General features: G+C 38.9%; 7 protein-coding genes across 7 annotated transcripts; 2 read left to right on the top strand and 5 right to left on the bottom strand.

The window, feature by feature from the left end:
- Positions 1-4,385: 4,385 nt before the first annotated feature.
- Positions 4,386-9,700, bottom strand: LOC122981326 (bladder cancer associated protein). Its single transcript, XM_044349998.1, has 2 exons — positions 9,578-9,700; positions 4,386-5,524 (listed from the first exon to the last, which is right to left on the bottom strand). Exon 2 carries the CDS (start codon positions 5,268-5,270, stop codon positions 5,007-5,009), a length of 264 nt encoding a protein of 87 aa, XP_044205933.1. The 5' UTR covers positions 5,271-5,524; positions 9,578-9,700; the 3' UTR covers positions 4,386-5,006.
- A 1,500-nt stretch (positions 9,701-11,200) lies between these two features.
- Positions 11,201-37,123, bottom strand: podxl2 (podocalyxin-like 2). The gene is made up of 13 exons (XM_044350135.1): positions 36,797-37,123; positions 27,005-27,351; positions 25,147-25,513; positions 23,831-23,940; positions 21,952-22,171; positions 20,649-20,831; positions 20,328-20,569; positions 20,179-20,259; positions 18,151-18,307; positions 17,591-17,652; positions 16,272-16,451; positions 15,983-16,144; positions 11,201-15,774 (listed from the first exon to the last, which is right to left on the bottom strand). The coding sequence occupies exons 1-13, from the start codon at positions 36,825-36,827 to the stop codon at positions 15,715-15,717; spliced, it is 2,202 nt and encodes a 733-aa protein (XP_044206070.1). The 5' UTR covers positions 36,828-37,123; the 3' UTR covers positions 11,201-15,714.
- Positions 37,124-38,738: 1,615 nt separating this feature from the next.
- mcm2 (minichromosome maintenance complex component 2) lies at positions 38,739-47,779 on the bottom strand. Its single transcript, XM_044349945.1, has 19 exons — positions 47,674-47,779; positions 45,773-45,966; positions 45,497-45,669; positions 45,267-45,397; positions 45,025-45,163; positions 44,822-44,919; positions 44,132-44,461; positions 43,813-43,947; positions 43,448-43,639; positions 43,217-43,310; positions 42,983-43,061; positions 42,675-42,846; positions 42,414-42,540; positions 41,556-41,668; positions 41,288-41,452; positions 40,829-40,903; positions 40,176-40,358; positions 39,917-40,072; positions 38,739-39,565 (listed from the first exon to the last, which is right to left on the bottom strand). The coding sequence occupies exons 1-19, from the start codon at positions 47,677-47,679 to the stop codon at positions 39,455-39,457; spliced, it is 2,673 nt and encodes an 890-aa protein (XP_044205880.1). The 5' UTR covers positions 47,680-47,779; the 3' UTR covers positions 38,739-39,454.
- A 1,011-nt stretch (positions 47,780-48,790) lies between these two features.
- Positions 48,791-56,643, top strand: LOC122981321 (tumor necrosis factor ligand superfamily member 14-like). Its single transcript, XM_044349991.1, has 6 exons — positions 48,791-49,375; positions 51,645-51,897; positions 53,196-53,229; positions 53,316-53,372; positions 53,535-54,016; positions 56,254-56,643. The coding sequence occupies exons 2-5, from the start codon at positions 51,709-51,711 to the stop codon at positions 53,882-53,884; spliced, it is 630 nt and encodes a 209-aa protein (XP_044205926.1). The 5' UTR covers positions 48,791-49,375; positions 51,645-51,708; the 3' UTR covers positions 53,885-54,016; positions 56,254-56,643.
- pigu (phosphatidylinositol glycan anchor biosynthesis, class U) lies at positions 55,517-68,644 on the bottom strand. Its single transcript, XM_044349990.1, has 12 exons — positions 68,467-68,644; positions 64,734-64,798; positions 64,469-64,528; positions 64,038-64,100; positions 63,307-63,416; positions 63,118-63,218; positions 62,606-62,703; positions 61,284-61,438; positions 60,652-60,795; positions 59,624-59,748; positions 59,277-59,419; positions 55,517-58,070 (listed from the first exon to the last, which is right to left on the bottom strand). Exons 1-12 carry the CDS (start codon positions 68,594-68,596, stop codon positions 57,957-57,959), a joined length of 1,308 nt encoding a protein of 435 aa, XP_044205925.1. The 5' UTR covers positions 68,597-68,644; the 3' UTR covers positions 55,517-57,956.
- Positions 68,645-70,786: 2,142 nt separating this feature from the next.
- On the top strand, positions 70,787-83,386 carry psmf1 (proteasome inhibitor subunit 1). Its single transcript, XM_044349918.1, has 7 exons — positions 70,787-71,027; positions 72,357-72,509; positions 74,905-74,987; positions 75,178-75,378; positions 79,161-79,217; positions 80,677-80,838; positions 82,491-83,386. The coding sequence occupies exons 1-7, from the start codon at positions 70,899-70,901 to the stop codon at positions 82,540-82,542; spliced, it is 837 nt and encodes a 278-aa protein (XP_044205853.1). The 5' UTR covers positions 70,787-70,898; the 3' UTR covers positions 82,543-83,386.
- Positions 83,387-100,975: 17,589 nt separating this feature from the next.
- tmem74b (transmembrane protein 74B) lies at positions 100,976-106,913 on the bottom strand. The gene is made up of 2 exons (XM_044349244.1): positions 106,647-106,913; positions 100,976-104,889 (listed from the first exon to the last, which is right to left on the bottom strand). Exons 1-2 carry the CDS (start codon positions 106,860-106,862, stop codon positions 104,248-104,250), a joined length of 858 nt encoding a protein of 285 aa, XP_044205179.1. The 5' UTR covers positions 106,863-106,913; the 3' UTR covers positions 100,976-104,247.
- Between the last annotated feature and the right edge of the window lie 2,056 nt (positions 106,914-108,969).

Genomic DNA, 108,969 nt, shown 5'->3' with positions numbered 1-108,969 from the left:
AGCCGACAGACGACTTTAAAGTACAGATTAAGACTTTTTAATGATTTATGAACAGACTTCAAATTGATGCCTACACAGTAACCTTTATAATTTGGTCAAATTAGCATCTCTCAATCATTTTCTCTGACAATGGTGAACAATAAAGCTTAATTTAAATATTGTTTAATATGTTTAGGGTGCAAATAGTGGCCTAACAAGGAATTTATTCAAACCAAGCAGCAATGTTGGTGCCTGCTGATGCAGATCATTTAGTTTAATCCACAGTTTAACTTCTATCAATGATGAATTTAAGGTCTATCACAGAATAGAACGACACCCAGGAAACAAACAGCCAGACAGGGAGCTGATACATAATATCAAGTAACATTAGAGATACATTTAAGGTTAAGAAAAACAAGAAATCAGTTTAAAATATTCTTTGAAATATGTCATCAGGGTTGAAAGCAGTAATGAAACTGTGTCCCAAATGACCAAACATGTCACTAAAAAGTAGTTTTGTGTCAAATACAACAAAATGATGAGCCATGATTTATATAAAGAAATATCATACACACTAAATTTCTTCACATAAAGACAGTAAACACCTGGAGGAACTCAATTTTTTTTTTAATTGATGACAAGAACACGATCTCAAGATAAAATTCAACTAAAAACTGTCTAAATATATCTGAATTCACCCAACATCATTCTGCTAAATCATCCAACTGAAGTAAGCAAAACACATTTCTGATCTGAGCAGGACTTTAAGCATGTGTACTTTTATTATTAGCTGTGAGAAAATGTAGAATTTATTCCACATTTTTCTCAGGACAGTCTATGTCTTCAGCTTCAGACACTGAGACTAATGCTGCCCCCTGCTGGCCGCTCCTGTAAACTGAAGGTTGGGAACGGGACCTGACCTGAAGATACTTTCACTGGCCACAGAATCCATTTGGCTTTAGTTAAACTGACCTTTGACCTTTGTCTGACTCAGATATTTAGAGACTGTTTGGGAGGTCAATAAAATGGCATGGGAAGAAGGTACTGACGTTTTTTTTTTTCTTCAGCCTCATTGTACCCATAGTTGCTCAACACAGGTCAGATCTGCTTCATTTTTAAGAAGCGGAATAGTTTCACATCCTCAGTCTCAGTATGGCAACGATAAATATGACGTCTATTAAAACTACAACTGCGATATCTTTGCATCATGGAGAGAAGATACACCTCAAAAACCAGGGATGTCAGAGACAATATGCAGACTTTCTTGTTTAAAGCTTCAACAAATACAATTAATTGTGTAGAAAGATCATTTCCACGCAGTTCGAGAGGTTAATCTCACATCCTAAGAGAATTAAAGCACCTCAGATGTATTTAAAACACAGTGTAGGAATAAATTAATCAATGAATGCATGTTTGCACTGTGCCTGTTGTGTTTCTAATCGATAATAAAAATAAATTTTCATTGTAAAACCATAATCTTATATAAAAATGTATCTGAGTGCCTTGTGTGCAGCATCTTCACTGCAGTTATAATTCATCATAATCTCTTTAATACTCATTCTGAGTGGCTTAAAGCTGTATTTTGTGCAACTAATTAAACCAGTTTCAGATGATTTTAAACTCGTTGAACCACGCCACGCAGACAATGCATAAAAAGTGAAGAACATTACAAAGAAATGAACTTTATCTTGGCTGTTTCTCATAAGGAATAAAAATGCAAGAACAGAAGAGTCGTGTTCGTAAAAAACAAAAAAAACCAAAAACCTGTAAATCAGCTGTTTGTTCTGCGCGGCGGACTGTTTCAGGATGATGAAAAATATATATATCATTTAGGAGGTGAAAGAGGACGTTAAAGTCTGCGGGGAGTATTTGGAGCAGGTTGTTTGCTGTGCTTGCACTTGAGTTGCATCATCTGAGACTCACCTCCAGCTCACGTACCGTCAGTACAGTTTTCCCTTGTTTGTTTCATCCTCCGTCATTTATCTCCTCTTCATCCCTTCACTGATGTCCTGACGCCCCGTTCTTTTTCCAATTATTTCTGTTTAAAGAGATATGTTAAATTAATTAGTGACTTACTATCCAGCTGTAAAACAAACCTTCTGTAATGATTCGAGACGCCTGTTGCATCTCTAATCCTGACTGACATGTTGATCTCTTGGATCGGACCTGATGAGGTGTTTCTTCCAGACTCTCAGCTCTCATCATCATCTACTGGGAAATATTTACTAGCCAAGAGAATTTCTAACTAACAAAGTACTACAAGATGTGAACAAAGCAGGCGAAGAGCTTCTGAAGGTGATACAGACGGCGTGCTTTGGAAAATAGTCTCATTTAATACTTTTGCATGATTTACTTGCGATGTGTTTGTCAGAAGAACTGTTTATTTTCTGCAGGATAATTTAACACAAAAAGGCAAAGATAAGGGTCTGATACTAACAAAAGCTGAAACATAGAAAGTAGAGAGTTCTACCTCCCAACTAAATTTCATTATCAATTAAACTGCCAATTATTTATTATTGATTTAAATGACAGTTTCCCAGAGTCAGAGGTGACATCTCTAGACGTTGTTTTGTCAGTTTTGACAGTTGTCACGTTTAACAAAGAAAATCATTCAATCATTATTCGACAAGCTGAAGAAACCAATTTTTTTTTTTGCAGTTTTGCTTTAAAAAAAAATGACTACAACAATTATATGATTATCAAAAAAGTTGCCAATCAATTTTCTGTCGATCAACTCATTGATTAATCGACTTATCGTTGCTATTCTACACCTGGAGCTACTGCACAGGAACTTAATTTGGATGAAACATAGATTTAGTTCCTGAAAATGATCTTGGTCCCCTGGGGGAAGATCTTATTGAGACTACAGTCGCAATGATTAATCAATTAATTGCTAACTATTAAATTAATCTCCAATTATTTTGATAGATCAATGAACCCTTTAGAGTCATTTTTTAAGAAGAAAATGTCTAAATTCTCTGATTCCAGCTTCTCAAATGTGAATATTTTTATTGTTTCTTTGGTCCTATTATATTTAGTTTGATAATAAACTAAATATATTTAAGTTGAGAACAAAATAAAGACATTTGAGGACATCACCTTGGGCTTTGGGAAACACTGATCGACATTTTTCACCATTTTATAGACTAAACAACTAATTGATTTATCAAGAAAATAACCGACAGATTAATAGATAATGAGAACAGTTCTTAGTTGCAGCCCTGGATGAAACACCTTGAATGAAGGCCTCATCTGACTACAAAAAATGTGTTTCTACAAAACCTTTTAACTAAATCATTTGTCTGATATGATAATGAATGAGACACAGTTAAACACGTTGAGAAGAAAAAACTTTATTTAAATTAAAACCAAAGCAATCATGTAGCAGTGGAGCATGTTCAGCACCGCGACAGGAGGCCACACACACACACACACACACACACACACACACACACACACCAATAGGTACACAGTATAAACACCTTAACCTGCGTCTGACAGCTAAACATAACACTTAAAACAGTGACACACAAGGAAACTTAATGACAGCATCGTCCTTCTGATTACCAATAAACTTCTAATCGTCAGTGAAAAAAGTTTGATTTCTTCAGCCGGCGTTCTGTATTGCTTATTGTTGCTGGAGAATACTGACCGTTTACAGTACGTTACCTTGTGTTTCACCACATTTTACGCTCTTCAGCATGTCATGATCACAAGAGAATACACACCTATCCCTCATAACACACATGGTCTTTCATTCACTCAACACACACACACACACACACTCACACACACATTCAGACTTTTCTACCCTTTGGAAACTTTCAGCATTTTGTTTTAATGAATTAAAATTTTTGTGTGTGACCTTAATGAAAAAAAAAATAAAATAAACTAAAGGCAACCCATGCACAAGAAAAAAAACAAAAAAAACAGCAAAAAACAAACAAAAAAAGTTCAGATCGTGAGTGTGGTGGTGGAGGAGGAGGAGGAGACGAGGAAGACGAGGAGAGGAGGAGGGGAGGGGCAGCGGCAGAGCACAGCGGCGGGTCACATGTTTCTCAGCATTATTACACCTTGTGAGGTGTGTGTGTGTTTATGTGTGTGTGTGTCGATGCGGCGAAGAGAGGGGAGAATTATTCACAGCATAGTTATTGATTGTCCAGTGTCGTGTGTGTGTGTGTGTGTGTGTGTGTGCTCTCCTTGTTGAAGGCAGCAGCGTTATGTGTACGTGTGTGTGTGTGACAGGAAGTTTGGTCACGTCGGACTGTGAGAGGTGGGCGTGTTGCTCCTCGTTTCTATGGAGATGTTCTTTAACACTACCTGGTACACGAAGCTCAGCCGCTGCAGGTCTGAGCGGCGAGCACGGCCACGTCCGAGCTCTGTCTGAGACTTTAAGAGGGGTTATGTGGGGATTTTTGGCAGTTTGAGGTGAGTTTTATTCTAAAAACAGGGTTTTTTTTAGGAGAAGCTGTTGAGAGAAATACTGAAACACAGCGGCCGTTTTCAGTTGACGTCCCAGGTGGTTTATTTATTTATTTATGTATATATATATCGTCTACTTTTCATCCCCTTTTTAAAATGCTGGAATTCAAGTTGCTGAAAATGAAATGTCACACGCCCCTCCTCCTCCTCCCCGGTCCGTAACATTAAAGTAACACGAAACGTCTCCTCCGACCGACGCCGCCTCCCCCTCCTCTCCTCCCACCACCTCAGATTCAAGTCTGTCTGTCTTTACAGCATGGCAGAACAGCCCCCGATAATCCTCGAAAACTGGCTCTCCTCCTCCTCCTCCTCCTCCTCGTCACCGCCTTCAGCCCAGCGCTCTCGGCAGTCTGTCAACACCGCCTCTTCACCGCTCTCCCGCCCCCCAAAAGTGTAGTCCATCCCCTCTTCCAGCATGGCAGTATCATTCTACAGTAATTCCCCAGCAATGCCTCGTCACCCTTCACCACATCTCCTTCCCCGCCCGCCCCAACCTCCTCTTCGATATCGCTCTCTCTCTCTCTCTCTCTCCCTCTTTCTCTCTCCTAGGTCCCGACAATCGCTGGGTCGTGGGCAGCGTCCGGCAGTGAGGCGTCCTGGCAGTGGTAGAGGAAGCAGTTGCCCCAGCAACTGTAGCAGATGAGGAAGAGGGCAGCCAGGAAGACCAAGGCACAGATGGTGCAGGGCTTCCTCTCCAGCAGGAAGCTGAGCAGGTAGAAGCCCATGAACATGGAGTGATTGAACCACAGCGCCGGGTTCAGCGGTTTGGGGATGAGCAGCACGGGGAGGAGCCACTGTAGGCAATACATTGTCTCTTTTTTTTTTTTTTTTTTTTTTTTTTTGTAAAGGACGCCGGCAGAGTCTCTCTGGCTTGTGTTGGATGCTGTGTGTGTGTGTGTGTGTGTGTGTGGGGTTGGTACAGTTCAACCCCGGGTTGTTGGAGGTCTCTGAAGGAGGCCCGTAGCAGGTGGTTGGAGATGTGGGAGAGGCGTCCTATCCCACAGAGCTGGGATGATGCAGGAACAGGTCGAAGAAGCCAGATGTTGCTGTCATCAGGTCATCCCTGGAGACAGCGGAGGACACAGAAGAGAGTCTGAGGATTTCAAATTCTGAACTGTAGTACGGCAACAAGTTAAAGGACAGGTTCACAATTTTTCAAGTGTCTTAAAACAACAGTCAGGTGTCCATATGAACAGTGAACAAGGTTTTCCTTGCTGTAATCATTCCTCCTGTTCATACTGGTTATTAAAAGATCCCCTTCAAATGTGATTTCAATGTCAGTGATGGAGGATAAAATCCACAGTGTGTCCACACAGTCATTTAGTGAGGCTTCAGCAGTCTGAGTTAGTCATATCAAGTGGATATCTGACACATTTACAATCTTTTTAGCATCAAATTCTCCTCTTTGTGTTTCCTCGGACAGTGTTTCCTTGTTGAGCTGCAGGTGGAAGTATAGTAACAAAAAGAGGAACTTTGGCACTAAAAAGACTGTAACATTGAAAGATATCTACTTGATTTGACTGAAGCTTCATATAAGCTTCAGATAAACTTTTAGATACATTTTTGCACAGAAGGAGGACTGTGGATTTTGTCCTCCATCATAAGTGCATTATGAAGGAATCTTCTAATGGTCAGTATGAACAGGAGGAATGATTACAGCAAGAAAAACATGTTTTACTGTTCATTTGGGCTCCTGACTGTTTTAAGACACACTTGAAAAACTGTGAACACGTCCTTCAAGAACTATTAGATATACATACAATAACTAAGTATGACCATCTTTGCATGGACTCTTTATACAGCAATACAGCATGTGGATGAAGATGTTTTTTAAAACAAGCTAAATAATGTTTAACTCTGGTTTCAGATTTGCAAATGTGACAGTAAACTAAATTTCTGGGCTGTTTTGGCCCCAACAATGAATCAAACTATGGAGAAAATAACCACCTGATTAGTTTATAATGACAATTATTTAGTTCATTTAATTTTTTTTTTAATACCTATTAGAGACTTTTGTTGTGTTTGTGCTGACCTTGAGAAGAGGAACAACATTTATTCACTAAATTTACATATATAAAAGAAAATACACTTTTGTATTGAATTTAAATTTAAATCTAAAGCTGCAACAATGAATCAATTAGTTGCCAACTATTTTCATAATTCTCCATTTCATATTTCCTAGTTTCTACAGTAAACTGAGTAACTTTGAGTTTGGGATTTTATGAACCAAACAACCAATCGATTAATCAACAGAATAATTGTCAAACTGATCTATGATGAAAATAATCATTACTTGCAGCCTTATAAAACTCTACACACACACACACACATCATCATCATCATCTTTTAGTACCATGAATAACCTGCAGTTCATGCAAATTCTGAATAAACACTATAATTAGAGCGACTCCTTTTATAGAAGTACAAGCCTGCAGATTTAACGTAGGCGTCACTCTGGTGCATGTAAATATAGTAATACATGTACATTAATAGACTGATAAGAGTCCACCTGACGTGCCAGTTAGCGGTGGTGGAAAATTACCACGTACATTTACACAGATACTGTACTTAAGTACAATTGTGAGGTAATTACTTTGAGTATTTCCATTTTAAGCTACTTTATACTTTCACTCCACTACATTTCAAAGGGAAATATTGTACTTTTAATTGTACTTTCACAGCTTTATTAGTTACTTTTCAGATCAATATTTTATATGTAAAATGTATATCAGTAAAACATGCATAGTTACAGATTCATTAAAACAGTACAAGGTGTTAAAATTACCTCTATCTGACATGTACACATCAATTAATCAGCATTAACACATGTATGATAAACACCCTAAATTGGGCCATTTTGCATTGTAACTTCTTTTAATACTTTAAGTACACTTTGCAGACAATATTTATGATAAACAAATCAAGATTCTTGCATCTTAGATCACTTAAAAACCTAAAATCATTTCTGTCTATTGAGGATTTGGAGACTATAGTACGTGCTTTTATCTCCTCCCGCATTGACTATTGTAGTTGTCTGTATATAGGAATCAGTCAGTCAGCTTTATCTGGCCTGCAGCTGGTTCAAAATGCTGCAGCGAGACTCCTCACTGGAACCAAAAAGAGAGAGACCACATCACTCCTGTACTGGCCTCTCTACACCGGTCACCAGTGAAACGCAGAATTGATTTTAAGAGAGTTTTATTCTTTAAAAAAAAAAAAAAAAAAAAAGCTCTGCATGGACTGGCACCTCCACGTCTTTCCCCTATTCTACCGCCAGACCCCTCAGATTTGCTGACCAATCACTGCTCTTCATTCAACGCTCCCAGTTAAAATCCACGGTACAGTGGAACAGTTTGCCTCTTTATTAGATCCTCCTCCTCAATTGACATTTTTAAAACCCATCTCTCTCTTTTCTTCATTCATTATGAAGACATGAATGGCCACACTCTGTATTTATTTTGTTTATTTTCTCTGTTGAATGCTGTCAGGTTTTTTTTAAATTAAAATCCAATATTTATTAATTTATTCTACACTTTAATTATTATTTTTGGATCCTTATAATGTGTTTTCATTGTAGTTCTAAAGCACTTTAGTCAGCTCTTGTTGTTTTTAAATGTGCTCTATAAATAAATTGACTTGACTCCTTTTACTTAAGACTTTCAATGCAAGACTTTTACATGTAATTGCGTATTTTTTTTCATTACAGTATTACTACTTTTGCTCAAGTAAAAGATCTGAATACTTCTTCCACCACTGCCAGTTAGTCAGGATAATGTGTGAGAGTTTGCATACGTGTAACATTACACAGCAGCTACAGAAAGGATACCATTACGCCACACAATATCACAGTCATGACTAATCAGTGCCACAGCCCAAATTCATTAATGACTTCCCAAAGTAAACATGTAGCCAACTATTCATAAGAGGGTAACTTCCTTATAAAAGGGCCTGAAACACACTGGTAGCCGCTCAGCTAGCCAGCTACGCACTAAGCAAACCTCTTGCTATTAAAACTGATGTTATGATGGTATGACATAATGCTAACGTTAAGTTATCTAACCGGATTTATAGGACTGACTTTGCCTGGATCGGATGAAACATGATGAAAAATGACGTTGTTTCGGTGTCGAAATCCGCATTAAAAGCAGCTCGTCTCAACATGAAAACTGGCTGCGGCTGGTTGAAGGACAAAAGCTGAGTTAGTGTCAGTGACAGCTGCCAGCATCCCCTGACTGCCGTGTGACTAACTGGCCAACACATTCATATTTCTGTATTTAATAACTGACTTCACTAGTGTTAACTAGTTAGTATAGTTTTTGGGTTAAATCGGCAAACATTCAGCTGGACAACCTATCCTCGCTTCGGTACATACCGGTAGTTAACGTGATGTAACGTTACGCTTGGTTGGTTAACTGCTAAATAACTTTACACGGTTTGGTCTTTGACTTAAACATTTAAAGTTACTTGACGTCAAATTAACCAATCTTCCTCCTAGATGACAAGGAACAAATAATATATCTAAAGCTAGCATAATATCCAATGTATGACAGAAAGACAAACCAAACTCCGTTCAAAAATCTACTACTTTAATATTTTGAAGCTTGCAGGTGAAAGGAGATCAACAATAAAACATCACACTGATTGATTTTAAAGTCCTAAGCAGCCGCCGATTACTTTGGTGAACTGTTAATACAACAAACAGGATTAACGATGAAGTAATTTTAGCATTTTTACTGTCTTCACCTCCAATATTCTACCACAAAGATCCATCGCAGTGGGCGGTAACGTTAGCACGCAGCGTGAGAGAGGTCTAAAAGAGGATCATTATGGTGCTGAAATATTTTTACTCAGAAGTAAGAAGGCAGCCTTAACAAAATGTGACAATATTTCAATTAGGGTATACACCGTTTTCTCTAAGTTTACCGTCAGTTTGACATCAATATTTTCCTCATAGACGGAAGAACAGTACTGAGAGCTAACTAGCTACGTTAGCTTGACACACAACAAAAGATTAGGCGGATGTCTTAAGCTACCTAGCTATTAAAGTGACACAGTTTGACACATTTGCAACAGTCGGGGTGTGTGTTTGAGTGAATTGTCAAAAATGTGGACAAACCTGACATCTTTCGGGCTCATTCTCAGCAGAGAGAAACCACCAACATCTGATCTGTCTCAACTACTGACTGCGTACGTAGCAAGCCAGCTAACAAGAATTAGCGTTAGCAAAAAGGACCCCAAGCAGAAAGTTTAGGAGACTGGTGGTCTGCCTGAATACATTTATCTTCTCTTTAGCAGGGTTAAAGGACGTGTTCACAGTTTTTCAACTCGTTTAAAAAACAACAGCCAGGAGCCCAAATGTACAGTGAAACAGGTTTTTCTTGCTGTAATCATTCCTCCTGTTCATACTGACCATTAGAAGATTCCTTCATAATGCACTTACAATGGAAGTGATGGGGGATAAAATCCACAGTCCTCCTTCCGTGCAAAAATGTATTTAAAAGTTTATCTGAAACTAATATGAAGCTTTCGTCTAAATGAGTCAAATCAAGTAGATATCTTTCAACGTTACAATCTTTTTAGTGTCAAAGTCTGTCTTTTTGTTACTATACTTCCACTGCAGCTCAACAGGGAAACACTGTCTGAGGAAACACAAAGAGGGAATTTGATGCTAAAAAGACTGTAAATGTAGCAGATATCCACTTGATATGACTAACTCAGACTGCTGAAGCCTCATATAAGCTTCACATCAACTTTTACATACAGTTTTTGCACAAAATAACTGTGTGGACGAAGTATTTATCACATATTACTTATGTGTAATATACTTATTTATCTTATTATCACCTATGTGCAATAACACACTTGCGCACCAGTGTGCAATATGATGTATATTTGCATATTTTTTTGTCTCTCTTATCTCTCTCTTTCTCCTATCTCTCTCCTTTTTTATAATTGTAAATACTTATTTCATAATCTAATTGGAACTAGAGCTCCAAGAAGCCAAATTTCACTGCCTTCAGTGTTGCCACCCGCTGTGTTGCTGTGCATGTGACAACAAAAGCTATTGAATCTCTTGAATCTTGGACACATTGTGGATTTTGGCCCCCCATCACTTACATTGAACGCACATTTAAAGGTGATCTTTTAATTGCCAGTATGAACAGGAGGATTACACCAGTCTCTGCACTGGCTACCTGTCTGCTTCAAAATTGATTTTAAGATCCTTTTATTGGTTTATAAAGCTCTTAATGGTCTCAGTCCTATCTGTTTATCAGATTTGCTTTTATCCCATAAACCCTCTAGAACCCTTAGGTCTTAATTATCCCTAAAGTCAGAACAAAACCCCACAGTGAGGCATCATTTTATTATTATAGTCCACATCTCTGGAACAACCTTCCTGAAGACCTGAGGGCAGCAGAGAATATTGTTTTTCAAACATTTGTTAATTAGCACTAAAATAACCAAACCAAAGTATTGGATAAAACTTATTTTTGACCAGTTGATGGTGCTAGATGAAAAGTCAGGAAATCAAAGTTATTAATTCATTCTCTGAGGAGCATGGTGTTGCTAGAGGAAAAGTCAGGAGTTTATGTAAGTGAGTCAGACTCATCCCCTCTGGACTATGAATATCTGTAAAAAATAAGTTTTTAATATATTTCAGTCTGAACCAAAGTGGAAGACCTACAAACCCTCAGACACAGACATTACCACCCTGAGGTTAGAATGAAAATGGCCAAGATTAATGAGCTATGGTGAGCCATTTATTCACAATTAATTTAACTTTGAAATACATACAAAAATGAAATCATCAATCTGTTCATTTATTTCCTAGATCCTATTAACCAGTTCATTGTTGCAGGGGCCAGAATTAACAAGAAATCACATTTTCTCCAAACGTTTATTTCTCACATTTAACTTATTACACAGACAACCAAAAGAATGAGACAGTATATGATCAAAATGCATATAAACAGACATACAAAAAAAACATCTGTAAAATAAATGAACACAAATAAATACCCGGTGGGAATGAAAACTCAACCTAACTTTCTATCTTTATACAAACAAAGGGTCATTTGTTTTTGTTTTTTCGCTACAACTGAGTGCCCATTGACTTGCACTAGCACCGCTAACAAATGCAAACATACGTGAGGCTGCCTTTAGATTCTGAAAAGAAAAAAAACACCTGTGAAAACAAACTTAGTTGATCAGAATCTTGTAAGCGTTCAGTTGATTTCTAGCGAACAAAAAGCAACAAACTTGTCTCCATCAAACTCTCTCATTTCGGCTTTCAGCAAATAAAAGCAACAGAAGCTGTAAGTTCTGTTATATCGGTGCTCACTGCAGTGCTGAAAGCTACATGCTCATCTATTTGGTCTTCCTGTGGATGATCAGGGGACTGTGTCCTCCCTGCATCTTGTGCTCTCAGAAACAGATAATTACATTGCAGACAGTCATTTAAGGTATTCAGGATGGACGGTTCTCAAGTCCCCGGGTGTCCTGAATGCTCCATAAATCCTGCTTAGCTGACAAAGTGCATATCAATCAGCGTAGTTTATAGTGAAGCCATATACAGTATTGTTACATCGAGAAAAAGTCAGAGTAAAAGAGCTGAAACACAGGCGACATCTTGATGAAATGCAGATGGGCAATACTACCTGTAACGGGAATGGAGACTGAAGAACAAAATCACTGTAGAAAACGATCTGAATAAAAGAAAACAAACATTCAATTTTCTATCTCCATTCCAGTTAACTGCGCAGTGACTCGAGTCAGACCAAAATACCTCAAGGTGGGTCAAATTATTTCTGTTTATCTGATGTGTGAGATTTCTGTTTGTGCTTTGACGGTTGGGTAATTAGCCAGAAATATATTATTGGAGCCCTGGATCAGTCAAGTCCAGCATAAGTCCTGCTTTTGATGACTTGCACCTTAATTTGGACTTTAACGTTAGACATGACCAGCTGAAGGGACTGTAGATGAAAATTAGCTATAAGCTAAATCTGGTACAGAACATCAAATGGTAACATTTATGTTTAACACTGTACGTGGTCCCAATAAATAAATAAGATCAGATCAGACGTGATTGTAGTGACTCAAACGTGATCTTAGTAACTCGAACATGACCGTAGTGACTCGGAAATATCTGTAGTGACTCTGACATGTACTTACTGACTCCGCATGACTGTAATGGCTCAGACATGATCATAGTGACTCGAACGTGACTGTAGTGACTCAGATATGATTGCAGTGACTTGAACATTACCATAGTTACTTGGACATGATCACAGTGACTCAAACATGTCTAATGACTCCGACATGACCATAGTGACAAATTTGCAGTGACTCGGACATAACCATAGTAAGTCCATGACATGACTGTAGTGACTCGGACATGATTGTAGTGACTTGAACATGACCGAGACATGACAGTAGTGACTCAGACATGACCACTGTGCCTCGAACATGACCATAGTGACTTGGACATGATCACAGTGACTCAAACATGTCTAATGACTACGACATGACCATAGTGACACATTTGCAGTGACCCGGACATAATCATAGTAAGTCCATGACATGACTGTAGTGACTCGGACATGATTGTAGTGACTTGGACATGATTGTAGTGACTTGAACATGACCGAGACATGACAGTAGTGACTCAGACATGACCATAGTGACTCAGATATGATGGTAATGACTTGGACACAACCTTAGTAACTCAAACAAGTCCTTAATGACTCTGGCATGGCCATAGCGACTTGGTCTTGATCTTAGTGACTCAGACCTATACTAACTGGGACATGACTCAGACATGATCATAGTGACTCGGACATGACCATAGTAACATGGACATGATCGTAGTGACTTGGATATGACCATAGTGACTCAGACATGACTATGACACGACTCTAGTGACTCGGACATGATCGCAGTGACTCGGACATGACCATAGTGATTCAAACATGACCATAGTGACATGGACATGATCGTAGTGACTCGGACATGACTATGACACGACTCTAGTGACTCGGACATGACCATAGTGACTCAGACATGACTATGACACGACTCTAGTGACTCGGACATGATTGTAGTGACTCGGACATGACTATGACACGACTCTAGTGACTTGGACATGATCGTAGTGACTCGGACATGATCACAGTGACTCGGACCTGACCATAGTGATTCAAACATGACCATGGTGACTCGAACATAAGCACTGTGCCTCGAACATGACCGTAGTGACTCAGATATGATGGTAATGACTTGGACACGACCTTAGTAACTCAAACATGTCCTTAATGACTCTGACATGACCATAGTGACATGGACATGATCTTAGTGACTCCAACCTATACTAACTAGGACATGACCGTAGTCACTCAGACATGATCGTAGTGACTCTGACATGACTATGACACGACTCTGGTGACTCGGACATGAACGTAGTGACTCTGACATGACTATGACACGACTCTGGTGACTCGGACATGAACGTAGTGACTTGGACATGACAGTGACATGACTGTAGTGAATCAGATATGATTGCTGTGACTTGAACATGACCATGGTGATTCATACATGATTGCGGTGACTCGGACATGATCAAAGTGACTTGAACTTAACACTCAAACGTTGAAGACTTGGGGCTCGACTTGGACTCAGAGTTTGCTGACTTGACTTCAACACTGTAACTTGCCATATTTTCATGCTTTTGTTGCCCATGTGTCATGGCCTCAAGATTTAGCCAGGAGCGTACAGCAGCCATTCCAACACTATTGAAAAAGCATATTAGGCTAACAGCACATACGTATAGCAAACACGTGACTTGTTGTAGAGTGTACAGTGAACATCCTCAGCAGTTACAACCATTCCTATAAGCAAAATAGAGATATTTCAGTCACTGTATGTAATACATTTAACATGATGCAGCATTTCAATGATGATAGTCACTATTTCCAAGAGGAATCGATAAAGTGCCAAAACCTTACTTTCAAAGTTAATACAGGCCATACTTCCTGTTCAGTGATTCAGAAGAGTAGCTAAGAGGAGTCACCTGAGTCAGACTTCGGGGTAAAACCATTGACCATCTCTGAGGTTGTGATACATTTTAGGATATTTCTGATTAGACTTTTTGCATTTCTTGCTGCTGTGAGCAATTCTTGGCTGTGGCTTTTACCTACAAGTTTTATCTACACTGGTGGAAGAAATATTCGCATCTTTTACTTAAGTTAAATGAAACAACACTGCATTGTAAAAATACTCCATTATAAGTAAAGGTACATTCAAGTATTGGTAGAAAAATGTACTTGTTATGCTAAAAACTATATTATATTATTGGATTACAATTAATGATTCATTAATGTGTAAATATGCCAATTTAACTACTTTCTATACTGTTGGTGACTTAAATCTATAATAATGCATCATATTTTGTAAGCACATTATATGTTTTATATGTAAAATATTAATTTGTACAGAAAACTAGTGACTGCAGCTGTCAGATAAATGTAAAGTACAAAGTAAATGTACTTATCTACAATGCACCACTGGTAATGAAAGTAAACAATGTCTTTTTGGGTATTATACTTAGTTTCAGCCTTTGTTGGAGCCATTTCGTCAAAGTATTTTGCTTAATGTGACACAAAAATGGCAACCAAGCTTTAAAAGCTCCTTTACATTCAAACATAAAAGGTGATTTATGTTTTTATTAGTCTCTAGTTTTATGTTTAAATTGTCTCGTGCAGCCACAGTGCAAAAAGCTAAAAGCGTAAGGCACACTAAACAGAAGAGTTTGATGTAAAGATGACATTATCTTACATCGCGTAGGGGTATGCAGCTCTATGAAATTCTCAACTTTCCCAATCAGAAGTCCAACTTTGTTAACTCTTTCAAACAGTGGACATCTTAGAGTTTGTCAAGTTTACTGTCTGTCTATGAATTCAGATTTGACCAAAGCGTCCAGTATGTGACATGTAACCCAGTATGTAATCCCCATGATGATGTCAGTGACTCCTCCTGCTTCGCTCCTCCTAGCATCAGTCCTACTTTGACTCTGATTGGACAACAAATCCACTTTTTTTTCCTTCTCTCCACCGAAGATATTTTGTATTCTTCCTCCTCTTATTCTCTTCTGTCATCACTGTCATCTTCTTCTTCTTCTTCACTCGAGGCTCCATTTATATAATCTGTCTATCAAAGGCGAACGTCCTTCATAACCTGTCTCCTTTTCCTCTTCGTCCATCAGAGATGTGTGTCCTGCTCCTCTTCTTCCTCCTCGGTTGCTGCTTGATTGACAAACACCTAAAAAAAACAAAAGATCAGAGGTTTCATGCTGTTTGTCGGGTAGAATAAAGTTAATTTTACCATAAGAAACAAGACAGCAGATTATTTATCATGTCAAAAGTCATTTTATGATCTTTCTTCATGTGTGAGTCCCTTATTTGTCACAGACAGTGAGCCAGTTTGTGAAAAAAAATCATCTTTTTTTAAAAATCAGTCGTCCAATCACCTGCCAGCGACTGCTCTCCTCCCCGCCTCCTTCTCTCACCCCTGCCAGCCCATTGGTGCTCGGCTTTTTCTCCTGCATCTCAGGCTGGCTGTCGTTGGTTACGTCCAGCGTGGGGTTGTCGTGGCAACCGTTCTCCACAAAGTGAAGCTCTTCAGCGCGGAACTGCGACGTGAGAAAACACAAGAGCTTCTGTTTATGCGCCTGTACGTGACACATTTACTCCTCTTACAGCACGGTTAGGACAGGCGTGTGTGTGTGTGTGTGTGTGTGTGTGTGTGTGTTTACCTACCGTAGTCTTTGTTGCAGGCAGTCGTCTTTGCCAGCAGATGTATATGAATCCAGATGTGATGATGACCATGCAGATGGAGCCGATGATCACCAGAACCACAAATAGCTTTCCGTAGTCGCTGCGTGTTTGACTGGGCCGAGACTGACAGTTACTGGCCGCGCTGAAGTTAGCGATGCCCACCTGAAGAAGCAAACACACACACACACACACACACACACACACACACACACACACACACACAACAAAAAACAAATTTAACTGGATATGAACAAAAACAAAATTTCATTACAGAAAAAACATATTCCTGCATAACAACACATATTTCTCCATATGAACAAAAAACTTGTTTATATGTATGTGTTGATTAGCAGCGTTGGCATAGTTTCTATAAATCTGTACAATATTATATTTGCAAAGTATTTATTTTTTTAATAATTATCATCAGTACCATAATTCATAATCTTATGTATCATCATTACGTACATTTACTTACAGATAATAGTTCATATTTTATATGTAAAAGTAGTCTACAGATAAGGAAAAGTGAGTAAAATTCCCTTTTTCTTTCCACTTTATTAATTTCTTTTCTCTCTTTTTCTGAAAACTAATAGCGGACTGATATCAAAAAGCACTGGATCTATTTTTTGTCTTATGATATTAATCTTGCAGTGTATGTTGTTACATGGCTGTGATTTTTGATTTAAGTGCTGTCATGGTTTTTTTATGTGTATCTGTGTTTAAAAAATTAATAAAATGTGTCAAAAAAAAAAGTTTAGGAACATTATTTAAGATTTTCATACAAACACACATTTCCTTCTGTTGCACATATTATGAAGACACGATGACACCTTACGCTGGTGTCTGATATCTTTCATAAAATGACAGTCAGCAGTTTTTTGCAATTTTTGCAATTTGCGTGTCCAATCCTGAGCGTACAGGTCCTCAATCCCCCCAACAAATCTCATGTTTCTGAATCCAGTCAGTAGAAATTTATATTTTAATAATTAGTTATTGATAACGACTGTGCAAACACAGATTTGGAATATTTTTGCAACTCTTCATAGAATTTTACCTGGAAACTCTTTGTGCAATGATATAGTTTTAACACTGACGTCACCATAACAACGACATTGTCAACTTTGACCTTTAACAGAAACAAAAGTCTTATATTATCAGCTGAGTGTTATGTTGATGGGAAGTTAACAATTAACACAGACTCGATTCGAATTACAAGTTCAATTAAAAACATTGAGATCACTGTTTACATCTGTAGAAACAGACAGTTTTAAACATTTAAACAAGTTATTCAGACAGTGTACCTCATGTAAACATTTCCTGATCTCTCCCAGCATGCCCAGCACATCCTTGGTAGCTATCACTCCTGGAAGACATGACACATATCCAACAATGTTAACATCCCAACGTCTGTGTGTGTTTGTACAGTATAAGTGTGTCTGGATGTGTTGGATAATCAGCTCTCAAAGCATCGTTCATCATGTCTGAGTTAGCCGGTCTGCATGTACTGAAGCGACTACTTATTTGGAAGATTCCCTTTATGTCTTGTTGTCTGACACTAAAATCTGAGTTTGCTACTGATGTCTCAGACTGTCGAAGGTTTTCACACCTCATGGTGGCTGCTGAAAATAACTGCATGTGAAATCACACCTTCTATTTTTGTCTATTTATCCAAATTAATGAAGAAACTGCAGACAAATTACAACACAAAGCTGCTTTTATGACAATAATCAAATGTTTCAGGGTACAGTTTAATCAAGATTAAGGTTAGTGTTGAGCATAAAGAAATGTCAGTAAAATGGTTAGGGTCCTTTATTTCTTTATTTTCCATCTAATTCTACAACAAAATATTGTGTGTGTGTACCGTGCTCAGACGCCACGTTCATCAGCAGCTGGTGTTGTTGGTGTGTCGGCTTGCTGAGGTAGAGTACCCACGATCCCTCGGGGCTGTTCATTCTTCGTGCGAACACTCGCTCCATGATCTTCAACAGTCGGACGCCCTGGTCTACACGGAACTCCTCCTGTTACACACACACACACACACATTTTTCTACATGTTACCACTTGATCTCCATGACGACATCAAAACCTTTTTCATCTTTCTCTCTCTTGTGTCCAAGGAGAGGAAACAAGAGAAGGGGGGGGATAAACTGTAGGAGCACAAGTTTAACTCTATTCATGTTGCCGTAACAATCATAAAGTCACTGCGGCGGCTGTGTGGGTTTGTGTTGCTGCCATGGCAACAGACACCATGGTGAAGGTCCTTCCTCCCTCACTACCACACACACACACACAAAAACAGATGGCCTCCAGCTGTTCAAGTCCTGCTCCTCCGCCTGACAGCATGAGAGAAAAGTCAAGCCGACATTCATGTCTGCATTCAAAACGAGGATGAGGGATGTTTATTTTTAGGGAATAAATTGATGGAAAAGAATCAGAGCACTTTAATGCTTAAGGGTGACTTTCACAACTAAATTGTGTGGTTCAGGTCAAAAGAACTCTGGTCTGTTTGCCTGTTTGGTTTGGTTTGTTCAGGCTGAGGAGAAAGCTGTCAATCAAAGTCGAAGTCAGCGTCCAAACAGACTCCGGTGCAGTTTGTTTGAGCCGAATAGATTAACTTCAGGAGTTTGTGAGAGTAAATATGTGATTTTATCCTTAATTCAAAGATAAACTACTATTAAATCCATTGAGAAAGTGATCTACCAATCTCTATAAGCCATAGACTTAAGCTAACCTTCCTCTACCTGCCTAACTGCTTCCTGGACGAGTGAAGCCCCAGAATCTATAAAGCCTGTGACAAACTCTCTGGGAACAAAGAAGCTGGCTGATCTGTATGTATATGATGTGTAAGTTTGCTTTATCTGATAGTTTCTGAAGGCATTTAAAGCTTTAGTAGCTTATGATTTGTTATTTTTCTGTATAAATTAAGTTCAAAGTCTTCCTCCACTCAAAAATGTGTTTTTCCTCTTGCTTCTGTTCTTGTTCTGTTTCTCTGAGCTCATTGAAAATCCTGTTTTAAGAGGCGGGAGTACGAGCGTGATTCGTGACATCACAACTAGTTTGGAAGCCAATCCTGCTCCAATATTCAATTTGCATAAGTGTGAAGTGGAAACCTGAATCCTCCAGTGCACAAACACTGAGAACGGACTTTACAGTGAAGGAGGAGACATCTTGTGTCCAGCAGTTAAAGTGGAGTATTTTACACACATCTTAAAACATGTCTGGAGCAAGCAGCAACCTCCGGGGCTGTAAAATGAAACCAATGTGGAAGTGCCAAAAACTGCAGTTCCTTGAACGGCCACTTGAGGCTCCAAAAGCGAGTCAATCCCCATAGACCCCCATGTTAAAATGCCCAACTTTCCAGCAGAAACAAACATGTTTACAGCCTGGTACAAAAAAAGGTTTTGGTCTCTGTAGCTAATTTCCCCTTTCATGACAACTGTACGTTTATAACTCACCCGTTTAAATTTTATTAAGCCGTAAAGTTATGCATAATGAAGAACATGGCTGCTTTGAGTGACAGGTCCGCTAGCCGGTAGGTGGCTTGTTTCGGCCCGCCTCTTTGCCCATTTTTGGTTAGCTGGGAGTTAGGCAGCGTCACGCACCGCCAAGATGGCGACGGCTGGAGCGGCTCGCTTTGAGCTTCAAAACCGCTCTTCAGAAACCAACGGGTGACGTCACGGTAACTACGTCCATATTTTTATACAGTCTATGGTCTGGAGGGGATCTTTAGTATGTTTAGACAATAATTGTGTTTGAAGTTGAATGTCTAGATTAATATCGTATGTTATCCTTTTAAAAGAATGGACTATCCTTAAGATATGAGTATCCAATCAAAATAGTTCTACAGCCTATATTGATAGAAGTTCATTTTGGTAACCGTGGTACTCACACAGTTGAAGTTTTGCGTCATGTTCAGGATGACGTAGCCGCGTCCGGTCAGCTCGCTCCAGTCGACACACACGACCTGAAACTGTCAATGTTAAGAGTTAGAACAGAAACGTAAAGACTATCTGCATATATGTCTGTATGTAAATGTACCTGCTGTGCTTCGTCCATCTCGTTGAAATCACCGCCCAGTAAGAAGAACTCTGTGACTCCGTTTCCCCTGACCTCTGACCCCCGGGTCTGCGGGGGCACGGTCTTTTCCCGCCAATCCCAGGATGGGTCGGTGAAGCCGACGGAGGGTGAAGGATCTGTGGTGAGCGGGACGATGTGTCTGATTCTTGATTCTTCTCCATCAGTCTTTCTCCATTCCTCCTCCTCCTCCTCTTCCTCTTCACCTAATAGAAAAACAATGAGTTTATGATGCATTTATTAAATAAATGTGTTAATAAATGTAGTAATTTAATGTCTCCTCACCTTTTAACTCATGTTCTTCTTGTTGCAGCTCCTCTTCTTCCTCCACGCTGGGCTGCAGAGGCTGTCTGCTGGGAGCCATGCCAACCTCTGGTACAGTGGGATTCTGGGTAAATACACCTATGTGTGGCAGACCTGTTTCTTCCTCTTCCTCCTTCTGCTCTGCCTCTTCGTCCTCTGTGTCATCTGCAGGAACAAACCAGACGTAAAACAAAAGCAAGAAGATGCTTTTTAACCTTTTCTTTACTTATCTCATTGCTGTGTTGTGTTTCTGGCAAATGTAGTTTGACAAATTCTCTCATGCAAGACAGACATGTTTGCATATTGCAAAAACCAAACTCTTTAGTCTGATCTTCTGTAGCAGTGCATTTTTGTTACCTTTGGATAGAGACATTCTAGCAGTTTCCTCTGTTTCCAAAGACTGACGGCAGCTTTACATTAAACATACAGACATGACATCTAACTCTCCACGTGAATAAGTATATTTCCCAAAATGTCAAACTATGCCTTTAATCTGCAAACATGAAGGCATATACCTTTACTTGTAGGGCATATTTTTCATCCCTCCTTTATTAATTAACAGCACACACACACTCACCGAGCACTTTATTAGGAACACCTGTGTAATCTAATGTAATCCAATACAACAGCTCTGCCATAAATTCTACTTTTATGAAGCTTATACACTTTCAGTTCCCCCCCCCTCATGTATGTTAATGGGGTGGAAAAAATATCAGGAATAAATTTCAATATAATGTGCTCCAGTACACCACCAGCACCCACTATGACCTCAATAATAAACATAAAGGAGAATTATCACCGTTCTAACTATGCCAATGGCAGAGCTGTTGTATTAAATTGCATTAGATTGCACAGGTGTTCCTAATAAAGTGCTCAGTGAGTGTATATATGTAGTATACAGGTGTATACACAGATACACACACTCTAGGTACACTTGATTGCTCATGTAATTATCTGTTACTGGATAACTTAAATATATAAAGCAACTGTTAAAAAAAAAAAACAAATTGAAGGGAACCTCATCGAACACTTTTATTTATGTTACGGGTTGTGTAAAGGTGGAAAAAGTCTCTGCACACCTGAATATGTGACAGATGTGTCGGAGGAAAAGCACAACTTGAATAAAAATGAGATAAACTCCCACACACTGTCTTGCTGTTACTGCTGGAATATTATTAGTTCACGTTAGTAACGTTTCCTTCATCGGGTATACACCTGATGGTTTGTGTAAAGAAAATTAATATCAGCCAGTATATCATGATCAGATTTATTTCATTCAGAGTACCTTTTGTATAACTTCCCAGCAGCCCAAAGTCTGTGCCGGTGTCAGTCTCAGGAGTGGCGGTGCCTTCAGCGTCTCCAGCAGCAGCAGCAGCAGCAGAAGTAGAAGCAGCAGTAGATGTAGTGCTAGTTATAGTGATGGAGGAGGGAAGGTCTCCGTAGCCGCTGGAACGACCGTCTTCATCCCCCTCCGCCTCCCACGGCTCTCTCTCTAAAGGAGCTCCCTGCATGGTAAACATCAAGTTATCAGGAGACGAGTCATGGTGGTGGAAGTGTAATAAAAAGGGTGAAATTTCCATTTGTTTCCCCAACATTATAAAGGTTTCAGTTTCATTCACTCACTAAAATCACTCTGTTGTCAACTAGCAGTCCAACCACCGTAAATCAGATGAAAGAAGCTCTGATTTGATTTTAAAAAGCTGATTTATTAATCTGGATCGCCTCTGAATCTTAAGTTTGCATGTTAATGAAATGTGTCATTTGAAAGGTTAATTATATGTAAATAAACTGCACTCACTAGGTTTTACTTTCCTGGTTTCCTGGTTTCCAGACTTCATTGTGTGTCCCCCAATTCTGAAGCTAATTATTGCTGATAATGGTAGAAATAATAGCAGTAGTCACATTATTTGTAGTACTGATGGTTGCAGTAATATTGGTATTGCAGGTAGAAATTGTAGTAGTAAAGTTTATACTATGGTAATATTTATAGTGGTAGTAGAAGTAGCAGCAGTAATAGAAACAGTGATGTTGGTGGTAGAAGTGGTTGTACTGTATGTTATAAGAGCATGAGTAGTAGAGGTGATATTACTGGTAGTATTATAAGATCAGAAGTAGTGTGTAGTCATTGTAGTGAAGACGATACTGACACATGTGGTAACAACATGACTCGAGGGCTCTTGCGTGTGCTGTTATTGATCTGTAGATTAATGGTTTAAGAAAAATTAGTAAGAAAAACAGCATCAACACAGTCCTTGCTGTGTGGCTTCTCCCCGCTCACTCAGTCGATACAGGTTGACGAGACACTGCTAATCACATAAAGAAGTTAAAGACTAAAGCATTAATTCAGCGCAAGGTTAGTAGGTGAGCCCTGGATTACATCTGATTTACTGAGATCCAATTAAAGCCAAACTACAGCTGATGATTTCTCTTTTTATTTATACTGTCTTCAAACCTCCTACAGTATATGTTTATTTAAAAGTAGTAAACTGGAACTTTTTCACATAAAGATGCTTCAATTTTGCTACTCTTTGTCACAGACTGATAAATCGCCAAAGCCAAACTTCTCTGTCTGCTAGTCTTGGTATGCTTGAAACAAACTAATTCATGGTAAATTAACTGCACTTATAGCGCTTTTCTAGTCTTATCGACCACCTTCTCACACACTGATGGCAGAAGCTGCCTCATGAGGTGCCAACTTGCTCCTCAAGAGTGATAAAGAAGCGCCCCACAACGTTTCTATGCTCATCCATTCACACACACACTCACACACACCAATTTGGGGTTCAGTATCTTGCCCGAGGACACTTCGACATGCGGACTGGAGGAGCCTGGAATCGAACCACCTTCGACCTTCTGATTGGCGGATGACCTGCTCTACCTCCTGAGCCACAGCCACGCCAAATGCACAATTCATATTCACAATAATTCATACAAAGTATCGTCACGTCTCAAAAAGTGTCAATACATGTTCCAAAAGCAACTACTGAGGCAGGCGACCCTGTTACAAACCACATACATGTGTATTTGTCCGAGAACTTTTATGAGGAAGTTTGTATTGTATATTTGTATTATAGTCTAAATTTTATACTTTGTATGGCCAAAAACACAAAAACAACAAACAATCGTTATCAAGGCATCTTTTCTCTGCCTTGTTCTGTCCTCACCTCCAGGACCGGGGTCGTACGATGCTCCTGTAGCCCAGAATCCTGCACCTCAGCTGGGGAGGAGATGCTGGGCTGCTTGGAGCCGGACGGGAGGAAAGACGGACTGTAGCCTGTGTGATACAAAGAGACGTCAGAGATGTCAGAAACATGTTTGCACACTTCTCATGAATAAACCTCTTGCGGCATTCTTCAGTCTACAGTTGCCAGGAGGTTTTGACAGTCTGCTTGTATCGAAGACTCACAGTAGACACGAGAGCATCTGCTGCTGTGCAAATTAGTTAAACATTAACATTGTGTAGTTTTAACAAAGACATGCTTATTTAGCTTTAAATATGTAAAAGAAATAAAGAACATTTACGCTAAAACGGTATTGGTTAGTCAATAAACAGCACAAACATTACACACTGAATTCTACTGAAATGACCGAGTTGCATGTTAGTAAATGTACACAACTTTTTCCAATAATAATATGGCTGCTAATGTCACACTGAAGATATTTATTATTGAATTATTATTGATGTTTTGTGCTTGTTATGATTTATATTTTGTTGTTTAATGTTTAACATGTTCACCATCTTAGTTTGGGTAACAAGCATGCTAACGTTAGCTAATTAGCGCTAAACACAAAGTAAAGCTGAGGCTGATTTGGAAAGTATTAAACCAAACCCGTTGGATAAATTAAAATTTTGACCTGATAATGGCGCTAAATTAAAATTCAGGGGCTTACCAAAGGCATTTAAATTTATCCTGAGGGGGACGTGGATGTTTGAACGAAATTTCATGCTAATCCATCCGACAGTTAGCGAGACATTTCACTCCAAACCACAAATGTCAAACTCATGGTTCACTCAGGGATCACTAAAGTCAGTAGGATTCAACCTTTTGCCACCATTGCAGACGTCTTCTGTCTGCCAGGAATTAATATTTGAATGTGGCAAAATCAACACTTAAACTGAGTATTTCCAAACTTCGCTGGACATTTCCATGATCTGCCACAGCTAGTGCAGAACACTTGATGCTTGTCAGACAGAGAAATGTACAAATGTTTAATTTAAACATTGGTTATGCCCTGGGTAAACATTTTATCATTCAGGCAGTCAGTAAACATCTGCAGGATCACAAAAATGCCTTTGAAGATGCGACTTGCTGCTGGACAACAGCATGTTTTCCCTCAGGTTTGAATAGGGAACAGTGTGTGACTGGATCATGGAGTAATGTATGAGCGCTGAGGTTACTAATGGATATAATATGGCTGCCTGAGGATGAGCTGTGTGATCTCAACAGCACTTTATTGATTGAAGATCATTTCTACCAACCGATTAGAGCGTCCAGATCTGGCGTTGTGTGGTTGACCTCCAAGGCATCCTGGACATGAACATCTTCAACGTCTGTTCCTCCTCCTCCTCTCTCTTCTTCTTCTTCCTTCTCTCTCCTCCCTCTGTCCTCCCCCATGTCTCTCTCCCAATCGTCCTCCCCCCTCTCCTCTCCCACTCTTCTCTCTCGGTCCTCCCCTCCCTCCTCTCCTCTGTCTCTCTCCTCCGTGTCCGTCCCGTAGAAGCCGGAGGCCTCCAGGGAGGCGTCGCCGGCTCCCGGCCCACCGAGGAGCTCCGTCTCTGGGTCAGTGGAGTCAGTCTGTCCCCGGTAGCTTTCTGGATCCTGGGGGACTGCGAGATGAACCATACGCTGAAAGAGGAAAGATATTTGGACAGAACAGTCAGACCGACAGATAGAATTCAGAGCTAAATATTTAAAAAACTGAAAATAAGGAAAGGTGCAAGTGTCTTTCACATCTTTTATAAATATTCATCCTATAAAACTCTCCTGCACTGCTGCAATATTCCTCATGGCTTGAATGCAGAGTGTTTTTAAGTTCATTGATTAATATCAGTGACTAACTGGCATTCAATAAATACTTTTGCTGATCACACAAATGACACAGCATTATTTCATGTTGATGTTTTGTATTGATCGCTGCTCCTGGCTTACTCCTCTTTACTGAAAGAACATGACTCTAGTCTTTGTGCAGGCTACTGTAATGCAAGAGGACATCATGGGTGACTTACTGAGACTGTTTCACTTAAACTGCACCTTCATTTTATTACTTCATTTACATTACTTACTGCCTGCATAAAGGAAAAGTAAAAGGAGGAAATATATTACAGATAAAACACGTCTCCACACATTCACATACGCAAAATGGAGACGATAGGAACTTGGAGAAAGATCTGCACATCTCTGCTCAGGACTGTGACCCTTAATGAATAAAATATGCCTTATATATCTCTCATTATAGTGAGGAAGATGTTATAACTTTCTCATTATACAGAGAAAAATGTACTCGCTTTTTTACGCAATATGTTTCGTGCTAAAATTAGAAACTTTTCTCATAATCGTAGGTGCAAACACATCCAACAGGCTTGGTTCTTTCTCCAATAGAGACACAATGTGGACAAAATCCTTCAGAGTGTCTGTATGCTGATAACAACTCCATCTAGGATGCTTAGTATTAGCAGAATTTCACTATGCCTTCGCCCTAAAAGAAAGTAAGACTTAGTATAAATATAAACAGTAGACAATAGGCCACTAATATTCATTCAAACATTCAAATGCATCTATTTCAGTAGCAGCTCATTGTAATGAGAAAATGTACTTGTTTTAATATGAATAAATGTTCCAACAAGCTGTTTTTCTCATTATAACGAGTAAAAAAAAAACATTTATAACGAGAAAGTATCACGTTATAACGAAAATATAACGTACAGTACCAGTCAAAAGATTGGACACACCTTTCCATTTGAGAAAGTGTGTCCAAACTGACTGTTACTGCATACATATTAAGAAACTGAGCAAATATTTGTTTGTCATGGTGGCACCATTACGCTGCCGTACACTGAAATGTCATTTTTGTGTTTCCAGTTTATTTCCTTATTTATTCCACATTCCTCATTTACAGGTTGCATCCATTTAGTCTTGCTGAAGTTGTTACGGCACGAACAGGAAACATGAAACGGTGACAGACTCTTTTTATAAAATCAAAACAAAACACGTGTTCGAGTTGAAGCAAGGATGCAGGTATTTACCTGTACTGCTGCTGTTTGCAGAAAAAAATCATTTCATCAAGCTATATTGTTACTCTGCACAGTTTAATACACATCACCTGATACTTGTCCTCACCTCCATCTCGTCTTCCACGTCTAAGTTTTCATCCACAGCTGCATGGGTACTGGCTACGTCCTGGCCGGCAGAGGACAGAGGTGGGTTTAACTGGGAGGAGTTAGCCGAGTCCGTCTTGGTCTGCGAACGAGATGTTTCGTGTATCTCCGGCCAGGCCATGTCATGAACCAAATGAGGTTGGACTCGCACTAAGTCGTGGACTGTGTGGCGTTTGGTTCTGACTAATTCCTGGATGAAATGTGGCTGGGCCGGGCCTTCATCCCGGAACAGACGAGACACCGGAGAACCGAGGGGGATGACACGCTGGGAAGAACCGAGTCTGAAGGCATCGCAGCCGGTTAGAAGAGCTGCAGGAAAGAGAGAGAAAAACACTTAAAAGATGATTTGTTATGTACCACAATGCCGTGTTAGATTAAAAAATGGAGGTGGAATCCTTACGTCTGAAATGAAATTTTATTGATCTCTCTGGGGAAATTAAGTTGTCACATCAGCAGAGGTTTTAGGATTCAACAGGGTAAAGAAAACAGAGTAAAAGCACTCAAACAGAATATAAAACAGGCAATAAGTGGTGAGAATTATATGGGTAGCAAGAAATAAAGCACAAACAAATAAGATGAAACACATTAATGTATGATACCAACAATTTTTAACACTTAAGTACATTGCAAAGTGGGAATTAATGGACTAATAAATATGAAAAAATTTGAATAAAATCCAATATATTTAGGAACAAGTTTAATCGTATACATCCTTCAGCTGTTTGGTTTAATATTGTGACAGAAGCATATATCTTTCAGGGCTGTGTCTTCAGTTTTATTCCGAGCCATTTTGCATCTTTGCAAGCAAATAAAAGTAAAGAAAACAACAGAAGGTTGATGTCTAATTTAGTTTCATGGCATTCAATTTTCCTAAAGTGAAAGTCTGAACAACTGAAGAAGCTCAATTTATGCAGCGTCACTGTGCGATGACACATAATAAACCTAGCGCGGCTCATAAAAATAAGTCAAATGAAAAGCAAAAAAAAAAACCAGAGAGGTCAAATAGATGTGAGTGAATTGACAGATCAAATCATTTTAACAATTTCTCTCTCCAGATTTAATGCAGTTTTGTTTTGCAAAAAACTCTGAAGACCTGCAGCGCAGAGAAAGAACAGAGATAAGAGCGCTCTGTTGTCTGTATTAATACATTCAACTCATTTAATTTACTGCTCTTATCTTTACTGCACTGCTGCCCTTGTAAAGTCACTGCAAACCTCTTTCAGTTCAATTTCTCTCATCACTCGATCTACTCTCCATTCATTCTCTCATTCCTTCATTTTCCTAATCAGTTCATTTACTCATTCATGCGTTCACGGGACGGTCAGTACTTTCATTAACTTGAAACCTGCCACCCATTCATTGGATAATTTAGTCCATCAACTCATTAATTTATCTATTTATAATCATGACATCGCTCATCTGTCCCGTCCGTTCGTCCATCATTAATCCCCGTCACTGAAGCCCTCCCTCCAGTCTCCCTCATGTATCCCATAGTGCTCCCTGTCTGGGACCACAGATGGCCGTCTGACCTCAAGGGGCTGACTGAGCAGATTATGATATCATCGCCAACATGTCTCAAACACGTCTGCAGCATGTTAAGCTCTCCGGCCCGACACCACAGAGCCTCACAAGGGTAAGAGGTGACGAAGATCCATCGGTTTGCTCATGATAACTAAATTATTTCAACAAAAAAAGTGTAAGTTGCTCATATCTTATATCAAATCAAACTTTCAAATCGAGTTATCTCAGTTTGTAGTTATCTCCGTATAGAGAGATGGATCACAGGCAGCCGGTGCAGAACCTCCTTCCTCATAAAAGATGTTTTATGATAAATAATTCATGAACAAGACTGAGACCGCATCTACACTAAGCCATCTGAATTTTAAAACGGCAGGGTTGCTGTTCCCACCTGTGGTTGCCGCTCATATTGCTGAGCATGAAGAAGAAACTGCCTGTGAAGCTGCTACTCTGGCAGATGAATACGTGTTGGCACATAAAGGGAAAAACGGGAAATAAAACTGTGTTTCAGATCATTTTACTGCTAAAGCTATCGGTCACTCCGTTAAACTTGCTTGGTTTGAGTCTGCAAAGATGAATCGTGGTCTATGTTCGGTTGGTTTTGGTCAAGTTTGTAATTATTGCCATTGACAGGGGTCATTGGAAAGCAGAGCGTCCTGTACTGAAAAGCAGCGTAAATCACACAGGTGGTAAAAACCAGCTGCTCTCGTTGCTCCAGTTAGGAAAGTTCCAGTTGTCTCTGAGGAGGTGCTTCGTGCACTTAAATCTGAAACTCAGAAATATCCTGGTTTTAAAGCTTTTGTGTCAGATTGGTTTATATCTCTCACTGGTATTAAAGTGCCTGTAAACATTCTACGAGATCCCATTTCTCAGGACTCGCATACTGGTGATAGACTTGGAATGGGTTTAACCACTCTGTTTGTTCCTTTTGCACAAAGCCAGTCCCAGATAGCGAAATTGCTTTGGCCCAGATCCGGCCCACATACCGTGTGGAATGATGGGCGGTCCGCTCCTGTTTCCCAGATCTGGGCCACAAGCAAACCGCATATCAACCAAGAACAAACCAGATAAACCAGAACTGGCCCACATCCAGAACACACATACCTGAGAGTGCTGCATCTTTACCAAAAAAAGGCTCACATTTCATCTGGGATATTTGGGCCATGTTTGCTATTTTACATGTGGGCCGTTTAAGGCCATTTTGTCCGGGTCAGATGAAGGCCAGCGGTGCCTGCGGTGGCCCACTTCCATATGCTATCTGGGGACTGTCTTGTGGCCTAGTGGATGGTCAGTTTCTCTTTTTATGTGAAAACTTGCATCCACACTTGCATTCCAGGTGGTTTTTATGGAGACATCTTCCCACAGTGAAACAACTGCACAAGAGGATCAACTGAATCTCTTCTTCTTTGTGCTGTTTTCAGTTGCCACACAAATAAACTGCACATCACGGCCAACATGTGGTAAGGAGCAGGAGAGACTTATTTTATCATCACAATGTAGTCTGATGAAATCTACTTAAGTACAGGTTAATGACGACAGCGGTGCCGTGAAACTGGCTCTATTGCCATTTAAAAAGATCGATCACAGAAAAAGTTAAAGGTGACAGAAAGATCTTCTTAACTTTACCGACAGCCCCGTTTGCAAAAGCTCCGTTTTCCCCCGGACACAGTGAAACACTGAGCTAATAATATTCCCTTCAACCTCAGCTGTGCTTTGTGTTGTGTCCTAATTAGAAAATGTCAGTATATGCAAATGATGATGATGGTGATTATGAAATTAGTGAAGCAAATTAAAACAGAATAGCAGAATCGCTCTGCTTTAAGAAAACAGAAGCTGCATCTCAGCCTTTCTTTGACTGTTTTCTATAATATTTTGCATGGTGTGCTGCAGATGAGTGTCGGTGTGGATCTGCTGTGGCAGGAAGCTTTGGACAGGAGTCAGACAGCCTCTCTTCATCTAAAATAAATACTGAAGTTCAGCTCCAGTTTTTGACAAACAGCAGTTCTGCTTCACCTGCAAAATGTCACTGACAGAGACGCCAAACGAATATAAATGACGAGGCGGCGGTCTGTCTGTCTTTGTGGGAGGAGCAGGGGGCCAACTGTCTCATAATGAGTGATGCGTGTGTACTGTTTTTGACTGGAAAGTGATTTGCAACTGATAAACTGAGTATTTTTAATGATAACAAACCTTGCAAAGTAGCCGTTTCTGTTTTAGTGTAAATGCTAATGACTCTTAATCTTGCTAATAATTTTGTGACAAGAATGGAGCTCGATATGTCACAGAGAAATAAGCCTTAAAAGGCTTTGGCTACACAGGTAATTTGTAGGATCAATTCACAGTTGGTTTTTCGTCTTTTCATGGATTTGATGACAAGAAAAATATAGCAGGCAAGGTGCAACAAAAACATTAGGTCACAGAATAAGCTGTTTGATTATATGCTAACACTAATATCTCCTGTAAAAATCAGGGAAGACTTTTAGTTCACCTCTAAAAAGTGCTTGTTTGAAAAACCAGCGGTCTATAAAATGTCCTTCTTGCCCCGCTGCTCGCTGTGGATGACCGGTCCAGTCCAAGCCGGTCCAAGAACAGGAGGAGAGAAAGATAAGGCGCCTATCAGACAGAGCACTTTTTAGCAGCCTGAGGCGGCTTTTTGTAACTGTTTTCAGTGAGGGTGCAGCTTTAAGCGCTCTGCTTTTGTGTTTTTTCACTCTATGCATCTCGCGTTTTTGCAGGAGCGCCCAATCGGATGAATTGAGAGGCGGGCCCTCTGTGGTGGTGATGACAACAAGTGGAGATAACAGTCATGGAGGACAAACTAGTGGTGGCTAAATGACTTTACCAACTTAGTTATCATGATCTGAACAGAAACAGTAGACCTGGACTGAGTTTAAAATTGTAGGCTTCAACAAAAAAGGCAGCGCAGTGTGCCTGGAGTTTGGCAACCTGCGAAAAGCGCTCTGTCTGCGGGATCCATCACCCAGTGGAGAGGTGCTGCAGTTGTTTTAATTCCTCTCTCCTTCCAAAACCCCAAAGTCAGCACTGTGTAGACATAACTGCATGTTGATAAAGTGTGTATATGTGTGTGTGTGTGTGTGTGTATGTGTGTGTTTGGATTTCTACCAATCTGAGGACCAAAAACATCCTCAGAGGCCAACTAACAACATAACTAATAACTTTGATTTGTGAATATTTGGTTGAAGAGGGAGGAGATGTTGGAACAATAAAAGCCCAAAGAGTGTTTTAAATGTGCAACGTGTGCACTGATGTCTCTCTTTAAAGCACATTTCCTGATGCAGTGTTATTGTGCCATATACCCAGGAGATATATTTCAGAAGATCATGCAGTACAACTAATGCACTGGTACTAAGATGCTCTGCCCACTAAATAAACATTGACTGGAGCCTCGAACCTTGCCAGTATTAGCTTCTGCTCTTTGTGCTGAGCTCTACTTTACTCTGTGATTGATTTGTTCGAACTAAAAAAATAATCGATGGAGATAAAGAGCACTAGCTCTCTTGTTTTTCCCCCCTAAAAAGCATGACAGGTTGACCTTGAGGTAAGCAGCTTTGGGGATAAGTCCATCACGAGAAAGAGGACGACTGAAAGTCCAACTTGAGTCAACTCTTATGTCGATGATTCACTCATATACCCGGTAGAACAAGAGGAAGAGAGGATGATACTTTAATTCTAAGATCAGACAACACATTGGGCCTCATGCAAGAATATTTTCATATTCTTATCCTAAACCTCTCTGACTTTTTTCTGTGAGGTTTGTTTGTACAATTGTTCCAAGTCAACAAACTCACAAACTTGTCATAAATCACTCGTTTCAGCCTGATGAACGTCACCTGTTCCTGAGGAGGTGAATGATCCTGAGATTTTATTATTAACATAATTGACAACCCTAAAATGTCCATGTTCAGCTTCGTTTGTTAGTGACTTTCATTCACAAAAATGTTCCCAAAGAGTAAAAACAAGACTTCAAGTCCTGCTTACAGAAATCAGCAGACAAAAACATAACACGTTTAGAAGTGTTTCTCCCCTTGTGAAGATCTGTTCATGACTATACGGCAGGTCTGAACTCGTAAATTTCATAACTCAGAGAAAATTCCAAGTACAAGAAAACTGATGAATGCCACAAATTTTCTTAAATTACTCATACATGCTTCTCATGAATTAATCTGTTTATATGATTGGTTCTCGCATGACGCCCATTGTTTTTGTCTTTGGAGATGGTCACTGTGTCAGATTATGTGATCATTTAGAGTATTTCAACTGCATGAACTTTCCAGGAGACCAAGAACATTTTTAGGAACTCAAGAACTAAACAGTGTCGACCAAAGGAGTCGAGGACTACATTTAGTTCCTGTACAATAGTTCCAGGTGACAAAAAAGTCCCTGCTCTGGGTATGGTACTTTCTACTTTCTAATAGTTAAGGAGCTTTAAGGGTGGGGTTTGCAGGGCTGATTGGTTAGACACAAGTCAGGTTTCCATCCAAATTTTAACTGAAATTTCAGAAAACTGATAAAAGAAATTGCAAAATAATGTGCGTTTCCTTCCACCACTGTTTTGCAAATATTAATAATTGAGCGCATCAAAGTAAACAGCTGATGTTGATGATGAAGTGGCGCTGATTCTCCAATCGAGTGCAGTAAACCACAAGAAGAAGATGATGCTGCAAAATAACGACGCAATTAATTGAGCGACAGTCAAAGCTGAAGGAAAATGTGATACACATCCTGGTGATGGAGAGCATGATGGTCAAACAGCTGACATGGAAGCGTTTTGATAATAGCCCTAAAGACATATTCTACCAGTTTAATTCCTCTGGTTCCACTGGTCCTGGAACTTTTTCGGTTGAAAAAGTTTGACCATTGGTAGCTCTGATAAACCAACCGACAGACGCATTTAGTGACTATCTGGTGAACATAGTGAAGCATATTTCCCTCAGGAGCTGGTGGAGACCAAAACCAGAGTTTAAAGAGAGTGAATATCGGACTAACATTCATGATGTGGTCAGAAACATTAGTGCTGCTCCAGGCCCAATGGATAAAACAACAACAGCTTTATAAGGTGATGATACGTAGATGTTTACAGCTTGTTGCTGCCAAGTAGCCATAAGCTCGACTAAAGCTGTTGTTTAGGGCTACAACTAACTATCATCATTGATTAATCTGCCGATTATTTTCTCGATTAATCGATTGGTTGTTTGGTCTATAAAATATCAGAAAATGGTGAGAAATGTTTATTACTGTTTCCCAAAGCCAAGATGACATCCTCAAATGTCTTGTTTTGTCCACAATGCAAATATGTTCAGTTAATTGTCACAGAAGACTTCAGAAACCACACAACATTCACATTTAAGAAGCTGGAATCAGAGAATTTGGACATGTTTTTCTTAAAAAATGACTCAAAACAATTAAGCGACTATCAAAATAGTAGGCAACTAATCGATAAATCAACTAGAGTTGCAACTATACCGTTGTTATTTTATCTTTTTATAATTATCAGCATTTCACATAAGCCGTAGAACTCCAGTGTTGTCCAAAAACTATTAAGAACACACAAAAGTCAATTTCTCTCATGCTGCACACCCTAGTTTCACCGCTACACCACGACCTTGAAAATTGTGTCTACAAAGGCAACTTTGCAGCGTAATTACTTCAGAAAAGTCTTCCAGCATCCATCCAGCTGGAAGAATTGAACAGTTGAGTTAGCCTTATCAGCTTAACACAGATAAGCTCCATGCTGGCGGCTGGGTGCCACAGGGGGGGAAACGAGCAGGTGCTGGAGGGGAGAGACCCTCCGAAGTTCATCAAACACAACGAACCTGAGATTCCAGGTGCAGAAAGAAAAAAAACCCCCTTGACGAAAAACTGATTTGTGGCTGCACACAGCAGACAGGTAGGAAATCAGATCGTCGATACCAGACGTCACACGGTGTGATTTAGTTAACTGCAGCTCGCTTCATGTTAATCTGGCTGCTCTGTGATGCTTCACATCAACGATTCCTTCGGGACAAGAGAAGAAAACCAGAACGCTCACTTGTTTGTGTCTTCAATGTCAATTAATCATTTTATCTGTTTAAAGTACGCCTGCAACTAGTGATTATTTTTCATTATCGCTTCATCTGCATATAATTTTCTTGATTAATTAACTATTTTGTCTGTAAAAATGTCAAGAAATAGTGAAAAATGACACAGTTTCCCTGACAACCTGAGGTGACATCTTCAAATTGCTTATTTTTCTGACCAACCGTCTAAAACTCAACAATATTCAGTTAACGATCACACACAGCAGTTGTAAATGTCCAGTTATTTGATAAAACTGATGATGAAGCCACATTTTGCTCATATAGTCTCTGGCTTTCATTTTGTGTCTGTTGGGGGGGAGTCGCCCCTTAAGCCTGCCTCTCTCCGTGCTTTAACACCCCTCAGATCAGATTATGCTGGACCAGGACCCTCCCCCAAATCCCCTTCACCCCGACCGACTGAGAGATGGACAGGTTGGTGACACAGCTCACCGTCCTCTTCCTCACCCTATCTCTTTTTACTCCATATTGGAAAAGCAGGAAAGATTTCTCCCAAATGTTTTATGATTAGCACAAAAAAAAAAGAGTATTTTCTCTCTTCAGAGTTTATAACCAAACTGTAGCATGAAAACGTTGCACAGTTTACGTCTGTGTAGCCTCACAGACACAAGAGCTGAATCTCCAGATTTCACCAGAAAGAGCTGGAAGCTGCAATATCAAAAACACATGAAAACAAAGAAACTCCTTTTGTGCTGCTGCTGCTGCTGCTGCTGCTGCTGATGAGCTCTGCAGGGAAGCAGTGAGACAGTTTTCATCCAATAAACAATCATCAAAATGTGCATTAAAATAAAAACATTACGTTATAATTACATCGAGGTTGTAATGATGATGATGATTATCTCTAATTATTATTAGCACTGAAATTAAGCCTGAAAATAATTTTGCGAACCACCTTATTGTTTAAGTAACTTGTCTTTTTAACTAGTTCCAGCTTTTACTGCTTTTCTCTAAGGCTGCAACTAACGATTATTTTCATTATTGATTAACTGATAAGTCGTTTTAGTCTTTAAAATGGTGAAAAATGTTGGTCACTGTTTCCCAAAACCCTAGATGACATCTTAAAATCTCTTATTTTGTCTCCACCAACAGTCAACAACTCAAAGATACTCAGTTTACTGTCATAGAAGACTAAAGAAACCAGAAAATATTCACATCTGAAAAGCTGCTTTTTCTGTCAGAGATGATCCGATTAATCGATTATCAAAATAGATGGTGATTAATCTAATCGTTAGCAGCTAATCGATTAATCGACTAATCATTGCAGCTCTACTTTTCTTTGTTTTATATTGTAAATTTAACATCTTTAGGTTTTGGACTGAGCAATTTAAAGACATTTAGGCCAATTTTCACTATTTTGTAACATTTTATAGACTAAAAAAATCAATCAATTGCAGAAATATTAATCAGACTAATTGATGATAAAAATAGCCATAATTATTATAAATATTATAATTATATGAGCCAGTATTTTTTACAAATAATCACAACCGAAGCATCACGTTGGTTCATCACATAATCAATAACATTTAAAAAAATATATATTATTGTTATTATCCATGACAGTGCAAAACTGCTGATAGTCAAATGAACGCTGACTCATGTGTTGATGATGATGATGATGATGATTATTCCTAATGCCATGTCTGGTGCCCAACAGCAGGTCCTTGTGTGTGTGTGTGTGTGTGTGTGTGTGTGTGTGTGTGTGTGTGTCAGACACTGCAGTGTGTGTGCTCTGATTTAAGTGCACTGCGCGCCTCCCACACAGTCAGCCTGAGCATCTACTTTGCAGAATTTAACCTGAACCAGGTCATTAATACAGATTACTGCTGGTTACATTATTATTATTATTATTATCATTATAATTATTATTATTATTATTGTTGCTGCTGCTGTTGTTGTTGATTTTTAGTGCTACTGCATGGCGTTAAAAAACACATTTACATTCTTACAGGAGTTAAAATGTGCTTTCTGCTCCGTCGGGAGTTTATCTTCCTCTGTGATGTTTTCCAAAGTCTCCAAATATTTATCTGCTCTCATTTTCTAGAAGGATTTTTCTGTTTTGTTGTAAAACATTTGTGCATCCTATTAAAACCCCTGAATCACTGTGTGACTGGCTGTAATAAATGAAAAGAGGGACTCACCTATCAGCGTGATGTGCAGCAGGCCAGCCATGTCTGCTGCAGTGCACAACATCCCCGCTGCCCTGCTCGGCTCTCAACGGACGGACGGAGGTTTTAAGGCTGCAGACGCGCTCTGGATGTGAATGGAGGCCCGTCAGGAAAGCGCCGCGCTCATGGCTGCCGGTGTGTGTGTGTGTGTAAGTGTGTGTGTGTGTGTGTGTGTGTGTGTGTGAGAGAGTCTGTATAGAGAGACAGACAGGATATGTGTGTGCGGATAGAGATGCGGTCAGAGCAGCATCTGAGCCGCTGCACCACCGACGCTGGAAATAACCGCCGACAGCTGCGTGTTGTTCTTCATATCGGCCGCCAGATGTCGCAGCTGCGCACTGATGCGGCTCAGACCTGCTGCTGCGTTCAAGTGCTCCTCGTAATTTTTATAAAGCAGTAAACAAATACAATGAAATACCAAAATACCACATGACTTGCACTAATTTATTATAGCATGTTAATATCAATGATCAGTGTATACTCAGCAAATGGTATATTATTGTTACAGATTATGCTGGAACACAGCTGGAAACAGTTGAAAAAACATTAAACAGTAAAAAACATAAAACAGTTGTAAACAGTAAATATTACCTGAACAACACTAATGTGGTGGTCTTTTTGTTTCCTTTTTAAAGACAAACAGAAAAGGACTTATGTGAATTATTTACCTCATAAAATCCCTTTTTTGTGTGTGGGCATCACATTATAGTTATAGATTTATAATAAAACAGAAGAAACTATTCCAGCAATGCAAGATAAAAGAAAAGAAAATTAAAAATAAAAATTCTCTGATATACGTGTTTTAAAGGAAGGTTCAAACTTTTTTTTTAAAGATTTTTTAAATACTCTACTTTTCTACTAATATTAATGTGTGTCTGATATAGTTTTTACACAAAAAAAGTTAATTTATCCCATTAAAATCCTTAAAATGGCATCTTTTCCCTCATTAAAAATTCCAGAATCTGTAAATATGCAAATATATTTCATTTCAGAAGTTTAACTGCTGGACACAAGATGTCTCCTAAACATCCGGCTCTTCTACAAACACCTCTGCACTCGATGGACCAAAGGAAGAGGAAAAAAAACTGCTTCTAAACAATCTGTGCACTACCTGTTGGCACCTACGTCCTATTAGACTCAGATTTAAGCATAATGTTACTTCCTTGTGTTGTTCTCTCCTGACTTGATCCCTGCTTGTGTTGTATCAGCTCTCAGACGTATGTTCCTTTGGATAAGAGCGTTTGCTAAATTAAATTGTAAATTGTAAAATTGCATATTGTCTCTGAATGTTGGAGCAGGACTGGCTTTCAAACTATTTGTGATGTCACAAATCATGTTCGTAGACCCGCCCCCCTTAAAATTGGATTTTCAATGAGCTCAGAGAAACCGGAGGGGGACTTTAAGTCTGTTGATTAAAAGATCTCCTTCAAATGTGCTTTCAGTGTAAGTGATGGAGACCATAAAGGTTTATCTGAAGCTTATATGAGGCTTCAGCAGTCATATCGAGTGGATATCTTAGTATTAATGTGCTTTGTACTTATTATGGCTTATAGTAAAGATTATATTGTGAATAATGTGTGTAAACAACGTTAACTGATACAAGTAACACTGTCATATACCAGTTATTGATTTCAGGGAGACAACAACCCTGTGAGAAATACAGTTCTGTCTGGATGGATTGATTTATTTTCCATGTTTGGAGACACTTGTGGTTTTCTTTGGTTACACTGGTCTGAATGAATCTGCCTCCCGACACTCTGGCTAAAAGTTTCCTCACAAACTTTTGTTTCCAGGTTGGCAATTTGGGAAAACTCATGTTTTCTATTGACAGTAAACACATATAGCTGCTGTAGCACAATCAGATCAGTGTTCATCAACGAGTCGCTGTGGAGATGAAGTAGACTGAAGACCAATGTTTAACAAATACAAGTTTAATATCAAAAACAGACCTACAATCCAACATCAAGTCAAATCCAACAGTAGAAACAGCAAAACTTGATTTATTTTTACCTTTACATGTTTTTTTTCTGCTCTTTTGTCATCAGTATGGACGATACAGTTCCAGCTAGTTTCTCTCCATCTGAACAAACAAACCTGAAACTGAACAGTCTGAAAAATATCTTAACAGCTACTAACAGAGGAAATCTTCAACAATACAGACACAAACATGTACATTTATTTACAATCAGCCCAACCTGAGGGCCGATACAGACGATCCCGGGAAGAGAAAACAGGAGGAGACGTTCCCAAAACATTTAGCATTTGTAAATTAGTCTAATTCTTTTTTTTTTTTAAATTCCATATCTTTGCTCTTATTTTGGAAACAAACTCTTCATCTGTGGTGACGTAGCGAAAACATAATTTGACCCTCTGAATGTACATTTCAAACATTTACTTCCCGTCACCACAGATGCTCAAATATTCCTCCGGAGACGCTGCAGGATGAGCCACAACTTCAACGTTTTTCATCTTGCATCTTCCCTCTTAGACCCAAACAAGAGAACGTCTCAGTCCAACATGATGAAAACCCAACGACCCATTCCTGGTCCTGAAATTTAGTTCATGTTTAGGGGGCAGCAGGAGGAGGAGGAAGAGGAGGAAGAGGATGATGAAGGGAGGCCGAAGAGGCTCTTAGAACTGCTGCAGGATCAGCTTCTTCTTGCCGTCGTGACTGAACTTGTTGGAGCGGAAAAGGTCGCTGTCGTAGAAGGACGTCAGGTTGTGGATGTTGATCTGTCTCGCCTGCAGGAGGAGGAGGAGGAAGGTGGAGGAAGAGCAGGAGGAGGATGCGTCATCATTAACTTCCTTTGTGTCTGAGCCTCTTTTATATAAAAACTGTAGAAAACATTCACACTCTAACCTGTAATAACACACGATGCTGTTTGCTTTTATAAACTTTACTGAATGTTAAAGTGTAGCGAGAGAAAATTAATATCCAATTATTTTGATAGATGATTAATCATTAAGTCATTTGAGCTGCTCTTCTTCGTCTTATGTGATCGTAAACAAACAAATCAAGAGAATAATGTGACTGTATGTGATGTAACATTTAGCATTTTAGCATGTTCACTATCTGTCTCCTTGTGTTGTTACCTTATCGTGCAGGTCTTTCTCTGGTATCTCGATGGTGTCGTTCTGAACTCCGTATCTGTTCCTCTGGTAGGTCACCTGCTCGGCCACCAGCTGTTTGAGGATGAAGAGCAGCAGTTCGTTGTTGTCCCTGCGGAAGGCCAGGTAGCGAGCGAACGTCTGGACGGGAAAACACAGACGGCAACGAGTTAAATAAAAAAAACATCAGGACTGACGTCGGGATTCATGTCTCCGTGAAACTCTGATCCTCTTTATAACGCACCTTCCTCATGCTCCTCATGACGCTGAACTTCTGCGTGTCGATGAAGCTCTCCAGCATGACCCTGATGGCCATGTTGACGTCGTCCTCCACCACGTAGTCCCTCAGGTGCATCTTGGCGTGAGCCTCCGCCATGCGGATCATCGACTCGATGTGACGCACCGTGATGGGGATGCTGCCTGTGGCCTGTTAGCGAGACCAAACCGGCGTGAACATGAGGCTGAAACTAACGACTTCTCCCTGATATATACTTCATTAATTGTTTGGTTTATAAAACTGCAGAAAACTTCACTTCACAATCATGTAAGATCAAGAAACCATCAAATGTTTGACACTTCTGCTTTAAAAAATGATGTAAATGATTAATTTATTATTAAAATAGTTGCTGAATAAAGTTCTTTAATCGATGCAGCTCCACATGAATGTTTTGTCGTCATAGAAACAGCAGCAACATACTTACAGAGAGCTTAGAAAAGGTCAAATATGACTACAAATGATGTCTGTTCTGTAAATGTTATTGTATCAATTTGATTTCTTTCTTGGTTTAAAATCTCTCAGTCGTTGCTCAGAATCAGTTTCAGTCTTTCTTTCGGTTTCCTGACTGATTTAACTGGAGGTGAGAACATCGTTAGATCATCAGAAGGACTCAGACTCACCATGGACTCTTTACGCAGGTCGCTGTAGATTCGAGCCACCTTGTCCTGATCCATCTGGTTCAGTTTGGGATGAACCTGCAGACACCAGAAAAAAAACATTCATGAAAAACCTGAGACGCACAAAACTTCATATTTCATGACTTTAAACTGAATTTTTGCTTCTAAACTTAAAAACAGATAAAATATATCTGCTTTAAAGACACAAAACAGCTAAAAATGACAATTTCAAAGTGGTAAAATGTTTATTTCCTTCTGCATCATCATCATTAAACACATCTAGTCTGGATTAAGTTAACCATTGTCACTCAAACTTAACAAAAACTTTACATTTTTGTCAGTTAAAATACTTTAAACTCATTTAATCACAAATATGAAAACTCTCAGACAAGGCTGTGGTGTATAAGTGTGTGTGTGTGTGTGTGTGTGTGTGTGTGTGTGTGTGTGTGTGTGTGTTCGTACCCGCTCCTTGGCGTACATGATGTACTTCCTCAGGAGTTCCTGGGGAATAGTCGGCACATCTGACGTGTTGGGCAGAACCATTTCCTCCAAGGCCACGCCCCCTTCCTTGTTGCTAGGGTGATGCTTGATGTGGGAGCCGACCACGAAGTGAGCCAACATCTCGTCCTGGTCGGTAAAAAAAGGAAAACGAGAGATTTAATTTATTTTTATTAAAGATTCGGTTTTAATTAAAGGCTTGTATCAGGGACAGGTAAGAAGGTGTTTGTACCTGTACGGGGTCGATAGTGTCTCTGACGACACACAGCACGTCGAAACGAGACACGATGGGCTCCGTCAGGTCCACATTCTCAGCGAAGGTCAGGGAGGGGTCGTACCTGCCGCCTGAAACAATGAGAGCACAGCGAGTGTTTTATTTACATGTTATCAGTACAGACTGAGAGCAAACATGAACACATTTATTATCAATGAATCTTCTAGTTGATGAAATGTGTTCGTTACAATTAACTCAAGAGGAAAGTGACGTCTTCAAACTGCCTGTTTAGTCCGACTAACAGTCCGAAAGCAAAGACGTTGAGTTTACTATCATATAAAACATCTGAGAAAACTAGGTCATGTTTACCAGAACATTAAATTAAAATCTAAATATTTGCTGATTAACTTTTTTGTCGACTGACTTATTTCAAGTCAAATGTGTTGAATGAATTTCCTTCCTCACAAAACATTTGCAAAGCAGATATTTTTAAATCCTGCATTGTTAGCATCCATGTTTACTAGCGTGCCGTCTTCTGTCCCGCCTTTATTGGTGCAATAACGTGTTTCCTGGCAAATTACAGCCACATGTAGATCACCAGAATAGTGAACATTAAAAAACCTTCTCTGTAGCAGCTCTAGAGATCAGGGGAACCTTTAAAAACAAGCTGCTGTTCAACAACCAACTCTCAGCACACACGTCAGTTTCCCAGCAGCACCTGAACGCACCACACTGACCAAAGTTTAACCTCTATTCAAGCTTTTTACAGCATAGTGTAGTGATCATTTTAAATGATGTCAACCAACAGTGATTTAAGGCATCTGTGGTTTGTTTTAAATGTGTAATAACGTTGGCGCTGCCCTGTTTGTTACGTACCGATGGGGTTGGAGGCGGCGATGACGGTGCATCTGGCCTGCAGCGAGGTGACGATGCCGGCTTTAGAGATGGAGATGCTCTGCTGCTCCATGGCCTCGTGGATACTCGTCCTGTCTGCATCGTTCATCTGGAGAGACGGAGATTATTTATTCATTTATTCCATCTTCAGACTGACCGAACACAGGAAGGATTATTATTATTATTATTATTATTATTATTATTATTATTATTATTGAGCCCCGGGTCGGCGTCTCCGCTCACCTTATCGAACTCGTCGATGAGACAGACGCCGCGGTCGGCCAGCACCAGCGCTCCGGCCTCCAGCGTCCACTCGCGGCTGACCGGGTGTCTCTGCACGTAGGCGGTCAGACCGACGGCGGAGGCCCCCTGACCCGTGGTGAACACGGCGCGGCTCGCCACCTTCTCGACATACCTGCGGAGAAAAATACGCCTGAAGTTCAGATCCATGACTCATTTTTCCCACACATGTTTATTTCCACATCTTCTCACAGTCGGTGTGTTTCTAGCTTTGCTTTATGTGTTTTCATGCTTTCAGTGTTGCTTCGTACTTGAGAAACTGGGACTTGGCGGTTCCCGGGTCTCCGCACAGCAGCACGTTGATGTCTCCACGCACCTTGTGTTTACCACCTGGAGGAGAGAAGAGAGAGTTTATAGATCACAAACTGACAGAACAACACTGTATCTGTGAGGACTGACGATAAATAAAGAGAAAAATCTGTTATATGATGCAAGAAAATAGATGAAAAGTTGCCACCAGACTTCTTCTTCTTCTGGGTTTTTACCTGGATTTTTGGGCTCTCCTCCAAACAGCGACAGAGCCAGAGCTCTCTTGATGTCCTCGTGAGCGTAGATGGACGGCGCCATGCTGGCAAAAATCTACACATGTGAGAGAAAAATGGAGGGAAAGTTTAGGAAACATCTATAATATTATAAACACAAGCCAGCAGAGCCTTTATCTCTCTCTCTCTCTCTCTATATATATATATGTGAGAGTTTGTGCGTCGACTCCTCACCCTCTCTCCGATGCGTTCGTCCTTGGAGAGGGCGACGATGGCTTTGACGTCTTCGTCGGTCAGCTCGGCCACGGCGACGCCTTCGTCTCGGCGGGTGATGTGGTTGGCGAGGATCACGGTGGCGAACACCGGGAAGCCGTTGGCCATGTTGAGAGAACCGTCGTAGTTGTTGTGGTAGATGCCCGTCAGCTCCTGAGACGGACATAAAACTTTAAGCATCAGGGAGCATTTTTGATCCGACTTGTGATTTTTTAAAACTTTTTTTAATGCAAGAGAGTCACATGATGTTCTTGTAACGTGTCTCCAGCATTTTATTCCTGTTTTTAAAAGGCGAGATGTGTATTTATGATCTTATATCTACTCACGATCTCGTCTCCCGGCTTGCAGCTGTCCACCAGGTCGGCCAGCAGGATGGCGTCTTTAGAGCGCGGGAGGCGGCCGGCGGCGACCTTACCGGGACTTTCCTGGATGGTGATTCTCTGGTAGTTCTGGTACACGGTCTGCAGGACGGAGACGATTGGTTAATTGATTAATTAACTGAGACAAAAGGATTTGAACGTATAACATCAGCGTATCTGTAAACGCTCTTTGTTGCACGCTAAAAAGAAAGTACATCCACTATAGGAAACATTTTATTATAATAAATATATAAATGTTCATATTCTTCGTGCCCGAGCTTCTCACCTCCTCCATGTTGATCTCGAAGGGTCCCTGGGACTGACACTCGGGACAGGAACCCGGCTTCACCTCCTGGTTCTGGGACTGGAAGAAGGGTCCCAGCACGAAGTTACACTTGTTACAGTTGTACTTGACCATGGCGAGCTGAGGGAGGACGCCGGTGCAGCTGCTCACGACGCCGCTGGTCCTGATCAGCTGGTTCAGATGGAGCTGCCTGAGTGAGCGGATCTCTTCGACCAGCGGCAGGTTGCAGATGCGGACGTGGATCTCGTGCGCGATGCGGTCGTATTTGGGGTACATGGCCAGCACCACTTCTTTAGCTGCTTCGTCAAAAACCTGCAGAAAAAATACAGGTTTGTTTTGAAGGAGCTCATATTTAATTCAGTGATTAGTAGCCAAAGATTAGAAACTAACAGGCCGGTCTTCTAAAAGACGCTAAAGTCAACGGAGGTGCAAGGCGATTGTCACATGACCCACAAAGCCGGCATCGATATGTTACTGATACGGTAGAGCTGCATGTTGTAGCAACACTAACCAGGAAGCAGGAAATGATGCGTCAATATAAAGGAGTTGTTCTGGAAGTTTGCTACATTTCAAAGTAGTTTTATCACTTTAACAAAATTGACCCAAATGTTTGCGACTCGCTTCACAACGACGCCGCGGTTTCCCACCAGCTGGGAACTAAAGTATTCTCACCTTCAACATTTCAGCTGGAGCTTCAGGTAAGAAGTAGGCCAACACGTGCTCTCTGGCTGCAAGATCTTCATAGTTGACGACCAGACTCTCTTTATTCTCTGTTTAAAAAACAAACAAACAAACAGGAATCAGTTAAACATCCGTGACAAAGATTCACCAGCGTGTTCGTTTCCTCATATTTCAAAGCTGAAAAGCGGAGCAACCTTTGCACATGTCGCTGATCTTCTCCTTGAAGACGTTGTGGCCGTTTTCGTCGACGTGCGTACGCAGGAAGTTCTTGAATCGGTTGTAGATCTCCAGCCGCGGAGCCGCCATGGACACCCACTCCCTCACGGTGTGACCCTGCAGATGGAAGAGATGATGATGATGATGTCAGAGCTTCTAACGCAGCTGGAGACCAATCAGAGCTGAAAAGCACCTTTTTTTTTGTTTTTATTACACAAACCTTCATGTCCTCCAAGTTCTCGATGCTCTCTATCATTTCCTCTTCCTCTCCGTCTACTACGCCCTCTGCCGCCCGCTCCAGGAACCGCCTTCGCCGGGCCGCGGGGCGCCCGTCGTCCTCGTCTTCGCTATCTACATAACAACGAAAAATGAACGATAAAGATCAATAACAACTTCACAAGAGGAGTCACGTCTCCTTCTCCGAATCCGTCCGCTCTCTCTCTTCCTCACCGTAGAGCAGTCCTCTCCTCAGCCGCCCGCTGACGCCCTGCTCCCTGTCCCTCCTCCTCATGGCCTCCTCGGCGGCGGCTCGGGCTCCAGGCGACAGCTCCGACAGATCCTCGTCATCCAGGTCCAAACCCTCAGCCTCGTACTGATCCAGAGCCGGGATGGCACGGTAATCCCTGAACGGAGAGGAGAGAGGAAGAGGAAGAGGAGTTGTTATCATCTCATCATTCGAAACAACATCCCTACTTTCCAACACAAGGTCATTTTTCCCATCCTCACCTCTCCATCCCGTCCCCGATCAGTTCCTCTCCGTCTCCGTCCTCCTCCTCCTCTCCGGGCAGAGGTCCCTCTCCCAGCAGCCCCTCCGACTCATCCTCGAAGGGCGGCAGGTCTCTGCCGGGGCTGGAGGTCAGGTCTCCTCTCCTGGGGCCTCGGCTGGGGCTGGTGGCCATGTGGAACGACTCGGAGGAATCCTGTCGACACAACAAGGATTGTCGACTACTTCAATACCGGAACATGACGTCATCTACTCGACTGGGAGCCATCGTTGTACGTTTTATATTGTTTCAAGTTAAAGAGTATCTAGTTTTTCAGTTCAGTACTTCACTTGTGTATTTCTATTTGATGCTACTTTATAATTCTACTAGTTTTAAAAGGGAAGAACAGAACTTTTGATTTAATTTGACAGTTACAAATAGTTTGCAGGTTATATTTTTATGTATAAAACATGATAAACTCAACAAACTATAACATTAAAATGTTAATGCACCAGTAATAATAAACCAACTGTGATACTTTTACTGTTTCTACTTTGTTATTGTTACATGTGTCAAACAGAAATTTATTTTACTATGTGACAAAGTTTCTTGAATCTTAATAGACATAATCTGACATTCTGCTTACTGAGTGCATTTACTTTTGATATTTATATACATTTTGCTGATTATAGTTCTGTATTTTGTAACTTGTAGGTTTTGAATGCTTCACATTTACTTGCAAGTGTGTTTTTATTTTAACGTTTTTATGTCGTTCGGTCTATAAAATGTCAGAAAATAGAGAAAAATGTTGATCGATGTTTATCAAACTGTCACAGACGACTAAATAAACCAGAAGATATTCACATTTGAGCAGCTGGAACCAGATAATTTGGACATTTTTGTCTTTAAAAAAGTATTTTAGAATGACTAACTGTCTGCTGATCTACTAATCGATTGATCAACTACTCAGTTTTTAAAGGATGAGAGTAAGTTTTCCACCGCTGATTGTCGTCAGCTTAATAAAAGTTTAATAAATGTACAAATAATGGCTTTCTTTATGGCAGCACTGTCTCTGTACTCCATTGTGACCACATCACAATACAATACAAGACTGTGGTCTCAGTAATAATCAGTAAGAAGCTGAATTAACACCAGACAAACTGTGTTGCACATCTGTATCTCTTTAAATGACAGTTTATCATGGTAACAGATCTCTGAGTTAAACTAAATATGATATATTAATGAGAAAATGAGTTATGACTGATGTGGATGCTGGAGGTGATGTGGAGAAAAATCCAGCTACAGGAGGTAAAATGATCAAATATTGAGGCTCAAACACTAAACTAACTAAACCACCAACTAAACTTCTTTGAAGGGTCAATAGATGTGAGCACTTATCAAATGTAGCTGGAAACTTAGAGTTACTGATGAAAGTTTTGAGTTTCAAGATGTTATGCGTGTGTTTTATCTCTTATTCTGTGACGTCTCTTGTTATTTTTCCACCTATATTTTGTTATTTTATCTGCTTAAAAGCCGCTTCTGTAATCCATCTAATCTGACACTTAATCTAACGTTAATTTAGCAGCCACATGGCGAGTCAGCAAGACGACAAACAAAGCAGATACATCACAGATTATTGTTCATGCTCGCAGTGCTGAACATAGTTAGAAAATGTATTTTTAATTCTGTGCAGATTTAACTTTAAAAGCATTTTGGTTTATGGTTCAGTCAGATAAAAAAAAAAAAACTCATCCCGTCTCTGTCTTCATTGTTGTGATGCTGACAACTTTATTTACTGTAAGAAACTCAAACTACAAACGTAAATCTGCCTAATTTAACTTCTCACTCCTTCAGCAGACACATGAACATGACAATAATATATTTTAGTCTGTATTAATCTGATTTTTAATCGTTTTAACTCACCGCCATTGCTGCACGTCTGTCTGTTTCTGCCTCTTGTAAAGAAACTTCTTCTTCTTCCGGCCGGGAGTCGCTTTTCGCGCGAAACGACCACGTGGTACCGAAAGCCCGCGAAATGTAATGAATATTCAAATAACCCGATGACGTTGCGCTTCATAATTGGTCGGTGCGATTTTAAGAGGCGGGAATATAAAACACAATGCGTTTGGTTTTAATTTCAGCACCAACGAGGCTTGTTCGGCAGGTTTGGCGGTGACGCCTGTGAGTGAAAGCGGTGCAGCCAGCAAAATAAAACAAACGCATCCTTCTCAGAGTGTCGTAGCAGGCGGACGTTGACGGGCGGGGTTTATGACGTAATATTTTTTCCCGGGAATATTTGGGGCGCGTTCAAATCCGTTTCACTGCCTCCTTTTTAAAGACTCGCCTTCCTGAAAGGATACTGTTGGCTTTTGCTGCGTGGTTTTCTTCCTTCACTTACTTTCACTTTCTTTCACTACAGTATAAACCACCTCCGAGTCCACATTTCCAAATTAAATGTGGCCTAGAAGATGTAAATGATTAATTGTGCTTTCTTTATATTTTAATCCCTCTTCTCTTTTTCTGTCAAATGTCAAAATATTTTAATGACTTAGCTTGAACTTGGGAGCAGTTACATACATTTATGCTATCAAGTGATTCAGGATGACTAGCTAACCCTGCATCATTTAAACCCACATTTAACCGTAGTTTATATCTATCTATATATTTTAGTAGGAGCAAGGCTGGATTACCAACCGGGCAAATTGCCCAGGGTCCCTGAGAGCACAGCTTTACTCCATATTATTTGGGTCTACATCATTTTACTAATCACAAATTTGTTAGAAATTTGAACCACTGAACAACAATATCAACTCTGACAGGTCCTCCATCTTCCATCTTGTGCTTGTGGTCTTGAGGAGGGACTCAATATCTAAGACCTGAATTGTTTTAGTTTATATCATGTTTGTTTGCTGTTAAGTTGTGTTATAATGTATAAAATATCAGAAAATAGTGAAAAATGACTAATTCAGGTGACTTGTTTTGTCTGTCAGTCAAAAACCCAAAGATGTAAAGATACAATCTGTTCACCCATTGATGATACACAAGTTTAAAGAAATAAAGTTTAAAGAAAGAAAAGGAAGATGTAGTGAAGATGTGTCTGTGGATTTCGGTCCACATTTGGTCCATTTTGGTCCACACACACTTCATGGCAGGTGTGTATATGAAGCTGAGAGATTTTGAGATTAGAGCGGAAATGTTGAAATGTTATCGCATGAAGCAGTATATGAACTGTGCATGATTATCTTCTAATCATCTTGCAGACTCTTAGACAGCTTATAAAAAGGAAGTCTTCTGGTCTCTTTGTTTTTTTGAGCAGCATTCAACCATTAAACCCAAAAACCCTCTTTGTCTCGCTCTCAGTTTGTCACTTTGACCCTTCACGACACTTTTTGGTCAACTTCTTGAGGATATTTCTGCAGCAGGAATGGAAGAGGCTGACGTCCAGTATCACTCTGTGTCTGTGGCAGACAGCCATGTCACCGTCTCTCCGGTGCCACAAAGATCAAACAAGGTGCGACGGTGTTTCAGAGCAGCACGAACCCCGCTCTTTATACTGGTGGGCTTGGCACTGTTTGGCCTCACCATAGAGGTCTATTTCATCAACCATCTCTACCATCTCCTGCCTGTGAGTATCAGTTTGGTCTTTGATTTTTGCACCTTCAGTTTTATCTTAAAACACTGAGGGCCAGTTAGATCTTACATTTAGGTAAAATGTTGCAATTAATACCAAAGTATTCAGCATGTATATTTTGGTTTTTGCATTATGTTTAAATCAACTTTGAATCAATGAGGTAAAATTTTAGAATATTATGTGTAGTTTTATAAGTCTCTTTTTATCTACATTTGTGATTATTATTGATTTTATAAAAAGTCTTTATATAGACTTTTCAAAACCCACATTGCAAGGCAGCATAAATTATAAAACCATCAGGTTTCATGATAAAAGAGATAAAACCAACTCCCATGAAGTAGGTTTTAAAAAAGAAAATTAAAAAAATAAATAAGTGTAGAGGAAGGAAGGAAGAGATTTAAAAGATAAAGAATCAGTTACTGTAACTGGTTTTGTTTTCATGATGCATCTGTATGTATTAAATGCTCTGCAGCAGTAAAAGTATATACAATAAATAAAATATTATAAAGTTGTCATATATATATATATATATATATATATATATATATATATATATATATATATATATATATATATATATATTCTCCTGTTTTACAAGCATTTCATTTTCTTTTATGTCTCCTATTATTGTCCAATTATATTTTAAAGCACCCGATTTATAATTGATGTATTTTTTAAGATTCTTTGTTTCACGTTGTAATGCACATCATAAAGTTATACCAGTGTTAATCCCAGTCACATAAAAACTTGATTAAGAAAAGTCTTTATTCAGAGTTGTAGCTAAAAAATGCGAAAGCAGACTCATCTCTGAAGTGAAGCATGTGGGAAAGTTATTTGTGGTTTGAAGTTAGAATCATTTGAGGAAGTTTGATAGCTGCTGTTCACTTTAACTCCTTCGTATGCTTCGCCAGATGTGAAAAGATAAAGCTGACAGGAAAGGTATGTTTCCCCACAAGAACTGCAGTCACACTTATGAAATGTCGCTGGTTTTATATCTGACTATAAAATTAAAACTTTCCCAGGAATGTGATATAAAGACAAAAGAACAAGTGACAATTAGGAAGTATGTACACCTCACACACATCAGTACTGACATGTAAAAACAGACAGGAGTAAACCAACACCTCTAGTTTAATAACTATAATCATCATTTATGACATGGACGTGGTTTTTATCCTTCACTTGCTTTCACTTTCCACCATTTCAGTATAAACCACATCCGAGTCCACATTTCCAAATGCTAAATGTTTTAAGGGTATAATGTACGGAAGTACAGAAGTGCATTGCATTCACTGATGGAAAAAAAAACAAACATTTGAGGCTTTATCTCATAATTATGAGAAAAGATCTAATTACAGAAAAAGATGTCATAATTATGAAACCCACATCTAGTAATAGTGAGATACTTATTTCATAATTATGAGATAAGGACTTTTTTTTTCTTTGGTGAATGTAATGTGTTTCCGTACATACTGTATGCATAGCCTTGAAGTTGTAAAAATGTCAAAATTCAGTTCCATTAAATCATTCATTGTAGTTTCTTCAAATGTTAAACACTAAATGTAAATGGATTCAATAATAAGGGATTTGAAGGGATTCAGATTTGCAGATTCAACACTGAAATCAGACTCAGTAAGCTGAAATGATGCTGGATAAATTCTTTTTTACTGTTTACTTTCAATTATGCATTACAGTTAATCCTATTTTTAATGTTTCAGCATATGTACACTGAAACGAAAATACATTTTCCAAGTTCTTATCCTTTGACCCTGTGTTAATTATTCATTGATCTCTTGTTACATGTTACATACTGTGTGTGTTTATGTATTTTTTTCCCTTCAATATCTAAACATCTCTGAACTGTTACATTAATAAAATACAAGTTATTTTCTCTGAATATTATACAGTATTACAATGTTAACATGAAGAAAGTTATGCCCTTGAAATAGAAATTTACAATACACAAGTTTAAAGAAAGAAAAGGAAGATGTATTGAAGATGCATTAGTGGATTTCAGTCCACATTTATGTGAAAACATGACCTTTGATCATGGCAGGTGTGTATATGAAGCTGAGAGATTTTGAGATTAGAGCGGAAATGTTGAAATGTCACCGCATGAGGCAGTATATGAACTGTGCATGATTATCTTCTAATCATCTTGCCAACTCTTATCAGCTTACGAAAAGGAAGTCTTCTGGTCTCTTTGTTTTTTTGAGCAGCATTCAACCATTAAACCCAAAAACCCTCCTTGTCTCGCTCTCAGTTTGTCACTTTGACCCTTCACGACACTTTTTGGTCAACTTCTTGAGGATATTTCTGCAGCAGGAATGGAAGAGGCTGACGTCCAGTATCACTCTGTGTCTGTGGCAGATGGCCATGTCACCATCTCAAGATCAAACAAGGTGCGACAGTGTTTCAGAGCAGCACGAACCCCGCTCTTCATACTGGTGGGCTTGGCACTGTTTGGCCTCACCGTAGAGGCCTATTTCATCAACCGTCTCTACCATCTCCTGCCTGTGAGTATCAGTTTGGTCTTTGATTTTTGCACCTTCAGTTTTATCTTAAAACACTGAGGGCCAGTTAGGCCTGTATGAGGTGAACACCATAATAATTAAAATATTTAAGGATATGTTCACAAATTTTCAAGTGTGTCTTAAAACAGTCAGGTGTCCATATGAACACTGAAAGAGGTTTTCCTCGCTGTAATCATTCCTCCTTTTCATACTGGCTATTAAAAGATGTAAGTGATGGGGGACAAAAACCATAGTCATTTAGTGCAAAAATGCATTTAAAAGTTGATGTGAATGAGGCTTCAGCAGTCTGAGTTAGTCATATCAAGTGGATATCTGACACATTTACAGTCTTTTTAGCATCAAATTCCCTCTTTGTGTTTCCTCAGACAGTGTTTCCCTGTTGAGCTGCAGTGGAAGTATAGTAACAAAAAGAGGAACTTTGGCACTAAAAAGACTGTAACATTGAAAGATATCTACTTGATTTGTCTCATTTGGATGGCTGAACAGTGGTGTAACCAGGACATTTTGACTGGGGTGGCCATGGCATAGTGAGCCTTAATGAATGGCAAGTGATCAAAACCTGTAAATACAGATGTTCAATGCATCGCATCACGTCAACCTATGCAAAGATAAATCATAAATGAATTCCAAAACTCATGTTAGCATCAGTTGTAGTGTTTGTACTCAAGGCCAGGTTGTTGCCTTGCATGGTTTGTAGGAATACTGTTAAATGAGGCTGTGTAATATCTGAAAATGATAAATAATCAAGATCTTACCTCAGCATGAGGCTAACACCTGGGACGCACAGCCTGCATGAACCTCAGCAGTGTGTGTGTGTTGCTGAATTGCTGCCAGCTTTATCTTTCTACATAGTTTAGCTTTGATAATGGCTATCAATAATAGCATGTTTCATATCATTTAATTATATATTTTATTAATGTTTAAGCATGTGCTCAATTGTTAAAAATAAATAAACAATATTCCATTCTGATGGACATGGTGGGGTCTGGTTGGGGCTACTTCTGTCAGCCACATATGCTCCTCAAAAAGGACTTTTTTTTTTTAAATTGATTATATTAATCATTCCGCCAGTTAAACCCTGCTGTCACCACTCCAAGTGAAGAATATCCCTCCAGACAACACCAAGTTCCCCAAACGGGGAAGACAGACTTGAAAAACTGTGAACCCGTCCTTTAATGACAAATGTGCAGCATTGAGGAAATGTTTCTATCACAATTAGTGCAACTGCACGTGTGCATCCAGACACTGAAGCAGTTACCTGTTTTTATCTTCCATTGCAGGCTGTTTCAACACAGACCCTTAACACCACACCAGGTACAGAATATATCATACATCATATATTAATGTTAATTTCTTCATTTTCATTCAATAATTTGATAGCATTTGTGTTCCTGACATAGGACAAGATGGACCCAATCTGAATCTGTCCTGCAAACCATTTGCACATGTGGTAGCTGGTAAGATAACTTTCTGTGTTTTTAATATTACAGAGGCAGTTTAGATCTGCAAATAAAAATGTGAATCTTCAACACTTTGTTAGTGTTTGTGGCACCGGCCCCACTATTTAACTGAGCTAAACTTTTCATTACTGGTATTTTCTTGTGTCTTTTTCCCCTCAGATGTACATAATGGCGGTTGGCCGACTGACAGCTGTGGGATGGACTACAAAGATGGGAGGCTTATAGTCCAAAAGGAGGGACGTTACTATGTTTATTCAAAGGTTTCCCTCAGAGACAGCAGCGTGATTCAGCACTCTGTTGAGCTCAGCACTCCTCAGTATCCTAAAATCCTAACCCTCATGAAGTCAACAAAATACTCACAGACAACACACAAAGAAGACGTATCAAGCAGTTACCTGGGTGGAGTGTTTCACCTGTGTCAAGGCTGTTACTTTTTTGTGAAAGTGAACGACACACAAAATTTGCAAAACAATTCATATAACAATTTCTTTGGTGCATTCATGATCTAAATAGATTTAGATATAGGAAAGTTTAATGCTTCATGAGGAGGACGAGATACATTTTAATCAGTCAAAAAGACCGGCTGGTTTGAATCCTTCCTCCACCATCATCATCACCTGCTGCTTCATCAAAACTTTCAGGTGCCAGTTTTCATTCAGTAAAAATGTGTATTTAAAGTTGTTGTGCATTAAGAATTAATGTAAATGACTTATGTAGTTATACTCTCATCACAACCATAATTGTGGTAACTTACATTTAGGTAAGATGTTGCATTTAATACCAAAGAATTCAGCATGTATATTTTGGTTTTTGCATTATGTTTAAATCAACTTTGAATCAATGAGGTAAAATTTTAGAATAATATGTTTAGTTTTATAAGTCTGTTTGTATTGACATTCGTAATTACTATTGATTTTACAGAAAACTCAAAATTCCTTTTAGAATTAAATCATACAAGAACTAAAAAACATAATAGTCTTTATATATCAAAACTCACGTTTCAAGACAGCATAAATTATAAAACCATCAGATTTGATAATAAAACATAAAAAAGCAACTTCCAAAAAAGAAAACTAAAAAAAACAAATAAACAACAGCTGAATTAAAATAAAATAAGGGGGGAAAAAACGTCCTAAGAAGAGATTTAAAAGAGAGAAAATCAGTTACTGCAGCTGTTTTTGTTTTCATGATGCATCCGTATGTATTAAACGTTCTGCGGCAGTAAAAGTATATAAAAATGTATAAAATATTATGAAGTTGTCATATATATATATATATATATATATATATATATATATATATATATATATATATTCTCCTGTTTTACAAGCATTTCGTTTTTTCATGTTGTGCAATTTTAATTCAGTGCAACCAAAATTCCTTCATAATTGTTGTATTTTTACAGGTTCTGTGTTTTTTCATTGTAATGCGTATCATAAAGTAATACCGCAGACTGTATAAAATAATGGACGTAGCCACCGTGACGTCACCCATCGGTTTGTGGACTCAATGGATGTATTATGAGAGCTGGACACCGGACTAAAAATGGCGCCAATTAAGTCCAAAAAGGATTGCTCGGCTGGCACGTACACCAAAAAAAAGTTTCTAGCTACCGGGGTTGCTTGTTGTACGTTTGTGTTTTTTTCCCGCTCGGCCCATAGACTTTACATTGTGATGACATCACGGCTTTTTAAATCGCTTTTGCTCGTCATTTTTGGAAATGCTCCATTACTAAGATTTGAAGACTTATAATAGCTTCGATGTCTGCCGTGTGGGCGTTGAGGGACAGCTGTGATTGACCGGCTCCGGGACTCGCACTGAGTCGGGCTTATTAATATATATTATAAGTCTTATTATGCATCCATGGTCGGAGTATTGGCGCCCTGTTAGCACTACAGTAGCTAACGATAGCCAAATAGTTTGTGTGTGTTTTTAAATCACCATTATACATTCTTTATTTGTGCTATTTTTTCAAATTCATAGTGGTTTATAATGTTATTTTGGTATGAAATGTCTCTGGTCTTATATCTGTCTGTTAAATTCTGCAGGGATGTAATATGAAAAACAACAAAAACAAGTGACGGTTAGGATGCACTGACACCTCCCACACATCAGTACTGACATTTAAAACCAGACAGCAGTAAACCAACACCTCCAGTTTAATAATAATCATTTATGACATGTTCACTCATTCATTCATCAGCTTGAACATCAGCCCCTCTCAGACACAGCATTTTAATATCTGTAATAAAACAAAACATTCATATATATATACAGTATCAAAACAACATAAGAGCTCCTCCTTTTTTAATGAAACCAAAAAAAAAAAAAAGAAAAATTAAATCTCTTTGCAAAGTTTTCAGTGCAGCAAATAAATAAATATCACAAATTACCTTCGACTCATTGGTATCAAAATCGACCTTCAGCCCAAACAGACGAGGGGTTTAAAAAAAAAAAAAAAAATCACGTGAGAAAGCAACTGAACAGACTGATCTGTGTTTGTTTTATTTTATTGTTTGTCTACAAATAAAGAAACTTATTGTTTTTCTATAGATCTCTAAATACCTTCAATAAAACTTCTGTTGTTGCTTAAATTATTTTCATACGGAGGCCAAAAACAAAAACATTTACCTGCGGACTTAATATTTTAATTCGTATTTTCATTAATTCATATTTTAATATAAAGTAAAAATATTCAACAAAAGATCAATCTTAATATCACCATCTGAGGCTGTTTAAGGCTTATTTTAAGGATGTGAATTAAATCATTTTTTAAGTAGATATACAGAACTGTGCAAAAGTTTCAGGCACTTTAGATGTTTAGATTCTTCTTCATCTGATGGAGAATCTGAGGATCAGTCTCAAATTTATTCTGCAGCACGACAACAAGCCCAAACATCCAGCCGAGGTCATGAAGAACGACCTTCATCAACGAGAAGAACAAGGAGTCTCTGATCTAAACATCATGGAGTCAGTCTGGGATTAACAGGAAGAGACAGAGGAAGAACTGTGGCAGGAAAACATCCGACCTGCCGAGAACCTGAAACACTGTGTGCAGGTTTACGGAGGAGAACTGCTGCCAAGCTGCTCACAACAAATACTGATTTTCTTTAGGTTTCTGCTGTTTGATCAACTTTGTATCAAGTTAATTGATGAATAAAAACTAAGTGTCTAAAACTTTTGCACAGTTCTTTATGTCAGTAGCTTCTAAGAAAAGGCAAAAATATCATTAGCATGTCATGGACATCCTTGACTACAGTCTTGGTTTCCTGATTGTGTAAAAAAGTCATTAAATGGGGGGAATAATTGAAAATCATGCATGCTTATGATGTTTGTTCATGTCACGTTAGAGGAAATGGAAGATACAAACTTCCAACTTAAAAATACCGTCAGCTTTCAAGACTCTGACGTCACTAACAATCATTTTAAATGTTAAATTCAACCATGACATTAAATAAACTTGATTTTACATGCAGAAATTGAGCAAAATATGAAACTTTAACCGTTACCAGATTCATTCGTTGGCCCGAACTTTGTTAACTGGCTGGAATTTTGTCTATTTATTAATCTTAATTATGAAACTGTGATTTTGACAAGAGGAAAACTTCTGTTTCTGCTCTTCACACATCCTGAACCTTCAGTTGTTAAAACACATTCACTGTTGTCCTCTTCTTCTTCATCATCATCATCATCATCATCATCAGGCTGTTAACGGAGCTGTCTGAGCTTTAGTCATTTCTGTATCTCATCCTTAACTTTGTTTGTTTGTAGGCAGGTGTGAAGGTTTATGAACCATGATGAGGTGAAGCGTTGAGATGAAACACTGAGCACACGTCACAAGTTAATTAATAGAGAAGTTAACAAAAGGATGAAAAGCAAACAGTAAGAAAGTGGTGAAAAAGAAAGAGAGAGAGAGAGAGACAAACTGATATTTTTAGGCTTCCAAACACAAAGGGTTTCTTCTTCTTTTTCCCCACAATAAAAAGGACATAAATATAATCATCTGGATATCAGGAATAATCAATCAATGGAGGTTTTCCTACATTTTTGGTGGGGTTTTTTTTTTTGGTGTTTAAAGAGGAACCAAGGTTTAAAATAAAACCCACTGCAGCTGAAGTTTCCTTCCAGAAAAACAAAACAAACAAAAAAAGAAAAATCGGCATGAGTGATGGTGCTTCAAAATAAAAGCTGTCCAGGAGGGAGCTGCAGGATGAACAGAGCGTCACAACAGGCTCCGGGTGGAGTGAGGCGTCGGAGTTAGAGCGCTCCAGAAGACAAAGAGAAAGGAGGAGAAAGGATGTTTTAGTCGTTTGGCAGGAGCCAGGATTTCTACATCCAACATCTGTCTGTCGTGTAGTATGTTGTGACTTGTGGTACCAGGCAGTGTGGCCTCCGGAGTCTTTTATCCTCCTCAGTTTGTGTTTGTTCCCTTTGAGGATAACTGAGACCTTGAGCAGTTTCTCCCTTCCTGGTGGAGGCGGCCAGCCAGGTGGTTTGTGTATTAGTGTGTTTGTTTGTGTATGTGTGTGTGTGTGTGTGTAGCTGTGTGTGCAGGTGTGTGTGTGTGTGTGTGTGTGTGTTTTATTTAAGAACTAGTGTAGCCTCAGAGCCGTCTTTCCTCTTCAGGTAAAGTCCGTAGGTGAGATGGTGTTCTCTCCTCAAGAAGGCGTAGAAATAATCTGACACCAGCAGAATCTGAAGGGAAATAAAATATCAGGACACTGATGAGTGATTAAGAATAAGAGTTTGGGTGATTTCACTCATAAATAATAAAAAAAAACCAAACAATTCGAACTTTGTAATGTTGTAAATAGCTTCTATGTTGTTCAAACATACAGTTACAAGCTGTGATATTCATCTGTTGCCATGGTAACTAATGCTATGTGAAATAGTTGTTTCTGAGGTCGTCATTGATTTTATTAGAGCGCCGAAGTCAAATCATGTGTTTATAATGACGGTTGTTTTTTGGAAAACATTCAAATATCGTTGTTTTTTTTAAGCGGTCTTTAACGAACACCATTTCCCATAAGCCCTAGATGTTTACGGGCTAAACGTAACAGCTCGGCAGAGGAAACGAGTCCAAGAAAGCGATGAGATTTATGGATGAAACTCTGTTACCATGACGCAAGTATCTGCACTGCTGCACTTGTAGTTTTTTTTATTTATTTATTTTTGTTTTTGTTTGGAGTTGTAGTTTTTTCTGTGCTCACAAAGTAATCGTTTAACTTCTGATAGCAGCTGCTGCAGTGGAGCCGAGTGGTCTTAGAATATGGAAAATAAACTCCAGCAACACGCTTCAAAGACTGATGAAAGAGACGCTGAATGAGATCTTGCATTGAGTCACAGAAGCTAGCGGAACCAAAGCTACACAGAAAGTGACGTCATGACTTCTGCTCTCTGTTTACATCAAATCATGACACACGTATCGTCCTGGCCTTTGAACTTCTGAGAGGAAAAATCATAAAAAGTCAACGATGACTTTTAGTCGTTACTGGATGTTTTCTGTCACTTTAAATACTTAAAACACAGAACAGCATACGTATTCCTACAGATAGATATGGAAGAAATGTTATTCTAAATCAAATTTCTCATAACTTTAAACATTTACGAATACAAAACACCAACATCAGACATAATTGTTAAAAACTTATTGAAGCTCACAATGGTCCTTGTTGTGTGTGTGTTCTCAAAGCAGAAAAAAGATCCCTACAGACAAGTTTTAATGTTTATACTAAAAATTTTAATGACATTGTTAAGAATTCTTTAAAACAATTCCTCTCTCATTGGGAAGAGGAGGAGGTTTCCTTGTTTATGTTTTTAAAAAGAGCAATCACAGATCCAGACGTGTCTCCAAATACCTAATTAACAAACTCCCCTCGGCTCCTGTGCAGACTTTCCTACCTGTGCCACGTTGAACAGCAGCGTTATGGCGTAGTAGAAGTTGGAGTTGGCGCTGCCGGCGTAGATCCAGAGGTGCCAGAGAACAGGGAACAGAGCCGAACAGGCCAGCAGGACACAAGACACCAGGAAGATGTTCCTCAAGACTGGACGGGAAGAGAGACCAGAAAAAAGGAGTCATTTCCCCCAAAATCTCAAATATTCATAAAAATCCTCGTTACACAGCTACGTAGCTGTGCAGTCTGAACTTAAGATCACAGATGAAAATAAACCTTCACTTTTAGAGGTGAAAGTGTTGAAACAATCTGTCACAGTTAATGTACAACATCTTCTGTGTTTCAGACACTCACATCTGTGCAGGTGACTCCACACAGGCAGGAAGGCCAGGTAGAGAGCGATGTCGCCCACAGTGGGATACGACTTAAAGATGGAGATCACAGCTAACTGCATGAAGATCAGAAACACCGGATGCTCCCTGTAACACAGACACCAGCAGTGTAATATTACACATTTAAACACATTCTGTAGTACAGGAGGCATTTTATATTAATAAATCAGTAATGCTTTATTTCACAGGTCCTTTCATTTTAGTTTAACTTCCTGAAAATATTTGGAGTAATTTGCAGGTTATTTAACGCTTAATTTTTAACTTATCATATTTGGGTTCACAGTTGTTAATTTGCAAAAAATCTAAATAATCTAAATTAATATCTAAATATCCTCCTCCAGTCCGCATGTCAGAGTGTCTTCGGGCAGGATACTGAACCCGAAGGCTGTGCCATCAGTACGTGTGTGTGTGTGTTTGAATGGGTGAATGTTGGCAATTAGTGTAAAAGCTCTTTGAGTGGTTGAAAGACTAGAAAGAAGTTTTGTAGCATATTAGGTTTCAGTAACACTTTATGTTGCAGATGTTTTACTCTCTCACTAACTTCCAGGGAAATTTTTCAATAATTTCCTAAAAGTTGCTGCTGTGTAAGTGTTCACTCTTAGGATCTTTCTCTGTAAGTGTTATGTAATTGGTAATTTGATAGTAATCAGGAAATGTGCTCATTTTCATAAAGAATCTAATATGCTGACACACAGAACTACACACTGAAAACTGCAAATTAACTATTAAATAACTATGACCCCAAATATAATCTACTACTTACCTTTGTTCCACACTGCACCGCCCGCTCTATAAAATGTACTAAAATTTCACTGTAAAATACCTGAAAATTACTTCAGGAACTTAGTATAAAATTAAATTAGTATAAAAAAATTGATGGACTTGTAAAATAAAGTGTTACCAAAAAAACAAGCCTCACATTAACTTATTGTAGACGAAGTTGTTATGACAGTAATAAAAACATGGCGGTGCGACAGTCGGAGGACTTACTTGAGTTTGACGGACAGAGGGATGGTGTAGAAGAAGACGTTGATCTGGAAGACGCAGAGGAAGAAGAGGCGGAAGTGTTCGAACATCTCGGCGAAGAAATACCAGAAGAGGCCGATGTTCGGGGTCAGATCCGGTACTGAGAGACTGGAGGGAGAGAAAACAGACGGTCACAACGGAGGACTACAGCCGGACCGGGACGCCTTACTGATATTTGAAAAATTAAAAGATCTGATGACATTTTACGAGCTAATTTCCTCTTTTAAACATAAACACACGGCATGGACAAAATGTTTTATTAGGATCCCTTTAATTAGATACTAAAAAAGCTTTATTTACTCAGTGAGAGGATCATTTTACAGTTGATAAACTCGTCAGTGCTCTCTGGTGGACAAACTATGTAATGACGACAAAGTTTCTAAATGACCTAAAACATAAATTTGATATTTTTATGCTGCAACTTCTTGTTGTCAGCAGATAAACACACTGATATTGACTGTGATGAGCTAAAAATGACCGATAATATCGACCATGCTGACACGTCATGTCTGACTCCAATCAACACACTATTTCTATACATTATATAGACCATTATTAATATTTAGATGCTTCTTTAAAAGCTCTTCGACACTCACATGAAGCCGTAGACGGAGGGCAGGTAGTCCCAGGAGCCCAGCAGGAAAAAGGAGAGGCAGATGATGACGAAGAGGCTGCCGAGGTACATGAAGGCATACTGCGCGATGAACCACCAGAAGCTGACCCGCCGGAAGTTCACTGGGATGTACTGACGCTGGAGAGATGGAGAGACGGAGATATTAGTGAACACAAATCCATGAAATTATGTTCAGATTTATTTTAAAAACGGGCAGTGAAACCAGATAGGAGTGGCTGGAATGAAGAGAGGGAACAAAGATATTAATATTAAATATTGATAAAGGGGAAACAGGAAAAACACTGGCCCGAATGTCTATGTGGCCCCAACTGGAGGCAATTTGTTTAGCAGATAAGGACGAAACATTAAAACATTTCAATTTATGACAAAATACAGCACCCTTTGTTGGAGAGTGTGTGATCTATTAGGTGATTTTACACAGATTTTTTGGGCTTTTAGGAGAGAAAAGTTGAATTAAAAATATATTCTTGAACACAGACTTATCCTTTGAGCCATGAAACCTCATTTTAAGGAATTTTCATGCAGACATATGAGATAAAAATAGAATATACAAGCTCAGAGTTCTGGCGTTTTATTTTCTGGGGGGGGGTTATTTTTTAAGCCTTTATTAAAGCGACAGTAGAGAGACAGGAAGCAAAGGGGAAAGAGAGAGAGACTGGGAGTTGACATGTGTCTTAACCAGAAGGCTACAGAGTTCTGGTATTAATAAAATAATAACCATAAATCGGCTGAAACACAACCCACAAACTCTGGAGCAACGGAGGCAAAGGTTGAAAAGGTAAATTTCATGGAGAATATTACAGCTAATGTTACTGCTTTTGTTTTCTTTTTCTACATGTTTTTGTATATGTATTACTGGATATGGATTACTTTTATAATAATATAATAATTGCGGCATCTTGTAATCCTATGTGGGACGAGCCAGATGTTTGGCATGACACAGAAATAAAAATAAAACAAACTATAGAGAAAGACGGTCCTCTGTAGTCGTGTACTTATCGCAATCACTAGTATTATAAATCTAGGCTCAAACTGGATGTATACACTGCATATGTGTAATAAAATGTGTTTACTGCACATTTAAGTTTAAAAATGAGGATGTGATGATGTTTTTTTATGTATTTATTTTGAAATTTTGTGCGTCTACTCATTTCCTTCACTTATGTCTTTGTTTATATACTTGAGTATTTTTCTAAAATACCTATATAAGACAGCAGGATGCTTAATGTGTAGTCTGTGTTCCTCAATAAAGTTAAAAAACATATATATATATGCACAACATACCTGCATCAAATACAGCAGAGCTGGAGCGCAGAGAGTCAGCGGATAGATGGACTGATATGTGGCCAAAGCCAAAAATATGGCACTCAGCAAAACATTTCCTGCAAAAAACAAACAAACAAACAAACAGAGAATTACTCAAACCAGTTAATCAAATAATCACTTATTCTGTTGCGTAATCATTCTGTGGTTTCAATATGGTTGTTACAGCAGAGTTAAAGTGTGTTTCTCCTGGTGGAGTCGAGCAAATCTAAATGAGATAATTCTTTAAATAACTTTTCTACATTTATTATAAAGTTTTATTATACAGTAACTACGAGAATACAATAAGAATGGATAAAAGCTTGAAGTTTAAGCCAAAAAGAGACACAAAATTCCTTAATGACTGATCATAACAAGGTAAAACAACAACAGGAAATAGTTCTTCCCAGTTAAAGTGAGACTTAGATCCCATAAATGTGAAATGACCTTTAGAAAAACCATGTGAGACTCTTGTAGTTAAAATAAAATTCTACCCTTTATTGTAGAGAGGATGAAGGTGGCGATGACGGCGTTGTTCAGACCGCAGGTTGACTTGGCGACGCAGGACAGGATGGTGAACGGGTTCAACAGGTAACTGTGAGAGACGGTAGAGAAGACATAAACTCGGTCATAACTGTGCGTTTACTGGTTTAAAGTCACTCCGGGAGGTTCGAGGTACTTACAACATGGCGACTTTCAGAGGGATGTAGAACATTTCTTTGGGGCTTCTGATGAGCTCGTGACAGTCGTGGGGGTAACGGTCTGCCTCCAACGCATATTTCTGTTTCCTGAACTGAAACAACATTAACGTCACATGAAATATATCACAACACTTTTACTACGAGGACAGAAAAAAAACCCCAAAAACAACAACACAAAAACACCAAATAACAGACTGTATGTCAAAGTTTCAGTTAGCTTCATTTACTAATAATGAAACCACGTCTTATCTGTGGAAACTATATAATTTATTGATCATGACTCAGTCATGTAGCAGTGAAATAAGAATATAGTTCTAACATATTCATTGTGAGGTAGCTGCAATGATTACTTGATCATTAAAAAACAAACATTTGATAGTTCTGGTTTCTCAAATGTGAGATTTTGCTGAATTGTTTTGGTCTTACGTTAAAGTGAAACTGTTTGTGGGACAAAACAAGAAATTTGATGATGTCACCTCGTACGCTAGGATACTGTAACGGACATTTTTCCCTCTTTTATATACAATTAACTGATTAATTGTGAAATGAATTGTCAGATTACATCTGCACTGTCTGTATCAGTATCATGTTACTTAAGTGACTGATTCCACTCAGACAATAAATCAGTTTTAGCCCAAAACTACTTAAGGTGAAAATATCATGTTGGGATTTATTTCTCTGTATTTCTAGAAGACATAGTTCTGTTTTCTCACCACTTGTTTGTTGTATTCCTTCACCGCGATGTAGAGAGCCACAGCAGTGATTACATCGGCTAACTGAAGAGACAGAGAGACAGAGAACGAACAAAAATAAAATATATACAGTTTACTTTCTTCTTCAAATCACTAAAGGCAGAATTTCCTTATCGCGGCAGAGCAGTTTCACCAAACACAAAGCTTTCCCATCACAGCTCTCTTCCCTATAAAATCCTCCTTTATATTCAGCACAGTAAATCCGTAGCATTAGCATTTTTTTTAAACCAAATGCTTAAAATGTCATTTCAGTCCAGCTCAAATGAGAAAGTTTATTGGTATTCGCACTGGATCATACTTAAAGTATCCACACCAAAATGCCACTTCTTTATTGGCTTATAAATACATGAATCAGCCTCTAAAAAGAGGATGTTTCACATCTTTCTACTCACCATAAATGTTATTTCTGCATAGTCCACCAAAAAGTGAAAGAGGTAAATGATGAGAGGAGTCTGGAGAGAAGGGAAAAAAAAAAAAAAGGGACATTTAGGATCAGAGCAGGAACACGAACACATGCTGCCGGGATCATAAAACATTTATAAAGACCGACTGAAACAATCTGGAAACACACACACACACATGTATAACGGACATGCTGCTCATATTTATAGATTCATACAGATACTGTATGTGTGTGTGTGTGTGTGGATCTCTCACCTCATGGAAAACATCTCCAGAGTACGGTGAGACTCCTAAGTCAAGCAGAGCCAAACCTTCAACCACTGCAAACAAACAAACAAACAAACAAACAAAAACAGGTCATGTACTGTAAGTGAAAGATTCTCCGGCCTTTATGGAGGCTTTAAGGGGAAGAAAGACTCCAGTTAAATGGTTCAACTAGGGCTACATTTTGTCTATAAAATGTCAGAAAATAGTGAAAAATATCTGACTTAAAAGAAAAGAATAAACATAAAGGCCTGTGTTTCCACTAGTGCTGCAACTGACCATTATTTTCATTATCAATTAACGGATTCACCAGGAATTAATCATGTCAATGTCTTTTTTTGTCCAACCAACAGTCAAAAACCCAAATATATTCAGTTTACTATCATGTATGACCAAGAAAAACATAAAATCCTTACATTTGAGAAGCTGGAACCAGCAAATGTTTGACATTTATGCTTAAAAAAATAACTAAAATGATTACACAAGTATTGAAAGTTGATATTATAGTATTAATTTTTTGTGTGAGAGGCATCAAATAAGAATTTACCTGCTTGTTTTGATGCTAATTTTCTGCATTTGTAGTAAAATCACAGAGAGGAGAGGAGAGTCTCTCACAGGTGAAGCTTTAATGGAGGTAAATACTGTAGTATACAGATGTGCATAAAGATCATGAGGAGGAGAGTTAACACAGCTGAGGATCTCAGAAGAGATGCAGACAAAAAAAAGAGCTTAATTCAAAGGATTTACCTTCAATAACACTGCTAATAACCCTGAATAAACTCATTAAAATCCACTACAGATACATCATATCATCACTAAAATACAGACTGGAGAAATATGTATAATCATCCCAGAAGTAAAGTGTAATTACTGTCTATTATATTTATAATAATACTGTCGTCAGCCGTTGTTGTACGAGCAGTAACAGACAGAAAGCATTTCTTCAAAGACACAGATCCAGAGGGAGACGATAGATGAGGTCGTCGTCATCCTTTCTCCCGACTCTAACAGCTACAGAGTCTTTCTACACTTCCTGTTCCAGCTGCCTAATGAACAATTCATGATGGGACGGGATGTGGTGCAGTAATTCCCACATTATCAAGCACATGCATGTGTGCCGCCACTGCGACCCTGAGTGTGATTAACTGTCACACTAAATACACTGGTTTCAGCTGCTAAAATGTGCATATTTGATTTGTTTTTGATGATCGTACACTGAACACTTTGGGGTTTTTGACAGCTGGTCTGAAAAAAATAAGCAATTATTTTGAATCTGACAACTCTGACTGTGAGGGATATTTCTCACTATTTTCTGACATTTCACAGAACAAATGATTAATCAAGAAAACAATCAACAGATTAACAGCTAATGAAAATACTAGAGTTGCAGCACTAGATACTGTAATTTAAATCAGTGGTAGGCAAATACTGGTCCCCAGGCCACATCTGGTCCTCCAGAAGAAATATTCAGCTCCCTGATGAAAGCTGAAGTTTTGAGTTTAGATCAAATCTACTGCAGATAACAAAATCAATACAAGGCTCCTGTAAATGCCAATTACTGTAATATAACCTTGTTACATCTAATACTGCCTCCACACAAGGAGAAGCATTCAAACCAACCACAGTGTTCAACTCAGAACCCAGAAATGACATTTTAATGTATGAATTCAAACAGTTTGTTGGACCAGAACAGATTTGTTCTTCACAAACACAAATAGGTGGCAGCTGATCAGAAATGTTGATGCCAATTTTTTTCCTAGAAAACAACAACAGAACTTTCAATCAAACATGAATGAAGCGAGCCGATTTTTATTGTGTGGATAACCAATAAAGTTCATCTGCAAGTGCAGCACAGAACATATATTCACATATGAGGATTAAAATAAACCAACTAGAAGCTAATTAACTCTGCACATCTTCCAGCTATGTGCAGCTGAATCAGGTGTTTCTCAGGTCGGGGAAACAAATGATGTGAACAGACTGAAGAACACCGATTGATCTGCAGCCGTTAATAGTGACCGACGTTTCAACACTACTGTGTCTTCATCAGGGTCAAAAGCTAAATGAGCTACTAGTCCTCACTTACTAATCTGACCTCAGATACAATCCTAAACAGTAGAGCTGCAATGATTAGTGGATTAATCAATTAGTTGCCAACTATTAAATTAATCCTCAACTATTTTGATAATTGATTAATCGTTCAGAGTCATTTTTTAAGAAAAAAATGACAAATTCTCTGGTTCCAGCTTCATAAATGTGAATATTTTCTGGTTTATTCAGGCCTCTCCTGTATATAGCCTAGTAACTGAATACTTCAGGAAGTGATCATTATCCATTAATCGAGGGATTAAGCCTTATAGATCTGCGCCTGTTAACAGCCCCACAAATTAAAAATCCTGAATAAAACTGGCCCATGGTTGAACCTAGACACAGTGGTGGAAAGTAACGTATATTTTTGAGGTACTTCTACTTTACATGAGTATTTCCATGTGATACTACTTTATACTTCCACTCCACTACATTTCAGAGGGAAATATTGTACTTTCTACTCCACTACATTTATTTAACAGCTTTAGTTAATTTTCAGATGAAGATCTGACACAATGGATAATATAACAAGCTTTTAAAATACAACACATTGTTAAAGATGAAACCAGTGGTTTCCAACCTTTTTGGCTTTTGACGTCTTACAAAAAGCAGTGTGTAGTCGGGGTCACATTTCACATGTCTATGAGTTGTTAACAGCTCCACCAAATAGTGATTTTTCCCTCTAAACTTCTCACATGCTTTCATTTCAATAAATGTTCAAATGATCCAATATTTCAGCAAAAATCAAAGATTAGAGAAAAAGTCCAAAAACTGAAAACAGATTTGTGTATCAGAACTTTGTTTTTTCTTCTTTCCTCTCCCATTAATCATCTCACGACCCCTCAGATTTATCTGCTGACCCTTTGGAGGGGCCCCGACCCTTAGGTTGGGAACCACTGGACTAAACTAGCTAACTGTATATAAAGTAGTGTAAACTAGCTCCACCTCCAGCAGCTACAACAGTAACATGCTGCTCTAACACTGATGCTTCACTATTAATAATCTAATGATGTCATATATAATAATATATCAGTCAGTTTACTGCAATACTTTAACTACATCAAGCTCATAATACTTATGTACTTTTACTGTAGTAGGATTTTTCATGCAGGAATTTTACTTGTAATGGAGTATTTTTACACTGCTGTATAGATTAATCCCATCAAAAAATGTGTAATGGAAGTGCAAACCCTCTCAAAATCTGAAACATTTGTGTGAAATTCAGGTACTTCATTGCTGTGCATGAGTGCAGCATTTAAGGAAAGTACTCAGTTCATTTCTATCTCCTTTCTGAGCCTGTAAAACTCAGTTCAGGCTTGCAGGTCGCTGCTGCAGCATCTTTAAACCAGACAAACACAATCACTAACCTTTTTTACTCACAAACAAGAAGAACATACGCGTCAAAACTACTTTAAATCTTCACTGACAGAAACTTAGCTGCTATATTTCCTTTAATATAGCGTTAGTGAGCTGTCTACATGTGGATTTAGCCAAGCAAAGCTGTATCTGTGTAGCTAAACCGGTTTCCCACTTTCCTCTCATTATTCTGTGGTAGCAGCGCCGAGGAGAAGGGGGCAGCCGCAGCGGCGTTTCAGCCTGAAAACTGGCCCCAAAAAGCCGCGGAACCCCCGCTTACCTCTTTTCCAGGCGGTCAGCGGAGACACCACTTCCACTCTCTCTGAAATTAAGTCCGCTAAACTGGATCTGAAGAGAGCAGCGCGGATTGTAACGGCCACAATCAAAAGTAGAGTCAAAGGAGCCGCCATTTTGACAAGGAAGCGCCCTCTCTCCGCCCTGCGAGAGGCACGACGGGAAATGAAGTCCACTGCTGCAGAGGGACACTGAACACGGTAAATACATAAATAAATACATTAACTATCAGCGTTTTGTGTCCTATTTAGAGCTGTAATGATTTTAGATTAATTGATTAGTTGAAAAATTAATCGCCAACTATTTCGATAATCGATTAATCGTTCGATCGTTCGAGTCTTTTTTATTTTTAAATAAATAAGTCAAAGTTTCTCTGATTCCAGCTTCTTAATGGTGAATATTTTCTGGTTTCTTTAGTCCCCCTATGACAGTGAACTGAATATCTTTGGGTTGTGGACTGTTGGTCGGGACAAAACAAGACATTTTATAGACCTAACGACTAACCTATTAATTGAGAAAATAATCAAGAGATTAATTGATAATGAAAATAATCTTTTTTATTTCCTTGCTGCATTGTTGAGGAGCTGAAACTTAACATCTTTACTCTCTTATACTTGTATAATGAGATGTAACAATAAAGGACGTCAACCTAAACTTGTATTGTTTTGTTTTGCTTGCTTGCTTGCTTGTTGTTTGTTTATTTCTTCTTCTTTTTATCTGTTTTTATTGATCTTTTATTTGAATTTGTCCTGATGTTCTGATTTCGTCATTTGCATGTAAAGCACTTTGAGCTGCAATCTTTGTATGAAATGTGTTATACAAATAAAGTTTTCATTATTAGTTATTGTTTGAAAGCATCTCCTTGGGCTCTGGGAAACAGTGATCGACATTTTCTCCATTTTCTGACATTTTATAGACCAAACTTTTATTGATTAATTGAGAGAATAATCAACAGATTAATTGATAATTAAAATAATCATTAGTTGCATCCCTAATACTATTGTTTATATTTTAAAATTAGAATTAAATTTACACTCTATTTCTTGAATTTGTGACTGTTGCTTGCTTCTATAGCTGAAGATTAATTTTTGCTCATCTTTTTTCTGTTAATACTAGTTGTTCATTTCTAACTCTTTGTTTTAAGTAAGTGACTCTCTCTACATTTGACATATTTTCACAAAGTCGGTAGAGAGAAACAGTGAGATCTTTCTCAATAAGCCACTGCATGGATTGCAGTTTTAGAAAGCGGAACTTAAATTCTGAGCATGTGTTCACTGCCGGACTCTTTACTTGTTGGATCAAAACACAATTGATACAGCTCTATAAAGTTAGAAACAATACACCACTGATTTTCCGCTGAGGATACTTTCCTTTTATTAAAACAAAACTCACTCAGATACTGTCTGTTTTTATCCACGGACACATTCAGGAGTCAAAGAGAAAGTATAGACGTGTAAAACAGGATACAGATATATCCTGGTTGAACAAAGGTTTCCAAAAATTAATGATGATCATACCACAAATTAAAAAAGATCAGTTAAACTGAATCAGGATTTTTCTGACCTTTTTAAAAAAATAAATAATCAAAAGTCCACAGAAAGTATAACTCAACACCTTTGCTGCTACTTCTACTACATCTACTGATAATTTAGCATTATCACAAATTGCAAATGTCAATTTGTGTGCAATAGTCGAATGAGTGGGTTGGGATTGAGATGGTGTCGGTGGGCCTGAAACTGAATAGAAAACAAATTGATCTTATTTAAAGTCGCCCTCCACTCAAAAAACATATTTTCTTCTTGTTCCTAGAGTTGAATGTCTGACCTTCACTGTGCAGAATGATGTATGTGCAGATTTTGTTTTCACATTCATCTGCTGAAAGTGGAAAGTTTCTCTGAGCTCACTGAAAATCCAATATTAAGGGGCAGGCCTACAATCATGAACCAATCGTGGTCCAATATTCAACTTACAGAAGTGTGATGTGGAAAGTTGAAGCCTCCAGTGCACAAACACTGAGAATGGACTTTACAGTGAGGTAGGAGACATCTTCTGTGAAGTATTAAACTTCTGAAATAAAATATATTTCCATATTCATAGACTGGAATTTTTAATGAGGGAGAAGGAGCAGAATCCATTTTAAGGATCTTAACGTGGTAATTATACTTTTTGTAGACACACAATATTGTTCCAAGCAGAGTACTTTTATATGTCTTAGTACATGTCTGGAGAGGATCTTTAACTTTGCATGAAATTGTTTTTGTTGTCAGCATATTTTTGACCCTTATTTTGAAAGCGGCAGACAGGAAGTGTCTACCGTTGCTGGCGTCTTGACGTCACGGTTTGACTGTCAAGACTTTCGTTTTCCCTTCTGCAACAACAAAACCAATGTTGACGTTATAGTTGCTGCAGATTAGAGACATGGCAGGCCTGGAGGTGTTGTACAGCTCTGTGGCCGGCAGCATCAGCTGTCCACAGGACGCAGTCGTGTGTTTCGTTCACTGGGAAATGATAAAGAGCGGATACAGGTGCATCGGCTCTGGAGACGAGGTGAGTTCAATCGGCTAACGTTAGCTAACAACAACCGAACGTAACGTCAACGCTTTATAACGTTACACCAAACCCCCTTTAAAATCCAGCAGTTTAACGCTTCCTTTGTCATTCGCCAGTACTGCAGTAACGTTAATTTGAGTTGCTACTTTTGGAGAAATTTGTGTATATTTATGATTCATGAATTACGACTAACTTTCGACAAGATATTAACTTTGAGAATCGGTTTTCACTGCTCGCTGAATGATATGGTGTTAATGAAGAAGGCCAGAAGTTGATCTAGATTTTCATTAAAATGTGCTGCTTTGTGTATCAAACATACGCCGAACTGAAGAATGGTTCTTAACTGTACATGTAAAGGATTTATAGTCTGTTTTTAGAGAAGTTATTCTCCTGTACTGCTCAGGAAGAGATTAAACAAGCCGGTTTTTCAATGGACTCTCGTATCATTAGTCGCTGACTCACTCTTTACTTGCTAATGAAAACCAGCTTCCTAAACCGGTTAGCTACGTAACCAACGTCAGTTATTGAACTGTAATAGGTTGCCATGTTTGCAACAAAAAAAACCTACCAAACAAATACCACCAGCTGCATATATGAAAAAAACAAACTTAACAGAACAAACAAACAAAAAAAACATACAAAACCAGTCAAGTACATCAATTTATTTTCCATTTGGAAGCTCAACCAGCAGTTTAAAAACTTAATTATCAAAAAGAGGGGAAAAAATAAAGAAGCTTCCCGTTGTAGTTAAAAAATATAACTATTAATATAACTATATATTTAGAGGATACAAAATTAGAACAACATAAATACACAGTATATGCATATAATCCTCTTGTCCTATATATAGTTCACCATGTTCTATGATATTTTAACTCCAACTCTCTCCCTGACTCAAAATATCCCACCCATGTTAAAAATCTAGCTTTTGCTCTTTATTCTCACTAATATCCTTTTCAAGAGTCTGCTGATACTTCAGTAGTTGTCTTTTAGTGGCTTTAAATATATATGCTTCTGCCATCATAATGATGATGTTATTCAGGTTTTGTCCTTCTTCGTTTGTAATCCCCAAATCCCCAAGCATTATAGATAAAGGACAGCCATAGAAATTTGAATAATAAATGCCATGTTATCTAATGCTGTCATTTAATGCTGTACCACTTGGGGTCAGTCCAACTTAAACATTACGGTTTTATTCCCATAGAAATTCTGATGAGCTTGTCATGATGATACACACTCTCACTGTCCTCTAACCTTCACTATCTTCCCTCTTTTTCTTTATCTCTCTGTTTTTCTGTATCAATCCCCCTCTCATCCCACCTCCAGCCCCGCAGCAGTGATAAGAAGTCAGAGCTGCTGCCTGCTGACTGGAGCAGCAACAAGGAGTTGTACAGTCTGAGATATAAAGCCAAAGACGGTGACATCCAGTTGCTGCTCAAAGCTATCGCTGTGGATTCCACCTTGATCTTCAACCTGATGGTAGGAACACAAATCTCTTCACAGACTGTACCCGATGTCGCCACTACCAGCTGTCAGTTTTAAAAGTTGGACTCCTGAAAGAATTGATTTAGGACCCTGCCGCTTTTTTCTTGCCTGCACTACAAGCTAATTCAGGGAAACAATTATATCAAACATCTACATCTAAATTAGTTGAACACTTGAGGATTTAGTGCACATCTCCTGCAGACAGATCTAAATCTGTTGAACTGTAAATTAACCAGAAACAGTGTTTACTGGTTTTCCTGAGGTTCAACATAATATTCTTGACTTGATCTCGTCTTCAAACAAACCTCAGCTGCGTCTGACTTTGGGACTTTCTTTGTTGGGAGTTCTATGTTGCCTGATTTTTAATCTCTATAAACAGATATCTCAATATGAATGCAGAATTTGGTACTGGGAGTGTTCTGGTTTCTGTTTGTAGTCTGAGTTGTATCGACCAATCACATTTGAGCGAGCTTTGGTTGCATGCAGGTAAACAGTCTGTGTGGAGAGCAAAAGAGGCAGAACGCATTGACCGAAATGCAATCTCAGAACCTGTCGGCTATCATCTGACGATGCTTTTTATTAGCTTTTTTAAAACGTATCTATGTTTATATGCATATATCTGTTTATAGAGATTAGCCAAAATGTCGTCTGGATCGTCTCAAGTTGCTAATCAAACTGTAAACAATGACAGGTGCAGGGAAGAGGAAGTCTTGGCCTGCATATCTGTTATCAGGTTATTCGTTGGCTACGCTGGAACTCCTGAAATATTGGCTGTTGCCCCCAGAGGCTAAACTGTTGTCAGACAGATAAATCGATGGGTCTTTAGATTGCCTGATTCTAGACGTTGCTTTACGCTGAATTTTCCCCAGAATTAGTTGTGTCTACTTGTGAGTGCTAGTGTTTTAGTACATGCTATGAAAACAAATCAAATGCAATCACCTGTATACGTTTCCTTTTATCATTTGTTGCACCTCTGAACACACCTGACAGCACTGTTGGGTGAGGACAGAGATGTGCTCTGTATCACCTGTAGTCAAACCAAACAGTGATGTCACAGTAGCGTACACCTGTACATCACTGCAGCAAGGTGAGAACTTGCTTTGACCACTGGAGGTCAGCAAAGACAAGATTTTCAGGTGTTAAGCTGCTCTTTAAAGATGCCCTGTCTAGTGTTCCTGTAAACAAACAAAAATTATTTTTACCTTGAATGTTACTCACCAAGAAACGCGTTGAATGCATTTCCTTCTTCATAAAACATTTGCAAAGCAGATTTTTATAAACATTTTAAAACCTGCATTGTTTACATCAATGTTTTCTTGCCGTCGTCTTCTTCTCTGCCTCTGCAGCCACATTGCTGAGTATCTTGGCATGTTGTCGCAGTCGATCAGTGGAATAGAGTGAAACCGTCGGCAGGATTGTGCATTGTGTCACCTGCACGTGTGTCTGTATGCGCATGCAAACAAACAAACAAAACAGCTCCATAAAGAGCCGAAGTCAAACCAGAACTTCCTGTATTTGTTAACATGCTAATAACTAAAAATCCAACCTTGGAGCTGAAGCTTTCTCAACAGTATGTCAGCTGGCTCGCTTCATATAAGGACGGGAGTTTTTTTTTTTAATTTTATATAATTTATTCAATATTAATGGTTTTTAGCGGCCTTTAACGAACATCATTTCCCATAAGCCCTAGATGTTCGCAAGCTAAATGTCACAGTTCAACAGAGGAGTCGAGTCCATGAGCGAGTGGAGGGGTTGTGGCGAGTTCAGACATGTCTGTAATAACAGCAGGACAGTCGGGTAGATTATAAATTAAAAAGCGCTGGAGAGTTTTATGGATATGTACCCGCGCTGCCATGCTTGTAGTTTTCTCATGGAAACTGTAGTTTTTTCTGCGCTCGCCATGTAATTGTTTAACTTTCTTAAAATCACCATCTATCTGACGTTTCTGCTGTGCTTATTTTATGTACTTTGTTGCTTTGCTGGCGCCTTTGATAAATAAAATCTACCCAACAGCGTCATCTCACTGTCGATCAGACTAACTGCTAGTTTTAAACTCAAGCTGTGTTTTCTTTAGTCTGTGGCCTATCAGGTCAATTAGATCTCCAACCTAACAGTAGTGATAAATGAGATGTTGTTTTCTACCTGGAAGTTACTGTAAACAAACATGTTGTTTCTATAGAGGTCAAAATCTTCACAGGGTACCTTTAATATTCATGGTCTGCTCAGTTTGGCCTCATATGTAGTCTGATGTCATTGGTTATTTTTGGCTCAGTAGCCTTTTTTGATTTGCTGAAACAACAAATCTATAACAGGTATTGATCTTTTTCTTGTATGTTTCTGTGTTTGTGTGTCTGTGTGTGTGTGTGTGTATATATGTGTGTTTGTGAAGAACTCCAGCACACAGCAGGTGTCGGACTTGACGGTGAACATCAGCGATCATGTGGATGCTGACCAGTTGCGCAACTTTGACAGGTTGGTGTGTGATTATTCATCGTCCGAGGACTAATTTTCACAATCACAGTGAGAAATACCAGCATTTATTCACTAGCGATGAAGAGCTGCGACCTCATCAACCAGATGTTTAAATAATGCAGTGAAGACAAACTGATCAAGAAGCTTAGTCGGCTTTATTTCCATAAAAATGATCTATCGTTGTTTTCAGTGTATTCAAGGACGCAGACAGTTTGTCAGAGAAGGTGAAGACTCAGCTGCTTCCCTCCCAGGACAGACCGAAGGGACAGAAGACGGAGAGGAAGAGTCGGAGGGATGAGGAGGAGGAGGAGCAGCAGAGACGAAGAGGAGAGGACAGCGACCCCCTCCGCATCCCCAACAGACATCCTCGCCAGGGAACACAGCCGCACTGGTCAGTAACGTCAGGAAGAAGAATATGTCTCTCTTTGTGTTTAACACACATTAAACTATATATAATTATCTTCTAAAAGCCACAATAGTAATTCCAGGTTAACTGCAGGTTTGTCTTAACATGCATTGATTTTAGTTTCCTTCAGAAAAAGCCTTTACAGGGTATTAAAAGTCTTAAATATTGTCTCTTGCCTGCTGTCTGCAGTAAAGTTGTCATTAAATATTTTTTGATTGTTGGCTGTCGGAAGATGTTCCTAATCTATAAACTACAAGTGAGACTGGTGCAACAACATCAGTCAGCACCATCAGACCTGCAGCAAACACCATCACTGCTGCAGCTTCAGTAGCTCAGAAGCTCATCGGCTCACAGCGGACGAGTCAAGATTTCAGCAAACATTTAATCCCGAGTGTGACAGAGAACAAAAACACTACAAACGTGCCAAGGACTTGATTTTGAAATGGTTTCCCACACATTCACACACAAATACACAACAACCGCCTCCTAACTCTCATCTCTCGCACGCACACACACAAACACGCACACACACACACCTCTCACGACATGCTGAGGTTGTGGTTTGTAGGAAGTCTAGACAGAGGAGCTGTTGGTCGACTACAACTGCAGAGAGTAAATGAGGACAGAGCAGTGTGGGTAGTGTGTGTGTGTGTGTGTGCGTGTGTGTGTGTGTGTGTGTGTGTGTGTGTGTGTGTGTGTGTGTGTGTGTGTGTGTGTGTGTGTGTGTAATGGTTGGGGGGGGGTTGCCACTGCAGTATCTATTCAATATTTACAGCAGGGAGAGAGTGAGTGAGGAAGTTTGGGCCAGAACTGTGTGTGCTTGTCTATCTTTGTGAGGACCGATTTGAGATTTAGGCCTTGAGAGAGTGAGGACGTTGTTGTCATGGTTGTTTGGGTTTGGTTTTAGGGTTCAGGTTAGAAGTGGATCTGTGTTTAGTTTAGGGGAAGGGTTGGGTTTAAGGCATGTAGTTGTCATATTGTAATGGCAAAGGAACATGTCACCCAGTGCAGCGGTGTGGAGCCAGAAGTGACCATATTTGGAAGAGAGGGTGGAGCTGACCCTAATGCTAGCTGCTAGCTGCTAGCTTGGTTAACACAGTGCATTTACAGTTCATAGTTAAATGTGATAATGCTAATGCTAATTTTGGCTAGCGAAAAACAAGCTTAAAAGAAAAATGTAGTGAGCAGCTGACTCCTTTGAGAGGCTTTTAGTATAACCGTATACTGAACAAGACTTTTTTTAGGCGACCAAAATGTTACAATCAACTTTCATGAACTGAAAACACACTGAAATAGCAACAGCTACGTCTATACTCCCACTCTAATCTGGGGTTACAATAGGTAACGTACGTAACCAACTTGTCGCCGTGGTAGTGACATGTCAATCACAATGTAGCCACACTTAAAGCATATCCTGCTTTATCATCTATTCATCATCCTTATTCATCATCTATTTACTCTAGATGGGACCATAACTTACAAAGTGAACATCATGCAGGCTTAGAGTGCAGGTTTAAGGCACTTCCGCATCGGCTTCACTTTTCAGACCCGGAGCTTGCCGCTTTGTTTGACGTAGCCTCTGGAGTGGCCAAAAATCGGCCGTGACGCAGCTTCCTGAAGCTGACCAATCAGGACAGAGTGGGCTCATCAGGAGGCGGGGCCTTAAAGAGACAGGAGCTAAAACGGCCTGTTTCAGACAGAGGCTGAACTGAGGGGATGCAGAAAGGGCCAGTATAAGATAAATAAGGAGTTTTTAACTGGAAATCATGCAAAGATATTCCAGTAGAGCCCCAGAATAAAAAATATAGACCTGGAAATGTGCAGAATATGTCTCATTTAAGGTTCAGGTAAAGAGCTAGAGAATGCATTATGTCAATGAGGGTCCTCATAAGGATAGACGTACAACCAGGTGTGTGTGTGTGTGTGTGTGTGTGTGAGCTGCAGGTCAGATACACTCCTTTTCACTTCTTGTCTCATCTGCCTCCCCTCCTCCTCCTCCTCTCCTCCCCCTCCGTCCGCTTAGCTGTGACCAGATCAGATGAGATGTGAGGTGATGTCAGCACTTTATCGACCTCGCTGCTGTCGCCTCCTTGTCCTCAGAGAGAGACTCAGAGAGAGAGAGAGAGAGAGAGAGAGAGAGAGAGAGAGAGAGAGAGAGACGGGGAGAGAGACGGGGAGAGGGAGCAGATCAAAACAATGACAGATGGAGAGAAAGTAAACCAAAATCTGACAGTGTGAGGAAAGTCGTAATGGGAGAGAAAATAAGAAAAACAGTTAAGAGGCAGAGAAGAGGGAGAGAAAGGACGAAGGAGCGATAGAGATACAGAGAGACAAGGAGACAAGGAATGATGAATGAGAAAGCAAAACCTGAGTCAGGGCTGCGGAGAGCTGAAAGTGTGAGAAACAGGCAGGAGACAGAGAGGAGGAGATGGGATCTGGACAGCGATAAAAGACATTTCTTCTTTTAGTGCTACTTTTATGTACTTTGCTCTATTTTATTGACAATTTAATAGTTTTATTCTATTCTAATATAACATATTTTAATATATTGTCTGTGTGTGTGGCGTGTAGGCGGCTATAACTGCTTTTCATTATGCAAACCTGAATAGTGTCATGACATTAAAACAACCTTGAACATTGAAAAGATGAAGCGACAGGAAAGATCCAGAACATCTGAAGGCAGGTTGGATCAGATACAAAGAAAGACGACACAGTTACAAAAGAGCTTCTGCTACAGTGTTTTTCATCCATCCATTTATTTAGTTAATTAGTTCATTAGGAATATAATTATATTATTAGCATTAAAAACAATACAGTACAGGACGAACATCAGAGACACAAAATGAACAAACAACCTGATTTAAAATACATAAATACTGAACAATAAAGAGTTTTTTTTAAATGGGAGAAGTGCCAGATGTTCATCCATTGGAACAAAAACAAATCCAATAGAAAGTAAACTCAAGCCTGACTGTGATTAATTATGAATAACTGCAATGATGAGTCAATGAGAATGAATCACCAGCTATTTTTATAATCTATTAACAGTTCTGAGTCATTTTTTTTTGAAGAAAAAAAGATTTATTTCTCTGATTAAAGCCTCTCAAATGTGAATATTTTCTGGTTTCTTTAATCTTCTATGACAGTAAACTGAATATCTGTTGGTCGAGACAAAACAAGACATTTTATAGACCAAACGACCTATTAATGGAGAAAATAATCGTTAGCTGCAGCCCTAATGGGATGATTAATGGGTGAAAGTCATTTATAATGTGGAGGTTTACATCAAAATAAACTTTAAAGCTACTTTAATCTAAATATGTTGTTAATGTATTAAATGATGTGTAATTCGTTGGTCGTGGTTCGTAGTGATAAACATACAGAGAGTTATCAGCGACTCTGCAGACTCCTCTCGGCTTTAACGGAGCTTTTATAGCCACTTTCAGCTCATTGTTTATCTGTCCGGCTGCAACTTTACTGTTTCGGTTCACTCTCAGTTCACAGACACAGTTAGCTGCAGACTAGCTGGTGAACATAGTGGAGACATTTAAGCAGCTAAAGAGCCAGATATTCCCCTCGGGAGTCGGTAGAGAGCAAAAATAGAGCTAAAAGAGAGTGAATACTGGACTTATAGTCACCAGGAGGACAGAAACACGACTCCATGATTATGAGAATGAAGGATAACGTTGCTCTGAATGTGTGTGTGTGTGCAGGTTGGAAAGACACATTTATATACAGTTTGTTATCTGTGTGTGTGTGTGTTTCAGGCCCGACCCCATGGTTCCTCCGTTCGCAGCCGGAGGTGCAGATCTGGATCCTTTCGGGTGAGTCTCTCTCTCTCTCTCTCTCTCTCTTGTCCGTCCCCTCATGATAAATCCTACAAATGATTTTATGGAAGTCATTTTCAGATATGTATTTAAGCATCAGTCTGGTTTTGTTCTAATCTGGGATTTTGGGGGATAAAGAGTCAGTCTACCACAGTAACACACAGACAGACAGACAGACAGACAGACAGCAGCGGATTACTGGCGCTTGTCCAGACTCCCCTCCGCCAGCTAAATATGAAGCACAAACATCAGAGCTTCAGGAGGCGCACTGCGGGGGGAAAATACCGAACCAAAGCAATCCAGCAGCACACGCTGAGTCTGTGTTTAGTCTCTCCATTAATGTTTCATCAATTTAAGCTTATTTATTGACCTTAAACAGACTTTGCAATTGAAGTGTGGTCACGCCGAGGCTCTTTTTAAATCACAGAACGGTCAAGGTTGATTTAAACTGTAACGGATATTGATTGTTTGTAGATGATTTATTCACAGTGAAGTGGAAAAAAAAGAGACTTCTTTCTCACCTACTTAGTGAGTTTTATTTTCTTTAATTTTAATGGTAAAATATCACTAATTTAACTCAAAACTTCAGCAATAAAAGCATCACAGAGGTTTTAACGATCCTACACCAGGGTCTGGGTGAATACTCATAAAACCGTTCAATGCACACGTAGTTCGGCTCAAGTTTAATCACCGTTCTTAAATTCATCCGCTACCCAACCTGTAACCATGGCAACATGAAAGAGCACAGCTGTCAAAGCTTTCTCGTTATGAAGTTTTGACGAATGAGACGCACCAGAGGAAAAAGAAATGGAGAAGAAGAAAAGAAAGAAACGAGGAACGTCCGACACCCGAAGAGCTTAAAATGATAGAAGAAGAGAAGAATGAGATTAATACAACTTTCTCTTTCTCTACCAAAAACAAAACAGCACTGATGTGGAGACAAACTCTGTGGTTATGCTTAATAACACCTTATGTGAATTTTATGCCTTGTTGTCATGACAACAGTAAGCTCTTGCTTCATAACCTTTCGATTTTGAGCACAAAACTTTCACCAAAAATGTGCGAATGCTTTAATGTTATAATGTTGGCGAGTGACCATAATATAAGCAGGATAATAGACTTAAACGGTTTTAAGGCTTCTCGTCTCGTCTTAAATCCGTTTAACGCACACCTACTCATTGATTATCTTCCTCCATCAAATAAAACTCTGGCTGATATGTTATCGGTTTGATTTTTTGAGAAGTATCAGTGTCCTGCCAATAATCAGACAGTCATGAAACTGAAATTAAGAGGAAAAAGTGTGTGAAAGAAAGAGAGAAACACATTTCCTTCTCTTAAGTCCTCCCTCCACTCTCTCTCTCTCTCTCTCTCTCCCTCCCTCTCTCTCTCTCTCTCTCTCTCTCTCTCTCTCTCTCTCTCTCTCTCTCTCTCTCTCTCTCTCTCTCTGACCTCGCAGGTCTCGCGGCGGTGGCGGGATGATCGTTGACCCGTTGAGGTCGGGGTATCCTCGCTCTGGTTTCGACCCCTCCAGCGGGATACCAGACATCCTGCCTCCCGGAGCCGTTCCCCCCGGAGCCCGCTTCGACCCGTTCGGACCCGTCGGACGACACAGGCCAGGGTGAGACGCGCACACACACACACACACACGTCTCTTTGTCCATTTGAAGGATAAGTTCACAATTCTTCAAGTCTGTCTTAAAATTAAACACACATGCTCATATGTACATTATGACACTGACATACTGACGCTGAAGAGATCCTTCCCAACATGAAAATCCACAGTCCTCATCCTCGTCTGAAGCCCACATGAGGCTGAGTTAGTCAAATAAAGTGTATTTCTTTAAAAGTTAAGGTAATTTTAGTGTGAATTTAGTGAGCACTCATAGAACTACATAGAACTGTGTTTAAAAAATGAGTACAAACTGTTCAAAAATGATTAAAATAAACACCTCATCGTACCAGAGGAAATGTGATTACTTGCACATTAAAATAAATCAATCAAACCAATGTGCATCCATCATCGTGTAGTTAAAATGATCTAGTTAATTAATTCAGTAACAGTTTATATAGCCTACGCTTCCAAACCCTGCACAACCAACTGCATTATCACTTTGCAAAACTCAATATGCAGGCAGTGAAGCGGCACCGTAGGCAGCAGCCACGTAGACGAGTCTTATTTTTGTAATAGTTTATGTGGCTACAAAGATGGAGTCTGTGTAGCAGATAACCTGCTCCGCCCCGTCTACGTGACTCAAGGTGTCCGTGCCTGGTGTATTTCAGCCGTAGACCTCTGCTGTTGTCCATGAAGTATTAAAAACACATAAATGAGCCACACTGCTGCACTGGGTGACACTTCTTCATCATCATGTCTCTTCATTATGAAGAGTTTGGTCATGTTAGTTTGTATAGAAATGGCTCCAGATACTAAAAACAGTGATCAAGTTTTCACTCTCAGGAGAGCAGTTCTGTGTAAACACGGTTCTGTTTACAGCTTCATCAGGAGAAAGGAGACTGTCGTGTCCTCACACAGACAGCTGCTCTGATGACTTGTCCTCCTGTCCTGTGCACGAGCATGAATGCCCCCTGCTGATTGGCTGGGATAGTGTCGTGTGGATCAGTCCGAGCCACTTTATGTGTATGAACACCGGATTTTTTTTTCAGAGCACATACAGAACAGACAGCTAGCGGACTGTGAGGAGGCAAAGATTATTAATCTTGTCTGTTGTCTTGACTAAACTTTTCTCTGCAAGCTTTTGTTTGTACTCAACCAAAGATCATTTGTGAGGGAAGAAGCTCCACTCTGAAGGTTTCTTTAGTTCCAACAGAGCGAGACGTTTTCTCCTCAGATGATGTCATCTTCTGTGGTCACATTCTCCAGTCAAACTTTCATTCATATATCAATAATTTAAGATAATCAACTTAATAGTTTTGAATGAGGACCTTCAGTATTTGACACAAGAAAAATAAATCATGTTAAATCTTGGTCACACCATTTATTTGAATGTGTTAATTTAATCAACACTGCATATCTTCTGCTGCTCTGTATATATTGTAATTATTTTTACTGAGCATCTTTTGCACAAAAACTGATTTCAGGATGAATTAAGCTCCGTTTTATCTCAATTTCAGGTTGTAGTTTGTGTGCACTGAGTAGCTGTGTCTTTTAGATAAATATAAGTATTGGATTATCAAATAACCTGATCAGTACATCCCTAAAAAATGAATATACACCAGTAATAACATTACCATGTGTCTGTGTTTATTTTTTAGGCCGGATCCAGACCACATGCCACCACCCGGCTATGATGACATGTTCATGTAGTAACCAGCAATGTCTCCTGCTTTTCTACTTCCTGTTTGCTACTCACAACGACATCCTGTCTACTAGCCAATAGGAGGCAGGGGAGAAAGTTGTCATCTTCACCTCCTTCAGGGTTGGGTTTGATCTAGTTTAGTTGCCTGAAAATAATATTTTTGCCTTTTTTTATTTTGAGAAGTTAGAGTAAGTTGTTTTTCTAATCGTTCATTTCATACAACTAATGTGTAACTTTTGTAGAACTGGCGTTAAATATACATCAACAGATCAGACAAACTGTCTAATGTAAAATATGTTTTTTGATGTCAAACTGACAGAATAAAAGCTCTTTTTTTTGTATTACAAGTTAAAACACAACATCAAACTAGAATAAATTGACCGATTAAATTACTCATCTAATCTCATATTTTGTCTCGTTTACTGGCGTCTGAAAATCTGGAAATTGTGTATTGCGAAGCGTTGAGTTAACGTTTAAAAACAGGCGAGTAGAGTCGAGTTGAGTCGGTACCACGTAGAGGAAATGACGTAGTGAGACGGCATCTGGTCTGTTGAATCTTTTATTTCTCTCCAAAAGAAAAACCCTCTTTCCTCTGGTTCCTGATCGATAGAAGAAAGACGAGATAGTTTGTTTAGATTCTCATGATCCCATTGAACTGCATCCTGTAGTTTATATTTATTCATAGAAGAGAACGATTCCTTGAATTTTCTTGTATTTCTGTTGTGGATACATTGGAAAGTTTGAAATATTAGAAATCTGTACAGTTTGTTTGGACTGTTGTTGATTGAACAACACAGTTGATGAAGTGTATCTCCTGCAAAAACATCTAATAAAAATCTTACCTGACATTCAGGGCCGTGTTGTTGTTGTTGTCGTCATATTTCATGGCAGTGAAAGAAAAAGACGCTGAAATGTGAGTCTTGAAGGTAAAACTTAACATATTTTATGTCAACTACTCTGTAGTTCAGTTTCTTTTAATTAGGACATATAAAATATCACTTTTTAGAACCAAATATCACTGAAAGTCATCCACAATTTCATACAAAACATGTTTTTCCACTTACCTGTAGTGCATCTAGTCATGCTTTTAGCTTTGTTCATATTTCCTGAAGTTTTGAAACATCCTGAGACGTCTGCTGCTACCCATTACTGACAGTTAAATAATCAGAAAATGACTTTTGAAAAACACAGCTTACTTTCCAACAGTTTTCATTTGGAGTTACTGAACTTTTTTAAGCAAAGGTAGAAAAAATCTGAAAAAATCTACAACAAGTTTTCTTTCTCTAGCAACACAAGACATAAACACACAAAAAAGACAAAATCCCTCCGTTTCCTCTCTGGGTTACAAAATGACCTGAACTACAGATGCTAAAGTCAGCAGTGGAAGAAGTACTTAGATACTTTACTGAAGTAAAAGTACTAATACATCAATGTAAAAATACTCCATTACAACTAAAGTCCTGCATGAAAAATCCTACAACGGTGAAACTACAGTAGTATTAGCAGTGAAATGTAGTTAAAGTATTGCAGTAAACTGACTGATCTATTATTATATATGACATCATTAGATTATTAATAGTGAAGAATCAGTGTTAGAGCAGCATGTTACTGTTGTAGCTGCTGGAGGTGGAGCTAGTTTACACTACTTTATATACAGTTAGCTAGTTTAGTCCACTGGTTCCCAACCTAGGGGTCGGGCCCCTCCAAAGGGTCAGCAGATAAATCTGAGGGGTCATGAGATGATTAATGGGAGAGGAAAGAAGAAAAAACTAAGTTCTGATACACAAATCTGTTTTCAGTTTTTGGATTTTTTCTCTAATTTTTGCTGAAATATTGGATCATTTGAACATTTATTGAAATGAAAGCATGTGAGAAGTTTAGAGGGAAAAATCACTATTTGGTGGAGCTGTTAACAACTCATAGACATGTGAAATGTGACCCCGACTACACACTGCTTTTTGTAAGACGTCAAAAGCCAAAAAGGTTGGAAACCACTGGTTTCATCTTTAATTAACAATGTGTTGTATTTTAAAAGCTTGTTATATTATCCATTGTGTCAAATTTGCATCTGAAAAGTAACTAAAGCTGTTAAATAAATGTAGTGGAGTAGAAAGTACAATATTTCCCTCTGAAATGTAGTGGAGTGGAAGTATAAAGTAGCATCACATGGAAATACTCAAGTACAGTAGAAGTACCTCACACTTGTACTTAAGTACAGTACTTGCACATCTGCACACACTTGAGGCTGCAACTAACAATTATTGATTGAACTTTGGGCACTATGTGTTTAAAGAGTTATATCTCCTTCACAGTTCTTTCTATATTGATGTAAAACTACTCAAATTAAAGCTGAGACTTTAATGGTTGGTTGATTTAATGGTTCTTTCTCCTCTTTCTTCTCCTTTCACTTGTCTTTCGTCCTTTTCTGTCCTTCCTCCTGTACTCTGATCTTCTTCTCGTCTCTCCATTTCTCTCTGACCTCGACCTTAATTATTCAAATTTTTCTTTTGTTCTCTATTTTTTAAACATATACTCACTCAGTAGCAACTTTTATGTTTCCCCTTTAACAAAAAAATGTCTTGTTTGTGATCCTCAGATGTCCTCACTTGTCCTTCTGCATCTTTTATTTATTTTTCCCTCCTGATTAACGGTCTGTCTCTCCTCTCATTCTCTCTCTTTTTTTTATTTATATCTCTCTGCTCATTACTTTCAGTTCAACAAGCTCATTATTTCTCCTGCAGAAAGGTGACAAACAACCATCTCCAGTTCTCTTTATTTCACAATCTTCTTCCGTCACATCTTTCATGTTCTTCCTGCAAAAAAGCTGTATAATGGATAAAGTGGGGGCTGGTAACGGTGACTAGTTTACAAATAGGAAATGTTTGTCCCTTTCAGTGGCAACATGGCGAGGATGCACATGCTCCTCAAAGATCCACACTGTTCATTTAGTCTTATCTCTTTCTCCTCTCTGAGCTTCATTATTTAGTCTCATTAGAATTCAGACGTCGTGATATTCTGCTCTCAGCTATTCTTCTTAAACCCGCAGACTAAAATATTAATCTGATTGTGTTTAACTTGTGTCTCTTTGCCTCCAACAAGCTACTGACACTTAAAAACTCATAAAAATGTCAAGGTTGAACTCAGCTGTCTCTCTTTTTTTTAATTAGTAACCTTTTTTTTTATTCCAAGACATTGTAAAACACAAGACAATTTAATTTTATATAACCATAGAAACAGTCTCCTCAGGTTTCTGGTGAATGAAGCTCTTTCCTCGTGTGTTCGGGAGGTAAATGAGAGGTGGAAGATGAAGTGAGGTCACAACTCACAGCTCAGTGACACTCACCTGACATGCTTCTTGTTAAATTTAATTAGAGGCTCTGACAGAGGCATGCGTACCTGACAGCGTGCCTGTTGGGGTTGATAAGAAACCATATTTTACCAAGTTTTCAGCAGGTGGTTTGCAACCAATTTGGCTCCTCGGGTAGAAACTGAAGTGAGGATGTCATATTCTCTGGTGGAAAACGTTATTCTGCGACAGTCGTGAGTAATCCTGACTGTGGATTTCTCTGACAGCAAGCCGGCGGGGGGGTGGGCGAATGAAAAGACTCGGAAAGGAAGGAGACAAAAAGAGACAAAGAGCGACATGCGGGCTGTTGTTTCGAATCAAAATCTTCCAAAAGGACACAGTGTTTATGATGAGAGACGGAAACAGAGAGGAAGAGAAAATCTAAAAATAAATGACGGCCGACACAGCAGGGACACAGACATGTTGAAGGGCAGCAGCTCAATATAAAGAAACACTACATCGTATTTAAATAAGTATTTAATGGGTCATATTTAAGGCTTTGCTGGGTGGTTGCTATGTGGTTGCTAGGTAGTTTTTGGCTTTTACATTTGAAAAGTGAGGGTTGTATTACATTAAAGGACTACACATCCACAACAGCAGGTATTATTTTTGAATGGAGGGTACCAGTAAATACGGCTCCTATAAAACATGTTGCATCATGGGATGTTTTTAGCTTTAATGTTGCTATGCTAGAGGGTTCCTTCAAGTCCGTCCATAGTGTGTCTTTAAGAGTTTATTAGCACTAAAAGTGTTTCGTTAGCCAAGTTTAAACTACGGGTTTCTTACGGTTTTGTGTAACATGTTTTCCTGCCACGAGGGAAATAAATTCCACATGAGTGAAAACAAGTTAAAAGTGTCTCCTGATATTTTTACTGCAGAAACAACCCGGGGGATCGAATAATCTGATCTGTGCGGCAGATGAGTGTGTAGAGTATGACTGTAGTCAGGTTTCAATCCACATGTAGCACAAAATTTAACTGAAATTTCTGAAAATCCATAACAGAAAATGCAAATTAACGTGCGTTTCCATCCGCTACTGTTTTATGAATATTAAGAGTCAAAGCTGAAGTGATGGAAAACATCCTGATGATGAAGAACATGATGGACAAACAGCTGACATCACGGCTTCCTGGTTTTTGAAGCGTTTTGATAACAGCTCTGTGTGTCAGTTATACAGACACGTATTGAACGTTGCTCAGAGACGAAGAAGAGAGCTGACAGTGAAACACGTCTGCTGCCATGTTTCATCTCTCCAGCGGGGCAGAAACCTTCAGGGACATTTCAGTCACATGTTTCCTGTACGTCATCATTTATTTCCTAAATCTGTTTCCATTGTCGCATTTTACTTTTATCGATACGTCAACTTTTCCACTTCATCCAAGCATAAAAACTCTTTTGTGTTATTTAAACTTTTTTCTAATTTCCACTCACGTTTTTTTATGCACAAATTGAAAAAGTGCATAAAAGTCAATGGAAAGATGCAAATTTGCCCCGTTTGGCGCAAAACAAAAGCAAACACACATCCGCGAGAGTTGAAAATGTTTCAACTTGAGCGAAAACTTATAGCACATATCCCGGAGCTTTATAATGTGCTCTGAAGACACTGAGGTGTTGCTAGGTGGTTATGACGGTGTTTCAAATAGTTAATCAGGTGTTAGAAATGGTTGCTAGGATGTTTAGGGTGGTTGCTAGGGTATTACTAGGTTTTAACTAAAGTTCAGGGTTGTTGCTAAGGTGTTGCTAAGTGGTCGCTAAAGTCCTCTTGGTGGGGATTAAGAAGCAGTAGCTACATTATGGTTGCTATGGTGATGCCAAGAGGTTGCTATGCTGGCAGTTAGTAAGTGATTGTAGCGTTGAATGGTATCCATAGCAACCAGCATTCTTGATTCCTTTACATACCAAGTGAAAACCTAAGTTTGGAGTCTGTATTTCAACATGTTTACGTGCTGCATGTCCTAATACCATTCCCTATTAAAGTTTATTACGTTGCACTGCTTATCTGGGTTGTTCTATCAGTTAATGACTGCAGTAACTGAGCCTTCAGCTCCGGGGGACCAAAACAACAACAACAATAACAACAAAAAATAAAGAAAAAATGAAACAGAGTTAGCAGAGAAGACAGGAGGACAACCAAAACAGAGTGACAGAGAGGCAGAACTGGACAGAAATCAAAACAAAAAGAGAAAAGGGAACAAAAGAAAGACTGACAGATGGACGGACAGATGGGTGGAGGGCACCTGTATTATCCTGCAGCTGTGTGAATGTGTGTGTGTGTGTGTGTGTTATGCTCAGCTGGATTACTGTTAACCTCAAACACACTCTGATGTTGTCATGGATTAGCTCCACAAACTAACTTCACACACACACACACACACGCTTTAACACACATGAACAAAAACACACACAAAAAAAAGTAACACACGGAGTCATGTGGTCATTAAGGTGAGTATTAAAAGTCCTTTTAAAGTCACACACACACACACACACACACACACACACACACACACACACACAGCTAGACTGCAGCAGGTCTCAGATGGAGGTAATAAATCTCTTGCTGTCTCTCTGGAGAGTTGCTCACCATAGGAGTCTCGTCTGCTCTGCGGCCGTCACACAGAGAGGAGGGAGGAAGGTTTTTGGGGGTCAGGTTTGGAGGACAATCAGAGGAAGTCTAGACGATGACATCACTCAACCCTAGCACTTCTCAGAGTGGGATTAAAGTCCACTCGGTGTTAAATTTACACTAATGCTGACCTCCAGTGGCTCATGAGGAAGGACTGGGAATCATGTGAGATCACCAAAGTCTATGGATCATTAGAAATAGTAAAGGTTTAAGATGTCCTGCACTAACTTACCCCCTTTCAACCAAGACAGTTCAAGGGCCAGTTTGGAGCCGGTGTCTAATCTCAAACCAGTTCTTCACGTTTCGACAGCCAAAGAACTGGCTCTTGTTTTCGGAGATGTGAGAGAGAGACGGTCTTGCTTGAGTATACTTCAGTGTGATCATTCTGCCAGTAATGGCATACTTAACTGTTCATTTAGTAGGCAGTATGCAGTACATACAATAGAAACTCTTTCAGTGTTCATTTGGGCTCCTGACTGTTGTTTTAAGACACACTTGAAGAATTGTGAACCTTTCCTTTAACCTTTGTTTATGTCCTTGCATCTCTTCTTCTCTGCTGCTGGTATTACTTCACCATGAAGTTATAAAACAAGAATATAAACAAACAATATTTCCTGAATGAGAGGTTGCGAACGTCTCGCCCAGTTCCACATACAGTAGACATGAAAGGGAATTTCAGTCTGACTGCACCACAGTTTCATTCACTGGGTTTGTCTTTAGTGCCATGATGGAGGACAAAATGTATAATAAATATATTATGTTCCCAAATATCAGGGTGACTTACAAGCAGTAAGGAAGTACAGATTTCTGGAGCCAGTGTCCATAACGTCCTCACAAGAAAAACAACACAACAGGTCATAACGTCAATCGCCCCGAAAACAACCTGTAGTTACGTTTGAGTGACCGATCTATCATTGGCAGTATTTATGACCCGGAGCAGTGGAGCAGTTCAGATGACGTATATATTACAGTATGTGGACATTCAGTGGAGGAGCGGTGGATGGAGGCATCAACCCAACAGCAGAGACTGTTGATTGTTTCCTGTTTCCAACCACGAGTCGTTTTTTAAAAAGCGTAACTACGATCGTCCACTAACTTATATTATATTTTATATGGTGTGTTCTATGTGTTTTTTTTTTGGGGGGGGGGTTGTTTGTTTTGTTTTGTTTTGTTTTGTTTTTTTGCTTTGTACTGGTTGTTGTTGTGCTGTTGTATGTTTTTTATTGGGGACTACAGATGCAAACTAGCTTCAAGCTAACTCTGGTGCAGAGCATCTTCAATGTTTCAAACTGCACACTGTCCCTGTCAATAAATCAATCAATTACAACTTTAATCCCCTATGGTTATTATTGTTGCCATGACGATGAAGGTGGTCTAACTTTAAGGAAGTAGTAACTTAGACACCACATGTTTCTATAACCTTAACAAAGTGATCATTTTAACCCAAAACCATGATCTTTTCCTAAACCTAACCAGACCTTCATCACAGTGTTGTCACATCATAAAACATCATTATTTTTAAACAGTGACGTGTAACAGTTTTGGAAAATACAGACAAATGTTGTCCTGCTGATTACTGCTGACAGGGACACCAGATTATAAAACACTCCTGTGTGTCCATCTGGAGTCACATGTTCAAACAACCTAGTTGATTGTATTATTGGGAGGACTTGTTGTAGGTTCTGAACCTGCAGCCTCTCTCTGACCGGACGGTTACACCAAACACCAGGTTGCCGCCACGGTGCCTGACCACAGCTGCAGATCAAGATGTCTTCCTCACCTTTGAACCTGCTCACATGCAAATCAGGTCGAGCTGAAGTTTTAGAAGAGAGAAAAGAAGCGACACGTGAGCACGCTGCATTAGAAACAACAGCAAAAACAGAAATTTTTATTGGTCACGTAAACAAAATCAGACTTAAAAATCAGCATCATCGTTACACATAGAGCTCCTCGGTACAGGAACAAGGCGTCGGACCTTTACAGCGTCACACACTAATAACATGCAGATTCTTCGGCCTCCTGAAGCACACAAAGCAGCGTCTTTTAATCTATGAGTGGGGACCAAAACATAGGAGATGGGCCTGTTTCTCCAAATGATGACACACACACACACACACATATATATATATATAGGCTATATATCAATCTCTAAAGTGAGAATATGTATCTTCAATTCAGTTACAGAACATTTAAAACTTCCTAACATTCAACCTTATTTGATTTCAAATTAAATGCTTTTTAAGGGGACTGTTCATGTCGGTAATTCAGTTTATCCAGGCTCCTGAATTTTAAGGATTTGTATAAATTAATAAGCGTCACAAAGAAACACTGATGAGAATATGATATGGTGTGTTTTTAACAATATTTTGCAGTTATACATCTTACACATGTAACTGTGCTCTTTACAAAATACACCGTTGGTCGTTTCAGTCAGACTGTGATTGTTCTGTTATCAAGCAGGGAAACAGTGAAACATAACAAATAAAAATGAAAACACATAAATTAACCCATAAGTTGATCTGTACTCCTTGTGGCGCTGTCTGTTAAGATGTCAATGAGAAAATCGGTGACACAGAGTTAAAGAAAACAACAACACACATTCAGCCATTTTTAAAACATGGCTACAACAAAAGTACAATCTCATCAGAGGATTCAGTCTGTGCTTCAAAATCTACATTTTGTTCTTATGATTTGATCGCAGAGGAAGTACAGAGAGGGCTTCTGAATCAAGCAATATTTAAGGCTCGTTGTTTTACCAATCTTTACCAAAAAAAAAAAAGCCTAATTTTTGTAAAAAGTGGATGATTTTTCCCCAGATTTCATGTCCACAGGTGACACATGAAGAGAAAAATGGGGAGAAATGGTGAATAAGCTGCTTGAGTTTACATTAAATAAATAAATTGTAAAATATTCTGGACAGTTTTTTAATGTTTTAAAATGAAAAAAAAAAAGAAAATAATAAGCCCAATATGTTACAATCCCATCTGCTTTCTAACAGTCTAGAGACCCTGGTTTTCACTTACATTAAAGAGATAAGTCACTTTTCTCAAGTAATATTACAATAGTTGTTATACTTTATATCAAATATCTGCAGATACACTGAGACCTTCTGTCTTTGCTCATACTGTGTTTCCTCATAACAACTCTAATCTATTAACTATTTCCTGCAGCTGATAGTGTAACTACTGCACTTTAAAATAAAAGTGATGTATCCCTTAAATCCTCCTTAAACTTTCTTCTGTGCTAAATGTTACTTTCATTGTCATATATCGATTAAAAACGATTCACAAACAGACACACGACGTCTTTCTCAGGCCACGTAATATATATGTATATGTGTATATATATATATATATGTTTTTTTCATTCTTTTCATACATTTCATAGACTTTAATATTCAGTGTTTCATTCTGGTTTCTTAGAGCGATATTTCACCTGGACAGAATCGTTTCCTTTTTAACATTTTACATTTAAATTCATGCTGCTTCATGAACACGGAGGCGTCTGTCACATTCTGGTTCCTGTTTTTTATTTGTAAGGCTGAAAAATGTTACAGTACTGCTAACAAACGGATCACTCAGAGGCCTCGGTCCTGACAGAAATCCTCCTTAAATCCCTCCATCATCACTCTTCTAAAAGGTACTGTAGGTTCACTTTGTGTTATTGACCTTCATCATGACACAGGAGCTGCTGAGACCACACTGACACCCTGGATCATCAAACTGTGAACAAGTTAAAGGGGCGTAAGTGAGTTTTTATTACTTCATACAACAATGTAATCATAATAAAGTATCAGTGAATGTTGGTTTAAGTCAGAAATGCCAGATTTGTGATGATTTACTGCCAAATGTGTGTTTTAAAGTTTCATTTATTGCGAGGAATGACAGGAATTCTGCAGAAAGAGTGAAATAATCCTGGGAAGTATTAATATTACAATCATGAGAAATGCTTAAACCTAATCCGGCTGCTATTTAGGGCTTTAATTAACAGTAATTGGTTGTGTCTGGGCGTGTTGTTGCAGTCCTCCTGGTCAATAAAGGTCATGAATCACTTGTGGCTCTTTAAAATGATGACGACTGAGTGTTTTAGCCTAAAACACCATTCCACCTGAAATATCGCTTTAACTATACATCTATGAACTCTGTACGTTCAAGACAGGATAATAAAAAACAAACAAAAAAAAAAACAGAGCAGGAATGTTTATACAATATTGTTTCCAAGGCGACTGCGCTGAAATCACGTGACCGTTTTCATGTGTGAACAGACAGATATTGTGATATTTGCGTGACACTGCTGCGATGGCGCGTCACCGCCTGCAGAACGGCATTGATTTTTTTGTACATTCATTGAGTCTGAGTAAAATGCTACTGCTGTGTGTTACATTTGTGCATATTGTTTACTGTACATAAAGGGAAGCATCCAGCTCAGTCTGGGTGTTTTTCAGTGGGCGGTTTTGTTGAAGCTGAGTAAAAACAGGAGCGTGTTAAAGTGTTATTTTTCCTCTATTTTCCTTTTTTAGTGGCTGATAAAAAAAATCTGCTTATGTTAAGGTTACATTTTCACCAGCAGCTTGTTTTCACAGCGCTGGCAACCTTCTCTGTATATTTTCTGAAGCAGCAGGATGTGTAGTGATTAATGAGACCGAGCTCAGGGTCAAAACCCTGAACATTGCTGAAGTGTCCTTGAGTAAAGTACTGAATTCTAAGCAGCTGCGGGAACGCTGTGTTGTAACTGACCTCTGACCTTTAACCTGCATGTAGCATGAAGAAGCCAAAGGCAGAAGGAGACTTTTTTTTTTTTTTCTCATTATTTGTTTTCAACTTGTGGAAAATAGAAATATACTGTAAATTGAATTGTGAGTTATAGCGCTGATATATTCGCTTTTAACGTCATGTTCAGATGCAATTTGCCCATCCTGCATTCTTCGGAGCACGTATCAAATGTCAGTGTGTAATGTGTCGGTCGTGGCTCGTATTGATCAACCTACAGAGAACTATCGGCGACTCTGCAGATCTCCTCGGCTTTATGGAGGTTTACAGTGAGTTTCAGCTCATCGTTTTTGCTGTTTTCAGAGAAAAAGCTCTAAAAAGACTAGCTGGTGAACATAGTGGATCATTTAGCAGCTAAAGAGACAGATATTTCCCTCAGGAGTTGATAGAGAGCAAAAACAGAAGCTAAAAGAGAGTGAATATTGGATTTACATTCACCAGGTGGACAGAAACACGACTCCAAATGTTGCTCCGTAACTGCTGGATGTGGAAATAAACAACTGTTTGCTAACAAATTCAACATATCAATTTGAAAAAAAGTGATGAAATGTTGTCAGTGTTGTGTTCACTACTTGTTTCTGCTGAAAACTAATGGACAGAACATCTGTTAATGCAGGTTAAATTAAAAAATATGCAAATGTGAGATGCAATTATGAGCTCATGAGAAGTGGAGGTTTTATATCAGGATGTGAAATCAGATCTGCAGCAGACTTTAAACAAATGACAACTATGGCAGAAAGTTTTGTGGTCTGCATCAGCACTTTTCCCTCCCAGATCTTAACATTAACAATATAATAATGCCTTCAAGTGACGTTATGTTTATGTTGGACAAAATCTGAAATCAGCCCTTATTTGCACTTGTTCAGTGGTTCCCAACAAGTTGTGAGATGAATCTGAGAGGTTGTTTTTAAAAACATACTGTATTCTTGCTACACAAATTATCTTTATTGCTCTGATTTTTCTCAAATTGCTACATTTTTTAGTGAAATAATGAATAGTTTTACCTCTTCAGGCCTCTAAACACAGCTCAAATAAAACAATCTGAGAAGGGAACATTATTTTTTGCTTACAAATTATAAACATAAACTATCCAGGATGAAGGAGAACGAATAAACGCTGCTTTACCTTAAAAGGTAACAAACTATAAAAGGCTGGAAACCACTGCAGTAGCGGACGTACTTCTTAATTATACATGTGAACACAAAGTACAAAGCCTAAGTATGTGAACAATGACGTCTACGTCCTTTCTTACAAAGCCAGAATATCATGAACCTTTGCTTTCTTATTTAGGGATTCTTTGTATAAATGTTGGTCGCTCATAAATGAAACTAAATTACTAAAATCCCTTGTAGATGATGCTTTTTAGAGATGATGAACTTCAGGTGAACCTTTTTTTTATTCCAAAATCCGCTCAAACTACATTATTAACCTGCTTTGGGATTAAACAAATAAACAAAAATCTAAATCAGATGCTTAAGTTTTAATCATTAGCATAGCGAGGTTATTTCTTTGTCTTCGTGACTTCCTGCAGCCTCCGTTAAAGTTCTGACTACGCAGCAGCATTTTTATCTCCGGCCTGGTGTGAATTAAACTTCCACCTGCAGATGATTTGAGCTAAAAATGTATAATTTATTCCCATAAAGTCTCCTCAGGTCTTTACTTTTTCCCTCGTCGGGGATACATTCAGAGGTTTTTAAGAGTTATGACATTGTCTCCTCTGTCTTCTCCTCACAAGGACTTTCCATGACATCCGAGAGCTGCTCCACCAACGGTCCGTGATATAAATAGACTATTTCTATGGTAACAGAGTCATCTTGCTGCCGACAGAATAAAGATTGATTTTCTCGGTGTCTTTGGTCAAGGTGCTCATGTTCGGTCTTGACATTCAGACGCGTCACAGAAGAAGAGAAACATGGTTTTGCTTTTTTTCAGGTGGTCGTATGTCCCTCCTCTGATCCATTCCTCTATTTATTTATTCTTTGTTGTTGATCCTGTCTGCTTTAGAAACTCTCTACAAAAACTTTCTCCCACTCGCTTTCCTCTCTTTATTTCCGCTCACCTTTTTCTCTCGCTGCTGTCTTTCTATACTGATACCAGTTACATATTCATAAGGTGAACAGTTCACCTTCACACTGACGCAGGAAATAAATGCAAGCACATCACATCATCAGTAACACACGACACAGGCCTTCAGGAGGAGATGTGTGTGCGTGATGGTTCAGAACAATCTCAACAAGCTCTTAAACTCATTAAAAGTTTAACATTTAGTTTAAACGGTCAGTTCATGCACAGTAATTTATTGCTGTAAGATTTCTGCCTCTTCCGCAATATAAAGAAACATGTTTGTCCCTGTTTCTTTCATCCACTGATGTCGCTGTGAACAGTTTTAACTTTCTACTAATGATAAGCTGGATGAAAATATCACAATTAACGATATTATCATGATAATCATCCAACTCTTCTGACATGCTTCTATATAGTAAATTCAGTTACTACATTACTACACCATGATCACCTTGGATTTAATCAAACCGAACAAACTGAACAGTGAAACGTGTATTTCTGTATCAAAAACACTAAAAACAAAAGCAGGTTATTTAAGGAGACGGTGAATTTAAAGCAGATTTCAGTCAACTTTCTCTTGTTCTTATTTATAACGGCTGTTAATAGTGGTGAAAGAAGCAAAAAATCCTGCACATTGTTGAGGACTTGTGCTCATAAAGTAGCTGCACTTCAGCTGGTCGACCGGCTGATGTTAACATCACAAGTCATGACCCGAGTAGCTCAGCTTGATGGAGGAGGAGCAGCAGTCTGGTTCTCTGGTGCTGCTGTGTCTCTTTTGGACCAGTAAAAAGATGTTTTCTCTTGTGGTGTGTGTGTGTGTGTGTGTGTGTGTGTGTGTGTGTGTGTGTGTGTGTGTGTGTGCTGTGTTCATGGTGCCCTCTGAAAATGGTGATAATCACGGTAATGGCAGTAACGGAAACATTTCATTTTAACGGGCACATTTCTACTTTCTAATTTGGAAAGTGTCTCTTTAAAAACTGCTGACAGTTGATTATGGGGAGATTGTTTCTGGAAAGACAAGTTTTTATCTTTTAAAATGTTGTTTTTTATTGTTTTGAGCACCAGAAATAAAATTGTATTCACCTTCATTGTACTGGGCTTCCAGAGGCAGATATCTCAACACCTTGACAAATAAAACCAAAACTATCTGTAGGCTACATTATAACTCTAATAGCTGAAAAAAAAATGTTTTTATGTATTTTGTATGAACCAACTCTTAAATATTTACTTTATAAAATCTTCTTTTTTCCACTTTTTCTTTTCACAATTGGTTTTGAAGATTTTTTTTTTTATAAGATTTGTTCGTTAGCACGTTGCTAACATGCATGAATCACTGACATTAAATAATAGAGATGATGTTCTAATGCATTTCTTTGTTGTATTTAAATTGCCTCTGTGTTTGAAATGTGCTGTACAAAGCAGTTTTTCTAGATTACATTTTCCAGACCTACTAAGGGGGACAAAAACTAATTTAAAAAGTATAAATTGTGTTTATATGAACCAATGTTTAACAGAGAATATTCTGTGATGCTTGAACCCGGATATTGTATCTTACTTGACTCTCGTCAAACATATACAGAGGTGCAGAGTTTTTCCACAAAAGCAATCTACAGTCTTTCTGCTTCTTCCTGACCTGATTCTATCCAAGAAGAACAATCATTCCCTCCTGTGTTGTTTCCCCCCACTAATGAGGACCTGCAGCCCTAATCTCTCAACACTCAACGACTCTCGACAAGAATCAGCGTTAGAGGACTTTTTCAAGCTCATTAAAACCTTTTAAGCTGAGTTGTGTGTCTGTTTATTCTTGTCTTTTAACTCCGGCCTCCTACAGGCGAGTGGGAAACCTGAATGTGTCATTCAAAGTATTTAACTTCATGCAGAGTCACTCCCCGTCTTCCCCCGCGAGCTGAAAATCCATCTCTTCAACAATCACCTCACGTCATCCAGGGACTCCGCTGCATCCTATCGACTCCCTCGCATCTTCTCTTCTCTTTAACTCACTTTACTTCACTCACAGACAGAAACTTGCCTGCCTGATAACCTCTGATTTCTGTTCCTTTTCCCAAACATGTCTCTCCTAAATCACAGAGGGTTTGATCTTCGTACTCTTTACTTTTTGTTGTATGCCATTGATCTACAAGTTGATTGATAGGAGTAGTGCTGCAACAATTAGTTGATTAATTGATTAGTTGATTGACAAAAATATAATCAGCAACTATTTTGATGATTGATAAGTCGTTTTGAGTTATTTTTCAAGAAAAAATGCCAAAATTCTCTGATTCCATTTCTTTGGGTTGTGAACTGTTGGTTGAGACAAAACAACCAATTGATTAATTGAGAAAATAATCAATATTTAGTTGTTAGTTAGTTTCAGCCCTGACTATCATCTTAAAACTTAATATCTGATAAAATCATGTCTCTCCATATATGAATCTCTGAATGTGTCTGAATGGTTTGATTGTACTATTAAATGACAGGTCTGGTTCTATATTTTACCACTGAAAACAAATCCCATTAAAAGACCAAAACCAACAATTAATTGATCCAACTAACAATTATTGTCTGTATATCTTATTCCTCTGTGCTGTAGAGCTCTGTCTATTGTCCATCTAAACCATTAAAAACACATCAAGGAGCCACACCGCCGCACTGGGTGACATGACATGTACGTCAAGTTCAACTTTGATTAACTTTGATCCATAAATTTGTGCCATTGACCGATAGCAAGCTGTTTTGACATTGCTGACCTTTGAGGGGAGCCAGAGAGTCCAAAATGGAGGAAGTTATCGTTGCTTATTAGCTGTGTGTTATCATTCACTGTTATTTAACCTCCTCTATCAGAGAAAAAACGGTTTCTGAAAAGACCAGACAGTCATGAGACAGGCATCGATGGCACAAATAAACTTTTTGAATATTATTGTCCCTTTAGCGACCACGCTAAGCTAACATACTTGCTAACTGACCATTAGCAAGTTGGTTAGTTAGTTAGTTTCCCGCTTCAATAACTTTTTATTGAACAAAATGGAGTGTAATGGTGAACTAAACGCCAAGGGAAGCAAACACGACAGTTTAGAGAAAATACAGAACTATTGTGACTAACTAGGCTAGCAAGTTAGCGGTTAGCTCGCTAGCTACAGCAGTTCACCAACCAGCCCTGCCATAAATCACTATGTAGTGTGACGACAGCTTTACACATTCAAACATAAAGCTGATGTAGCGTTTAAGATCCATTATCTTTGATTAACAGTTTGTGCAAGACTCCTTCAGTCACATTTGTATTCATATTAATGTTTTTTATTTCCCTTGTGATAAGGATATCTTGACACATATGAATATGATTAAATGATTATGTAACTGCTCATTTTGCTATATACATCCCTCATTTCCTTCCTTTGGATATTTGACTGAGGAAAACATGCAGTTGATTGAAACATTGCTAATAAAATTAAATGGAGCTTTATTTCTAGTGTGCAGGAACTCCTTGTGTTGTAATTTAATTGATTTTTGTATCCAGCACCAATCCCACTGAAACCCTCTCACATGAACTCATGTGTTCCACTAAAAGCAGCCAGAGACGAGTGTTTTGCTCAAGGACACGTCAGCAGAGATTGTAGCAGGGATTGAACCTGTGACTGTGTCTAAAATCACCAGTTTAACCTGCTGCAACAGAGATTATAAAACAGTTCTGATCAATAAGAAGCACTTTTGTTCCTTAGTATGTTTTTAGTACTTTTAAAGGACAGAACTATCGTCAGTTGTTTTTATACATGATCACCAAGTAAATTAATTAATGATGAAATTGAATTATTTCATAATATCCAGCAGAACATTTTGGGAAGCTTTGTGCGCTAGTTTTCTTTTTAAAAATCAATTTTCATTAACATCATTAACAGTTAGCATTTTATCTGTTGTATGTATGCTAGATCTGCAGTGGTTAGTAGATTGATTAGTCAATAGACAGAAAATGTGTATTAATTGTCAACTCACTGGATAGTTAATTTATTGTTTTCGTCATTTATCAAGCAAAAATGTTAAATATTTGCCAGCTTCTTGTATGGGAGGTTTTCTTTGTTATATTGGATAGTATTTTTTGACTGTTCTTGAACACAACAAGCACTTTGAATACATCACCTTGGGATGTTTGAAATTATAATTGTTTAGTTTCACAATTTTCTAACACTTTGACAAAATGATTAATTGAGAAAATCATCTGCAGATTAATTGTACATCATTGTTAGCTGCAGCGCTAATATCTACTAACCATTAAACGCTAATGTTTTTCTATCAGCTGTTATTTGATTAGTATGAATGTTCAGTATTGAAGCTAAATTCTTCAGCTGCTCATATTACTCAACTTCTTATGACCAAGTTGTGTTTTGTTTGTTTTGATCAAGCTGTTGTTAAATTGCTGCTGAGGTTACTAAGCTGCTAACAGAAAGAAATCCGGCCAACTGTGACGAGGTTTTCCAATTTTTCATACCTGCGTTGCGTTTTTGGTTTCTGAGCATTAGCTTTGCTGGTCCTCTACATCCGACATGTCTACATGTAATATTTACAGTTTATTTGTACTGTGAATTAAAAACGTGGTTCATATTTTCATACACAACTTTTGATTTGTGTGCCAGTTTATGTGTATAACGTTAGACTTTAGATGTCCTCACAAGTACTGTACATAGCCACAGACTTGTGAGGACATGTGACTTAAGGGGACATTTTTTAATATGCCAGTGTATTAAACTAGACTCAAGGTGTCCTCACAAGTATGTAGCTCCAAACTGACTTGTAAGGAGGACATTAGTTTAGTAGGTCAGTGTATGTGTATAAAATTAGACTTTAGATGTCCTCACAAGTACTGTATACAGCCACAGACTTGTGAGGACATGTGACTTAAGGGGACATTTTTTAATATGCCAGTGTATTAAACTAGACTCGAGGTGTCCTCACAAGTATGTAGCTCCAAACTGACTTGTGAGGAGGACATTAGTTTAGTAAGTCAGTGCATGTGTATAAAGTTAGACTCGAGATGTCCTCACAAGTACTGTACATAGCCACAGACTTGTGGGGACGATTGACTTATGGGGACATTTTTAATATGCCAGTGTATTAAACTAGACTTGCGGTGTCCTCACAAGTATGTAGCTCCAAAACTGACTTGTGAGGAGGACATTAGTTTAGTAGGTCAGTGTATGTGTATAAAGTTAGACTTTAGATGTCCTCACAAGTACTGTATACAGCCACAGACTTGTGAGGACAAGTGACTTATAGGGACATTTTTTTAGTATGCCAGTACTACATGTTTATCAAACTAGGCTCAAGATGTCCTGACAAGCCACAACCTGGGTCTGGTTTCACAAAGATAGATTTTGACTAGATTTAGACTAAACTAATAGACTTCAGATAGTAATTCATCCGTTGCACAAAGCCTTGAGTTCTTGGTAAATTGAGACTAAAGAAACTTTAGCTAACCGAGCAACCATGTCGATCGGTTCAGCTTTGTTCACAGCAGCAGGAAATGTTTCCCATCTAGAAGAATTAAACAGTTACGGGACATTTCACTGGGAAAACTCAGCTAAGAGTGTAACAATGTTAGTATTAGATTAATCAGTAATGAAAATAATTGTTAGTTGAAAAAAGCTTTAAAAAAAAAAGTACAGACCAGTCTGAAATATCTTTGTGAAACCGGCCCCTGACTTATGAGGACAATGTGAATTATGGGGACATTTGTGTGTGTGTGTAGCTACATTTCCCTTGGCTAATTGGCTCACTATACAGACCTTAATACATTAGTATAATAATATTTACGTATACACAATTTACAGTGTTTGTGTTTACTCATTAAGGCATATTGTATCCTTACATGACATAAATAATATCTGTTTACATATAATACAAATAAGTAGGCGCTGTGTCATTAAAGGTTCATTCCAGTCAAAACCAGCTTCTTCTCCAGACTTAAGAGCTGCAGTCGGATAGAAAAAAAGACTCAGAAGACACCTTGATGTTTGTTATTTTATGCCCAGTTCTGAATTAGTTTTTTATGGATTTTAGGGAATATCTGGTTATAATAATTGCTCAGGCTGTAAAGGTTAATTTCATCTTTCAATTAAATAAAACCAGGAAGTCACTGAAGCTTTTAACACCAGCAACTAGCATGTAGCATGGGCTACATGTGTTATGATCCACTAAACACTCAGAAGCTTTAAATGTTGTATAAATATCATCATTCATATGTATTTTCAAGTTTGGGAGCAGGAGCTGCTGATAGTGGATATTTACTTGCATCATGATACAAAGATCCACTCTCTTATACTGTGGAAAGTGATGCAAGCAGAAAATGCTGATTAATAATCATGACGCAACAGTTTTAGGGTGATGCAGCATGAGACACTGGATATGTGACGTGTTAAAGCAACATTTCGTGATGGTATTTATAGACCTTCAGCCACCAGCAGTGAAAACGTTAATTAACTCTGTTGGGAGAGAAACTGTTTGATGAGTTGACTTTCACGCCTTCACTTCACAGATTTTCTTTTCAAGTTTTGTCCCTTGCAGAATCACACGTCTGTTCCAGCTGTCTGAGATCACCTTCAAACACGTGTAATTCCAAATAAATTACTCTTGTTCTGATGCTCGAAAATCAATTTACCCCGGTAGAGACATTCCAGTGATGGAAACACAGTCACTTTTTACTTTCTAGTTTCCACTGTGATAAAATTGATTTGCGACGAAGACGCAGTGACAAAATTGTTCTCATCCCTTATGGCGGTCGGTGAGGGATAAAACACAAAGGCTTACAAAACAACGTCAAGTAGAGGACAAAAATTATTACTGAGTAACAACATCAAATCAGGTAAGAGAGTAGAAGGGCTCTTGGACAGCTGATGCAATGCTTTCTGGGTAATGTGTGTCACGCTCTCAAGAGTGACTCATTTCACTTCTGCACCTCTCCGTCTCCCTCCTCTTATCATCCCCTCCTACCTCTCTCGACTACATATCTTATTGCACTGTCTTAGAAATGGTGTCTATTATCATATCGCCTTTGTCCTTGTTACTGAATTAAAGCTGATTCTGCTTTTGTATTCACAGCAGGTCATTTCAGAGAAGACAACCAGTGTTTTTAAATGTCAAATATTAAAGCTGCATTAAGCAAATTTTTCACCTTAAGGGGACATAAAGACTCCAAAAACAACTTAGCAACTTTCTCGCTAGATTTAGTGACTTTTTAGGCCCCTTCTGCAGCTTTTTTTGCAAAAAAAAAAAACAGAGCCTATTGACAAATCTAGCAATTTCATGGTCATAAATTCGCTACTTTCTCTTTAAAGAGACTTGTCAGTACTGCTCGGTGAACGTGAAGAGGAATATTGCTCACTGTGACAGTGCAGTATGTTCAGTCGACCACACAGTGAACATCTGTATTTGTTTTTATACAGTGTATTTATAGTTACATAGACCAACTGATTCTGGGTTTTTGAGGCTGATATGAATATCAATATTTAACTACTTAAATATATTGGGTGATATGTTCTTGTTTCTTTACATTAACACATAATGTTTTGTACCAGCCGATTCATCCATCTTTCTGTTGTTACTAGTCACGCATTTGCTTCAGGTGATTATTAGGGCCACTGTTAGGAGAAAAAAAAGGGAGATTTCAAGATTAAAGTGAGAATATTATGAGAAGAACTTAAATAAAGTCATAATTTTACAAGAAAAAGTCAGAACATTTTGAAAAGAAAGTCATAATTTCTCAAGATTGTCATATTATTGCGAGAACAAGTTTTAATATCTCAAGAAAGAAAAGTAATAAAACATCAAGATAGGGGAAAAAGTCATGATATAATGAAAACATATCCAGCTTTAATCAACACCTCTAGATGGTTTCATATGGAGAAGTTGATTAGAGCTGTGAGCCGTACAGTCTGTGTGCAACTAAAGAACCAAAACAAGATACTAAAAGCAGCTAAAGTAGTAGAGCTGCAGAGTTTCATGTTGCTCTTTTACATTACACACAGTCATTGTACTAAATCAAATAAATATGGCTTAACGCAGGTTTAAATTGAACGTCCTTTGTTTCCTGCTGGTTGCTGAAGGTGGCTGGTGAATGGTTTTAAGGTTGTTTCATGCTGTATCTTCTATACTGTTGCGTCTGCTTATTGCTGATGCTGGTGGTGAAAGTCAATGTCACACCAGAGTGAAATATTACTCTCAAAAAAAAAAAAAAAAGTTGCCTCTGTTTATGTGTGTGAGAGCTAACATCACACTTTCCATCACACTTTATCTAGACAGTCCAATAATGACACAATAATGACTGCAATATCAACTAGATTTCCAATGATACTCGCAGCAGCATGAAAAGTCAGATATTTAACGTCTGTGTTAAGGTTAATCTTGTGATTATGGTTTGAAATATGGCTAGGTTTAAAAGTTGAACACCTTTTGTTCACCTGATAGTTGAGTATCAACACTGGACTTCATAAATTAAGTGTTAATCTTTGCTTTCTGCGGTGCAATCCACCTCCAGAGCTGGAGGACACAATGTGCTTTTCATTGTAAAACTCAGTCTCTGATTAACGTACTACGATTGAATACTGGAACTCTAATCTTTGATATACAACTATTCATCTCCAAATGTGCTCTTATCCACACTGCCATAGGCTTACCTCACATCTCCTACCGGATCAAGCCCTCTTTTGTTAAGTCACACATCCTTTGTGATTGGTCGGAATAAATATGGTTTACCTTCATCCCAAAATTCTGGGTTAAATCTTGGTCGCTCCAGCGGAGAGCCTTGTGCTCAAGATGTGCTTCTCCTGTCAGCACAAATGGTGACCTGCACCATTCTGCATCCCCATTTGTATTCAGCTCACCTCAGAGGAAGGCAAAACAGTTGCAGAGTGAAAGTAAAGGACAGCTAGTTGACTCCATGTGCAGCAGCTGAGGAAGAAGAAGATGACGAAGCAGCGGGAGGATGCCTGCTTGGTCCTGGTTCTGATTTGGAGTCCCGCCTAGACCCTGGCTGTACGTTATTCCGCGTGTCTGCACGTTCTACCAAAAACTCCTCACCCCCGTCCCCGCCCTCACCTCCCACTGCCTCTCCAGTCGCCAGCTGCTTCATCCTCAAGTTGATGGAGCCGTAAGTCCTCTTGGGACGTACAAACGCCGCCCTGCGCCGATACATTTCTCCCCGACAGATGGACACCATGAGCAGCACAGACAGAAACATCCCACCCAGAGTCAGCAAGCCCAGGCCTGCGATGATGCACTTGTCCAGGTGGGAGCCCAGCTGGGCGTAGTACATCTCCAGCTTCTCCATCTGGCGGGCCGACACGGAGTCCGGGTCAACTTTGGCCTCTCTGGGGATGGTGTAGGCGATGACCACCAGGACGATCCCGCTCACCAGGAACACCAGAGCGAAGATGAAGCCATAATCTGCCGAGTGGTCGTCAGCAGGGTTGAACTCGGTGAAGTCCTGGCCGTCCTCCTGGCCTCCTCCCCCTCCTCCTCCTCCTCCTTCCTCCTCATCGTACGACCGCGGGGAGAGCTCCTGATGCTGCTGCTGGGAAGAAAGTAAAAGAAAGAAAGAAAGAAAGAAAGAAAGCAGCAGTAGACAAAGAGCAAAAAGTAAAAGAAGGCAAAGAGGAAGATAAAACAGAATGAAAAGAGAGCAACACATGAGCCAGAATAAAAACAATATTCATGGAGAATTTAAAGAGAAAAACAAAATAAGAACAAACACAAAAAGATGAAGAAAACGTGAAACCTGCAGTCTTTCATTGTCAACATCTGAGTCACGTTTTAAATAATGTAAGTAAGTAAACATCAGGCCGGCACTCTGGCTGCCACGAATACATAAAAAAACATGCAATTCAACCTCTTTTGAAAAAGATTTCTTTGTTAACAGTATTTTTGGGATCATTTATGACAAAAAACAACTTCAATTTATAAGTTAAACATGACAATTTGAGAAGGACAAGTCGCAGCAGAGGTTCATTTAATATCTGGCATCATTTTGATAACCTAACATTAAAGACTAATGTCTTTCAAAGTATATTATGTTGTTACGCTGCTAATGTTTTTGTCACAGGTATTGCCTTTTTTCAGAGCAGTTAATCTCTCATTGTGTAACCACACTCTTCAATGGTCTCTTTTGACACGTACTGACATCACTGTGTAACTTGTCATGTGTCCTCTTTGGTTGTAAAGTCTTCAATCGATGGGGTTTGAGAGCTCGGGAACAGTCCGGCTCTGTCCTGTTTATCCTGCCCAGCAGGCTTTGTTTAACTTTGGATTCAGTGTAAACTAATGTTTAGGATTTTGGACTGAGAGATGTGTTTGTTTTTTTTTTTAATTTGCAGCCAAGTTTTCTTAGTTTGTGATTATGGTAACTCTTGTAATGATGGTTTTTGTTATGTTAGTGTATGAAGAGGTAAAGCAGCCTCTGTAAGTGTTGACAGCAGCAGAAAATATCTCTTGCAGCAATTATTATTAAAAAAATCTCTCTGCAGCGAAGCAGTACGAGCTGCTTTTGTTTGTTCTGTTATTTTGATAATGTAGAAACCCTGAATAGATATGTGGATACATCTCGTCTGTGTTTCTGATTCATGAGTCTAAATTTTTTGTATTATATTCATGCCCTGTAGCCTCACCAAACCAAATAATATGGGAAAAAGCAATAAAAAGTTGGTCACAATAAAAAAATGTGACATTTCTGTAATGTACTGCGGCCAAGCATAAATTACCATTAGCCCCATCCATTAAACGTGTTATTATGGCTCAACGCAATAATAATGTAGGTAATAATTAATTATGAAGCACTCAGGAGGCATTTAGTGTTGCGTCTCTTGTTTTCTGTTTGGACACCCACAGGCAATGAACTGAATGTTGACTGGAGCTATTTTCCATATAAAAAAATTAATGCAATGATATTTAATTATTCCGGGAAGATAGCAGACATCTGTTGGATCACAAAAATACCTCTGAAGACACAACTCGCTGCTGGATAACAGGTAAAAATAAGAACATTAGCTTTAGCAAATAGCATTATGTGACCAAATCACAAAGTAACATACGGGCTGCTGAGGGCCGCCCTACTCTGCCTCTGATTGGCTGGTGTTCATTGCCTTCATTGGTTAGGTTACTATCAGGGTCAGAGCCAATCAGAGGCAGATTCGGGATTAGATTAGTCTTCGCAGAATACAGGTGGGGAAAAAAAAACTTGCGCTGAGGTCACAAATAAATGGCGCTGACGTACAACTTTGCGATCAAATGACCAAACAGACAACCAGAGTGAAACTAACTTCTGCCACCGACCTTGCTGTTGCCTGAAGTTGAAGGAGGACAGCTCGTCACTCCTGCTTGCTGCTGCTGCTGGTTTTGCTCCTCGTCCTGCTGGTAGGAGGCGTTCTCAAAGCCCCGGGCGGCGCTCCCCGCTGTGGCCGCTGTCCAGGGCGCTGTGACCGGCGTCGGAGAAACGCCTCTACCGCCCCGCAGCTCCCGGAGCTCTACGGCGTTGAAAGAGGACTCCATCGAAATCTGTTGGATGTGCTCATGTCTTCACAACCCCTCCACTCGGCATTATTCTCACTAAAAAAAGAATTTATTTAAAATTTATTATTAAAAAATATGGAAATATGATCAGTCAATCAGAGGCCCTCCGGCAAGAAAGCTGAACTTTTCACTTTCATAGTTTACATAAACATGTTTGTTGTTTTTCACAAATCAAATATCAGTAGGGGAGACCAGGGACAGTTGTAACACTTTTTACAATTTTCCCAGTAAATCAAAATCCATTTACACTGGAATAGTCCATTTGATATATTATAAACTTCAAACGTGTCAGCTACTGAAATAATGTATTTAAATGGTTTTATGAAATATGTACAGCTTGCAAAATTGATTTAAATACAGTTGGTACACCAAGGACCAAGGACAGTTGTAACACATGGCAGGGACGGTTGTAACATGTCTAAAATATATAAAATTAATCAATCAAATACTCAAAATGAAATAGTTATTAATATAAAAGTTAAAAATTGGTTGAATACTTAATAAATCTACATATAGCCTAGGCTTTCTCTAGCTTTATATGTGGCTTACCACCTTTGGGCTCAACCCATAATACAAATCAGCTGCCTCTGTCAGGTAGTTTCTCAGACGGATTTCATGCTCTGTGGAGAAAACCTTCTTGGGGGTCCAGTACCCTAATCTGGGAAGTGATTTGGATCCCTGGCACTCCAGGCTCTGCCTCTTCTTGTGAAAACGGTACAGGGTCACATGGCAAATGCCATATGATTTGGCCACTGCCGTGACTGATTTGCCCTGTTTTATTTCATCTGAAGCCGTCCCCAGCAAAGGAAGTGGGACTCCCCTGTCTGTCTTCCTCTTGATATTTGGCACGCTGTAAGCAAACAATGTTTCCACGGACTATTATGCAACTGATTATCATTATCATAGATTATTTATCTAGCTAGCTAACTAGCTAGCTAGTTAGTTAGTTTATGTAGGCCTTGAGGTTTTTAAAATATTTGAAATTTGGTTCAGGGACAGTTGTAACAAGGTGTTACAACCGTCCCAGTATCACCAGTTATGTTTTCACCTCATCTGAATTATCTTGACTGCTAGTTTGACACATGTTAGCCATTTCTACTTTTAGCTTACAAAACAGTGTTTCTAATAATACATGTTTGGATTACTAGACATTTGATCTCAGGACAGTATCCAAAAAATAAATCTGATAGAAAAGTTAAATTTTTACCTCAAAAACACACTTTTGCTGGTAACTTTTTCTGTGAGTTTCATATGTGTCTCCTTTTTTTGTAAGCAGGAAGACAATCTGAGCATGTGCAGAGTGAGTGTAATCACTGTAGCTTGTTTCTGGAGATATTCAAGGTGTTACAACCGTCCCTGGTCTCCCCTAGATATTAAATCTATTGCATCTGTAGTCTTGTAGTGCAACAAAGAGGAAACCTTTTCATTTATGAGTAATTTTAGCCAAATTTATGTTAATATAAGTTGCTCCTATTCTGTTGTTCCTCACTTACTAATGAGAAAAATAAGCGTTGCTGTTGGATACAGTCCTAAAAGAAACAGTTTCATCTGCCAATTATCTTCTTAAATTAATTAATAGAAATAAAAAAACTAAATACAAGCCTGTGTTTTCACCACGCCTGTGAAACGGTGGCCCTGCAGTTGAACAATGATGAAAAAACTGAACACATAGTTGAATCGAATTGCTGAACGCTGGTTTATACCAATTTAAAACGAAAATCTAGCTCACAGTAATCCTGTAGGGACATATAGGCAGATCAATAGTGGGTAATTTCATGGTATATTTAGAGTATCATTCTTACATTATTCATATTCTGGGCATTAAATCTACACATTAGTGACCTGTAGCCTTATTTTATAGTTAAATACTCTTATATGGTCTATTACTTATAGGGGACGTTCCATCCTTTTATTATAGGATTTTCTATCCCGACAAAATAACCTCCTAAATTGTCCAAAATCAAGCAATTCTGCAGCAGAAAAGCCTGTTTCCCCAGAGAACCGGCCAGACCAGCAGGCTATTAATCCATCACACACATACACACACACACACACACACACACACACTGACAAATCATCTGAATCA

The sequence above is a fragment of the Thunnus albacares genome, chromosome 4, assembly GCF_914725855.1.
Source record: "Thunnus albacares chromosome 4, fThuAlb1.1, whole genome shotgun sequence".
NCBI classification, from domain to species: domain Eukaryota; kingdom Metazoa; phylum Chordata; class Actinopteri; order Scombriformes; family Scombridae; genus Thunnus; species Thunnus albacares.
The sequence above is the reverse complement of the archived record's forward strand: the minus strand, read 5'-3'. Positions and strand labels throughout refer to the sequence as shown.

Excerpts from the sequence above, each read along its gene's own strand:
- LOC122981326 (XM_044349998.1), bottom strand. The coding sequence starts at position 5,270 with ATGTATTGCCTACAGTGGCTCCTCCCCGTGCTGCTCATCCCCAAACCG.
- podxl2 (XM_044350135.1), bottom strand. The coding sequence starts at position 36,827 with ATGGCTGGCCTGCTGCACATCACGCTGATAG. Across the intron at positions 23,941-25,146 it reads AGATCTGGACGCTCTAATCG|GCTACAGTCCGTCTTTCCTC; the intron begins GTTGGTAGAAAT and ends TGTATCACACAG. Across the intron at positions 16,145-16,271 it reads TGCCTGCAACAAAGACTACG|TTCCGCGCTGAAGAGCTTCA; the intron begins GTAGGTAAACAC and ends CTCACGTCGCAG.
- mcm2 (XM_044349945.1), bottom strand. Across the intron at positions 45,164-45,266 it reads AGAACTTGGAGGACATGAAG|GGTCACACCGTGAGGGAGTG; the intron begins GTTTGTGTAATA and ends TTCCATCTGCAG. Across the intron at positions 44,920-45,024 it reads GATCAGCGACATGTGCAAAG|AGAATAAAGAGAGTCTGGTC; the intron begins GTTGCTCCGCTT and ends TTTTTTAAACAG.
- LOC122981321 (XM_044349991.1), top strand. The coding sequence starts at position 51,709 with ATGGAAGAGGCTGACGTCCAGTATCACTCTGTGTCTGTGGCAGATGGC. Across the intron at positions 51,898-53,195 it reads GTCTCTACCATCTCCTGCCT|GCTGTTTCAACACAGACCCT; the intron begins GTGAGTATCAGT and ends CTTCCATTGCAG. Across the intron at positions 53,373-53,534 it reads ATTTGCACATGTGGTAGCTG|ATGTACATAATGGCGGTTGG; the intron begins GTAAGATAACTT and ends TTTTCCCCTCAG.
- pigu (XM_044349990.1), bottom strand. The coding sequence starts at position 68,596 with ATGGCGGCTCCTTTGACTCTACTTTTGATTGTGGCCGTTACAATCCGC. Across the intron at positions 64,799-68,466 it reads GCTGACCGCCTGGAAAAGAG|TGGTTGAAGGTTTGGCTCTG; the intron begins GTAAGCGGGGGT and ends GTTTGTTTGCAG. Across the intron at positions 62,704-63,117 it reads CATCCTCTCTACAATAAAGG|GAAATGTTTTGCTGAGTGCC; the intron begins GTAGAATTTTAT and ends TGTTTTTTGCAG.
- psmf1 (XM_044349918.1), top strand. The coding sequence starts at position 70,899 with ATGGCAGGCCTGGAGGTGTTGTACAGCTCTGTGGCCGGCAGCATCAGC. Across the intron at positions 71,028-72,356 it reads GCATCGGCTCTGGAGACGAG|CCCCGCAGCAGTGATAAGAA; the intron begins GTGAGTTCAATC and ends TCCCACCTCCAG. Across the intron at positions 80,839-82,490 it reads GTCGGACGACACAGGCCAGG|GCCGGATCCAGACCACATGC; the intron begins GTGAGACGCGCA and ends TTTATTTTTTAG.
- tmem74b (XM_044349244.1), bottom strand. The coding sequence starts at position 106,862 with ATGGAGTCCTCTTTCAACGCCGTAGAGCTCCGGGAGCTGCGGGGCGGT. Across the intron at positions 104,890-106,646 it reads CAACTTCAGGCAACAGCAAG|CAGCATCAGGAGCTCTCCCC; the intron begins GTCGGTGGCAGA and ends TCTTCCCAGCAG.